At 41.4% G+C, this 144,179-nt stretch overlaps 2 protein-coding genes across 7 annotated transcripts in view; both read right to left on the bottom strand.

Annotated features, from left to right (window-relative positions):
• ier3ip1 (immediate early response 3 interacting protein 1) overlaps window positions 1-4,338 on the bottom strand; it is a 10,052-nt gene extending 5,714 nt beyond the window's left edge. The window contains exon 1 of the mRNA XM_008103392.3: window positions 4,147-4,338. Coding sequence (XP_008101599.1) covers window positions 4,147-4,303 — 157 coding nt within the window. The 5' untranslated portion in view covers window positions 4,304-4,338. The remainder of the gene's footprint in view (window positions 1-4,146) is intronic.
• Window positions 4,339-26,368: 22,030 nt separating this feature from the next.
• skor2 (SKI family transcriptional corepressor 2) lies at window positions 26,369-118,096 on the bottom strand. Of its 6 annotated transcripts, none has more exons than XM_062972574.1 (9): window positions 117,903-118,096; window positions 72,061-74,377; window positions 67,223-67,283; window positions 64,811-64,885; window positions 47,063-47,128; window positions 46,542-46,640; window positions 40,670-40,737; window positions 32,272-32,337; window positions 26,369-27,213 (listed from the first exon to the last, which is right to left on the bottom strand). In XM_062972574.1, the coding sequence occupies exons 2-8, from the start codon at window positions 74,347-74,349 to the stop codon at window positions 32,275-32,277; spliced, it is 2,721 nt and encodes a 906-aa protein (XP_062828644.1). In that variant the 5' UTR covers window positions 74,350-74,377; window positions 117,903-118,096; the 3' UTR covers window positions 26,369-27,213; window positions 32,272-32,274. The 6 variants fall into 6 exon arrangements, with proteins under 6 accessions (XP_062828644.1, XP_062828645.1, XP_062828643.1 ...); XM_062972575.1 differs by lacking the exon at window positions 117,903-118,096 and adding an exon at window positions 94,826-95,183 and having other exon boundaries at window positions 26,369-27,210; XM_062972573.1 differs by lacking the exon at window positions 117,903-118,096 and adding an exon at window positions 94,826-95,181.
• Window positions 118,097-144,179: the final 26,083 nt, after the last annotated feature.

The following is a 144,179-nucleotide window of genomic DNA, read 5'->3' as shown; positions in this document are numbered from 1 at the left end:
GCCACCCTGAGTCCCCCTTCGGGGATGAGAAGGGTGGGATAGAAATGCTGTAATAAATAAATAAATGAATAAATAAATAAAAGTTGACCATAGTTGTCTTGGAGAATCTAGACCAGGCCTTTTCAACCTGAAAACCTCAAGGTGTTTGGGCCTTTAACTCCCAGAAGCCCTGGCCAGCTTGTTCGATGGACAGGAATTGTGGGAGCTGAACTCCGAAGGGCTACAGGTTGAAAAGGCCTGGCCTAGATGTTATTAGTCTGGTATTCTCTCAGGTAAAAAAAAAAGAAAAGCTTTTTTTATTTGTGATTTTTCCACTTTGGTCCTGTGCCCTCAACTCCGCAAGTGAGGAAGGCTGGCAGGTCTTTAGCTTCTAACATGTTCTTATATGTATCTGCAAAGGGAGAAATGTTCCAGAGCAGCAGTCAAGCCATTAAGCAGAACTGAGGGAAATTTAGTTTCAAGAGGGTGGATGCGGATACCCTCCAGTCTTATGCAGGCAGTTCCTGAGTTACAAACATCACTTACAAAACAATTCATAGCTAGGAACGGGGATGAGACAACAGGAAGTGAGAGAAATCTACCCCTCAGAAGGAAGGGAAATTCACTCCTGAAAGAGTTAGTATGAGGAAAAGATGTCTCCACTGAAGCTTTATCCCCAATCCTTCTTTCCACAAGAAGCCAAATCTTCCAAAATCCAATTGTCGAAGGGACAGAAAGTGAGGTAAAACCTTCTGAATAGGGACACAGACAGCAAAAAACAAACATCACAGGTGTGTCAACTCTTCCCTATGGTATACAAAGCATGTGTGTGCATACACACACACACACACACACACACACGTACGTGTGTGTGTGTGGGGGGGGGGGGGGTGGAGTTACACTTTAAAAATGTACCTGTTCTGATCTACATAAAATTCAACTTCAGAAGACGCCTACAGAATCTATATTGTTTGTAACTTGCAGACTGCCTGTATGCTTGACTTCTTCCCTCACTTTTTACAGCAGTTTTCTGCACAACTCTTCCTGACTTTTATTTTGCTCTCAAACGGCATCTAACAGACCACAACTCCAGCATCCCCAGACAAGATGATGGGAGCTGGAGTCCAACATGCAGAGGGACACACAAATTGTTCACTTGTGGTTTTAATTCGGTAAGTCTCTTCATGTGCCGTCGTCATCATCATTGTTAATTATTAAGAGTAATCAGCATCTTATCTGAACCAGCAAGTCTCAAAAGCCAAGGTTTTTTTATGAGGCTCAGTCTTACAGACTTGTGTTATTACAACTACTAGTAGGAATAATACTCCTGAGTCCCACTGTCCCCAGGCCCAGTGGCCTAGGAAGATGGGAACTCAAGACCAATATGTAGAAGCCCACATGGTCTTAATGCGTGCCTTTGGTAAATCTGTGTCTCATCATGACTGGTGCTATCTTTACAATGCCAACCAAAAAGAAAAAAAATCTTGGTGTCTTGGTTTTTAGGCCTGTTCCTAGCTTTCTTTGGGGTACTGATTCAGAAAATTGCATTGGATAGATCACATCTTAGATATGGTTATCATGGTTTTCTATGGGCAAGCAAATGGTGAGTGGGAGATGGCACTGGTTATATACTGTATCTTAAAAACTAGAACTGAAACTGGTGCCATTTGTGGAATCAGTACGTCAAACAGACCCAGAAGCAGGTCCAACATCCGAGACACCACAAGATGTGTTGGCCAATGTTATTAAGAACCATCAGCCTCTAATAATAATAATAATAATAATAATAATAATAATAATAATAATAATAATAATAATAAAAAACTGCAAAAGGCCACCTTACTAGGATTTGCATGCATCATCCAAAAATACATCACACAATCCTAAACACTTGGAAAGTGTTCGACTTGTGATTCTGTGATACGAAATCCAGCATATATATCTCGTTTGCTGTGTCATACTATGTCTTTGTGTCAATAATAATAATAATAATAATTAGTTGTTGTCATTATTATGATCATATTTATTACTATCCTTTTTTCTCCCAGGACCCAAGTGCTTTACATTCTTAAAAACTACACAATTTAAAAACTTTAAAAATAATGATTAAAACAGAATAAATATAATTATGAAAATAACTTTTAAAAAGCCATTCATTCTTGTATGAGATCTGCTTCAGAAGCTTTTAAATGCTAGCGTTTTTACGTGGCTCAATGTTATTTGTATTAATAATAGTACTAATAATAATACTAATAATAAACTTTTTATTCAGGCAGGCTTTTAAAGAAGGGGCTGCTGTAATTTTATATGCTTTTAATGATAATACTGTTTTAATACTTGTATATTTGTATACTTTAAGTTATATTACAATGCTTTTAGTTGTGAGCTGCCTTGAGTCTCTATATGGAGAGAAAAAGCGGGATATAAATAAACATAATAATTTGTCGAATCAACTGTTCTAATATACCCAGAAATAGGTCTAACATTTGAGGCACAAAGAGTACATCTACGTGTACCCAAGCCTAGCTGCTAACATCCATCCTGTTAATCTGCCATCTCCCCTTCAACTATTTTAGTCTGACGTTAGAGACTTTTAATTAGATTTTAAGGATTTAATATGTCTGTAATTATGTGGAATGTGTGATGTCTTATCAATTTAAGTTTTATAATTTATTGAGTTGTTTTTGATTTGCTTATATATTACTGTTGACATTGAATGACATTATCAACGACTTAGACGAAGGGTTAGAAGGCACGATCATCAAGTTTGCAGACGACACAAAACTGGGAGGGATAGCTAACACTCCAGAAGACAGGAGCAGAATTCAAAACAATCTTGACAGACTAGAGAGATGGGCCGAAACTAACAAAATGAAGTTCAACAGGGACAAATGCAAGATACTTCACTTCGGCAGAAAAAATGGAAATCAAAGATACAGAATGGGGGACGCCTGGCTTGACAGCAGTGTGTGCAAAAAAGACCTTGGAGTCCTTGTGGACAACAAGTTAAACATGAGCCAACAATGTGATGCGGCTGCTAAAAAAGCCAATGGGATTCTGGCCTGCATCAATAGGGGAATAGTGTCTAGATCCAGGGAAGTTATGCTCCCCCTCTATTCTGCCTTGGTCAGACCACACCTGGAATACTGTGTCCAATTTTGGGCACCACAGTTGAAGGGAGATGTTGACAAGCTGGAAAGCGTCCAGAGGAGGGCGACTAAAATGATTAAGGGTCTGGAGAACAAGCCCTATGAGGAGCGGCTTAAAGAGCTGGGCATGTTTAGCCTGCAGAAGAGAAGGCTGAGAGGAGACATGATAGCCATGTACAAATACGTGAAGGGAAGTCAAAGGGAGGAGGGAGCAAGCTTGTTTTCTGCTGCCCTGCAGACTAGGACACGAAACAATGGCTTCAAACTACAGGAAAGGAGATTCCACCTGAACATCAGGAAGAACTTCCTCACTGTGAGAGCTGTTCGACAGTGGAACTCTCTCCCCGGGGCCGTGGTGGAGGCTCCTTCTTTGGAGGCTTTTAAGCAGAGGCTGGATGGCCATCTGTCGGGGGTGCTTTGAATGCGATTTCCTGCTTCTTAGCAGGGGGTTGGACTGGATGGCCCATGTGGTCTCTTCCAACTCTACTATTCTATGATTCTATGAATGTTTGCCATTGGGTATCTTGTAAGATGACCTGAGTCCCTTCGGGGAGAGAGGGTAGACTATAAATAAGCTTTCATTTCATTTCATGCATTATCAACATTAATTATTGAGAGTAATCAGTATCTTATAGAATAATAGTAATATCTAATTATTATTATCATCATATTTATTTGCATCCCACTTTTCTCCCAGGACTGGGACCCAAAGTGCTTTACATTCTTAAAAAACTACTCAATTAATAAAGCTTGAAAAATAATTATTATTAAAACAGAATAAATATGATTATGAAAATAATTTTTAAAAAGCCATTCATTCCTGTTTGACATCTGCTCCAGGAGGTTTCAAAAGCCAGCCTTTCTACATGGCTCAATCGTACAGGCCCATGTTACTAGTAATAACAGGACTCTCAACTCCCATCACTTCCAGCGGCCCAGGATGATGGGAGGCCTACAAGCTGCTCAATCCTGATGCCTTCAGGATGATGAGGGCTTGTTATTCAAACAGGAGACTCACTTCTCCGGAGGAAGCGCTCCTCGTGCAGCACGGCGATGGCGTTCACGAATAGGAGCGCGGCCTGCAGCAAGGCGTACAGCGTGAACGCCATCCTCGCCGCTTTTCTTCTTCCCTCAGAGGAAAAGAAGCCGCCACATTGGGTTCCCCGACTGCGCATGCGTGGTTTTCTCCCAGGACGTGGCAACGCCACCGAGTGTGCTTTGCGCGCTGACGTCACGACGCCCCGGCTCCCTAGCACAGTGTTAAGGATAGCGGCAAAAGGAGGCGTGGTCTCACGCTGAGTGACGTCACGCTCTCTAACTCTGGCAGTCTTAAAGCAACAGGAGGCAGTATCACAACTATTGGTAGCCTATTTTTTAAAGTTTCCTTTTTATTGCACTCCACATTATTTATCATTTTTGAAGCGGGTCATTTGTAACTCCCATGGAATACTGAGTTTTATAGTCTGGGAATGTAATAATAATAATGCAGTAGAGTCTCACTTATCCAACATAAACGGGCCGGCAGAATGTTGGATAAGTGAATATGTTGGATAATAAGGAGGGACTAAGGAAAAGCCTATTAAACATCAAATTAGGTTATGATTTTACAAATTAAGCACCAAAACATCATGTTATACAACAAATTTGACTGAAAAAGTAGTTCAATACGCAGTACTGCTATGTAGTAATTACTGTAATTATGAATTTAGCACCAAAATATTACGATGTTTTGAAAACATTGACTACAAAAATGCGTTGGATAATCCAGAACGTTGGATAAGTGAGTGTTGGATAAGTGAGACTCTACTGTAATAATAATAATGTTGCTTTTAACACTATAGGCACTGTTTAGTGTGGTATTATGCTGTATTTTTATTATGTTTTTTTATTATCGAATGTGGTTGGGTTTTAAATGCTTTTTATTAAGTTGTGTCTGTATGTATGTACTTCTTGCCATTGAATATTTGCCTTTTATGTTGTTAGCTCCACCAAGTCCGGTATTGGGAGATGGGGCGGGATATAAATAAAGCTTTATTATTATTGCCCCAACCTTATTCTCCATCTTCATCACAATGATAATAATAATAATAATAATAATAATAATAATAATAATAATAATAATAACAACCTGGCTCTGGCTCACGAATGGGACCCTGAAGAAGGAGACAGAAGGCCTGATCCTTGCAGCCCAGGAGCAAGACATCAGAACAAATGCAATTAAGGCCAAGATTGAAAAATCAGCTGATGACCCAAAATGCAGACTGTGCAAGGAAACCGACGAAACCATTGATCATATCCTCAGCTGCTGTAAGAAAATCGCACAGACAGACTACAAACAGAGGCACAACTATGTGGCCCAAATGATTCATTGGTACCACCTCCCAGCAGCAAAGAACTGGTGGGATCACAAACCTGCAAAAGTATTGGAAAATGAGCACGCAAAGATACTGTGGGACTTCCGAATCCAGACTGACAAAGTTCTGGAACACAACACACCAGACATCACAGTTGTGGAAAAGAACAAGGTTTGGATCATTGATGTTGCCATCCCAGGTGACAGTCGCATAGATGAAAAACAACAGGAAAAACTCAGGACCTCAAGATTGAACTTCAAAGACTCTGGCAGAAACCAGTGCAGGTGGTCCTGGTGGTGATGGGCACACTGGGTGCCGTGCCAAAAGATCTCAGCCGGCATTTGGAAACAATAGACATTGACAAAATCACCATCTGCCAACTGCAAAAGGCCACCCTACTGGGATCTGCACACATCATCAGAAAATACATCACACAGTCCTAGACACTTGGGAAGTGTTCGACTTGTGGTTTTGCGAAACGAAATCCAGCATATCTATCTTGTTTGCTGTGCCATACAACGTCGTTGTGTTGATAATAATAATAACTTTATTTTTATATCCCGCCCATCTCCCCGGAGGGACTTGGAGCGGCTTACATGGGGCCATGCCCGACACAATACAATAACAGCAATAAAACAATAAAACAAGATCGGCAATAAAAACAATGTCGCATCAATAAAAACATAACATCAGTAAACAGTTATAAAAGTCAGCGCTCGGCATAAAATGGTTCTGATACTGCTCCTTGTTGATGGGAAACTTCTCGAAATTTTGAAATTCCTGAAAATCAAATGAATTAAAAGAAATTACCATAAAATGATCATGCAACAGGATTTGGCGCAAGAAATGGAGCATCCACACTCATTTGGAGACCACCGATAGGAACGCCCATTCATCCATGTCAGTAAAATGATGTAACATGGGCGAACAAGGCTTGGAGATGAAGCTTAAGTGAAGACTCCATTTCCCCATGATAACTCTTTCATGATTGTGTTGTTGAAGGCTTTCATGGCCGGAATCACTGGATTGCTATCAGTTTTTTGAATTGTATGGCCATGCTCCAGCAGCATTCTCTCCTGACGTTTCACCTGCATCTGTAGCAAGCATCGTCAGAGGTTTCTTCAGAGGTCTGTTAGAAATGAGGCAAGTGGAGAGTACATATACGAGTAATGCTTCCACCTTCGTTACTTGGGTTTGGATGGGAATATTTTAATAAATCAAACTCAGAAATAATCCTTAGAATGTGCTCTTTAACTACCACTATTCACTTTTCCACATAATCACCAGACAATTGGATACATTTCTGCCAACGATGAACAAGTTTTCTGAAGCCGTCACGGAAGAAGTCGGCACTCTGTTTCTGCAACCAGCGTCTCACAGTCCCCATCGTGCACAGATCTTCTGATAACCAATCAAAGCAATAATGTGACCCACACATTCCTGTGAAATGCCGATTATGCTTGAAATTTCTCTGAGTGATACAACGATTGTCTTGAATCAATCTGTCAACCTTTTGCTTGTGAAACTCGATGGTTGCTGTCACAGGACGTCCAACTCTTTGTTTGTCATGCAAGTCAGATGTTCCCACCTCAACATCTTTAAACTTACTCACCCAACGACTCATAGGACTCACATCAACACAATCACCATAAACAGCTTGCATTCTCTGATGAATCTCCTTTGGAGTGACACCTGCTATCAAGAATTCAGTGACTGCACGTTGCTTAAATCACATTGACTGACTGTCTGAGCAGGGTTCCATACTTCACACTTTAACAACACAATCGTTCAATGCTAAGGCTTCCCACCAAATGGAACTGTAGAGGAGAATCTACTGAACAATCCAGTACCTGCCGCAGACCAGGACTGCCATCTGTTGAGGAGTTACGAAGGTGAAGGCATTACTTTTCATTCAACCCTCATATATCTGTGGAATGTCCAGGATGGGAGAAAGAACTCTTGTCTGGTTGAAGCAAGTGTGAATGTTGCAATTAGCAAATCTGTTTAGCATTGAGTAGCCTTGCAGCTGCAAAGTAATTCAGTGAAGGTATCTGCATAGAGGGAGCCTGGCTGTTATTCCTGGAAGCATCCTTTATTTGGAAGATGTTAACTGTCAATTGATTGTTTGTTGTCCGGAATTCCCCTGTTTCCAAGTGGTGTTCTTTATTTACAGTCTTGATTCTGGTGTTTTTTAATGCTGGTAACCAGATTTTGTTCATTTCCATGATTTCCTCCTTTCTGTTGAAATTGTCCACGTGCTTGTGGATTTCACCAGCTTCTTTGTGTAGCCTGACATGGTGGTTGTTAGAGTGGTCCAGCATTTCTGTGTTCTCAAATAATATCTTGTGTCCAGGTTGGTTCATCAAGTGTTCTGCTATGGCTGACTTCTCTGGTTGAATTTGTCTGCTGTGCTTTTCGTGTTCTTTGATTCGTGTTTGGGTGTTGCTGAGTTTGGTGGTCCCTATGTAGACTTGTCTACAGCTGCATGGCATACGGTAGACTCCTGCAGGGGTTAGACAACTTTCCTCCATAATAATTCTTTCAGAATTTAATGTCGCTTCTGAGGGGCAGATTTTTCCCACTTTCTGTTATTTCAGCCCTGTTCTTAACTATGAGTCGTTTGTAAGTCGAGTGTTTGTAACTCAGGGACTGCCTGCACAGATGAATAGACCTAGTAAGAGTCTGCAAGACCTGATCAGAGCTGTTGAGGACAGGGATGCTTGTAAGTCTTTCCTTCTTTGGGATGCCATAAGTTGAATTCAACTTGACTGCAGTTAGCAAAGGCAAATTTGTTTCTCTAATTGTGAGAAACTAGCATACTAATTGTGAGAAACTACATACAGTTTAGTGTACCCTTAAACTAGCAAGAAGAATTCTGCCTTAATTAGTGCTTGGGCATTTGTTACTTAATGCTGTTCTAGGTTGATTGATTCGTTTTTCTTTAAGAAAGTGCATTTCTTTTAAGTAGTTAGTATCACTGTACTATTTCGTTCGTAGATTGCATTGTTGTCTCTTTTCATTATTTCTATTTTGCTGCTGATGTAAATCGAGTTCGGAGTAATAATTAAAAAACTCATCAGGTCCTAATTGTTTGTTAGTTACCCGAAATGCAGGTGTCAAGACTAATAACAGAGCCCAGGCTAAAACAATTATGGTTTGCATTATATCATCTGTATGTGGCCTCTGGGCACTGCTATAATGCAGATAACAAAGCAAATAATAACCAGAGCTGAGGGATACCATACAACTAGCGATGCATGAAAACAGTACACATTTTCTCACGTATATCTTCCATCTTGATTGTTGGCAGGGTTCTGATTTGCATCACTGCCGTGATTTTATTTCGCAGTAATCATACAGTATATGAACGCCTTAATTCTGAATGGCTGACGGGGTTTATTATCCAATCAGAGACAATGTCTGGCAATATCGCTTCTCTTTGATGGCTGCTATGAAATCTTTCTGATTTGGTAGGAAAGCTTGTTAAGCAATGAAGATACGGAAGTGTGGACAGTGAAACATGGTTCCATACTATTTATTACCAGAGGTTTCCTATGGACCTTTGATAAGAATAATCTCCTTTTTCTAAGGGTATTTAATGTGCTTTTCTGGAGCGCTTTGTCCAAGAACATTTTCATTGGTGACAGTAAACATGCCCTTTTTCTTGTTTGCACACATGGAATACATATATATAATTAATCACTCAATTATGTTAAAACCATTTAAGGTGGAACAACATTTATATTACCTATTTATAGTGCTAATTTTTGTTCATTCCCGATGGCACACTGTTTGTTCAACAATGCAGTGGTATTCTTCCAGGTTCTATAGGCACAAGCAACGAGTTCTGACAGATCAGGGTTTTTTTTTTTTAATCATGAAGCATATTTGAGAAATAGACAAATGCAATTTTAAATCAATTAAGGAAAGAGGTTTGGGATAGTTTAACCCAGGGGTCCTCAAACTTTTAAAGCAACCCTTCAGACTGTGGAGGGGCCGAATTATCATTTGAAAAAAAACCCGAACAAATTCCTATGCACACTGCACGTCTTATTTGTAGTGCAAAACAGCAACAACAATGAAAGAACAATACAATATTTAAAAATGAAAACAATTGTAACCAACATAAACCTATCAGGGTTTCAATGGGAAGTGTGGGCCTGCTTCTGGCCAATGGGATAGTCAAGTTAATTAGGATTGTTGTTGTTGTGTGCCTTCAAGTCATTTCAGACTTTGGGCGAGCCTAAGTCTAAAATTATTTATTTATTACATTTATATCCTGCCCTTCTCACCTCGAAGGGGACTCAGAGCAGCTGTATGTACATACAATTTATTATATTATTAGCATAGCACAATATTAGCATTATATATTACTATATTGAACTATACCACTATACTGTAATATTATATGTAATATATATCATATAATTAATATTATTATATGGTATTATTAGTATTATATTGTATAACATTATAGTATTATTATCAATATTATATGTATATACAATATATTATATTATTTAAAATGATATACAAATATTATATTATAAAACTGAGGGTGGGGGCCAGGTAAATGACCTTGGAGGGCCCCATCCGGCCCCTGGGCCTTAGTTTGGGGACCCCTGGTTTAACCTATAGTAAAGAGCTTATGCTGAGATTTTAGTCAAGCCTTTAAGTTGATCCATGACAACCCTAAGGCAACTGTATCCCGGTGTTTTCTGAGGCAGAGGCCATATAGATTATCAAAACAGATATTCCACATTATCTGCTTTGAAGTGGATTATATGAGTCTACACTGCCATATAATCCAGTACAAAGCAGATAATCTGGATTTTATATTGCAGTGTAGAAGGAGCCTGAGAGTCTCTAACTTGCACCCAGTGGGTTTTCATGGCCAGGCGGGAATATGAACCTTGGATGACAACGTCATAGTCCAAACCACTATAGAATTAAAATATTTTAATAAAACCACAAATATTACAATATTATATAACAATATTGATATTTTTAATTTAATAAAATGTAAACTACAGTGTGACAAATGCTGGCATGGAAGATGTTAACATGAATGCCAACATTTACAAAGTCATAATCCTATCTCAAAACATTGTAAGTAATGAACTGGATGTCAACCTAAGCATTAGACAAGGTGTTTCCTTCTCTTAGAAATCCTTGAAAAGTTGGGAAATAGTCAAAAGATAGGAACATGGGGAAAGGGTATAGTCTATACCAGAGAGCCAGGTATAGAGATCAGGAGCAAGTAATCCAACCACAAAACGTATTATGTTTCATATCCACATTATACAAATAGCCTGAAAGTAATGTAATACACTATTTTGTGTATGAAATAAAGTTTGTGTACACAGAATCATCAGGAAACAAAGGTATTACTATCTCAGCCATCTGTGTAGAGTATTTCAGATTTTGGGATTCCAGATAAGGGATGTTCAACCTGTACTGCACTCACAGTCTTTCAAATGGGAAAATCTGTGGCAAGATGGCAATGTTCAAGGGTGGGAATTGGAGAGGGAAGGCTTTATTCCCCCGAAAGCTCCCTTCTTTGTCTTTCCTAGGCTCATCAGTGCAGGGAGACCCTGCTTTAAGAAATTCACTCTGAGCGCCATAAAGGATGACAGCACTAAGTTATATTTGCTCTCCTCGATACACATGTGTGAATCCCATTAGTGTAAATGGGATATAAATGTGTATGTATTGAGAGCAAGATAGACGCACAAGAATGGGTGGACAGGTATCTGATCCATCTGGAAGTACACATCATTGTTAATACGATGCCTGTTTTCAAGAGAGAAATAGTTTTGTCACTTTAATTCTTTTGTTGAGATAGCGGATACTATCCAAGTTTATTAATCAGCTATGGTTACACAAGACATTACAAAGACCTCTCACATGGGTTTTTTGTTGTGAAGCCAAAATTTTCAAAACAATCTGTTAGTGATGCCACCAAATTTCAGAATTAATAGTTATGAAATAAATTGGTAATTTGGAGTACTTGGAAATAGCTCGTCCATGATTCTGTAAATGATTTCAGTTTCCACAAAAGTGATGTTCATTTCTCCTCTGTAATATGCCCCCAATGCAGCTTCACTTGCCAGATGTCTCTGAATGAAATAAAGAGTTTAAACCCCATATATATATATATATATATATATATATATATATATATATATATATATATATGTATATGTGTGTGTGTGTGTGTGTGTGTGTGTGTGTGTGCTGTTCCCGGCCACGCGTTGCTGTGGCTTATGGGAATCCTTTGTTGGCCAGCTGGAATAGCAGTGAATAGCCTTGCAGTCTCAAAGCCTGGCCGTTTTCTGGAGTAGCTGGAGCTATTTGTTGTATGAACGTAGAGGCATGGATGAGGGGCTGTGCTGCCAAGTTTCGTGCTTCTGGGATGTGTAGTTTTGTTATTTTGTCCTAGGCCGAAATTTCATTACCCTTTTATATATATAGATATAGTTATGAAATAATAATTTTCACGGCCCACAATGATCAGTATTATTGTGGGTGAGATCCTACATTGAGGTTGAATAGTGTAAAGCTCCACATGCATAATTATGCATTTATTGTGATGCACAGTGCTTGTGTTGAATGGCAATGCTGCACAACTGAACCAAGACACAGAATGTGCAAAAAATACACATGTGTGTCCAGGCACAGTGGTCTGTGAGCCAATATGTTTTAGTCAACCGGCAACCCGTTAATCCGTTTTTGGCTTGCATATGACCCTTTTTTAGACCTCCCTTGGCAGTAACTCCATTATAGAGTTCTTAATCCCTCCTACCATAGCTATTTCGTGCCAGGAAAGGAGTGTGAGAATGCAATAATTCCATAGTTTTCCTCCCTAGCACAAGTAGCAAAGGCAGAACCAAACCCTTCCAAAACATATAGGAAATGACTTCTAGAACAGTGTTTCTCAGAGTGTCCAATGTGGGGAGCTAGCATTTTTTTTTTTTTGCTCATAATGTGCAGGGAATTGCACTACATTTGTGGCTGCAACTTCTTCTTTCTTTCCTTCCAATAATCTTTCTGTGGATTGGCAGCCAATGGCTTGTGGATGGACACAGAAAATGAATTGTATATACTTGCACACCAGGAGTATGGCTACATGGCCTTTGCAGTCATTTCCATTATTCTGTCTAATAAATTATTCCCCCTCGATGAGATTATCAAATTGAAGTAACTTGAGAAACACAGATCACTGGAGATTCTTTGCAGGAGGAACATTTAACCCACTATAGGTTGGTGTATTGTACACAGTTATACGACTTTTTTTGTGTCAGGAGCAACTTGAGAAACTGCAGGTCGCTTCTGGAGTGAGAGAATTGGCCGTCTGCAAGGACGTTGCCCAGGGGACGCCCAGATGTTTTTTTGATGTTTTACCATCCTTGTGGGAGGCTTCTCTCATGTCCCCGCATGGAGCTGGAGTTTAGTTATACGACTGAACAGTGTTAACACTAGTACCCCTCTAACTTTCATACTGTGTAATCCTGGGATGTGTAGGTGACAAGTTATTAAGAGTTCTCTGCTGAAGAGATGTGTTGAACTACAGCACTAGAAGACTGTAGCAGAAAAGTCTTAGGACAAATCCAAACTACAAATCCCAGGGTACATGAGATGGCAATATGAGAGCTCTAAAGTAGCATGAAACCTTCATCGTGTAGATATAATCACCCCTCCACATTCCTTCCTTAAGTGTTTATTTCTCCTGGAAGTTCTTAAATGTATTCTGGAGTGCTTTCTTTTTGGGAACCGCAGTTGTAAGAGTTTCTTAAGAAGGTGATGTCACAATCTATTAATTTGCCTGTTAGGCATCTCTCTCTGTGTGTGTTTGGGTCATAGTTCATATACATGTTGTTGAAGGTGATGATGCTCTGGTTAAAGATTAATAGGGAAACCCGTATGGGAAGCTTAAGTACGGAAGATTAAATATCTTTAAGCTAGCTGCTGAAATCAGGGGCCCCAGGGAGCAACAGATGGCATTCATAAGAGGAAATTTCAAGCAATCAAAGTACTCTTTATCCAGTGCATGTGAACCTTGGAAGCAACATCGTCTGAGCTCATTCTCACTTCTTTAGACAATTACTAAGGAATCTCCAATAATCTCCAATATTCCACAGGTTCAAACCAGAATGCATGTGATCAAAAATCAGAGTATGGCCTTTTAAATAGCAATTGCTATTGTCAGAGTTTGTGAAAGTCTTGGAATCATCACTTTTCTGGAGATGTGTTGAATGGTGTGATAGAAGATGCCAGTGAAAAAGGATGTATCGTATTGCTATTCGGCTTCCCTCCAGCAGTGTGAGCGGATGACTCTTCTTTCTCCGATACGTATATTACACATGCTGGGCCGATACATTGTGCGGTAAAAATTGTTCCCGCTTCATTGTGTTTCATTGTGATATTTGCTGCCACCGTTTCCACTTCAGGGATGTTTCTGGAGGAAGTACTTGATATATCCTGCCTAAACCATCAACAACAAAATATTAAGATAATGCAGAATAAATAGGCATGATGTCTTAACTCATGTTAAACTAATAATTTGACTGCTTTATCCAGTTATATCAGTTTCCAAATACCATAAGTGCCATAGTTCAAGCCTACTTGGACTAAGTAAGAGTGTTATTGTTAGGGATTCCTGTTCTTCAGAAGAGGAAGGGGAGCAGGAAAGTGTTCATGTGGGGCAGTTGGAATCTGAGGAGGAGATTTTGCAAATGCCCACTTTTCAGGAGAGGCAAAAAGAAACAGAGCACAGACGTTGTTCAGCTAGAATAGCTGTCAGAAATGCAGCTGAGTAATTAGGAACTGCCCTAGCAGCTGTGAGGGGACTCAGGGCTATAAAACAGAAGCAGGTGCAGCCAGCTCTTGCTGGTAACAAACTGACTCTTTGCTCCCCTTGTGCTTGCTTCAAGTCTGCATCTGGGAAACTGTTCCTAAGGATTTATTGCTGTTTCTTTGTCTGAAGTAAGACTGCTATTTGGTTTGGGAATTTGTCAGAGACTAAGAACTGTGCTTGCCCTAAGACTTCCTTGCTTCATTTTGCATTATTCCACTAAGTGTTCTGTATTTTATGTTTTGCTGAAGTAAAGTAGTTTTCATTTACTTACCACAGTGTTTTAAGGCTGTTCTTGAAAGACAAAACAGGACAGTTATCAGGCCATGGTAACCCCCACCTGCACTGAAAGATTTATAGTTTAGTAAGAGACTACAAATAAATATATGATTTTTCCTTTTTATTAAAAAAAATCTGAAGGTGCAGAGTTGCAGAGTTTCAAAGCTTTAGAGGATCGGGAATGGATCTAGCAGCAGCTGTAACCCTCAAACCTTATCTTGTCTAATCATTTAATAAATTGTATCAATTTAATGATTTCTGTGTAACTTGTATTTTTCTTACTATGTACTGTATCAATTTCTTACATGTAGTGTATAAATGGTTTCTTATCAGGGCCGGCCCCACTCATGCGGCAGCTGACGCCGCCGCCTCGGGCGCAGGCCCGGGGGGGCGCCGTCAGGCTGGGCGGGAGGCGGGGCACCGCCCTGACGGTGCCCCGCCTCCCGCCCAGTGCGCCCTGGCCCGTCTGGCCTGCTAGAAAAGGCCAGACGGGCGAGCGGGAGTAGCGTGGGAGGCGGGGCCAGCTCTGACGCCGCTCCCCCCCCCCCGCCCAGCGTGCCTTGGCCCTGCCTCCCACGCAGCGTGGGAGGCGGGGCCAAGGCACGCTGGGCGGGGGGGGGGGAGCGGCGTCAGAGCTGGCCCCGCCTCCCACGCTACTCCCGCTCGCCCGTCTGGCCTTTTGTAGCAGGCCAGACTCAGCGGAGGTTTCTCCAGGCCGCGATTGCGGCCTGGAGGAACCTCCGCTGAGTCTGGCCTGCTACACAAGGCCAGACGGGCGAGCGGGGGTAACGTGGGAGGCGGGGCCAGCTCTGACGCCGCCCCCCCCGCCCAGCGTGCCCTGGCCCCGCCTCCCACGTTGCGTGGGAGGCAGGGCCAAGGCACGCTGGGCGGGGGGGGGGGGAGCGGCGTCAGAGCTGGCCCCGCCTCCCACGTTACCCCCGCTCGCCCGTCTGGCCTTTTGTAGCAGGCCAGACTCAGCGGAGGTTCCTCCAGGCCGCAATCGCGGCCTGGAGAAACCTCCGCTGAGTCTGGCCTGCTACAAAAGGCCAGACGGGCGAGCGGGGGTAGCGTGGGAGGCGGGGCCAACTCTGGCCCCGCCCCCCCCCGCCCAGCGTGCCCTGGCCCCGCCTCCCACGCTGCGTGGGAGGCGGGGCCAGGGCACGGGGGGCGGGGCCAACTCTGGCCCCGCCCCCTCACTATTCGCCCTGGCCCCGCCTCCCACGCAGCGTGGGAGGCGGGGCCAGGGCACGCTGGGCGGGGCCAGGGCGCCGGTGGCGGGGGCGCTTTTCAGCACCCCCGCTTTACATCAAAAAATATCTCCGGCCGGCCCTGTTTCTTATATATATCAAATGTAATTTGAAGGCAGACACCTCCCTGTTTGCATAATCCCTTGGAAACAGGTTGTTTTAAATGGAAGCATGAATTCTGAGCTCCAGTCCCAGATTCTCCAGAAAGACCTTACCTCTGAAAATGCTGTATTCGCTTTCGAGTTCTTTGAAGGGCAACAACCATAATGGTAATCAGAAAGATACTTCCACAGAGAGAGAGCATGATAATCTCATAAGTTTTGCAAGAAGGACCTAAACAGAGAGAAAGAGGCCTGAGGAAGTATTGATAACACTGTCATCATATTTCTGAGGTCTATGGGTTGAGTCATCTCTTCCCATGAACTCCATCATATGAAGGTATAGAAGAAGGAAATAATGAGATCTCTGATTTGATATTTAGCACTTCCAACTGGAGGAGAATATTACTTTAATACCTCATGGTCCTAGGTTATTATAATTATTGATACTTGAAATATCAAGAGGGTTTGCCAGAAAAAAAGCAAACTACAAACTCTAGCATTCCATGAGATACAGCCATGAGAAATCACATGGAATCATAGGACTATAGCTGTAAAGTGAGAAATGGCCTCTGGTCTTTGCAGTAGGCACCATACAAACAACAAAATAAAACTATGGAAAATAGAAGAAAGCAAAGATAATTTTCCCTCTCTTAAAAAACAAAACAAAACCCTCACCTTAAATTATTGATCAAAACATGGGAAGCGCACTGCTGAATGTTAATATCAATAGATGTTGAGCATCCCTAATGAGGAACCCGAAATCCAAAATATTCAACAACCCAGCATTATCCCCATGGGTGGCTCCGTGACACAATTTCTTTCTGATGGTTCAGTGTACACACTCCTTTTTCATGTGCAAAATAATTTAAAATTATTATGTATTACCTTTGGGCTTTGTGTATGAGTTGTATATATAGAAACAGAAATGAGGTGTTTGAGGTGTATATATAACAACAGTAATGAATGTCACATATAGACATGGGTCCATCTCTCCATTATGTATACTAATGTTCCAAAATTAAAAAAATTCAAAACACTTCTGGTTCCAAGCTTTTTGGATAAAGGATGCTATGTTAGGATTTCGTTCTTTAAAAACATTTGTACCCTATATGTTTAAATTGTATCTTGTTTTAACTTTGCATTACAGGTTGCATTGGGTTCTAGATTGATATAAATTAACTCAATAGATAAAGTCCTTGCCATTTGGTGGGGAAATTTTCAAGTTTCAGGGGAGATAAATCTTGTAGGAAATCAGTACAATTTCAAAACTAGACCCATATAAATAGAGAGGTTTTAATAACAATGATGTCTCCCAAATACTTTTTGTAAATAGATCTGATCAAACATCAATAAACACTTATTAAACAAAAACACACACATTTTTGCAGAGCAAAGTACCTGAATTTTGGGAGGAAGCTGATCTCTGAACTTCATTCTCTGAAGGAGTTTGCAGGCTAGGAAACAAAAATGGAACATAATCCATTTCAACAATAAGAAGGACATTAACACGATCAATGACCAGAGACCTGAAAATGATAAAGTGACTGTACCCTCCAATTGCTGTGAATTGCTAGGGACAATCCTGATTAATTCTGTTCATCCCATTGTATTCAGCTGCTTTTAAATTGTCCCAGCTTCATTCTCTTCTTCCCACATTCTCCTTTCGTCCTCAACGTACTTCACTTGCTGCAAACAGAGTTAGTAGTTTGCACTCCATGAACTTAGGGTGAATCTACACTGTAGAATTAATGCACTTTGGCTCCACTTTGACTGCCATGGTTCAATGCTATGGAATCCTGGAATTTGTAGTTCAGTGATTCACCAGCATTATAAAGCTCCCATGATGCCATAGCATTGAGCCATGGTAGTCAAAGCAGTGTCAAACTGCATTAATTTTTCAGTGTAGATGCACCATCTGCAGAGGGAGGGAGGAGATGTGTGGACAGAGCATTGCTTTCCCAGTAGGCTCAGGCAAAAGCAAAGAGCTGCAATATTACTTAGTTTATGTCCTCTTCCTCATTGAAAACTTTTATTATCTTGACCACATTCTGAATGTACTTGGACACATTTTAATTTGTGAAGGGTATAAAAGACAGAACACTGTAAACTGTAACAGCATTTTTAAAATACTGTTGCAGTATTTTTTAAAAAAAAACTGTTGCAGAACTAGTATAGCAATTGGCAATGAGACTTTTGGAGAAAGGAATCCTTTCCCAGCGTGGGACCCAATCTATCAGGCTTAGCAATTGGAAAGTTCCTTTTTTTGCCTCCCAGAATTCCCCAGCTATTATGGCTCATGACCATGCTGGCTGGTAGGTACCTGGGGCTGCTGTCCAAAAAATAACTTTCTCAAGATCTAGCGAAGATTATTTTATTTTATTTTATTTTATTTTATTTTATTTTATTTTATTTTATTTTATTTTATTTTATTTTATTTTATTTTATTTTATTTTATTTTATTTTATTTTATTTTATTTTATTGTAATGCTCTTATTCCCATTCAGTCCAGGTTCTGGCCAAGGGGCATCCAATCATGTGAGCAAAGGCACCAGCTTGCTTTACAATACCATTATCTTTCTCTCTCTTTTTTTTCTGAAGGAAAAGCCCACGATATAAAATGAATGTGTTTACTTATCAGGAGAAAGAAATAATATACGTGACCGCAAAACTCCCGTTAAACATTATAGCAAATAATTTCAGAGCCTGGTTGAGTTCTGAGCTTCCATTAAAGCCATGGGATTTAAAGGCCTTCCTTCCTCATAAATTCATCCCAAGGCATTTTCCGTTTGTCACTTGCACATTAATATAGTGGCTTCCTCGTGGCATTTACGCACTGACCCCGGTTGCCCCTTATTCCAGATTATAAATGAGGTGTGGAATTACAGGACGCCGGTCCTGATAGCAAACACCTTTAATAAATATGTTAATCAACTGTCTACGGCATGTCCGCCGGCTGCGGACTGGAGAGTTGGTGCCGCCCGTTATGGATGGGGCACTTTAAATTCTATTCTCTTTCCAGTGACAACCTTAAGTTAAAATGGATTCATTGGAAGAGTGTGAACCCATTAGCAGTAACTTATACATACGAGGGAAGAAGAGAGGGGCGAAAACTGCACAATGGTGTATTGGTACGTTGTCTCTCGTACCCTAGTAAAATGGACAGAGCTTAGTAAAATACTGGGAGGTTTTGTACTACAACTCTCCCAAACTCTCAGCCAGTATGATCTGTGACTGTAGAATTAATGCAGTTTGGCACCACTTTAACCTTCATGTCTCCATACTATGAATCCATGCGATTCCTTTTGGCACCAGAGCTCTCTGATAGAGAAGGATAAATATCTCACAAAACTACAAATCCCAGAACACATGGTTTTGCCATTGTCTTAAGCTGTTTTATAGATCTGTAAATTATAATTTCAATGGGTAATTTTTCAAAGCTCTGGTGGCATTAAAAAGCATGTAGTGTGCAAATGGTTACAACTTGGATGTTCCTTCTTAAGAATTCCAAAATACTCCAAAATTGTCCATGTGGGTGGCTAAGACAGTGACCTATTCAGTGTACATGAACTTACTTTCATTCAAAAAATTATTAAAAGTATAGTATAAAAGTATTATATATATATACACAGTAGAGTCTTGCTTATCCAACATTCTGGATTATCCAACGCATTTTTGTAGTCAATGTTTTCAATACATCGTGATATTTTGGTGCTAAATTCGTAAATACAGTAATTACTACATAGCATTACTGCGCATTGAACTACTTTTTCTGTCAAATTTGTTGTGTAACATGATGTTTTGATGCTTAATTTGTAAAATCATAACCTAATTTGATGTTTAATAGGCTTTTCCTTAATCCCTCCTTATTATCCAACATATTCGCTTATCCAACGTTCTGCTGGCCCGTTTATGTTGGATAAGTGAGACTCTACTGTATATATACAGTAGAGTCTCACTTATCCAACGTTCTGGATTATCCAATGCATTTTTGTAGTCAATGTTTTCAATGCATTGTGATATTTTGGTGCTAAATTTGTAAATACAGTAATTACTACATAGCATTACTGTGTAATGAACTACTTTTTCTGTCAAATTTGTTGTATAACATGATGTTCTGGTGCTTAATTTGTAAAATCATAACCTAATTTGATGTTTAATAGGCTTTTCCTTAATCTCTCCTTATTATCCAACATATTCGCTTATCCAATGTTCTGCCAGCCCATTTATGTTGGATAAGTGAGAATACTGTATCTATATCTATATCTATATATATGAATTGTGCATGTAATTAATTTCTTCAGTTTCCTTCGTTTCGTTTGGTACTTTGGGAGAACTTAACTGGTATGAAAATCTGCTCATCACGAAAGCAAGTGGAAACTGATCCCAGCTCCTCGCCTGCTTTTCGTTAGCCGAGCAGCCTCCTTGCCTTAGAAGGTGCATGTGGCATGCCTGCCAGTGCCTACAGCTGAGCACCTCCTCTAACCATGGAGAGTGCATGTGTGGCACACAGGCCCAGAAAGCCGGCACACCTGCCAGTGCCTGCAGCCTAGTGCCTCCTCTGGAGTAGAAAGAAACAGTAGGTAAGCAGGTAAGAAGAAGCCTTCTTAAAGCACCCTCCACTCCATAATGGGCCGATAGAAAACTGAACTTTTGGCACTCCAAACCGAAAACAGATATCTGCCCTCCGGATTTTGGGAGGCTCTCAAAAAATGAATCAGGGCCCTCACCAAAAGCCGGGACACGAAACAGATCAAAGTTTACCCTGAAAGCACAATCTATCTATCTATTTATCTATATTAAAATTTCATGTTTCGATTTGGGTCACAGCTCCAATATATCTGAAAACAGGAGAAACCCAGTTTTGGAGAGCCAAGCTGAGCCTCCTTTATCTGGTATTCCAAGATCTGAAATGCTCCAAAATCCAAAATTGTCTACATGGGAGACTGAGGTAGTGATGACATCTTTGTTTTCTGATAGTTCGTTATACACAGATTGTATAAAATTATTTCTGTGCTATCTGTATAAAGTTGCCTGTATAAAACATACACAAACTTTGTGTTTAGAGTTTATTATTATTTATTTATTTATTTATTTATTTATTTATTTCTCACATTTATATCCCGTCCTTCTCACCCAAAGGGACTCAGGGCAGCTTACAACAGTGGCAACAATTAGATGCCCATACAAACCAATATAAAACAGCACATAAAACAGTTAGAACTATTAAAATACATTATGAATTAAAAATATACATTTCAAACATAAAATCAGATCCGTTCTTCCTCATGCTTTGTCTATAGTTCAGCCCCATTTCTAAGATACATATCATTATGTATTTATACACATCATTATGTTTTTATATGAAAACATAGAGATTCCAAGATCAAATAATAGTAATAATTCAACAACCAAACTACTGTAGAACTTCTCTTAGATTTTTAATTAACTTTTTTGATGTTGGTTGTATTTGAGGTTTCTTGCCACTAGATCTTATGTTTGCTGTAATGTCAGTGCTAATGTGATGGGGTTTTTTTTAACGGTTGTCATGTGATGCCTTTGAATTGTTGCTTTTAATTTCTAGGCAGTGTAAAAACCTTCTAGGGATGAACAGCTTTCTCCATCCATCCATCCTAGCCTACCTTACTAATGTGAATTATTACTCACCTTCCTTCAGAGCCCTGAAATGATTTCTTCAGCATTCAAAACTATGTTAAAATCATTTGCATTTATATATATGCAGATCTGTGTTAGAAAGACCAACCATTTTAATATAGTATTTTTCATCCGCTGTGACAGTAATGAATGCAAACCAAAATAACCCTCTGAAATATAATATAACGCTCCAATGAATAAACTTCTGCCAATTAAACAAAACTGGATGAACCAGCTACAGATTTGGTTCCTTAAAGTAGTTCAGGATTAATCCCATACAGCTAGTGTTGCATAGTGACTTTGGGATATAACCCTGGAGACCAGGGTTCAAATCCCTCTTGGCCATGAAATCTCACCTGGGACCTGATCACATGCGAGTCTCCCCCCATTTCTACATGATTCTAAAACAGTTCATATATGAAGCCACACAGATCCCATCATACGACGCAAGGGGACTCTTGCCTGTGTTGCTTCATCTTTGAACTGTCTCTGAAGTGTAGGAAACAGGGAACTGGAGTCAGAAAGTGTCTTATGAGCTCCCGATGTGCATGGAAATGGGAGAAAGAGGGGGGGGAAACATGGGATAGGATCTGTCAAATTTGCCCATGTTGAATCGCTTCAGCAACATGGAGTCATGGGAATTCCTAGGTCTCCTAACAAGCCTTGATTAATTTCTCCTCCAAAATCCTAACTCGGGGTTGGTATTTTTAACAATTAGTTAAAATATTAAAAATAGTGCAAGCTCCAGATATCACCACTTCGTTGTTTCTGATATTTCTCCTTCATATTACTCCAGGCGTTCAAAATTGTGCTACTGCAGGCTTTTAAACCTTATAAATTTGAACAATATATTGAAGTTGTGCCTACACATGTCCTGTTAGGGAAAGTAATGTTGAGCTCATGTGAAAAGGCTCCTACCCTCCTCTCCTTTCATAGGAGTTTAAAAACCTGGCTCTTCCAGAAGGCCTTTGACACCTAATTAGATGTTGGACTGATCCATCTGCCCATTTTATAATAGCCCCCTTTTCTGAGATGTTGCCAATGCTATTTTGCACTTTATTGTCCATTTCTACCGGCACATTCTGTTCTGGATTTTATGAATTAGTCTCCTGTTTTAATATTGTATGTTTTTTGTATGCTTTTTGCTGATTTTAACGCTTGTTTTATTGCTATTGATGTTTTACTGGTATAATTGTTTTATAGTCGTGCTATTGATATTGATTGTCTTATCGGGCTAGGCCCCATGTAAGCCGCCCCGAGTCCCTTCATGGAGATGGGGCGGGGTATAAAAATAAAGTTGTTATTGTTGTTGTTATTATTATTATTATTATTATTATTATTATTATTATTATTATTATTATTATTATTAAAAGAATGATGCCTTGTGTCTCCTTGAGAGTACAGGGATTGGGAAGGAAAGCAGCACATTGAAGTAGTATCTTAAGAAAGGTATTTGGGAAGGAAAGCAGGCCATAGAAATACAGTAGAGTCTCACTTATCCAACATAAACGGGCCGGCAGAATGTTGGATAAGTGAATATGTTGGATAATAAGGAGGGACTAAGGAAAAGCCTATTAAACATCAAATTAGGTTATGATTTTACAAATTAAGCACCAAAACATCATGTTATACAACAAATTTGACTGAAAAAGTAGTTCAATATGCAGTACTGCTATGTAGTAATTACTCTATTTATGAATTTAACACCAAAATATCACGATGTTTTGAAAACATTGACTACAAAAATGCGTTGGATAATCCAGAACGTTGGATAAGCGAGTGTTGGATAAGTGAGACTCTACTGTAGCTCTTTAAAAAAACATCCCCCCACTTTCCCCTGTTTTCTCCAGCTCTGTCTAATGAAGTCCTTGGCCATGAAAATGCATGGGATCCCCTTGGGCAAATCACACTCTCTCAGCCTCAAGGGAAGGCACTGGCAACCCCCTCTGAATAAATCTTGCCAAGAAAATCCTGTGATAAGTTTAACTCAGAAACCTCTTGTAAACACAACAATAACAAATGCATACTTGGGCTGCATCTACGCTGTAGAATTAATGCACTTTGATGCAATTTTCAACTGCCAAGGCTCAAAGTTTTGGAATCCTGCAATTTGCTGTTTGGTGAGACACCAGCACTCTGACAGTGAAGACCTTGTAAAACTACAATTCTCACAGTTGTATCATGGCAATTAAAGTGGTTTGAAACTGCATTAATTCTACATGTAGATGCACCCTAAGTCAGAATGCTGGTGCCTCAGCAAACTACACATATGGAACGTATGTGTACATATGGAAATTCTGTTTTGTTAGTAAACAAAACACATTTTGTTATAGAACAGGAGGAAGGACAGACTCACCTTGTAACTGTAGAGTATCCTTCCATTCGCTCTTCTGGATACAGCATGTCCATGGTGTTATGTTGATTTATCATATTATGAAGTTCTAGGACTGTCACTTTCTTTTGCTCCTGAACTGTATAAGGAAAGCCCCTTGATCTTTTCTGTTCTTCCTGTCTTTGAATTTGTCACTCAAATTTATTTTACCATGCTTTTCATTAGAAACAACAAAATTCCCCCTACAGGATTAATTCTGCATCTATGCATTACTTGCATGGGCATTCACAGCAAAGTCATTTCATGTCTCTGGCAGCTTTTTTTCTTTCTTTTCCCAACATTTGGTACTTCCCACTGTTATTGGTATTTTTATGTAGATGGATTGAAACGTGTCAGTACTATCATTCTGAAAAGATAAGCAGAAGCTGAGTGTGGAGGTTAATAAATAAACAAACCACGACTCTATGTACCTTGTCACCAAAAGGGAGAAAGTGGGCAATGCCTTGGCCTTTCTTCCCTCTGCTCGAAGGGAACTCCCAGATTCCCAGATTTTGTAGTTTACTCTGCCTTGGTTTTATGTTCAGTGTAAAGATAAGATAAAATGCCATACTCATAAAGTGTTTTATTCCAGTAATTTCATGGATGAAGACATAAAATTGGACCCAATGACTTCATTGCCCTGGATAGATATGAAATGACACACTGGGTTTCACCTAAAGAGTTTCAATATACCTTACCAAAGGTGCAAAGGTCTGCCATAACTCTTCCAGGATCCCATGTAGCTTGAAAATAACAGATATCTGGAAACATGGTAACTTTGAAAGGCCATAGTTAAACAGCCACTGAGTGTCCAGCTGTGGTCTTAAAGAGGTGCACTCACACTGCAGAATTAAAGCAGTTTGGTGGTACTTTAACTGCCATGGCTCAATGCTATGGAATTGTTGGATTTGTGCCATGACTACACAACTAGACACTACAAGCTACAGCAAAACTACTTCAAAAAACTGTATACTTTTTTTGGATGCTTTTGGCAACTTGTCTTGACCTTTTATGCATGCTCTGCTGTAGAAGATGAAATTCGGAAGAACCTTTCCAGAATGATTAAACAAATATGATAATCAAAATGCCCAGATTTTGATTAATGTGGAGTGAACTAAACCATGTTAAATACAGTAAGGTACTGGAGAGGAATGTGCTCTTTCACTTTAAGGGTTTTCTTGGCATGATTCGTTCAGAAAAGGTTTGCCATTGCCTTCCTCTGAGATCGAGAGGGTGTAACCTGGCCAAAGGCTTAGGTTTCTATGCCTAAGATGTGATTCACATTCTGGTCTCCAGAGCTATAGACCAGTGCTCAAACCACTACACCATTAGGCATAGTTTGCAATATAGTGTTGTCAGAAAAACATAAATTTGTGGTAAAAATGTTTTCCATTTCTCAGTTAGAACCACCAACAATCTGGACTGAGATAGCAACAGATCCTCATTTCTATATATGTTGGGATAATCAACTGTGGTGGCAGTGGCGCAGTGGGTTAAACTGCTAAGCTGCAGAACTTGCTAACCGAAAAGTCAGCAGTTCGAATCCAGGGAGTGGAGTGAGCTCCCACTGTCAACTCCAGTTTCTGCCAGTCTAGCAGTTCGAAAACTTGTAAATGTGAGTAGATCAATAGGTACTGCTCTGGCAGGAAGGTAATGGCACTCCATGCAGTCATGCTGGCCACATGACCTTGGAGGTGTCTACGGACAATGCCGGCTCTTCAGCTTAGAAATGGAGATGAGCACCAACTTCCAGAGTCTGACTTGACTGGATTTAATGTCAAGAGGAAACATTTACCTTTATAATCAACTGGAGCAGGACTAAGGGCGATTTTTTGATCCTCAAGTTCTCCATGGTATACAGGAATTACCAAAAATAAACATTAACAAAAATAGTGGAAGCAATTTGAAATCTATCATTGAGTTTAGAGGTAAATTGAGGTAATAATGGTGGCAGTATTCAAGGAGAAGACCCTATAGCTCCTCCAGGAGACTTCTAGGAGTTGCAATTAACTTCTTTTTTTGATCCAGAGAAAAAGCAGTTTGCTGAGTGTGAAGTATTTGAGGGTTACAAAACTAGCCTTGGGGCCATATGAAGCTCTAGGACTACATTCAACCAATCTATGTCTATGTCTATATTGATATCTATATAAGTTAAAGTATGAATGTATGTATGTTTGTTCCACAAAGACTTCTATATGACTTGATGGATCGCGACCACATTTGGTACACATACCATTCATAATACAGATACATACTCTAGTTCCAAATAAACGAATAGCCAACACAGTTTCCCCCTAAATGTGGCAAGTGACAGCATAAGGAGACAGGTTTGGCAAATGCACACAATGATTGAATTGTACGAAAGCACTAACTATTGCATCATATAGTTTTGTGTTTTTATTATAGACTTCTTTTTATCCACATGAATGTTAAAGAAACTACAACAGAGTTAAATACCTTTTTTAATCTCAGTGGTTATATTTTTTTAATTACACTCAATAATAAATTGTAAAATATTTCCAGAAGAGTACAATCTTCATTCATACAGCAGGCAAAATACCAGGAGAGAATGGACAGAGTCTGGGAAGGGATGAGGGACTGGGTTCTGGGTTGGGCTGGAATGAATGTATGGGATCCTTGAAGTTTCCAGTTCGCTTTCAGAAAGCCCTGGATATGGCTAATGCTCTTCCATTGGTACTTCTTGATGTAATAATGCTTGCCCATGATTGTTGTTGGTTTTTTTTTTCTGAATCACATTCCTCTCCAGAAAAGAATCACTTTTCAAAAAGCAAAATAGCATAACTCTAAAACGCTTTTCATGGCATAGGACTGGGAGGCGCCAGGGAGTTCTTTGCATGGGTTTATCCACACGACCAAGTCAAAAGCCTTTTCACAGTTTCTATCAAGTTCAGGAGTAGTCCTTCTAAAAACACCAAACCGAACTTTGGTACCACCGAAAAGATCCAAGACAAGCATTCTTGAATGTGTTCCATTTCCCCCTTCCTTTTCTGTTTATTTAAAAATTAATAAATGGCTGCTACATTCTAATTTACATGGGTCGTCCATGAAGCTTTGAGGTCACTTGTCCTTAGGTTGAGTGGAACCTGGTTTATTTCTTTGTTCCTTTTGCTTTTGTTTTATACCCAAAGCCCTTCCATTTTCAGTCTTTAGGTAAGTCTGAATTCAGAGTGATGGGTGGTATCTTACAAGAAGTTCTGGCACACCTGCTATAAGAAGAAAAGAAAAGAAAACATTACCAAACTCTGAGCCCACTGGTTGGAACAGGTTGTACATCCTATCACAGAAACTGCATTGAATTAAATTATATGAGAATGCACCCTAGCATTGAAGCCAGCCAACCCAAATGTAACTAAATTCATATTGGACTGCATCTCCCAGCAATTCCTCAACATTGGCTAATATGCCAGTCAGGGCTAGTGGGAAGTTTCAGCTCAGCAATATCTAGAAGGCTCGGTGGTTCCAAGCCTTGTCATAGTCCTTAGTGCAAATGTAACTGTACTTCATTTCTACCAAGGACAGTTTTCTTCTTCACTCCTGAGAGCAATGGACTAGACACCTTGTGTGATGTCTCCAGCATCCACCAACTGGGAGAGATGCATCAACCCTACCTTATGGTCAGTATGAGGACTTTTCTGCAGAGTTACTTGGCAATTAGTTACTTTTTGCAGCAATTGAGCTTCAGTGGAGTTAGTTTTCCTCTGTCAAGGTCACAGCTGTATTTACTACTTTTTAATGGAATAGAAACATCACATCTATTACTCATTATTAGGTCTCCATGTTACTCATTCTCTGCAACAGGAAGCAAAAATAACAAGGAGGGCTCAAATAGGAAATTTTCTGGTACTTTAAAGTTGTGGGGTTTTTTGGGGGGAGCGGTAATGTATTTTGCATTTTTATCAGAATCTTGAAGGTGCAATATCTGAACTGGCCATTTGGGGGAACCAGAAATCATTTCCTTGTATTTTTCAAATGACACTAGAGTAACAGTAATGGTAGCTTTTTAGTCAGTAGTAACTACACTACTTTTTGTTGGATAAAACAACTGAGTAAATGATATGGGTTATTCTGCAACTGCAGTGTATCAGGTCATTTTAAAATGTCTAAAACCAAGAGTGGTAGGGGCTCCAGCCTCTCCCCAGTGCACGTGGACTAATCCCACTCTTTCTCTCCAATCCCTGTACACTGCAGCATAGAGAAAGAAATCAAAAAGGGGCATCTGTCAAGGGGAGGAGAGTGCTTTGTGTGAGTTCACAGATGACCACTCGCAGAACCACAGTTGCAGGTAAGCCACCTGCTTTTCTTCTTGTGTCTCTATAACTCGCACAAATGGGCATTTATTTATTTATTTATTTACAGTATTTATATTCCGCCCTTCTCACCCCGAAGGGGACTCAGGGCGGATCACATTATGTACATATAGGGCAAACATTCAATGCCCATAAACACATCGAACCGAGTCAGAGACAACAGACAGACACACGCAGAGGCAATTTAACCTTCTCCTGAGGGGATGTTCAATTCTGGCCACAGGGGGGAGCAGCTGCTTCATCATCCACTCTGATGGCACTTCATCACTTCCTCATTCCAACGTTGTAAATTAGTTAAACTTGCCTCCCCACTTTTTATAAGTGGTACCTTATCTCCTACTTGATAGATGCAACTATCTTTCGGGTTGCTAGGTCAGCAACGAGCAGGGGCTATATTTTATTTTTAATTGACGGGTGCTCACCCCGCCACGGGCTGGCCTCGAACTCATGACGTCATGGTCAGAGTGATTTATTGCAGCAGCTGTTTACCAGCCTGTGCCACAGCCACAAAATTCATTTTGATGAATTTAACAAGTTGATTCATCAAAAGAGCAGCAGATATCACTTTAAAAAAAGACAAAAAAAGCAATACCAAAGGAACCATCCTGTCTAGCTCTCAGATCTACACAATTGTAGTGACAGCTGCCTGTAATTTTGCTGATGTTGCTGTTTTGCAAATGTCACAGACAGACACATTGTAGGGAAAAGCAATAGACTATGGGAATGCTCTGGCTAAGTGGTTCCTGAAAGGTTGTGGCGTTTTTTGCTAGATGTTAGCCACAGGCATGGGATCATAAAATTGTAGAGTGAGAAGAGACCACAAGGACCATCAGCATTAGCACGATGATCCTTGGCTGTCAATTTCACTGGGCTGGCCACATTGTCCAATTGTCAATCACAGTCTCCTAAAGCAGTTGCTTTCCTCTTGGCTGAAGAACAGAAAGCAGAATGTTGGTGGACAGCAAAAGAGATTTAAAGATGGGCTTTAAGGTAACCTAAAAAAAATGGGGAATAAATATCAAGAACTGAGAAGCCCTGGTCCTCAAGCATGCTAATTGGAGGTGAACTGTGACCAACAGTGCTGTGGAATTCAAAGAAGCTCAAATGGAGGGCGAAAAGGAGAAATGCGTCAAGAGGAAGAAGGGTTAAGCCAACCCTGACCGGGACTGCCTTCCATCTGGAAATCGATGTCCTCACTGTGAAAAACCATGCAGATCCTGAATAGGTCTCTCCAGTCACCTACAGACCCACCATGGAAAGTGGTCAATGAGCAGTTGAGGTTGATGAAATGCCTCAACTCCAATATAATATTGGTGCATGAGATAAGGGGAAGCAAGTGCATCCCTATCACAGTCAACCTTTGTGATATGGAAAAGATAGATGCTTAGACAATGGTGGCTGTGAAGTCTACAGGTATACCAAGGACCCACACATGTAACAAAATATGGAAAGAAATGCAATAGGGTGAATCTTACTGTCTCCAGGAGGAAAGTCTCAAGACTGAAGATTCTGGAGAGAGATTCCTAGATTTAGGCTTTTCAGAGATATGACTTGAGCTCATTGGGTGGTATTCATGAGAAGTATCTCAAGAAGGAGATGGACTGTTTTTCATTCTAGGTAGACAGAAATTGTCCAGATTCCTCTGTCATAGCAGGAAACTGTTCTGGCTCAGGATAGACCAAGTATGGGCCTTCCAGGTGTTTTGGACTTCAACTCCCACAATTCCTAACAGCTTATTGGCTGTCAGGAATTGTAGGAGTTGAAGTCTAAAACACTTGAAGGGCCAAAGTTTGCCCATGCCTAGGATAGACAGAAGTCCAGTGAAGAGTTGAGGACTGCCACTTCTGAATAAGAAACAACAAACTACCTTTATTAGAGTGGTGTCCAGAACTGTTTTGCACAGTGAGCCTGACCTCAATGTCCCAACACTAGACAATCGCCAGCATGTTGCTGATGAGGAAAAAGAGCAGAATTGATCAGACAAGCTTGGTGGGGTGTGGGCAGGACTCCCACTAGCAATGTCTGATTAGTCCTAAAAGTTTCTAAATGACTCTCCACGGATTCAGAATAACCCATACATGTCAGTCAGAGAGAAAAAGAAATAACATTTCATGCTCTGCTTAGGGTAAGCTGAACCTTGCAGCAGTCTCTATAAAGCCAAGACTCTCAGCTTTACTGATTTGTGGTTCACAGGAGAATACGGCCACATCGGACTCCAAAGCAGCTTTGTCTTTTTGGCCAGGGCTTACAAGGAATCGGAAACTGTTTCTAAAAACTACTGCTAAAAAATCCATGTCTTTCCCTGCTTGGTTGCTTTGGTTAATCATTTAAGTGAACACTAATCTCAGAATAGCAGCACAGTTTGCTTTACGGAAACTATCTCCACTGCCGGTCGAGAAGGCATGTGTCGAGGGAAGAAACACAGCATGAGAAATATGTCCCCAGTGCTGTTCAGTCTGTATGAATACCTAAGCACCAGGTTCTTTTTTCAACCTTCATATTTGGCCTATTTATTATGTAAATAATAAATAGCTCGGGCTGTGGTGCAGGCTGGAGAGCAGCTCCAATGAATCACTGCAATGAATCACTCTGACTATATGTGTAATGTGATCCGCCCTGAGTCCCCTTTGGGGTGAGAAGGACGGAATATAAATGCTGTAAATAAATAAATAAATAAATAAATAAATAAATAAATAAATAAATAAATAAATAAATAAATAAATGTATTTAACTAATTTCTGTCTTGCTTTTCTCACAGTGTGGGATATCAGGCAGCTTGTGGATGCTGAAGAGCTGGGGAGTTTCTGGGAGCCAAATGACTGCCCTAAAGACCATCCCAGGGCCCAATAAAAAAAGCCCCAAACCCCAAACAAAAAGGTAGAAGTGTATGAATTAAATTCTATTATTACTCCTGACTACATTAGATCAACTTACATGTTGACTCCCTATTCAACAATTGATCAGTTGGATGTATTTTAATTGGGAGTTACCAACAAGCTGCCAACCTGTATTTAGTTTTGACCATGTTTTAAGGACCTTCAGCCAATTTAAATTGTGAATTGGGCATTTTCAAGGTCCACCAGTGAGACTCGATGACATTTTTGGGAATGACATTCATTTCAATAGGATTCATGATTATCTGTGGACACACAAATGTGTAGACACACAAAGAAATCAAGGGACTTATCTCCCATGGATATAGGGGTTGTACAGCATTCTCACTTTGTACTGCCGCTAATTCCTCCATTCACCCTCCTCAAGGCTTGGAAAAGTCGCTTTTTGGATGACAATGCCCCAAATTCAATAAACCAGAGGGCCATGCCATACTAGGTAGCTGGAAGTGCAGACCAATTTGCTTATTCAAATTCCTCTTTCCGGCATATAAGACAGACAGAAGTAGCATATTAAATCTTGCCTTAAACAGGAAAGTATGTAGTAAACTTTTGACTGTGCTTTTAGGTGATAACTTTACATTACATTATTTAGATGTACAGTAGAGTCTCACTTATCCAAGCTAAATGGGCCAGCAGAAGCTTGGATAAGCGAATATCTTGGATAATAAGGAGGGATTAAGGAAAAGCCTATTAAACATCAAATTAGGTTATGATTTTACAAATTAAGCACCAAAACATCATGTTATACAACAAATTTGACAGAAAAAGTAGTTCAATACGCAGTAATGCTATGTTGTAATTACTGTATTTACGAATTTAGCACCAAAATATCACGATATATTGAAAACTTTGACTACAAAAATGGCTTGGATAATCCAGAAGCTTGGATAAGTGAAGCTTGGATAAGTGAGACTCTACTGTATGCATAATTCCTAGTGTCTTTGTTCAAAACTCAGCAAATGTTCACCAATATACCATCCCAAGTTGTATATTGAATTTAACACTCACTGCAACATCCAACAACAGTGACAGCTGAGATTCTAATGCTCTCACGCTTGCTCACCTTTTAGCTTTTGCTGAGATGTGCTCCGAGTTTTTCTTTCCTGATCAAGCTTGCTGCATAGGGAATCTGCAAAAGACACAGAAAGCCATCAGGTGAAAGTCTGATATCAACAATAGAATCATTAATAAAGAAAAGGAGGAAAATTTACTTAGTAACTCCTATGGAAGCCCTGTAAGGTAGGAAAGTCTTATTGTTCCCATGATATAGATACAAGAATGAGTGTGAGAGAGAGTCACTTTCTCACAGCTGTGTCAACTGGTAGTTTTGTTTCAGAAAAATACTGAATTTGAATTTTAGTCAGAATTGTAAATGAGTTATTTAGTACCCTCCTAAATAGACCAACACCTTGGATAGCTCCCTTAGTTAGTTGAGAGAGACTGAAACTTGGAGGAGATTGATTGCCCCATTTATATGGAAGCTATATGGTGCATTGGTCTAGCCATGAGACCTTTGTTGTTTCTGTCCAATTGCAACCCCAAGGTGATCCTATCACAGTGTTTTCCTGGCAAGATTTATTCAGGAGAGGTTTGCTATTGCCTTCCTCAGAGGTTGAGAGACTGTGGTTTGCCAAAGATCATCCAATGGGTATAGATGGCCAGGTAGAGAACCAAACCCTTGAGTCATAGCCCAACACTCAAACCACAACTCAATGCTGGCTGTTGTTATTGTTTATATTTACTTGGAAATAAATCCCACAGGAATATCTACGATAGTGCGTGCCAATACTGCAGATGGACCATGTGTATTCCCCCACTATGTGGTTCTCCCATCTCTAGCTATTGATGTGGAAACAACACCAATGGCTCCTTATCCATCTACAATCCCACTACATAGCATAGTGCAATGGGTCCCCTCCACTTCTGTGACGCCGTATATAATATGACATGGAGGTGTGATTCACCTGATTTTTAATCTTTCCTCTCACCAATCCCAGGGTTATCACTTTGCTTTATTTTATACATATCTTTTTATGCTGAAATTGCACACATTCACACACACACACATATATGAACTGCATTGGGAGTAGTGTAGAAAGTTGGGGTTACAAAGTTTGTAGACCAGGGACTGGCAACTGTAGTAAGGAAAAAAGGTTTGATATCAAAGTTGCTCAATGCTAAACTGACCCTTTGTATGATAACATCCTTAGTCTATAACTTCATTCTCCCCGTTAGTCTCTAAAGTATTACAAGATTCCTTTGCACACAAATCACTGGATTTGTCTATGTCTTGACTCACCATTTAACAATTTATTTAAGAAGTCAACTCTAACTGGGACTAACCAACAGGATTCCAGCCATGCAGTTGCACATTCACCAGTCCCTCCAATTTGCCACTAAATTCACTCCTTTTGCAGGAACAGCCACTGTTCTCAATTGCACAACAAGCAAGCTCTACAGCAGGGTCATAGTAGGTTGCACAGTGTTGATTTTCAGCAGAAAGATGCTATAGTGTCATCACCAAGTAACTCCGTGCATGTAGGTTTACTCTATGTAAATGCGATATAGGATATCAGCAAAAATCTCACTACATTTCCTTCAACAAGTAGTTCCCACATCTGTTGTCTGCAGGCCCACTTTGTTCGGGAAGATAATTTCCTGTGGCAAGGGGTGTGCAAAGGAGGAGAAAGACTGTCTTGCCAATTTCCCAATTACTGGGGAAGCCAGGAAAGTCATTCATTCAGGAAGTCGTAAAAAGCTGCGGACAAAAAGCCGAAAATGAAAGCTATCGATCCAGCATTATTTCAGTCTCCAGCTTTACACAGTCTCCTTGCTCAGGTCCTGGAAGGTGTAGTAATGACTCAGAGGCAGAAGAGGGCACTGGGAGACCAAGGTGTTAAGGAAAGCTCGTCTTTGCCCATCCACTTGCACCCCCAGAACACCACAAAGCAATGGGATTGTGTGACCTCTGTTGAGAGACATTTCTCCTACCCAATGTCCATCTGGAGATGCTTCCCTCAGGACTTATGGTGGTCAACTGAGCAGGAAATAAGTCTCCTGTGCTCTACTATGCTTTGTTGTCATCAACTGGGGATACTTTCACTGTATGAGAACTAAAGAAAGATAGGCCAAAAGTAAATAGTTATTTACTAGACCATTGTTGAAGGCTTTCATGGCCAGGATCACAGGGTTGTGGTGTGTTTTCTGGGCAGTATGGTCATGTTCCAGAAGTATTCTCTCCAGACATTTCACCTATATCTATGGCAGGCATCCCCATAGATGTGGGCGAAACGTCAGGAGAGAATACTTCTGGAACATGACCATACTGCCCCGAAAACACACAACAACCCTATTTATTAGACCTTTCTGAAGCCTTAGATTCTCTAAGACCTCACAGGGATGCTGAAAGGTTTGTGTAGGAAGACTGAGCTTCCATAGACATGACTAATTCAAAGTGCTAAGTACCAGGCACTGGGAGCCATTGTGACTAGTGGTTTGAGCATTGCACTATGGGCTCATCTACACTGCCATATAATCCAGATTATCAAATCAGATAACCCACATTATCTGCTTTGAACTAGATTATCTGAATCTACACTGCCATATAATCTGGATTACCTGAGTCTTCACTGCCATATAATCCAGATTATCAAATCAGATAACCCACATTATCTGCTTTGAACTGGATTATCTGAGTCTACACTGCCATATAATCTGGATTACCTGAGTCTTCACTGCCATATAATCCAGATTATCAAATTAGATAACCCACATTATCTGCTTTGAACTGGATTATCTGAATCTACACTGCCATATAATCTGGATTATCTGAATCAACACTGCCATATAATTTGGTTCAAAACAGATAATCTGGATTTTATATGGCAGTTTAGAAGGGTCTATGACTCTGGAGTTCAATTCCTTGCTCAGCCATTAAAACCCACTGGGTGATTTTGGGGAGTCTCTGACCCCTTCTAATGTGGCCTATATCCTAGGATTCAATCCCAGATTATTTACTGTAAACTGGATTATTTGAGTCACTATTGCAAGATAATCTGGGATAAGAAGATAATCTGGGATTATCTGGGATGCCCCTGGGATATAGGGGCAGTGTGCAAGGGGCCTCACACTCTCTGTTCCATAAAACCTGGATAGGTTCTTAGGATCGCCATGAATTGGAAGCAGCTTGAAGATACACAAGCAAGCATTGGTGCACATAGTAATTTAGTATGACAGCAAACAAAAGGGAATTGCAAGAATGTGTTGTCACAGGGAATGATTAGAGATGGAAATAATATCATGCCCTTTGGCCCTGCCACCTCAGCGATTCTGAGAGATACAGTCCCCAAGTGTATTTTCTAAACGCTACCTCCACTCCATTCCCTGATAACAGCCAATATTCTGGTTCATTCCTCAGTGTTTTGTGTTTCCTTCTTCCAAAAGATCCCACTCCCAATATTTTTTTGGAGTTTCTGCAAAACTCTGATTTTTCTTGAAGATGCTGAGACTTCCCTCTATGCATGTGAACAATAAGAGTTTAGCTATGTAAGGAACCATGCTTAGAGTATTACCATTATTAATAAAAATATGCTATTGGTACTTAGGATGCTTTGCAGGTGCATCTGTTTATGTCTCTGCAAATTGCTGTAGAATTATGTTGTCTATCATTCTTCTTAAAGTGCACTCTTAACTGACTGAGCTGGCCAAGGGCCAGCAAAAGCTCTTTTGAATCTAAACTCTTTGGATGAAGGATCTAGAAAATTATTCTGAAGGACACCTTGCCCTGCTCCAACTTTCTGTCTTTGTTCATAGACTGCAAGGTTTGGGGCATGGCTACACTTTCAAGGAGGAGACTGAAACTTGCACAAATATGCAACCTACTTTGTCCTAATGCTTATTTATTTACCCAATTTGTGCCAGTAAAACAGTTCTGACAGCAGATTGCTCTATTGGCAAATCTGAGAGACCAAATCAGTAGAAAACCCTTTGTCAAATCCTAATGCCCTATAGTTGGGAATGGAGGGACTGTTTTCAAACAGGAGAAGCTAAACACTAGCAGGCAGGTTACTACAATAAAGTCTCACTTATCCAACATAAACGGGCCAGCAGAACATTGGTTAAGCGAAAATGTTGGATAATATGGAGGGATTAAGAAAAAAGCCTATTAAACATAAAAATACATTATGATTTTACAAATTAAGCACCAAAACACCATGTTTTACAACAAATTGACATAAAAAACAGTTCAATACACAGTAATGTAGTAATTACTGTATTTACGAATTTAGCACCAAAACATTGCAACATTTACTACAAAAACATCAACTACTAAAAGGCAGACTGCCTTGGATAATGCAGAACATTGGATAAGTGAAGCTTGGATAAGTGAGACTCTTCTGTTCTAATTTTCCCTACTTGCATATGCTTGCAAATGGAGAGAAAATTATCTTCCTCATTGCTGAAACATTTTCAAATATTTTATGTGCCATCCATTGTCAGAAATGCCCATCAACACTCTTCGCTGAGCAAAATGACCAGTCTCTGCACCAGAGGATAAATGGGCAGAAATCAAACTTTAGGAATAGAAGTACAGTAGAGTCTCACTTATCCAACCTTCACTTATTCTGTATTATCCAACACTGTCTGCTTCCCACCCAGATCCACAGCTGTTTTTCTAGGCAGCAAGGACTGAACTTTTTACAGTTTAAACTTCCAACAGTGTTGTTACTGTAAATTTATTTTATGCTGTTCTATCTTTATTTGTAGTCAATTTTTTTTGTAACCCATGTTTTTGATGTCAAAGTTTTCAATACATTGTGATGTTTTGGTGTTAAATTTGTAAATACTGTACAACAATTATTACTACAGTAGAGTCTCACTTATCCAACATAAACGGGCCGGCAGAAGGTTGGATAAGCGAATATGATGGATAATAAGGAAAGATTAAAAAAAGCCTATTAAACATCAAAATAGGTTATGATTTTACAAATTAAGCACTAAAACATCATGTTATACAACAAATCTGACAGAAAAAGTAGTTCATTACACATCGATGCTATGTAGTAATTACTGTATTTACAAATTTAGCACCAAAATATCACAATGCATTGAAAACATTGACTACAAGAATGCGTTGGATAATCCGGAACGTTGGATAAGTGAGACTCTACTGTATATAACATTACTGTGTATTGAACTGCTTTTTCTGTCCGTTTGTTATAAAATATTATGTTTTGGTGCTTAGTTCGTAAAATCATAACGTAATTTGACGTTTACTACGCTTTTCCTTAATCTCTCCTTATTAGCCAACATTTTTGCTTATCCATTGTTCTGCTGGCCAGTTTATGTTGGATAAGTGAGACTCTACTGTACACAAAAACCAGATACAGAACACACCAATCATCCTAACCACTGCATCTTTGACCTCAGAACAGCAGTCCTTAAACACAAAAACTGCAAAGGAGAATTGGGGCATATCCACAAACTCCGTCCACAATGGGTTAAACAGAAACAATGGTCTTTTGGCACACTATGAACTGGTTAATACTCCAGCCTCATGAAAGCCCACTTGGCTGGTTTATCACATCTCTTATCTGTTTCCCGGCCAGTTTCACACTATATTTCAACAACTACCTCCACTATTCCTATGGTTATCTACTCATTTTGACATTATGCAACATCCTCTCTCCTGTCCATATTCCCTAATGAACATCTTTAAAATGGAACTTGTCACTTTATTACCTTAACCACAACTTTTACACTTCTATGGTTATTCACACATGCAACCTATTTTCAGAAGTCTGTTCCTGGCCCTTTACTCCATGCATCCAAGGAAGTAGACTTAACCTATGAAAGCTTATGCTACTGTGTTCTCTCTGTTAGCTGGTGCTACTAGTTTCTTTTGTATATCCTTAAAAACGAAGATGCACTTAGAAGGTCCTCCATGTGTTCAATACAGCTTACTCCCAAATAAATGCATAGGATAGTACCGTATATACTCAAGTATAAGCCGACCCGAATATAAGCGAAGGCACCTAATTTTACCATAAAAAACTGGGATAACTTATTGACCCGAGTATAAGCCGACGATGGGAAATAAAGCAGCTACTGGTAAATTTCAAAATAAAAATAGATACCAATAAAATTACATTAATCGAGACATCAGTAGGTTAAATAATGTATATATATGTGTATATAGATATACAGGTACATGGATCTATATGTATATAGGATTTGCAAAGACCTGCAAACATATGAGGGGGAAATTCATATATAAAATTAATGTACTGTATATATTCGAGTATAAGCCTAGTTTTTCAGCCCTTTTTTAGGACTGAAAAAAACCTCCTCGGCTTATACTTGGGTAAAGGTCCTGGTGGGCTTATATTCAGGTTGGCTTATACTCAAGTATATATGGTATATTTATTATTTTTCTCTTATTATTATTGGTATTGTTACATTTATTATTTTACTCTATTATTGTTGCTACTTTTACATTTATTTTACTCTATTTTTATTAATACATTTATTATTTTACACTATTTATTATTACATTTATTATTTCACTCTATTATTATTAAAAGGATACATAAGCACATTTACATTGAAGAAGATGAAAATAATGATTTAATCAGAGTTGAACAGTCATATCTTAAATTACAGTTTGATGTAAAGATTCAGAAACATTTAAACTACTGATGCCTCAATTAATGTAATTTTATTGGTATCTCGGCTTATACTGGAGTCAATGTTTTCCCAGTTTTTTTGTGATAAAATTAGGTGCCTCGGCTTATATTTGGGTCGGCTTATACTCGAGTATATACGGTACAGTAGAGTCTCACTTATCCAAGCTAAACAGGCCAGCAAAAGCTTGGATAAGCGAATATCTTGGATAATAAGGAGGGATTAAGGAAAATTTACAAATTAAGCACCAAAATGTCATGTTATACAACAAATTTGACAGAAAAAGTAGTTCAGTACGCAGTAATGCTATGTTGTAATTACTGTATTTACGAATTTAGCACCAAAATATCACGATATATTGAAAACATTGACTACAAAAATGGCTTGGATTATCCAGAGGCTTGGATAAGCGAGGCTTGGATAAGTGAGACTCTACTGTATATAGATAGATAGATACAGATATATACGTACATAGGGATTGCAAATGCATGCAGGGGGTTAATGCCTATAGAAGAGTTTAACAAATATTTCAGGGGGAAATGCTTTTATAAGATTAATGGCTATATATTTTTCTTCTTCCTGACTTGCAAGGGCTTCTTTCCCTTTTCAAAACATTTCCTTGATTAAGAGTGAGGGAGGCTTTGAAAAAGAAAACACACTGATAAGGGAGGGTAAGAGAAGAATATATCATATTCCATATATAACATATATGGAATATAACATGTTGCCAGTGTTATATTGCACTTTTGTCCATTTCAACTGTGAAATTACCTTTCCCATTTTGGCTCATTTTGGCACATTCAGCACTTTGCCTGGGTTCTATGAATTAGTCTCCTATGTTAATATTCTATGTTTTATGTCGATTTTAACAACAGTTTTTATTGATATTGATGTTTTTATTGGATAATTGTTTTATTGCTGTGTTTTGATATTTGATTGTTTTATCGGGCAATGCCCCATGTAAGCCGCCCCAAGTTCCTTCGGGGAGATAGGGAGGGGTATAAAAATAAAATTATTATTATTATTATTATTATTATTATTATTATTATTATTATTATTATTATTATCTTGTAAGCAATGGCCTCCAGGTTCTGTTGCCTGGCCTTGACCCTATTATAAGCCGAGGGAAGTTTTTTCAGCTAAAAAAAAGGGCTGAAAAACTCGGTTTATCTTCGCATACGGTATATAGGCACTCTTAGGGCCCTTCCAGACAGGCCCTATATCCCAGGACTTGATCCCAGGTTTCTGCTTTAAACTGGATTATATGAATCCACATTGCCAGATAATCTGGGATAAACAGAAAACCTGGGATCAGATCCTGGGATATAGGACCTGTCTGGAAGGACCCTCAGAGAGGTACAGCTACAATCTCTTTCTTTATACTTGTGTGCATGTGTACGCTAGATCACATCTGATTTGATAATACCCAAAGCAGCTTAAATACTCCCTTATTAGGGCACTTCCAGACAGTCATATAACCCAGAATATCAAGGCAGAAAATCCCACAATATCTGCTTTGAACTGGGTTATCTGAGTCCACAATGCCATATATTCCAGCTCAAAGCAAATATTGTGGGTTATTCTGCCTTGATATTCTGAGTTATATGGTTGTGTGGAAAGGCCCTTTGTGGTTTCCCTGAAACTTTTGCAAGATCATAGGGATGAGTGGAGTCAGTCTTCTCAGCCTATTCATACTGAGTTAGTGTTGTGCTACTATCAGTATGTTGAAAAGCAGGGAACTTTAATCTCAATATTTTTAACAAGGGAAGATATCTTACGATTTGTAATTGTTGAACCATTTCTTCTCTGTAGGCCAATTCACGCTTCATCTGATCTTGAAAATTATCTTGGGAAAGAGAAAAGAATAGAAAAATTGTATAAAATTATGCCCACTAAAGGACTTGAATTAAAACAATGACACAACCAAACCATGCAGGTAGTTAATTCTAAAAAATATCTGCTTGTTTCATCTCCGAGAAGGTTGCATTGGTGGAGGAACTGAATATTTGTTACAACACCAAAAGTTGCTGAATTAAACACGTACAGTCACAAGATCACAATAAGTCATGGTGTTGATGCCATCTTGAACAGATCAGGAGAAATAGAAAGCCCACACACAATGCAACCCTGCATATGTCTTTAAAAGTAACACTCAGGCCCCTTCTACATTGCCATATAAATCTAGATTATCCACTTTGAATTGGACCATATGGCAGTGTACACTCATATAATCCAGTTCAATGCAGACAATGTGAATTATCTGCTTTGATAGTCTGGATTATATGCAGTGTAGAAGGGCCTCAATCAGGTGGAAGATTTCTTCTCAAATCAGTACATAGAGCAGACTTCTCCAATCCCAATTTTGTTGATTTAGGATGATTTGAGCTACATTCCAAGATATCTAGAAGCTCAAAGCTGGGGAAGGCTTATCTATTACATAAAATAATGTCCAGGATGGGAGAAAGAAATCTTGTCTGTTTGAAGCAAGTGTGAATTGCAATTGGCCACCTTGATTAGCATTGAATAGCCTTGCTGCTTCAAAGCCTGGCTGCTTCCTGCCTAAGGGAATCCTTTGTTAGGAGGTCTTTCTCCCACATTGGACATTCTACAGATATATAAACCCCACTTGCCTAGTTTCCAACAGACTTCACAACCTTTGAGGGTGCCTGCCATAGATGTGGGTGAAACATCAGGAGAGAGTGCTTCTGGAACATGGCCATATAGCCCGGAAAACTCACAGCAACCCAGTGATTCTCGCCATGAAAGCTTTCAACAACACACATATATATATGGTCCCACATAAGACAGCTTGCACAATCTACACGTTACCTTAGAAATAAGTACAGTAGAGTCTCACTTATCCAACATAAACGGGCAGAACATTGGATAAGCAAATATGTTGGATAATAAGGAGGGATTAAGGAAAAGCCTATTTATTTATTTATTTATTTACAGTATTTATATTCCGCCCTTCTCACCCCGAAGGGGACTCAGAGCGGATTACAATGAACACATATATGGCAAACATTCAATGCCAACAGACAAACAACATACAGTATAGACAGACACAGAGGCATTTAACATTTTTTTCCAGTTTCACGATTCCGGCCACAGGGGGAGCTGTTGCTTCATCGTCCACTAGTGGCTGTACTTCCTCATTCCTTTCCTCGTGTTTTGCTGGCGGTTTTATGATGCTGTAAATTAGTTAAATTAGCCTCTCACATAAAGCGTACCTAAATTTCCCTACTTGACAGATGCAACTGTCTTTCGGGGCTGCATAGGTCAACAGCAAGCTGGGCTATTTAATGGTCAGGGGCTTAACCCGACCCAGGCTTCGAACTCATGACCTCTTGGTCAGTAGTGATTTATTGCAGCTGGTTACTAGCCAGCTGCGCTACAGCCCGGGTCGGGTTACATCAAATTACATTATGATTTTACAAATTAAGCACCCAAACATCATGTTTTACAACAAATTGACAGAAAAAGCAGTTCAATACACAGTAATGTTATGTAGCAATTACTGTGTTTACGAATTTAGCACCAAAACATCACAATGTATTGAAACCATTGACTACAAAAACATTGACTACTAAAAGGCAGACTGCGTTGGATGATCCAGAACATTGGATAAGTTAAGCTTGGATAAGTGAGACTCTACTGTACCACAAAATTCAGTGTGCCATGCTAAAAGATATGCAAAACTGCACCCTGCACTCAGTAACATTTACTTCTAAGCAAATGCACAATGCATTGAGCTATGTGCTTGGTCACCTATGAACCTAGGCCTGTTTACTTAGGGGTCCCCATTCATATCTGGGATTCAGTTCTGAGTACATGTTTCTAGAATCAGTTTCCAAAAGCAGTAAGCAATCCCCAAGATTGTTTATAGCCTGACATTAGTTTTTCTTAATCTAGAGCAAAATTGACCACTGCTTTGTGGTAGATGACGGGAAGACCACACAATTCTTCAAGCTGGCAAACGCTCCTGCCGCCACTTCCTTGGTCAGCAGTACTCCACCATCTGTTTCCATTTGAGTTGACTTTTGTGTGGTTTCATTGCATGCTGTATTTACAGTAACGGGGAGGCGAGTCTTAAATTTTACTGTGGTGCAGAAGGATACAGGTGGAAATGAATATGGCAAATTCCCAAGCCACCACACTGACATCACCTGGCAGGTAACTAATGTATGGTGATGCTTGCTAACCAACCTCTAACCAAGCAATTCAAATTTCCTTGTCTGGGATGATTTTCATTTATTTTTACTGATAAGACCCTCCCGGTGGTCTTTCTGATGGCAAGCTGAATTATGTTTACTCAGACAGGCTTTTAAAGAAGGATGTTGTACTGTGTTTTAATTATTTTAAGTATTAAAGTGATTTTTCCTGATTCATATGTGTGTGTGTGTGTGTGTGTATCTATATATATAAAAGGGTAATGAAATTTCGGCCTAAGAAAAACAACAAAACTACACATCCCAGAAACACTAAAGTTGGCAGCACAACCCCTCATCCATGCCTCTACGTTCATACAACAAAAAGAAGAGAAAAATAAAGTCCTAATTAGAGGGAGAGGAATAATTGTTTTTATCCAATTGCTCCCAGTTAGAAGGCTAAGCTCTGCCCACTTGGTTTCCTAGCAACCCACTCACCCCAGGGGACAGGCAGAGTTAGGCCTCACTTAGGCCACTTCCACACTGCCTATAAAATACAGATTATCTGATTTGAACTGGATTATATGGCAGTGTAGACTCAAGGCCCTTCCACACAGCTATATAACCCATTTATAATCTTATATCTATGGACAACACCAGCTCTTCGACTTAGAAATGGAGATGAGCACCAGACACAACTGCACTTAATGTCAGGGGAAAACCTTTACCCTTTACCTTAACTACCACGAATTCCTCAATACTTTATTTACCATACCACCATATTTCGCCACAGCAACGCGTGGCCGGGCACAGCTAGTATATATATTTTTTATTACAGCATTTGTATCCCACCCTTCTCACTCAAGAGGGGACTCAGGGTGGCTTACAATAAAAGCACATACGTATATAAAAATAATACAATACATTGTAATTCAATTAAAATTAATGACATTAGACATGCATAAAATACACTTATAAATATGCAGATTGGCGCTTGTATAAAATACACTTATAAATATGCAGATAATATTGTAATGTTTATATGTTGCAGATTTTAAATTGCATTTTTTTTAATGTTGTGAGCTGCTTTGCATCTCAATCAAGAGATACAAGCAGAACAAAAGCAGAATTAAAGAGAAGTTTCATCTCCATTGGGCAATGCAAAGTGCAATAAGATTTGATAAGATACCACAAAAATGTATATTGTTTTAAATATTTATTTATGTTTTATTGATTGTGTATAATGTTTTATATTTGTCCCTTTGATGTGGTTGATTTTGTATTGTATTTTAACATGTTGGAAGCTGCTTTGAGTCCCTTTGTGGGAGAAAAGTGGCATATACTAAATAAAGTTTTATTTATTTATTATTATTATTATTATTATTATTATTATTATTATTATTATTAAAGAAAATCATTTTTTCAACTTGAGAGAAATTTTCTCTAGAAATTTTGAGATCTTCCAGGATTACTCTCTGATTGTCTTCTGCTGGAAGCTGATCACAGTTGCATTGAGTTTACACTGCCATGTAATCCAGTTCAAAGTAGGTAATCTGGATTTTCAAATGATCAGCTACTGCCAGAAGGGACAGAGAATTTCATGTATGCTGATGATCGTGCCATCACCACTCAAGCAGGAAGCTTTGAAGTGGTTGAACAGAAGCTCTCTGAAGCTTTAGGTGCTCTTACTGCCTATTACAGGGAAAATCAACTGAATCCTCATCCATCTAAAAGGCAGACATGTGCTTTTCATCTTAAGAACAGATAAGCATCTCAAGCTCTGAGGATTACCTGTTAATGAATCTCACTGGAGCATTGCAGCACACTAAAATACCTGGGAGTTATTTTGGACCGTGTTCTGACTTATAAGAAGCACTGCTTGAATATCAAGCAAAAAGTGGGTGCTAGAAATAATATCATACAAAAAAGGACTAGTACAAACTGGGGATCACAACCAGACACTGTGAAAACATCTGCCCTTGTGCTTTGCTACTCTGCTGCTGAATATGCATGGCCAGTATGGAATACATCTCACCACATTAAAACAGTGGTTCTTAATGAGACATGCTGCATTATCACAGAAAGTCTACGCCCTACACCAATGATGGGCAATCTTTTGCGCTTGGTATGTCAAAATTCACCAAAAAAAAACCTAGCATGACTTGGGTGGTGTGTCACTTTGAGAAAAAAAAGCATAATTTCACAATATGTATAGTTTAAATAACAAAAATGTATAATTGTAATATATAACTGTATTTAATAAATCAAAAACTATTTACTACCATTATTTCCATGTACAACAATCTATGGTACCTCTTGCAGTTTCCATGCTGATTTCTCTCTATTCTAGTTTCAATGTAGTCATGAATAATGAATAATATAATAATAATATAATAGTAATCATATGATAATATACTACAATAATAATAGAAGAATAACAATAGAATGATATAATGATAATGTAATGTGCATAATTCCCATGGAGTAAACAACAAAACCACTGGACCAAATTACACCGAATTTGGCCACAAAAGACATAGTCATCCAATCAATCTGCATGCAGCAGCGTGTCAGCAAAAATGGCTAGGCGTGTCAGTGTTGGTTGGCCATCACTGCCCTACACCACTGGAGAAATTATACTGTCAGTATTGCACCACCTGACATCTATCAGGAACTAGTAGCCAGTAATGAAAGGTCCAAGGCAGTGACATTTCCGGCTCATCCTCTGTCTGCATACCATCATCATCATCATCATCATCATCATCATCATCATCATCATCATCATCATCATCTAATTACTTATTAATCTCCCTCCATCCAAGATGGCAACACCTTAAATCAAGAAATAGCTTTCCAAGATCTACAGAGATACTCGCAGGAACACCTCAGCAAGCAAGAGTCCAAAAGTGGCAGGTTAAAACCCAGAACCTCAATCAGTGTCTGAGAGCAGATGAGAATCCCCCCCCCCCCCCAGGCACACAAACTGAGTTCTGGCACCACAAGATGGAGATCCAATCTTAAGAAATGGGGCCACAACGTGGAGTTCACAACATACGAGTGTGGAGGAGAGCAAACCACAGACCACTTACTACAATGCAGTCTAAGCCCTGCAACATGCATAATGGAGGACCTTCTCATAGTGACACCAGAGGCATTCCAAGTGGCCAGCTTCTGGTCAAAGGAAATTTAGTATAATGCCACATTTTTTTTTTTACTTTGGTTGTGGCTTCCCTATACATTATAATTGTATGATCAGTTCACTTCTGACATGATAAATAAATCTGGATTTTTAATGGCAGTGTACGAGAAGGGGCCGTAGATCCAGCCTTAGACATCTCTAGAGAGGTCCTCCAGCGTGACCAGAGAAAGTTAATAATAAAGTGACATTGGAGAAGCTATAGATTTTGAATAAGTCAAAACCACAAATGTAGGGAGAGGGCTACACAGTATAGAACAAGACAAAAGCCAGAAGAAAAAAGAATAGTATTGTTCTCCTTACTAAATACTGGGAAAGAGGCCGTTCCTTTGAGGACCTGGAACTCCTGTTCTAGCCTTCTCCGCAGGTCAATCTGTTCAAACAAGACCTTCTGAAGCTCTTCTATATCAAGAGGAGAAAGAAAGAGCCTTTCTGATCATCACTGGAAACCAATCTCCAAAGCCCACTTATCCAGGGAGCTCATTATTTTTAAAAAAGGCAAAATATTTGTTGGCACGTTAAGGGTGGCAGTGGTATGATTTCCACAGGCCGAGGATAGATTTTGTGCAGAAATCCATGAATATAAATCAATGCAATACATTATTTCAAAGTATTATAGTCCAGTGTCACGTATTGATTGATACATATGCATTAATCTCAATTATAGCCACACAAAAGGTCCATATATTATTCATATGTTACTTGTCAAGCTTAAAATATGGTGGGGAATAAAAAAAACATATTACCCTCAATTGTCTTCATATATACTACTCAAACAAAGGGATCTATATCAATTTATCTATATATAATTTCCCCCCCTTTACCTTTCCCCATGTTTTCTACATCCTTTTTCAGAGAATGAGGTGGATTGGTTTCCTGTATGGGCTCACCTTAATGAAGAGAGAAATACAAAGTTATTGATTTATGCCTAGGCAGCTTCTTATCAGATATCATGTTTCGTTTTGCATTGAAAAGAAGGGCGTGCGGAGAAAGAGGGCGAAACATGATTTTAATGTGTGGAAGTTAAACCTTCCTGCCTTAATTCATTCAGGCTCCATCATGGTTCTGGTTTGTGAAAGAAGCATTACGTATCAATGAACTAAAATGTCCCTTTTCCCATTAACCAAATATATATATATATAACAGGAGGAAGTTCCATCTATATATATAAAAGAGTGATGGCATCACGGCGACCCAGAAAACAACAAAACTACAGGCCCCCCAACCTCGAAATTTGACAACACAACCCATCATCCATGCCTCTAGGTTGATACAACAAAAAGAAAAGAAAAATAAAGTCCTAATTAGAGGGAGAGGAATAATTGCTTTTATCCAATTGCTGCCAGTTAGAAGGCTAAGCTTCTCCAACTTGGTCTCCTAGCAACCCAATAAAAAAAATAAAAAACACTAAAAATAATTAAAAACACTAAAAAATTAATACAATGAAATACTATAATAACAGAAAATAACTAAAAATAATACAAGAAAATAATAAAATATAATAAATAAAAAGATAACTTACAATACAAATAATTTAAAAATACAAATAACGTCAAATAAAAATTCCACAACAATTTTTAACCAATACCACCACCACTTTGCCACAGCAACGCGTGGCCGGGCACAGCTAGTGTTACTATAGAACAGCTTCATCTGTTCTTATAAGACAGGGATCTTCCAATATAAAGAGCAGAATTGTTCACTGGAGATAGAATCCTAGAGTTGGAAGAGACCTCAAAGGCCATCTAGTCCAACCCCATCTGCTATGGAGCAATAGATACACAATATAAGCCATCCCGACAGAAGGTCATCTAGCCTCTGTTTATAAACCTCTGCCACATTCCAAGGCAATATATTCCACTATTATATAATCTCTTCCTAATATTTAGGTGAAATTGCTTTTCCTGCTCCATGTCCCTCTGGAGCAGGGGAAATCAAGATACAGTATGAAATACCGTATATACTCGAATATAAGCCGTCCCGAATATAAGCCGAGGCACCTAATTTTACCACAAAAAACTGGGAAAACATTGACTCCAGTATAAGCCGAGATACCAATAAAATTACATTAATTGAGGCCTCAGCAGTTTAAATGTTTTTGAATCTTTACATCAAACTGTAATTTAAGATATGACTGTTCAACTCTGATCAAATCATTATTTTCATCTTCTTCAATTTAGATGTGCTTATGTATCCTTTTAATAATAATAGAGTGAAATAATAAATGTAATAATAATAATAAATGCAGTAAAGTAATAAATGTAATAATAAATAGAGTAAAATAATAAATGCATAAATAATAATTAAAATAGATTAAAATAAATGTAAAAGTAACAACAATAATAGAGTAAAATAATAAATGTATTAATAATAAATGCAGTAAAATAATAAATGTAATAATAAAGTAAAATAATAAATGTATTAATAATTAACATAGATTAAAATAAATGTAAAAGTAACAACAATAATAGAGTAAAATAATAAATGTAATAATAATAATTAATAGAGTAAAATAATAAATGTAACAATACCAATAATAATAGAGAAAAATAATAAATATACCATATATACTTGAGTATAAGCTGACCTGAATATAAGCTCAGGACCCTCACCCGAGTATAAGCCGAGGAGGGATTTTTCAGTCCTAAAAAAGGACTGAAAAACTAGGCTTATACTCGAGTATATACAGTACTTTCAAATGAGTTGCTGTGAGTTTTCTGGGCTGTATAGCCATGTTCCTGCAACATTCTCTGCTGATGTTTCACCTACATCTTTAGCTGGCATCTTCAGAAGTTCTGTTGGCAGTGAAGCAAGTGGAGTGTGTGTGTGTGTGTGTGTGTGTGTATCTATCTATCTATCTATCTATCTATCTATCTATCTATCTATCTATCTATCTGTATCTATCTATCTATCTATCTATCTATCTATCTATCTATCTATCTATCTATCTATCTATCTGTGGAATAATGTCCAGGGTGGGAGAAAGAACCCTTGCCTGTTTAAAGCAAGTATGAATGTTGCAATTGGCAAGCTTGAATTAGCATTTAAGTAGCCATGAAGTTTGCAAAATCAATAAGTGAGGGTATCTGCATAGAAGTGGCCTTTGTTGCAGAAAACATCACTGATTAACTTTGTAGCTTCATGGCTACTTAAATGCTAATTCGAGCTTTACATTCGCAATATCCACTCACACTTTCTTTAAACAGGCAAGGGTTTTTTCTCCCACCTTGGATATTCCACAGGTGTATATACTCCACTTGCTTTATTCTAATAGAAACTCTGGAGAAGCCAGCCACAGATGCAGGTGAAACATCAGGAGAGAATGCAGTTGGAACATGGCCATACAGCCCAAAAACTCACAGCAACCCAGTGATTCTGGGCATGAAATCCTTTCAAATGTTTGTTGTGGTTTTCACATCATCTCTTAATTTTCTCTTCTTCAGGATAAACACACCAAGCTCCCTAAGCCACTCCTCATAGAGTTTGTCTTCCAGATCTTTTATTAGTTTGGTCACCCTCTTAAGAGTACTTTCCAGCTTGTTCCTACACTTGGTGCCCAGACCTGGACAAAGTGTTATTATAGGTGCGATCCCATCAAAGCAGGGTAGAGCAGGACTATGATCTCAGAACTATACTCCTATTGATTCAGGCCAGAATTGCATTAATAATAATAATAATAATAATAATAATAATAATAATAATAATAAGGTCGTGAAAATGAGCACGCAAAGATACTGTGGGACTTCCGAATCCAGACTGACAAAGTTCTGGAACACAACACACCAGACATCACAGTTGTGGAAAAGAAAAAGGTTTGGACCATTGATGTTGCCATCCCAGGTGACAGTCGCATTGACGAAAAACAACAGGAAAAACTCAGCCGCTATCAGGACCTCAAGATTGAACTGCAAAGACTCTGGCAGAAACCAGTGCAGGTGGTCCCGGTGGTGATGGGCACATTGGGTGCTGTGCCAAAAGATCTCAGCCGGCATTTGGAAACAATAGACATTGACAAAATCACGATCTGCCAACTGCAAAAGGCCACCCTGCTGGGATCTGCACGCATCATCCGAAAATACATCACACAGTCCTAGACACTTGGGAAGTGTTCAACTTGTGATTTTGTGATATGAAATCCAGCATGTCTATCTTGTTTGCTGTGTCATACAATAAAATAATAATAATAATAATAATAATAATAATAATAATAATAATAATAATAATAATAATTTATAACCTGCTATATCTCCCTAAGGGGGCTCATTGGCTTTTTTTAGCTGCCACATTGCACTGCTGACTTATGCTCAGTTTGTGGTCAACTAAAACTTCCTGATCTCATGCTCAAATCATTGCTTAGCCATGAAGCTCATTTAGAAATCTTTCTGCTTTTGAATTGTAACTCCCAGGGCCTGTCTACACCTGGGGAAAAATTCTTATTGACACCGCATTTTTGTGATGTGCACAGATTCCACATTTGCTTTGTCAATGCTACAGGCAACACGAGTTTGCACTATTAGTGGCCATGCAAAAATGTCATTTTCCTTTCCTCCCCTATTTCCCATCAGGCATGCAAGTTTATATATTTCCAAGTAAGACTAAGGCCCCATCTATACTGCCATATGATCAAGCTTCTGAATCCAGATTACCTGCTTTGAACTAGATTATATGACAGTAACTGACTCCTATAATCCAGTTCAAAACAGATAATCTGGATTCAAAAACTGGATTGTATGGCAGTGTAGATCCAGCCAAAGGTGTCATGTTCAGGTGCACCAAAACCAATATATAGTCAGCGCTTCAGTTCAATGCCATATGATCCCTATGAAAGTGAAAAATTGCAAATAAAGGAGTGGCTATTTTTTAATCTGAGAGAATATCTTTCTAAAACTTTCTAGCTGGAAGACTATAGAATTGTATTGGAGGTCCAAAAAATTCCTAAAGCAGCATCCTCTCTATACATTTCTAGGTCCTCCAGCACAACTAGAGGAAGTTAACCATAGTTATAATGGAGGACCTAGAGATTCCTAAAGATAATATTTTTGAATAATCAAATCCACAAATGCCAAAAATTGCAAATCTGGAGGATCAACTGCACAGAAGGCGAAAACCTTTTTATTCAAACAGACTTATTTAGTTCTGCTTTAATGTTTGCATATTGTATATTTTAAATTGTATGCTAATGCTTTTATATTAAGCTGCTTTGAGTCTCCTTTAGGAGAGATAAAGCAGGGTATAAATAAATATAATAAGAATAATAAGAATGGGGCCCCTGGTGGTGCAGCGAGTTAAACCGCTGACCTGCTGAACTTGCTGACTGAAAGTTTGAATCCGGGTGAGCTCCCGCTGTTAGGCCCAGCTTCTGCCAACCTAACAGTTCGAAAACATGCAAATGTGAGTAGATCAGTAAGTACCATTCCACTGGGAAAGTAATGACACCCCATGCAATCATGCCGGCCACATGACCTTGGAGGTGTCTATGGACAACGCTGGTTCTTTGGCTTAGAAATGGAGATGAGCACCAACCCCCAGAATTGCACACGACTGGACTTAATGTAAGAGAAAACCTTTATCTTTACCTAATAAGAATAATACTAATATATTGATCTGTATCTGCTTACACATTCTCTCTCTCTCTCTCTCTCTCTCTCTCTCTCTCTCAATCTCAATCTCAATCTCTCTCTCCCTCCCTCCCTCTCTCATATATGTGTGTGTGTGTGTGTTGTAGATCAGCCAGAGGCTGATGCTTTAATTGAGGATTTAGAGAGGATTGTGGGCTTTCCTGTGGCATAAAGCGATGGGCTCTCAAGTCTGGGAAATTCAGGTCTGGGAAATGATGTTTCTCTCCTTGAGAAAACTGGCTCGGAAAGTGCAGGGCCTCAATGCCAGTCCGAGGAGACAATAGTAGATAAGGATTCGAGTGAAGAGCTGAGTGATAAGGAGGGTTCCCAGGAGAAACCACAGAGATCAAAAAAAGTTTCCATTTACAAATGGAGTATGCCGGGCTGAGAGATTACATGGGAAAGTTGGGGAGGAAATTCATAGGAGATGTCATGCTTTCATGGGTGGCTATTAAACAACAAGTTGTTTACTTTAAGGGTAGTTAAGGCAAGGCTGTGTTAGAGTGAGAAGCTAAGCCTGAGTTCTCCTGTTCATGGTTCAAGTCAAGCCTTGATTTTTGATTTAATATTTCCTGGAAGTTTTCTACCCTGTTTCCCCTAAAATAAGACATCCTCTGAAAGTAAGACCTAGTAGAGGTTTTGCTAAATTGCTAAATATAAGGCCTCCCCCGAAAGTAAGACCTAGCAAAGTTTTTGTTTGGAAGCATGCCCATCGAACAGAATACTAGAGCATGCAGGTTCGGTAAATGTACGTACCATAGAGTGTTGTACATGGAAATAATGGTAGTAGCAAGAAATTCTTGATAGGATTCACAGTTTGTCTGGTTATGCTGGTTTATGATGACAACTACTGTACAGTATATAATGTTCATTTTTTTGTTCAACAATAAATGTGAATTCTTCTTCATGGAAAAATAAGACATCCCCTGAAAATAAGACCTAGAGCATCTTTGGGAGCAAAAATTAATATAAGACACTGTCTTATTTTCAGGGAAACACGGTATGTTTCTGTTCACATACTCCTGCCCAAGTCTTATGAGTTATATCTTCCGGATTGTGGATTTGTGCTATATCTGTGATTCTTGGTTGTTTCTGGACTTTGTCACCTTTATGAGACATTTAGATTATTGTTTAGATCTCACCTTTTGCTAACCCTTTTTGGATTATATATCTTCTTTCCTTATTCCTGATTTTTCATATGCTTCTTATCTGTTTTTACAATAAACTGGGTGCTTATATTCCTGGACTCTTGTGTGGTGCAGTGGTCATAAGTGTTTCTAGGCCTGGAGTGCAACAGTGTGTGTGTGTATAGCCTGTGAATTTAAATTTAAATTTCAACATTGACTTAACACACTTCCTTAGATCCATTCAATGTGGCTTTTGGGGATGGCCACACAACAACAACAACAACACCCGAAACCCATTCAGAGCCTGAGCCAGAATGCTAGGTAAAAGGCTATTCTTTTTATAGCAATTTAATGTCCAAAGAACTGTTTGAGATGTGAATCATCACATTTTTGGAAGTTGCAATTTAAAAAGTAACTTTCCCAAGCTCTGATCTCATCAGATGGCCTTGGGTTATTCACTAAGGCTAAGCTTAACTGATCTTATAGTAGAGATAAAATGGAAAGAGGATCTCTTTGGAGAGAGTAAAACACAAATCAGCAAAATGCCTCTCCAGCATTTATCATGGTGAGTTATTGCTATGAGACAAACTTCGGATTCATAGATATTTTAATCATATTTACCGTGGTGGGTTTATTTATTCCTGGCTTCCCGCTGATCAATGCCTGCTTGCATCCATCCTCAGTCTACACTGCAATCGTATTATTGCAAATGAAGCATATTCAATAGCAATACTTGAGCTCTCTCCTCTCAATATTCACAGTATTAATGCAATTGAGCTTGGATAACCAGATGTACCTATATGAGTGCCAGCACATCCATTATGCTCAGAAACACAGCTGCAAGAACTCATTCCAGGATGTTGTTTGAAGAGCTCAAGGTTGCTGTCCAGAGCAATTGTTTCGTCAGGAAATACACCCATAAATAACAGCACCAGTCATCCTTTGAAACTGATGCTCTGATGAAAGCAACCAAATTCGGCTTTTAATCAGTATGTATTATTTTGGGGTGAAGAAAGGGTCTGAAGCTGTTGGGAATTGTGAGAGTTGAAGTCCAAAACTTCTGGAGGGCCCAAGTTTGCCCATGCCTGATCTACACTGTAGAATTAATACACTTTAACACCTGCCATGACTCAATGCTATCGAATCCTGGGATTTACAGTTTTGAGATATTTGCCCTTCTTTGTCAGAGAGTCACAACAAACTACGACTCCCAAGAGTTCATGGTTGCTACAGTGGTGTGAAACCGCATGTGTAGATGAATCCACAGTCACACAGTGAACTGCAAATCTCCGTAACCCGGATTTCCCCAATCCTTGTCCAGTACTCTTGCTAACCACATTTTTTAATTTTATGTCAAATGAACCCATTTCAAAATCAGATTTATAACACATTTCATTCCCTCACCAGTTTAAGACCATCTGTCTTATGGTTTAATAAATCAGGGTTGTTGGTGATTTTGTTTCACTGTAATTTCGCACAGTAACTAAAATCAAATGCACCTTAATATGTCCGTGTAAACACATTTCAATGCATATTTAACACAATTTTGGTAAAACGTAAAACCATTCTTGTATTTGTAGAAATCTAAGTTTTTTGCTGATTCCTGATATTTGATTAGAAGCATCATTGAGACAAAAAGGGATTTTGAAAGTTGAAGAGGACACTGAACTTGTTTAACTCCAGAACTCTTTACTTTCTGGGGGTTTTAGGTTTTTCTACAACTTCCAGAACATCTCCAGATCTTACAGATATAAATAAGTGCCTGGATTCAAAAATGTGAATCCTATACAAAACTTTTAGACATTGGATTAGAAAGAATCAGTTACTGGTATGTATACCTTCATGACCTTCTTTGTGCAATTAGAATTGCTCTTGAGTAATGAATCAAACTCTTGTGGCATTAACCTTGCAATTTCCCAGTCCTCAGAGACTATGGAAAGGTGAGATTTGCACAAATCCAAGATAGAGAAGACTCTCAATTAACTGGAACTCAAGGAAATTTTTTAAAAAATAATTCTTTAAATTTATAAAGCTCTTTTTATAATACAGTAAAACTGTATTACATTAAGTTAAGGTTACCTCTATCTGTCCTAATTTGACTTTAATACCTATATATCAAGTCATTATAGAGTCTGTGGCATGGTATAGTATGACTTAGGCCTATTTTTAATAGTAACTGGGCTTTGGCACAGCAGGTTAACCATCAGATGCAAGTAAATCCTGTCAGTCAAGAGGTTGATAGTTCAAAGCCCAGGTCAGGGTGAGCTCCTGGCCTTTAGCTCAGCTTCCGCCTACCTAGCAGTTTGAAAGCAAAATCTCTCCTAAAGGAGACTCAAATCAGCTTAACATAAACACATTAGATACAATTTAAAATATGCAAATATGCAAACATTAAAACAGAACTAAATATAAACAGTATTAAAAAATCACAGTTAAAAGTCATTAAAACATATTCGAAGCTAAAAACCACAGCACTCCATTACTTGATCTTAAAAACTGTCATCTTTAAAAGCCTGTCTGAATAAAAAGATTCAGCCTGCCATGCAGTTCATCCCCCAGAGTTGCAGTTTTGGCATTTGTGGATTTGATTATTCACAAATATTATCTTTGGGAATCTCTAGGTCTTCCATTATAACTATGCTAAGTAGATTAATAGGTACTGCTTAAAAGTGGGGAGGTATTTTAAAGGCACCCAGAAATGCCAGAAAATGCCAGCGATTAGATCAAAAGAAGGATTTTTAAGAACAAAGCTCTTTGGCAAAAAGATGGAGCGATAGCACCCCCCCCCCCAACCGAGCACATACCTCCAAGATGCCGAAAGCGGGAAAGCCTATATATCTCTATCTATGTATAATTGTCTGTCTTATCTGTATATAAAATGGCATTTAATATTTGCCGCATATGTATGTTCTGTGTTCTGCCCTGAGTCCTCTTTGGGATGAGAAGGGCAGGATATATATGCTGTAAATAAATAAATAAAACAAATAACCTACATTTTTTGGCATTTGCCAACTCCCATGGGTGTCGGTTAACTGAGAGTCTACTGTATCTAATTTTGGGGTAAATTATCCAGTGGATAATATAAACTATGTTGGCTCTTTAGCAGGGTGGCTTGCTTAATTGATAGATACCTTAATTAATGTCGTGATTCAGGAAGAACGTTCATGCGGAAATTCCGACCTAAGTCCGTTAGTTGAGTTAAAAAATACATTTAATTAAGCTTCCCGTTTTCATTAGCAAATTTTCCAACTTAATTCATAACTTAATTGATTTTCATTAGTTGCTTCCTGCCACCATTTGAATGCATTTGCAAGAGGTGCTCATTGATTGGATTTCTAGTGGATTTCATTCAGGGCTGGCTCTCCCCTCCTTCATCGTTTCAGCACTAAAGGAGCCTCCAGAAGAAGGAACGTTCCTGGGTGTTTGTTAAGGCAGACAAACAAACTATAGACCCTGTTTCTTTGTTTTTGAAGGATCTGAGGACACATTTTCAAAGGATTTCAGTATAGTAAATACAGCTCATTTCAGGTGGGTCTACATCAGACATGGGCAAGCTTCGGCCCTCCAAGTGTTTTGGACTTCAACTCCCACTTAAGCAGCTGATGGGGGAAAGGAAGGGGCCCGAGGCTGTTAGGAATGGTGGGAGTTGAAGTCCAAAACTCCAGTTGATGTAATTGAGAGGAAGGGGCTTCATCAACTCAACTTATTTAGTGTGTTGTCAGACATTTTATTTATTTATTTATTTATTTATTTATTTACAGTATTTATATTCTGCCCTTCTCACCCCGAAGGGGACTCAGGGCGGATCACATTATATACATGTAGGGCAATTTGGGGCCGGGCTGTGGTGCAGCTGGCTAGTAACCAGCTGCTATAAATCACTACTGACCGAGAGGTCATGAGTTCGAAGCCCGGGTCGGGTTAAGCCTCTGACCATTAAAAAAAATAGCCACGGCTTGCTGTTGACCTATGCAGCCCCGAAAGACAGTTGCATCTGTCAAGTAGGGAAAATTTAGGTACGCTTTATGCGGGAGGCTAATTTAATTAATTTACAACACCATAAAAACTGCCGGCAAAACACGAGGAAAAAGAATGAGGAAGAACAGCCACCACTGGACGGTGAAGCAACAGCTCCCCCTGTGGCCGGAATCGTGAAGCTGGAAAGATGTTAAATGCCTCTGTGTCTGTCTAAACTGAATGTTGTTTGTCTGTTGGCATTGAATGTTTGCCATATATGTGTTCATTGTAAGTCCCCTGAGTCCCCTTCGGGGTGAGAAGGGCGGAATATAAATACTGTAAATAATAAATAAATAAATAAATAAATAAATAAATAGGGCAAACATTCAATGCCCATAAACACATCGAACCGAGACAGAGACAGACAGACAGACAGACGCAGAGGCAATTTAACCTTCTCCTGAGGGGATGTTCAATTCTGGCCACAGGGGGGAGCAGCTGCTTCATCATCCACTCTGACGGCACTTCCTCATTCCAACGTTGTAAATTAGTTAAACTTGCCTCCCCACTTTTATAAGTGGTACCTTATTTCCTACTTGATAGATGCAACTATCTTTCGGGTTGCTAGGTCAGCAACGAGCAGGGGCTATATTTTATTTTTAATTGATGGGTGCTCACCCCGATGGGCTGGCCTCGAACTCATGACCTCATGGTCAGAGTGATTTATTGCAGCAGCTGCTTACCAGCCTGTGCCATAGCCCGGCTCCTTTTTTAGTGAAAAACATGGCAAAATCTTCCAATACATCCCGAGAACTGTTTTTAAGGAATTTTACTCTCAGTGTGGAAATTATATGAAAGGGGAAAAAAGATTGAGATTATTCTTTCTGTGACTTGTGGCTCATTAGGCAGGTCTTCCAAATAGAATAAGCCCTACTGCAATTACAGTGGCAATATGAATTGTCAATCACTTCGCCAGCCTTTCTAGATCAGTGTGTGTTGGACTACATTTCCCATGATCCCCAGCCAACACATGATATATCTATGAACAGTATGTTCCTTTAAAGACATGATATGATTATTCATGGATTGTATTAAGAAACTATTTAGGAATCTCTAAATTCTCCAATGCCTTTCTAAGGTCAACTCCCAGTAAATTGAAGGTACATATGCAAAGGCCTCTGCACACAGATCTACATATGTGCACATATGTACATGTGTATCCTTGTCACAGCTACTTATTTTCAATTATTTTCCCCAAAGTATTACTCATTGACAATGAAAGTCATGAGTAGTCTGTGGGATATATGTTAGGGCCACTAGTCTAGTTGGGTTGGAAGCATCTGTCCAAGGTTGAACTTACACTATAGAATTAAAGCAATTTAGTACCACTTTCACTTCAATGGCTTAATGGTATGGAGTCATGGGAGCTGTAGTTTCTGCTCAAGAGTGCTGTTGCTTCAACAAACTACAGTCCCCACAATTGAATAGCATTGAGCCATGGCAGTTAAAGTAGTGTCAAAACACAATAAATCTCCAGGGTTGGTGCATCCCGAGTTCTCCTTTTCTCAGAGGTGCTTTGCTTCACCTGTTACTAATCTGCTTTTATCCTTGGAGATACCAGGGATCCAAAGGGGAGAATTTCACATGAGATACAGGTGCTCTTCTCTGGTTATTGGAAAAGGAAAGTTGATATGAACCATAATACCCAGGAGAGCATCCATCCATACACCTGCAGCTTTGCAAATCAGAACTGAAACCATGGGGACTTCAAAAAAGCACTTTGTTATACCCAACTGAGCTGTTTGAACATATTATGATTATACCTGTTGTTATTGTGTGCTGTCAAGTAATTTCAAATTCATGGTGACACTAAGGTGAACCTATCAAGGGTATTTCATTGTAAACTTGAGTCAGAGGTGGCTTCTCATTGCCTTCCTCTAAGGCTGAGAGAGATGTGATTTGCCCAAGGCCATCCAGAGAGTTACCATAACTAACTCTCATTTCTTGTCTTCCTAGTCAACCAATCCAACCGTTAGTTTGCACTGGTATGTTATGGGTACACTGTAGAATAAATGTATTTAACACCTCTTGAACTGCCATGGCTCAAAGATATGCAATGATGGAAGCTGTAGCTTTACTAGATCTTGAGTCTTCTTTGCCAAAGACTGCTAGTTCCTCACCAACCTACAACTCCCATTATTCCATAGCATTCAGCCATTGCTGTTCAAGTGATATCAAACTTTATTAGTTCCACAATCTAGATGCACCCTAGGTCCCCAACTCTGATACTGAGAGATGCTGATTTTCTAGGTATTTCAGTCCACAACCCTCAGTTCCATCAGTTCTAACTGATATGGCCATTAGAAAACAAATAAACAAAATTAATAGATAATCGGAAATCACGTATCGTAGAGACCCAGCATAGTGAAGTGGTTTGGCACTGGACTACAACTGGAAATGAGGATATGCATCTCCACACAGCCATGGAAACCCGCTGAGTGGCCTTTGGCAAGTCACACTCTCTCAGCCTCAGAGGAAAGCAAAGGCAAACCTTCTCTGAGCAACTCTTGCCTAGAAAACCCTTTATAGATTTGCATTAGAGTCACTGTAAGTCAGAAAAGACTTTTCTATAAGTCAGAAAAGACAATAACAGCAGAAACAACAACATGTATTACAGTAGGGGCTCGCTTATCCAACATAAATGGGCCGGCCGAACATTGGATAAGTGAAAATGTTGGATAATAAGGAGGGATTAAGGAAAAGCCTATTAAACATCGAATTATGTTATGACTTTACAAATTAAGCACCAAAACATCCTGTTTTACGACAAGTCTGCCACTAGTTTGGGAGCATGGCTGCACTTGTGTTGTTTTTGGGCTTGTTGGCCCACTGTGTGTTGCTTCCTAGAGAAATAATTGTGGATCCGGCTGGGAGCAGACTGTGTTGGATAATACAGAACGTTGGATGATCGAAGGTTGGATAAGTGAGACTCTACTGTACGTCAAGTGATACAGTCTAATAATGCAGTAAAAATAACACAGAGCCCTGCTGCATCTAAACACCAATAAATCTATCACAGCACAAGCTTCCCTGGACTGGAGTCCATTCAATTCATTGCTTGCAATGCATGCAACAAATTCCAGCCCATGACAATCTTATGCCAAAATGCATTTGCTAAGTCTTTCAGGTGCCATAGAGCTGTTTGATGTGTGTGCATACGGAGTGTTTACGTATCCATGAATTTCACTTTTAGGAAGACATATAAGTGCATAAGATAGGAAGCTATGTACTGAGGTAAAATGGCCTTTTCCATTTTACTAATTTTCCATTTTGCTAATTAAAGTGATTAACTACAACATTCACACTGGCCTCCAACTGACAGAGTTCTTCTCTCACCCTGGACTTTCCAAAGATATATATAAACCTTCCTTGCTCAGTTTCTCCATACCTCACCACCTCTGAGGATGCCTGCCATAGATGTGGGCGAAACGTCAGGAGAGAATACTTCTGGAACATGGCCATACAGCCCCGAAAACACACAACAACCCTGTGATCCTGGCCATGAAAGCCTTCGACAACACATCATATAAACCCCACTTGCCTAGTTTCCAACAGACCTCACAACCTCTGAGGATGCCTGCCATAGATGTGGGCGAAACGTCAGGAGAGAATACTTCTGGAACATGGCCACACAGCCCGGAAAACATACAACAACCCTGGCCATGAAAGCCTTCGACAACACATCATACATGGTAGAATCTGCTACAACTCAAGGGGCCCAGAAAGATCCAAAACCCTTTCCATAATTTACTCCGGAATGTTTTCTTGTTGATCCCTGTCTCCCTAATGAGCTATTTCATCATCAAGCCACATTATCCCTCCCATATCCATTTTTATCATCTATTCACTTTACTTAAGAGCCTATTGCTTTGTCTTCCCCTTCCACCTTTTTTTCTAAATGGGAATTTTATTCATGCGGGATTTTATTTTCTTTTTGGAAGGAAGTTGTCACTTGGTATCAACAGGCTGGATCAATTGGTATGTATTTTTTTTAATTTTGGTAGGCTCCAAATGGTGTTTGTTTGCTGGTGCTATTACAGGGAGGTTTTCTTTAGGATTGCAGTAGCCTTTTCCTTTGCTTGCTTCCTTCCATCCCTCTTTTCTCTCTCTCTCTCTCTCTCTGTCCCCCTCCCTCCTTCTTTCCCTCTCTCAGCCTTGCTCTCTCTGTCTCATTTGACAGGCAAATTTGCAGACATAGCCTCGGGATAACAACCTCGTTTGACAGTCAATTAACCGTGAATAGTCAAAGCCAAGACAGTTTGCATTACATAAATGGAAAATTAGATTCCCTTTTTTTCTCTCTCTCTCTCCCAAGAAACAAAACCCGCTTCCCTTCTCAGCCCGGCAATAGACAGACAACTTCAGTATCAAAACTTCTAATCACGTTCCCCTCCCCTCCCTCCCCCCAAACCCCTTGGAGACATTTAGCAATCAGTAAAAGGTGGTTCCATTTAATTTGTATAATGTAATTTTTGTCAATGTATTATACATTTTGTGTAGAGATCATTATCACGGAGATAATATAAATGTTGCCATAGATCTCATAAAACACCTTTAATGTCTCTCTGACAGATATTAAAAGCAATAAGCTGTGATCCTTTTTAATGGAAGGTTTCAAAGAGAACATTTCAATTATTGCCATTTTATGTTTTTCTTTTCTTTCCACCCTCCCCACCTTCCCAGCCTGCGCCATTGTGTAACCTGATATGTTCCCCGAAATTTCCTGCTGAAATAGGCCCAGCAATTAATAATCTTTTTGTTATTAATGTTGCAATGCTCCTCCCTGTTTGCATTTTTCCTTTAGTTATAATATCGCTGCTTTCTTAATTTATTTTCTATCCCCTTCTACTAAAATACCCAGTTGTTTAATTAGAGGGTTTTCAAGGCTGCAATCCTTTGCAATTTGAGAGAAAGATTGGATCAACCCGATATAATATTATTATTATTATTATTATTATTATTATTATTATTATTACACAGTCCTAGACACTTGGGAAGTGTTCGACTTGTGATTTTGTGATACGAAATCCAGCATATCTATCTTGTTTGCTGTGTCATACAACAACAACAATAATAATAATAATAATAATAATAATAATAATAATAATAATAATGCATCATCCGAAAATACATCACACAGTCCTAAACCCTTGAGAAGTGTTCGACTTGTGATTCTGTGATACGAAATCCAACATGTCTATCTTGTTTGCTGTGTCATACAATAATAATAATAATAATAATAATAATAATACAGTAGAGTCTCACTTATCCAACATAAACGGGCCGGCAGAATGTTGGATAAGCGAATATGTTGGATAATAAGGAGGCATTAAGGAAAAGCCTATTAAACATCAAATTAGGTTATGATTTTACAAATGAAGCAACAAAACATCATGTTAGACAACACATTTGGCAGAAAAAGTAGTTCAATACGCAGTAATGCTATGTAGTAATTATTGTATTTATGAATTTAGCACCAAAATATCACGATATATTGAAAACATTGACTACAAAATTGCGTTGGATAATCCAGAACGTTGGATAAGCGAGTGTTGGATAAGTGAGACTCTACTGTAATAATAAATACTCCGAGCCCCCAGTGGCACAGTGGATTAAAGCCTTATGACTTGGGTTGCTGTCCTGAAGGGTGCCAGGTTCGAATCCAACTGGAGAGAGTGTGGATGAGCTCCCTCTATCAGCTCCAGCTCCATGCGGGGACATGAGAGAAGCCTCCCACAAGGATGGTAAAAACATCAAAACATCCACGGGTCCCCTGGGCAACGTCCTTGCAGATGGCCAATTCTCTCACACCAGAAGCAACTTGCAGTTTCTCAAATCGCTCCTGACACAAAAAAATGATAATAAATACTTCATTTGTATCCTTCCCTATGGGGACTTATGGGGACTCAGGCCAGCTTCCAACATTGTAATAGGCAAACATTCAATGCCTTTATGAACAATGCAGAGCTAGATATGGCAAACGAACTAGTCAAATATGGACTAGTCAAAACTACGGCTAGGTGGATCAGTAATTAGCTAAGTGAACGAACCCAAAGGGTGCTTCTCACCAAGGCTTCATCTTCATCCTGGAAAGAAGTGAAGAGTGGAGTGCCATAAGAGGGTTCCATCCTAGTCCCACTTCTGTTCAACATCTTTATTAATGACTTAGATTGGGAAGGATAGTTTTTTTCATGTCCGAAGTGACTTGAGAAATTGCAAGTTGCTTCTGGTGTGAGAGAATTGGCCATCTGCAAGGATGTTGCCCGGGGATGCCTAGCTGTCTTGATGTTTTTACCATCTTTATGGGAGGCTTCCCTCATGTCCCCACATGGAGCTGGAGCTGATAGAGGAAGCTCATCCACGCTCTCTCTGGATTTGAACTAGCAATCTTCAGATCAGCAACCCAACCTTCAGATCAGCAATTCTGCCAGCACAAGGATTTAATCCATTGTGCCATCGGCGGCTCCAGGAAGGATAGCTCAGAATTCCAGAAGACAGGAGTAGAATCCAAAATGATCTTAACAGATTAGAGAGATGGCCCGAAACTAACAAAATGAACTTCAGCAGGGACAAATGCAAGATACTCCACTTAGGCAGGAAAAATGAAATGCAAAGATACAGAATGGGGGACACCTGGCTCAACAGCAGTACGTGTGAAAAAGATCTTAGAGTCCTCGTGGGGAACAAGTTAAACATCAGCCAACAATGAGATGCGCCGGCTAAAAAAGCCTATAGGATTTTGACCTGCATCAATAGGAGTCTAGTATCTAGATCCAGAGAAGTCATGCTCCCCTCTATTCTGCCTTGGTAAGACCACACCTGGAATCACACTGTGTCTAATTCGGGACACAGCAATTCAAGGGAGATGTTGACAAGCTGGAATGTGTCCAGGGGAGGGTGACTCAAAGGATCAAGGGTCTGGAGAACAAGCCCTATGAGGAGTGGCTTTAGGAGCTGGGCGTATTTAGCCTGCAGAAGAGAAGGCTGAGAGGAGACATGATGAGGGCCATGGATCAATATGTGAGGGGAAGTCATAGGGAGGAGGGAGCAAGATTGTTTTCTGCTGCCCTGGAGACTAGGACGCTGAGTAATGGCTTCAAACTACAGGAAAGGAGATTCCACCTGAACATTAGGAAGAACTTCCTCACTGTGAGAGCTGTTCAGCAGTGGAACTCTCTGCCCTGGACTGTGGTGGAAGCTCCTTCTTTGGAGGCTTTTAAGCAGAGACTTGATGGCCATCTGTTGGAGGTGCTTTGAATGTGATTTTCCTGCTTTTTGGCAGGATGGGGTTGGACTGGATGGCCCACAAGGTCTCTCCCGATTCTATGATTCTATATAGATCTATAATTATATATACTAATTTTACATAAGCACATCCCACTGAAGCGTTTGCAAATCCTCTTTCTATATGTGCATTTCCCTCTTGCAATATTTGCAAGCCCCATGTGTCTATGTTTATACTGTATCTATCTAGACATCTCTCTCTCTCTTTCTGTATTTCCTCCTGCAAGATTTGCAAGGCCTATATATCGACAGTCATATCTATCTAGACACGTCTATATATATTTGTGTGTGCATTCCCTCCTTGTAATATTTGCAAGCCCTATATATCTATATTCATATATATCTATCCAGACATGTCTCTCTATATAGATAATTATATCTATCTAGGATTTGCAAAGACTTGCAAACATGTGAGGGGAAAATCCATATATAAAATTATATAATTATACAGTAGGGCTTCTTTCTGTGTAAACATACATTGGATTGGGTTACGGAAATATCTATTTATCCCCATTTGGGAGCCTACCAGCTATATTTCTCCAGAAGTCTCCTGCCGGGTGTTCAGTTTCCGTGATGAAAAAACTGTGCTCCTTGTTTTTATCTGGAAACAAAAGGACAACATATTATATTATATATATGAAATTCTCTAAAATATCAAATATCACACACACATGCATCAATTAAAGTATGGAGACAGTATTAAGCATGCAAAGATTCCAATATATAGACAGGGAAAATATGCATTGCTTGAGTGTGAGCTCTGAATCCCAATTATTGATACAACAAACTAGAGGGGATTTTGAATCAATGGGAACTTGGCCAAGTCAACATTTAGTTAAGTTCAATTGATTCAAGCGTTGGCTTTAACAAATGATGTTAGTCTGCAGAGAGATAGCTGTGTTAAATATCTTTTAGCAAAACAAGAGAATAAAGGAATCCAGTAGCAGCTTTGAGACTAATCGGCAAGAAGAAATTTCTAACAAGCTTTGCAAATGAACGGTCTACTTCATCGATTAGTTAAACAATAAAGAGACTTGTGGAACCTTAAAGGCTAAGACATTTATTATGACATTTGCGGACCTCAGCCTTCTTCAACCGATACAAATATGCTGCAGCTTTGAAATCCATGTCACAATAAATATGGTGTTTTGTTGTGAAAGATGAACTAGTCGTCCCTCTGGAAAATATACAGCTAAATATCAGTGTCTCATGTATTGTGTTGATATATAAATTTATCATTGATTCATCAGTATAGAAACACTGTCTATAACAGGCATGTGCAAACTTGGGCCCTCCAGGTGTTTTGGACTTTAACTCCCACAATTCCTAACAGCCGATAGGCTGTTAGGAATTGTGGGAGTTGAAGTCCAAAACACCTGGAGGGCCCAAGTTTGTACATGCCTGGTCTATAATATACATATTGATGTGTCAACCCTTTGTACTCACTTATTCTGCATCTATGGGTTTCAACCATTCACAGCTTGGATGTTTTCTTTTTGAAAAAAATCCAAATATTTTCCCTTTTTGTATAAGAGATGCCATTTTACTACACTGTTGAATGTAATAAGGAGTTTAGCTTCTTGGGTATCTTGGAACTAAACCTCTATGAATACCAAAAACTCACAGTCTAATTAGACTGTATTCTAAACCGAACGGTTGCTAGGAGTTTCATGACAGATCATGTTTGAGCTAGACATCTAGTAATTTTTATGCAAGGCTTCCAAGAAAATTTCAAATTATTAAGGTTCCTCCAGGGTAAAAAAGAAAGAGAAAGACTGAGCCAGTTCTTGCATTGTGTTGGTACAGTGTAAATCTATAATCAGGTAGGTAAGTGATGGATAATAATATGGTGAATGCTAACATAGTGCTTTGTTGTTTGTGCAATTCCAGTAGATCACTGAAAATGTTGATGAGGAGTTGCGCACCATCCAAGTATATTTGACTACAGCTGCAATAGCTATACATGTAGAAATGTGTTTATGCAACGGCAGACTGGATACAGCCAGCCCTCCATTTGCACAGATTTTCCCATTGCAGAGTCAGCCATCCACTGCCAGAAGATATCTTTAAAAATCCAAAAAGCAAGCCTTGGTTTTGCCATTATATAAAACCATTTTATTGCACAATTATATATAATGGGACCTTGGAATATGGGTGGGTGGGTAGCTGGGCCAAAAACCCAGTGGATATCAAGGACCCATTGGGTTGACATTACAGAGGCCCAAAACCTTACACAAGCTGCTTGTGTAAGGGAACTTGCGTGCATATAAAACACCAACTTGATGCCAGCTTCATTCATATATGTGTGCATGCGTGTGTGTGTGTGTGTGTGTGCGTGCTACAGGTATAGGCATCTTTCTATCAGACTGGATTATTGAAAGCAGATACAACATAATAAAGAAATGAGTATGTACTGTTAATGGATATGCCTGTTAAATCCAGTGCAGTAAAATTATATCTATATCTATATCTCATATTTTGGTGTTGTAACAGAGCATTGGACTATGATACAGTTCAATTCCTTGCTTGGATAACTTTGGATGAGTCACACATTCTCAGCTCCACAATATTCTATGAGAGAGTTGCTTTCAAGTGGTCATAAATGAGAAATTATTTGGAAGGCATTACAACAAGATGGAAGTGGCATGCAAACACTTTGGAGCTGGAAAAACAGCTTTGAGTGTTACATGAAACTTGTGTGTTACTCACACAGCAGACTAATCTACTATAGTCTAATAGTAGCCTGATCTAATCTAGAATAATATGTTGTGTATGTAGGTATATATGTGTGTGTGTGGCTGTATGCTAGATTTAACATCCAAGGACATAACCCAGACTCCACCCAGGGATAGCCTTAGTCAATTTCAACAATGTTCTTAGTTGTACGTGAGTGAGAATAAAGAGAGGAGAGAGAGAGAGAGATTTCTTTGTGTCTTGCCTGAGAAATTATTTTCCTTCAGGGATACGACAACTTGGCTGCCTTCCTTGCTCTTCTGAATCTGCCAGAATGAAAACAAATGAACAGAGACAAATTAAAACAACGAAAACCCACTTCAGTCGATGAGCAATTAACAGGATAGAGAGGGCAGGCAGGAAATAAAGAAACAGAACAGAAGCAGGACTAGAATAGGAATAAAAACTATGCTTAATTAGTTGAGGTCTTCCTGTGGGTTTCTGGATCAAAAGATGCTTGGTTTTAAAACACCAATCTCTAAAATAGATGCTCCACGAGCCATGTTTCCTAAGCTGGATGCCCCCTTAATTTCATTGAGACAGACTTCTAGGTAAACACTTCTGAATGGAGGAAGTGCCAGACTGATGTCAGTGGGAGCATGTTCCCCAAATTGAGAGCTGAGGATTATATGTTTATATTTGTCTAAATTCTGACCCTTGTTTACTTTTGGGGAAAGTCCGGTTTGTGTGGGAGCAGACCAATCATTCACTATTGAAGATGATGCTCACTGGTTTAGACTTGTTTTTCCTCAAGAGATAGGGAACCTTTGATATCTGGATGTGGTTGGTCTGTAACTCTCACCAGCCCCTCTATCCACATGGCAAATGGTCAGGGATGATTGGAGGTATCATTCAATGGCTTCTATAGGGCCGCAGATTTTGGAGAACTCATGACCAACCAATCAAGTGCTATTTGCTATCTCTAGGTATACCTCCAAGTACAGTATACACCTTACCACTATGTGGTAGGGCTTGAGCATACAAAATAATGTGGATGTCTTGTTTTAGTCTATTTTCTTCCTTTTGGAAGCATTCGTCCAGAACTGTCTCAGACTGTATCATCTTGCTGCCTTCCAAAATGTCCATTATCCTCAGTCAGTTATGGTCATGCTAATGGGAAGGTTGGGAGCCTTTATCTTTGGAGACAAAAGTCTCAAACCTACTGCAGATCCTCATAGAAGTAAATGGATTTAATCAATGGGATTTATTTATTCGTCAGTTGATTCAATAGATCTGTTCTAGTTTGGACTAACCAAGAGAGGTCAAGCCAAGTGATGGGACTCAGACTCAGTCCTGTATAGAGCAGACCCATAAAAATCAAGCTTCCAAACTAATATTATTGGGCTGGACCTGTGGTTTCTAAACATTAGTCCTCCAGATGTTTTGGTCTTTAGTTTCCAGAATTCCCAACTCTTGGCCAAGCTGCTTGGGGCTTCTGGAAGCTCAAGTCCAAAACACCTGGAAGACCAAAGCTTGGAAACCACTGGGCTGGACTGTAGACATAAGCCATGTTTATGTATGTTTCCTGTGGTTCTTCTTGTGGGAACTTAATAAATGAACCTTGTTCACAACATGCCGTACATTTTCAGTTTGGCTGGTAAATGGAATCAAACAAATCCCAGGGATGAGATCCTTTTTACCCTGCTCTTGATTGAGAAGATCCAAAAGAGTTCAAATATTTAGTAGCAAGAAACCAGGGATGATGGCAACCATCGAGAAAATAGTTGAGGACCACAGATAGACATCTGCATAAACAAATGGGGATCTATTGAATCAATGGGGCTTTCCACCAGACCCATTCTTCTAGCCTACCAGCTGTTAGAAATTGTGGAAGTTGAAGTCCAAAACACCTGGAGGGCTGAAATTTGTTCAAGCCTGCTCTAGATAGTGTGACCCTCAGAAATAAGATTTGTGAGTTCAAAAGAGCCTTTTCCAATTTATCTCTGGTCAGAAGAAACTGGAGAAAAGTCAATATTTCCAGTGTTGTTGGACTGCAGGTCCCATCAGCCTTAACCTGGGTTGCCAGCATCAAGGAATACTGGAAAATGCAGTCCCACAATATCTGGAGTACCACAGTTTGTTTACTCTTTTTTTCATAGGACAATAATCTTTACCACGGATGTGAAATGCACACAATGCACACAATCCATGAACACACAACAAGGCTTGTTTGGGAGTAAGCAAACATACATGGGATCTGATTTCAAGCCCACTTGGTGCCCATTGGATGAAGCTGAAGCTGACATTTCAGTTCCATCAAGCTAAAGTCAACAGGATGTCTATAAAAAGAGATCCTGGGTAGCTCAGATCAAATTGTGCATTCCTGAGACCCAGATAAAGTTGCCTTCCTTTTAAACCAGAATGTTCCATAGTGCCTTTACAACTAATATCCATTTATTGACAGTCTTCCACATTTACAGGAGTTAGGGATGCAGGGCTTTCATGAAAGTGGGGGAAAATGCAAAGGAAAACCACTTTATTTTACTTACGAGAACATCCCACTCTAGATCTCCCAAATCTATGAAATTCATGGGGTCACCATAAGTAGACAGATGACCTGCAGGCACATATACTATATGGCATTTCCATAGAGGATATATTTCTGGACTTCACATGGATTTGCGAAACCACAGACTAGATTGAGTTCTACTGAAAGCAATACCATAGTAGAGTCATACTGAAGGACCTAAAAATGCCTAAAGAAGCCATACTTAGTTGGGTGTGTATAAATGAAACAACTGATACTGGTCCTGCAGATACAGGGGTTTAGATCTCTAGATGTATAGTAATAGCAATAAGAAAAGAGGCAGGAGAAATCATCACAAGACATTATTGGAAAATCGAGGGGCCTCTCTCTCCCTCATTTTTTGAGCTATCCTAATGAAATTTGCTACAGTGGTAGAAAACAAAAACCACTGTTAGCTCACCAAATCTAAGAATATTTGACTTATCCTCAGATTTTTGGCAAATTTTCAAAAATTTTATAATTTTTTTAAATAATAACAAACATCTGTTCCTGATTGAAAGTGTTATTTCCTGTTTCATTGGGTTGTATTTACTTTGAAAGTCATTGTTTTACTTCAGAAACTTTGTTTTTGTGGCTGAAACTTTGTTAAATTGGTGGACAGTGTCCCAGGAAACCATAATGTGCTATCATAGCATCATGTCCCTTGCGCAAAGACAAAGTTTTGGCAGTGTAATAACATTTTGCCATGTTTCTATGACAGAACCAATTAGGAAATGACATTTATCACCCAGGAATAGAAATCATAGTACACCATCAAATCACTCCTGACAGATGGCGATCAGCCTCTGAATAAGGAAATCTGTTCCTGGTTTGAAACTGTTTCATTGGGTTTTCTGGGGCTGAGAGAGTGTAACTTGCCCAAGATCACCCAGTGGGTTTCCATGGTTGAGTGAGGAATGAAGCCACAACCGTAGTCTAACTCTCAAACCACTACACTACACCATGCTGTCCCAAAAAGGGGCCACTGTTTCTTCCTATGAGGCTAACTACCCACATTACACATTTACACCAGGTTGATACCTTTGCAATTTCCATGGAATTTGGGATCTGAAGTTTTGGGGGAGACTTAGAATTGCCTGCCAGGGTGTTCTATTGCTCTAGCTAAGCAAAAGAGCCCAGAGGAAGGGAATGGAGGGCATTTTTCCAGTGGTGCAGCGGGTTAAACCACTGAGCTGCAGAACTTGCTGACCGAAAGGTGGGTGGTCCAAATCTGGGGAGCAGAGTGAGGTCCCGCTGTTAGCCTCAGCTTCTGCCAACCCAGCAGCTGGAAAATATGCAAATGTGAGTAGATCAATAGGTACCACTCTGGCGGGAAAGTAATGGCGCTCCATGCAGTCATGCCGGCCACATGACCTTGGAGGTGTCTACGGACAATGCCGGCTCTTCTGCTTAGAAATGGAGATGAGCACCAACCCCCAGATTCGGACATGACTAAATGCCAAGGGAAAATCTTTACCTATGATCCTGCAGCACACAACCTTGTTGGTGGCAGCCACAAACAAAGTTTCTGGAGAGTAACAACTAATTTCAAAGTAAGTAGCACACCATTGCCCAGGAAGTAACACCATGGGAAATTATAACTCCCAGGAGGACTCCAACGCATGGAACCATGGCATTTCAAGTGGGGTGCAAGAGCATTCATTCCATAGTGTAAATGCATCCAGAGAAGGGTATGGATCTTGGAAAACTATGACTCCCAGGACGGCACAGCATGGAGACATAATAATAATAATAATAATAATAATAATAATAATAATAATAATAATAATAATAATAATGGATCCCCAGTGCATTTATTCTCCAGTGCAGATGCATCCAGAGAAGGGCATAACTCCCAGGACCACATAGTATGGAGCTATGGTATTTAAAGTGGGGTCCAAGAGCATTCATTCCATAGTGTAAATGCACCAAGAGAAGGGTATGGACCTTGGGAAATTATAACTACCAGGACTACACAGCATGGAGATATGGCATAATAATAATAATAGTCATCATCATCATCCTTCTCTCCCAGCTTTCCCATGCAACACAAGGCACAAACATATTACAGAAGGAAGAGAAGGGAAGGGAACGGAAGGGAAGGACCTGAAAAGGCTATTTTTTTTAAAAAAAAAGAAATTGTTCTGGCAAAGTAAAACCTCAGTGAGCAAAAGAAAAGCTTTTCTTTTCAAAAGTACAAGGGTACTTTTGGCTCCTCCCACAATTTCCCCTCCCACAAATTGGGGAAATGTTTCATTTTAAACCTGGGAGCAACAAATGCCATCACATTAGAGAACTGGCCAAACATTCAGATCATTAACAAAAATCCACTTCCCCACCACCGCCTCAAATATTTGAAAAAAAATGCTGCCACCCCACGCTTGAAATTTGCAAAGAATGCTCTATCCTACACTTGAAGCCAAACTAATGTGATGAGAACAGTGGCTTCCCAGATTTTAAGTGTAGCACTCAGTGGAATTTAGTATATGTGATGAAGTTGCTAGAAAGGGGGGAAAGGGGGTGTTGTTTATGTTTACATCTTTGTAGGGGGCCATGGACCGCTGCGTCGCCTCCTGGGCAGCTTGGAGGATGTCTCTGGGGCTGTTGGTCCTTTTGGGGGAGGCAGCGGGAGGAAGAGCAGGGGGCTGCGAGGGGGAAAGCTGCTGCTTCTCAGGATCGGGGCCCCCATTGTCCTCCCCTGGGTCCGTCAGGCCTCGGCTGGGAAGGTAATGCTCCACCACCACGTCGGGCTCCGCTTCCTCCCGCATCTCCTCTTCTTCCTCCTCCTCCTCCTCTTCTTCTTCGGGTGCCTTGTGTCCCTCGACATCCACTTCGGTCTCCTCTTCCCCTTCCTCTTCCTCTGGCTGCCCTTCCTCAGGGCTGCTCTCTTCCTCCTCTTCGCTGTTGAAGCTGCAACTGGTGCCTTCAGGGGACAGGAGGAGGCGATGGGCACCCGACGGCTCCCTTTCAGAGCTCAAGAGCAGCAAAGGTGGCGAGGAAGAGGAGGACTGTGGGTGGGTATGATGCGCGTGGTGGTGATGGTGGAGTTTGGCCAAGCTCTCTGAGTCCTCTTTACCCCCGACGGGGCGGAAGGCGCTGGAATGGTGGTATGAAGAAGAGGAGGAGGAAGAGGCACTGCCCTTGACTCTCAGAGGTGCTTCTTCCAGCAAAGCAGGTGGAGGAGCTGTGGGACCCCCTTCTGCAGGAGGAGAGGGTGCCGCCTCCTCGCCCTCGAAGCCCCGGGCCTCCCTCTCTCCGCTTGATGCCCCGGGGGTCCCAGTTTCCCCGCTGGGGTCTCCTAAGTCAAGGAAGGCTTGCCGAAGCAACCCAGGGCCCTCAACGGTGCAGTTGGGGGGCTGAGGAGGAGGCGGAGGCGGGGGCTGGAGGTACGTCGGAAGACCAGGGAGCCCTCCAGGGGCCCTGGGTGGCCAGAACATGCAGAAGGGAGGGTAGAAAGCGGCAGCAGCTGCAGCAGCAGCAGCAGTGGCAGCGTCCTTCCTTGCGCCGGGCCAGAAAAGGCTTGAGAGCCCTGCTGCCGTCGGGGCAGCAGAGACAGAAGCTGCCGCAGAGTTGGCTTTGGTCCCGCTTTGTCCCATCCCCTCTGCCTCTTCCTTCTTGTGGCACAGCCCGAAGGCGGCAGCGGGGAAGCCGTAAGGGTGCGGGAAGAGCCCTCCGCATGACGGGAACTTCTGCAGCACACCCCCAAAGGATGAGGGCCCCTTGCTGGGCACCGGGATCACCGGGTAGCTGCGGGGGGCTTTGCTGTTACCGCCCCCTTGGACCAAAGCAGCCACCGCCTCCTGCAGCTCGGCCTCGGTGCCATCGAGGAAGCGTCCGCGCTTGGAAGGCAGGTGGTGTGGGTGGTGGAGCTCTGGTGGAGGTGGAGGCGGTGGCGGCAAGAGGTGCGGGCTGAGCAGACCCCCTCCTGCACCCACCACACCCGGAGAGGCCTTGACGGCACCCCCTAGAGGTGGGCAATGTGAGGTGGCCCCCGCTGCACCCCCGACGGACAAGGAGTGATGGTGATGGGAACTAGAGGAAGCCTGTGGGAGGGCCCTCTTCCGGCTCCCACCATTGAACATGGCCTTAACGTCCTCCCAGGCGAAGACCAGCTCATCCGGGGGGCTCTTGTCACTGAGCTTGAGGTGCCTCCGCCAAGAGTTGAAGTTGGCGGCATCGGGTTGCGTGTACTTGGCCTCCGGCACCCGGTGCGAGTGGAAGATGAACTTATTGGGTGAGAAGTACAGGCTGCAGTAGCCACACTTGATGCACTTGGCCCGTGAGCTGTTGTACCGGGCTGGGATGAAGCTGCCCCGGCAGCCCCAGGCGCACTCATGCCCCACATCGAAGGCAAAGTTGTCTGGCAGCTTCGGTGGACGGTTCTCGCCCAGGAAGGACTTGCAGAGTCGCTCGGCTTCTCGCTTGGTGATCATCCCGCAGCGCCTGGACGAGATGGGCATGGCACCTGCCCGGCGAAGGATCTCCAGCTGGACCGGGGTGCACTGCACACAAGTGATGCCCAGGGCCACCCGACGGTTGTGGATCTCATTGTAGCTGAAAGTCTTGAGCAGCGTGTTGGAGATCTGGGCCAAGCAGAGGCGCTCCTGCCCGTCGATCACTAGCGACACAATGGGGATGCCGTAGAGGACCACCTGGCCCACCTGGTTGGGCTTCATGGTGGGCAACGGGGGTCCTGAAGGGGTGCTGGCTCTGCGGGGAGGAGGAGGAGGGGGGCCCTGGCTCAGAGGGGGGCCCGGGAAAGCGCCAGAGGGATTCGGCAGGAGCAAGTCCGGAGGGACGACGGGCAAAGGGCTGCTGCTGGCCATGGTCCACCGGGAGCCCCTTTGCCACCGCCTGAAGAAGAGAGACAGAGAGAGAAAAAGGAGTTCATGAGGACTGGCACCCCTTGTTTGCAACTCACTACAAATACGAAACAATCTGAAACAAGTAAATATGAGCGCAGGCCGTCCCCAAGTTACAAACATCCAACTTACAAACAACCAGTTAAGAATGAGGGTGAGACAACAGTAAGTGAGAGAAATCTACCCCTCGTAAGGGAAATTCACTCCTGAAAGTGTTATTATTGGGGGAAAGGTCTCCACTGAAGCTTTATCACCAATCCTTGTTTCCACAACAAGCCACATTTTCCAAAATCTAATTCTCTCAGGGGCAGAAAGTGAGGTGAAATCTTCTGAACAGGGGCACAGACAGCAAGACGAACACTACAGGGGTGCTGACCCTTCCCTATGCTATCTAAGGCTTATACTTGGTTGGAATTACACTTTAAAATATTATTGTTCCAGCTGATATACCAATTCAAATTAAGAACAAACCTACAGAACCTATCTTGTTTGTAACTTGGGGACTGCATAAAAATTAGAATAAAACAATTCAATCATTTGTGTCCTTTAATACTTTTGATGTTTAATAGTTTAAATACATTAGCTTCTCCCAAATCTCAGTCACCCCATCCTCGGCAGCCTGCCTCTCGTAATTCCATCAATGCCCAAAGGTAGGTTTTCATGGGGCCACCCTGGCTGGTTAAGCGGCCTTATCAACACCTTTCCCAATTGTAATAACACTGTGGAACCCTGGGATTCTGAGGGCATCAACACTGTAGTATTAACACAGTCTGACCACACTTTAACTGCCTTGGCTGAATGTGATGGAATCCCAGGAGTTATAATTTTACATGGTCTTCATCCTTCTCTGCCAAACCATACTTCTCTCACCCTGGACTCTCACCCTGGACTTTCCACAGATATATATAAACCTTCCTTGCTTAGTTTCTCCATACCTCACAACCTCTGAGGATGCCTGCCATAGATGTGGGTGAAACGTCAGGAGAGAATACTTCTAGAACATGGCCATACAGCCCGGAAAACATACAACAACCCATACTGGTTCCGCACCAAACTACAGGTCTTATGATTCCATTGCATGGAGTCATGGCAGTTAAAGTGGAGTCAAACTGCATTAATTCTACAGTGCAGGTGCATCTCAGGAGTTTGGTGAGGTGCTAGAGCAGCAATTACTCCATTCTGGTTTTCTCGCTATTTTTGGACTTAAGCTCCCATCGTCCAAAGCAGTTGACCCTTATAGGAGTTGGAGTCCAAAACCCCTAGAGCTTGTGAATTTGAGTTTCCCTTAACCGGAATTCTGAAACAGAGTGAGATCTCTGTATCCACAGATGCAGCTATCCACTGCTTGAACACACAAACATATCTGGGTGATATATATATATATATATATATATATATATATATATATATATATTCTTTATTTATTTATTTACAGTATTTATATTCCGCCCTTCTCACCCCGAAGGGGACTCAGGGTGGATCACATTACACATATAAGGCAAACATTCAATGCCTTAACGTAGAACAAAGACAAGACAAACACAGGGCTCCAAGCTGGCCTCGAACTCATGACCTCCTGGTCAGAGTGATTCATTGCAGCTAACTGCAGCTGGTTGCTCAGCAGCCTGCGCCACAGCCCGGTATGTGGTGGTGTATGTTTGTGGAAGATTTCCTATTGGTGTGTGTGTATATATATAGCCCCCTTGAATGTGCCCTTTTAAATAAGAAACACATTTTACTATGCCATTGTACATAATAGGGCTATTTTGGTATCCGCATTGGGTCCTGGATACTGAGGACCCATTATATTTCAAAACCCCAAATGGTCCACATGGGTGGCTAAGATAGTGACACCTTTAGTTTCTGGAGGATCAACATACCCAAACTTTGTTCCATGTGCAAAATATGAAAAAATATTGTGTCTACCCTTAGTTACCCTAAGTTACCCTTAGGCTATGGGCAGAAGGTGCATTTGAATGAAACATAAATGGTTTTTGTGTTTACAAATGGGTCTTACCCCCAAGACATCTCATTATGTACATAACAGGTACAAATATAGGTATTTCAAAATAATAATAAATATCTGAAATCCAAAGCACTTCAAGTGCCAAGCATTTTGGACATTCAGCCTATTCAGTGGGCTCTCTTGTATCCATTGGGGTTTGGTTCCAAGATACCAGCATCCTCGGATGTTCAAGTCCCATGATATACAACGGAGTAGTAAAATGGCATCTATTATATACAATAGTGAGCAACTCAATCAAGTTGAAGAGGGAGCCTGAAGATTTGTGAAATGGCATGAGGCTACAGAAAGACATGCTTATTGCTTAATTCTCAGTATGAAGCAAAATCAGGGTTTGCTTTTTCAGATTTTATGACTATTTTTGAGTTGTGGTTAGTGGAATCTATGGATGCAGAACCTATGGATACAGAGGGCTGGCTGTAATATAGTTATGTACCATGGAAAGGCCCACACTCAAAGGCTGAATCACTTGCATCAAATTTAAATGCACCGGTGATTGGAAACTCCATAGGCATTTTTTTAAAAAGATACTGAAATAAGTGCAATTTAATAACACCAAAGCCTCTTAAGGAGGCTTAAACAGGCCATCTTTAAAAGATTTGATTTCCTTACCGGAGGTGGCTTATTATGGACAGAACAAACCAGTAATGAAAAAAGCCTGTAAGCCACTTGCCTGCATCCTCATGAAATAAAATTCCTATGTTGCTCTAAAATTAGACATGCAACCATCATTTCAATGAAAGCTGTATAACAAGGATGGGGAGCAAAACACTCAGGACTCCACACTGGCCAGGGCATCCACCAAGGGTGCATAAACACTGTAGAATTAAAGCAGTTTGACACTACTTTAATTCCCATGACTCAAGGCTATGGAATCCTGGGAGTTGCAGTTTGGAAAATCACCAGCAATTTTGGGCAGAGAAGGCTAAAGACCTTGTCAGACTGCAACTCTTAGGATTCCATAGCATTGGGCAGTTAAAGCAGTGTCAAACTGCATTAATTCTACAGTATAGAGCAGGCATGGGCAAACCTGCAAATGTGGAGAACCAAATGTGGTATTCAAAGCTCAACATATGAGACATAAACTCCCCACATCTCCTGATAGTACGAGGGTTGAATGAAAAGTAATGCCTCCACCTTCGTAACTACTCAACAGACGGCAGTACCGGTCTGCGGCAGGTTCCGGCTTGTTCAGTAGACTCTCCTCTACAGCTCCATTTGGAGGGAAGCCTTAGCATTGAATGGTTGTGTTGTTAAAGTGCGAAGTATAGAACCCTGTGCAGATGGTTGGTCAATGCGACAAGCAACGTGCACTCACTGAATTCTTGACAGCAGAAGGTGTCACCCCAAAGGACATTCATCAGAGAATGCAAGCTGTTTATGGTGATTGTGTTGATGTGAGTACTGTGCATCGTTGGGCAAGTTAGTTTAAAGATGTTGAGGTGGGAACATCTGATTTGCGTGACAAACAAAGAGTTGGACGTCCTGTGACAGCAACCACCAAGTTTCACAAGGAAAAGGTTGTCAGATTGAGTGATACGACGATCCAACCACCGAGTTTCACAAGCAAAAGGTTGACAGATTGATTCAGGACGATCGTCGTATCACTCACAGAGAAATTTCAAGCATCATTGGCATTTCACAAGAACGTGTGGGTCACATTATTGTTTTGCTTGGCTCTTTGCACGATGGGTCCTGTGAGACGCTGGTTGCGGAAACAGAGTGTCGACTTCTTCCGTGACGGCTTCAGAAAACTTGTTCATCGTTGGCAGAAATGTATCCAATTGTCTGGTGATTATGTGGAAAAGTGAATAGTGGTAGTTAAAGAGCACATTCTAAGGATTATTTCTGCGTTTGATCTATTAAAATATTCCCATCCAAACCCAAGTAACGAAGGTGGAGGCATTACTTTTCATTCAACCCTTGTAGAAGCACAGAAACAACTATCAGCAAATGATTTCCCTTCTCTTTCCCCCAGAATGGTGGCTGAGGCAGCTGCTTCATTCTGCCCAATGGTTGAGCTGACCCATTCTCTGTATATCTTTAATTGTAGAAGATCTGCGCACTTCTTTTTCCATTGTTTTTCTGGAGAAAGTTTCATGCTATTTTGCCATGTTTTCAAATGTTTGGCCCTTCACCTCCCATCAGCTTAGGCAATAATATTGAGCTGAAAGCAACACAATGTGATATATTTTGCCAAGCAAACTGCTCTTATAGATTCATCTTGCAAAGATAATGCAAAATATATAATGAAGATGATGGAAAAAGAGGCCTCTGCTTGCTAAAGTATATTTTCAAAGCCTAAAGATGGAACAAAGACATTGGAGGAAAAAAAAGTGAATTTGAATGTTTTCTCCTCCAAAACATTCCTAAATTCCATTTTTGCATGTATGTTGGGAATTAAAAATGACATCAAAAGGTACCAGATAAATAAAATAGAATAGTTATAGCACAACTGTATATGTTGGCAAAAGAAATAGGATTTGGACCTTGATATTACTCTTAAGCATTTTAATGTTATGTTTATTTCATTTAGCTGTCTTACATGTATTGTAATGAGGGATGATTGGCAAATGAAGTTGGAGGAAGGAAAAACACCTGACTGAATGGAAGACGCCTCATTCAACCATTTGGATGTGCATTCATTGCACAGCTTTGTCATTCTGCACAAAGGTTGCACCGTGCAATCTATGCAAAATTCCACATTTTGGTCTATATATAAGTTCCTTTCTCCAAAGGTCCAAATCTCAATAAAAATTATATACAATTGCCCCTCTGTATCCACAGATTCTGTAGCCACACATTAGACTATGGGGCAATTTCTTTTTAAATCCAAAAAGCAAACATTTGAGTTGTTTTCCAGTTAACAGAAGTGATACCATTTTACTACACCATGGTATATAATGGGACTTGAGCTTCCATGGTTTTGTGTATCCATGTCTTGAACACAAATCCTCACAGATATTACAACACATTGTATTTATCCTATTCTTCTCAATTGCAAGCAATTTTTTCCATGCCAGAATCTAGGTAAGAGATAATGATAGAAGTACCTAAATACCTTAAAGGTACCAGATTCCATCTGATCTTGGAAGCTAAGCAGGAGCAACTTTCCTTAGTACTTGAATGGGGGACCACCAAGGCATATCAAGTACTGTTGGCTATATTTCAGCAGAAGTAACCAGCAAAACTACCTCTCCCTTGCCTAAGAAAACCCTATGAAATTCATGGATAACTAACTCGACAATTTGAAGGCACATAGGTAAAGGTAAAGATTTCTCCTGACATTAAGTCTAGTTGTGTCCGACTCTGGAGGTTGGTGCTCATCTCCATTTCTAAGCTGAAGAGCTGGCATTGTCCGTAGACACCTCCAAGGTCATGTGGCTGGCATGACTGCATGGAGCGCCGTTATCTTCCCACCGGAGCGGTACCTATTGATCTACTCACATTTGCATGCTTTCGAATTGCTAGGTTGGCAGAAGCTGGGGCTAACAGCGGGCACTCACTTCACTCCCCGGATTCGAACCTGCGACCTTTGGGTCAGCAAGTTCAGCAGCTCAGCACTTTAACATGCTGTGCCACTGGGGGCACATACACATTACAAATAACAATATACTCTGCAAGGCTTTTGTAAACTGAATTGATAGGGTTGTGCCATCAAGACTTGCTGATATTTATGCTCCACACACTTCTGGGCAACTTACATCTCCAAATTCTTAAAAGACAACAGTGATGACAATTGCCTGAAAGTGTTTAAGGATGCAGTCCTAGCCAAAGAAATAAATTTTACCGACCATTGTCTAACCCACATTTGAATAAACACATATTTGGCTTGAGCTGAAGAAAATGCTAAAAATAGCACTGGGGTGATTTAAGATGGAAGTTTCTTTTTATCTCTCCTTTTGAGACAGCTGAAGTAATGCTCGGCAGAAGGGTTCAGCTTAACAAAGAAGATGGGAATAACAATGAGCTTTTGTGCTATGCCTAGGTATATTTGCAATGGCTATTGTTCTTGTATTAGAAGAACCTTTATTTTTTCTTGAGATAAAAAGATAACAAGTATTCTGTTTCATGAGTCACCAACTACTGACATGGGAGTTGTGTTGAGACCCAGAGAAGCAACCTTGAGGGTGATTCTCACGTAACCTGGACCCAAATTATGTAGGGTTTTAATAACCAACACTTTGTATTTTGCTCAGAAACCAGTATAATCTTTTAAATATTGGTGTTATGTGTTCATCCCTGGCTATGTCTGTAACCAATCTGGCTGCCATATTTTGAACTAAATGGAGTTTCTGAGCTTGGTACAGAAATAGCTCAATGTACAGTGCATTGAGAAGTCCACCATTGATACTACATACTAGCAAGTGCACTTATGTTCTTTAGATCTTCCAATTCTAGGACAGGGAACAGCTGGCATATCTGCTGAAACTGATAATAAACATTCCTGACTGCCCATCTATCTGAGTTGACATTTGGGGAGACGGATCCAAGAGCACTCCAAACTGGAACATAGTCTTGGATTGATTTCAAAATGTTTTCTTTAGGAAATCCGCTCTGACTTCTGGCAAGAGCGATCAGTCCCTTCCCTGAAAATTCATAATGTGAGGGGGAAAATAAGAAATAGAAGGAGAAAGAGACAGAAAAAAAATGTACAAATAGAGGATGGATGACAATTGGTTTGTGATCAACAATACTCACAAAGTTCCCTTCATGTGTAGTACAGCTGGGCTATGTTTTACGTACCCTCTACCTGTGTGTTTGTTTTTTGTAGCCTAGCCTAAATGTTTTGATTGAACATTAGAATAAACTTTTTGACAATGAGAGTGGAACCAATTGCCTGGAGACATGATTGGGCCTTCTTTTCTGGCTGTCTTCAAAAAGAGAATAGACAGTAACCTGCTGAGGATGATCTATCATTGAGCAAGAAGTTGCAATTATGAGCATGAAGCCTCATCTGCCTTTGTTATCCTGACTGTCTTGATAGCAATACACAAAAATAATAACGAAGGGGTCTGTTGGCTAAATATGTGCCAACAGTGTGATGTGTAACCCAAAAAGGCCAAATGCAATTCTAGGATGAATCAAAATGAATGTATTGTTTGAATTGAGAGAACTAATAGCACTACTCTATTCCATTTCGGGTCTGGCCTCACTTGGAATATTATAATCAATTCAAAGCCCAAAGGATCCACTAGGACTCAACGTACTCACAGCAATGATAAAGGTAGATCATGTTTATTCCAAGCCCTAGTATTTTGATAGAACTTCAGAATTATTCAGACAAAGACAAAGTAAGCATGAGCAATATCTAATGCAATTTGGGCAATTCTTATCCAAGGTCTATGTAACATGTACAGAATGTAGCCATTGATTGTTTGTTGCTTACAAGGATGTTCTCTGGGTAGCCATAATGTCAGGTCAGTAGCCCTGGGCACTTAATATTGCAGCAAAACATAAATGACAGAGCACAACAAAACAACACAGGCCATGGGGAGATGGTATCAATTTTTCAGAATGGAGTTTATTAGGCTCACTAAAAGAGATCAGCATACAAATGAATCTTTAATTCTTGTAAAGCTATCTAACCATTTGAAAAAAAGCTGTGTAGAAGATGGAACAAACTTGTTTCTGTTGCTCCAGAAACTAGGACACGAAACAATGAATTCCAGGGACAACAAGAAGGGAAAAGATTCCTGCTAACATTAGGAGCTTTACAAAAGCTGTTCAATCATGGAATAGAACAGCTTGGACCATGAGGACTTCTCTCTTTTTTTTGGACGGTCGCCTCTCAGAAGTATTTTGTGCGCTTCTTCATGGCAGGGAGCTGGACTTGATAGCCTTCATGGTTCCTACCAAGCCTATGGTTCTATTTAAGCAACTCCCAATGAGGGCTATCTAAAAGGTGATGGTCCTCCTGTTTTAGGAGTTCTCCTACTGCTTCCAACTCACACATGTCTAGGTCTGGTAAGCAAAATAGTAAGGTGAAGGAAGTGACCCAAAAAACCAACACTTGGAGAAGTTACATTTTTGAGACTACCGTTTTCACCATCTCCTAGACAACATGACCAGTGGTAATACTGCTTGGTGGATTATGGGAGCTACAGTCCAAAACAAGGGTACACCAACACTATAGAATCAATTCTGTTTTTACACATGTTAACTACCATGGCTCAATTCCATGGAAACATGGGAGTCTTTAGCTTTCTCTGACAAAGAAGGCTGGTACCTCACCAAACTACAATTCCCAGCATTACATAATAGCATTGAGCCAAAGCAGTTAAAGTGGTGTAAAACTGCATTAATTCTATAGTGCGGGTACATCCCCTATGAGTTGATTTAGACATGAAAGTAGATCCTGTGGGACATACTGATTAAGTATCACGATAGTGTCTTCAAATCAGGGGGAACGAACCTTTCTGACCCAATCAATGTTGATAAACTCCTCCTCCTGTGATGCCTCAACATTGGTTAAATATCACCACCCTGGGATTTGTAGTTTGGTGAGGCACTAGCACTCTTTGGCAGAGAAGGCTAAAGACCGTGTACAACTACAACTCCCATGATTCCATAGCATTGAGCCATGGCAGTTAAAGTGGTTTTAAACTGCGCTAATTATACAGTGTAGATGCACCCAGCATAATCTTTCTTACATGGCAGCGGGCTTGCTGGGGATCTTACAAAAGTCCAGTGGTGGATTTCCAGGCTGCATCCTTTAAAATAAATCATGAAGTCATACATTTGGAAGGGATCTCAAGGGCCATCTAGTCCAATCCTGTACAGGAATCTAAATAACCCCTAACAGGAAGACATCCAATCTCTATTTAAAGGCCTCCAAAGAAGAGGAGTCCATTCCAATGTTACATCAATGAATAGCTCTTTCCATCAGTGATCTCTTCCCTGTGTTAGCTGGAATCTTATTTTTTTCCTTGTAACCAGAATCCATTGCTCCATGCCCTCCTCTTTGGAGGAGCACAAAAATAAGCTTGCTCCATCTTCTACATGACATCACTTCAAATATTTAAATATGGCTATCCTTGTTTGTCCTACATTAGCACACCCAGGAGAAACATTTAATTTAAGCAGTGCCCTGTGACTGGCGTATTTCTGACATTCTGGGTAGATTTTTTTTTTTTTTTTAAAGAGAAAATACGTGACTGCCTTTCCCATCTTCTGATCAAGCACAATTCAAAATCCATCTCATTTTGCATAACAGACATTAAGCTGAAAATACTATCCCCAACATGAATGTATAAACTCTGAAATTCAGACAAAGCTAACAACAGATGTTTGATACCTACAGAAGTTTCCAAAGATGTCTTATAATCCCTGCAGAAAACAGAACGGTCTTTAGAACTAGGAGATGTGTTTGTATGTAGCAACACAGACCAGGATGGCACCTATTTCTATGTTTGTGCATTTTAATAATATTTCTGTTGTCTTTGTGGTGGCAGTATTTTAAAACAATATAAAGTAGACTCCTGGTTAACCAAAACCCACGAGGATTGGTAGATGAATGGTACATTGAGCTAAGGATATATCTTAAATGTTTTTAATTTATGTGTTTTAATGCTTCTATAAGTGTAATATGTAGGGTTTTTTTTAATTATTGGGAAGGGGAATGTCTCTATTCTGACAGAAAATAGTCTAGACGGTAAAAATAAATTCATCGTCGTCATTATGACAGTGTGTGCCTTTGGTCCAACTTTTATTAGCAATCTCAACCAGAATAGAAACTCATTCAATCAGCTGTAAAATTGTGAGTCAACACTTATGTAACATGTCTATTCTAGTTAGGACTAACAATTCAGGTTTCATCTGGCAAAACAGGAAAAAAGTCCTCTATCACTGGAAGAGTGTTAGAGTGATAGATTGGGAGCCCATGGTAGTGCAGTGGGTAAAACCACTGAGCTGCTGAACTTGCTAACTGAATGAGATTGGCAGTTTGAATCCAGGGATCTGGGTGAGCTCCTGCTATTAGCCCCAGCTTCTGCTAACCCAGCAGTTCTAAAACATGCAAATGTGAGTAGATCAAGGGGAAACCTTTACCTTTTTATCACTAGAAGAATAAAACTACGGGAGCCTAGAGACCCTATTTTCCTCAGCATCGAAAGAAGCATAGAGCAGGAAGAGACCCCAAAAGACCATCCAGTCCAACCCCATTCTGCCATGCAAGAAAACACAACCAAGAAATCAGAAGATTATTAAAACTTGGAAAGTCAACCATGAAGGAACTGGATAAAATCCTCAAATATAAAGACCTATCTCAGAACACGAAAGGATATAGTATTTACAATTTTTTTTTGCATGGTTGTGAAGTCTGGACAGTACAGAAAGGTGACAGGAAGAAAATAAATTCATTTGAAATGTGCTAGAGAAGAACTCACCAGATGCCCTAGATGGCTCAAAAGACAAATGAATGCTTCTTAAAACAAAGCAAACCTAAACTCTCCCTAGAAGCCAACTGAGTCTGTCATATTTTGGACCCATCACAAGGCAATGTGAATCACTGGGTATTATAATGATTGGCAATAGCAAAAGAAGCTAGCTTTTACTACAAGTGGATTGACTCAGTCAAGGAAGTCACAAACCTAGATTTGCAAGACTTGAGCTGAACAACGGTGCTCTTGGGGGACTTTCATCCAGAAATTAAAACTGATGGCAAATAACAACAGCAGGAACAGTAAATCTCTATTTTGCTTATTTTTCAGAATAAAGAGTGAGGATGGGAGCATAAGAGACCTTAAAGTTCAGAAGGATGTGGCCTCGGCATCTATTTTCCATGGACCTGTGGTGACTGGAATATACTACCAATAACAGGATTTTTCTTGCCAAAAGGCACATACATGAAGCAAGACTGACGTCTAGAAGAGCTGGTACGTTGTATCTTTCATGCCAATTTTGCTATGGGATTTAATTCAGGCTTGAAAGAAGCTATCAGAGGTTTTGAACCAATTGAATTCAACATTTTGGACACCTCCCTTGAAGATCAGTGCAAGACCTGCAATGGCGTCACCATCCCAAACTAAGTGCAGGTAAAGCATCCTAGGGCCATTTTATATTTCCGGCTTATGTATTACGAGGGTTGAATGAAAAGTAATGCCTCCACCTTCGCAACTCCTCAACAGATGACAGTACTGGTATGCGGCAGGTACTGGCTTGTTCAGTAGACTCTCCTCTACAGTTCCATTTGGCGGGAAGCCTTAGCATTGAATGGTTGTCTTGTTATAGTGCGAAGTATGGAACCCTACACAGACGGTTGGTCAATGCAACTCAAACAACGTGCAGTCATTGAATTCTTGACAGCAGAAGGTGTCACCCCAAAGGAGAAAGGCGTCACCTTCATTCTCATAACACGAGATGAGTTCCTGGCAAATTTCAAGTCTGTGCACTTTCATTTCGGGCGTCAGCATCCTGGGTACCCATCATACACAGATCTTCCGATAGCCAAGCCAAGCAATAATATGACCCACACGTTCTTGTGAAATGCCGATTATGCTTGAAATTTGTCTCCGAGTGATACAACGATCATCCTGAATCAATCTGTCAACCTTTTGCTTGTGAAACTCGGTGGTTGCTGTCACAGGATGCCCAGCTCTTTGTTTCTCATGCAAGTCAGATGTTCCTACCTCAACATATTTAAACTTACTCGCCCAATGACGCACAGTACTCAGATCAACACAATCACCATAAACAGCTTACATTCTCTGATTAATCTCCTTTGGGGTGACACTTTCTGCTGTCAAGAATTCAATGACTGCACGTTGCTTAAGTCACACTGACCGGCTGTCTGTGCAGGGTTCCATACTTTGCACTTTAACAACACAACCGTTCAATGCTAAGGCTCCCCACCAAATGGAACTGTAGAGGAGAGTCTACTGAACAAGCCAGGACCTTCTGCATACCAGTACTGCCATCTGTTGCGGAATTACGAAGGTGGAGGCATTACTTTTCATTCAACCCCATAGTTGGACTTTACCAAGATGCATAGAATGGACTGTGAGTGCAGATTCGTGTTTGCATAATAAAGACATATTTGCTTGATGTCTTCAATGTCAGAGGATGGCCTGCATGTGTGAATGGAGAATTGCAGATTTAACTTTATGGTTAAAAACATCCATGTACATAACCTCAAATGCAAACTCCAACATTGTTTACACTGATGTGAGTCACAAGATACATCTAGAATTAATGCGGTTTAACACTACATTTACAATGCTTCTGAATCCTGGGAGTTGCAGTTTTGCAAGATCTTTGGCCTTCTCTTCCAGAGAGTGCTGGTGCCTCACTAAACTACAATGCCCAGGATTCCATAGCATCAAGCCATGGCAGTTAAAGTGGTGTTAAACTGTGTTAATTCTAGCCATGTAGACCCATCTATATTATCTGTACATTCTGGTACTTATTTATCCAGCTGATGAATGATGGCTAGCCTTCTCTGACAAAGCCCTGCATTTTGGGCCATGTAAAATGACATGAATGTTCTGTAACTCTCATATCCGAGTGATAAATATACTCAAGTAAACCATACACAACAGTAAGGAGAAATCAATGTATGTGCATCCTTGAAGGGCAGTAGAGGCAAAACCAAGATCCACAATTCAATAAAATAATATCTGCATTAAGATGCATGCTCCCAATGTAGTGCAATGTAGTTTTCATCATTCTTGCTAGTCAATATATATACTTCTATCTTTTCTTTTTAACTGGCAGCGTAAAATGACATTTCTCAAGGATTTTGGAAAGACTGCTTTGCCAAAAAAACAAACAAAAAACCCACACACATTCTGATGATAAACAAAAATTTTCCTCCACTAGAACAGCACCTAGATTAGAAACCTATGTAAACTGGATTTCACATATATACGTGCACACGCCTACATCCTTATGCTTTTTAAAATAACCTTTTGTCTTTTTTTAAATTTTAACCACCCAAGTTGACAATGACTCCTGTACAGTATAGTGATAATTACATGCTGACTTATATATTGAATTACAGTAGAGTCTCACTTATCCAACATAAACAGGCCGGCAGAATGTTGGATAAACGAATATGTTGGATAATAAGGAGAGATCAAGAAAAAACCTATTAAACATCAAATTAGGTTATGATTTTACAAATTCAGCACCAAAACATCATGTTATACAACAAATTTGACAGAAAAAGTAGTTCAATACGCAGTAATGTTGTGTTGTAATTACTGTATTTACGAATTTAGCACCAAAACATCACGATATATTGAAAACATTGACTACAAAAATGTGTTGGATAATCCAGAACCTTGGCTAAGCGAGTCTTGGATAAGTGAGACTCTACTGTATACGTGCACACTTCTACATTCTTATGCTTTTTAAAATAACCTTTTGTCTTTTTTTGTATTTTAACCACCCAAGTTGACAATAACTCCCATATAGTGATAATTACATTCTGACTAATATATTTATTTACATCCAAAGATCCAATGATACACCATTGGAAATGGAAATTGAAAATTTATCTTCTAGGTGCTGAGATGTGAAATGAGAATGGAAAAGAAAATTCTGAATTGTGGGGAATTTAGGAAGGGATTTGTAGTCAACAGCCTAATGATAATTGATTGGTCAATATATGATGGATGGGTAGTAGAGAAATATAGAGATGATAGTTATTCCTAACATGAGGTCCCTTCCACTAACACAAGGCATGTTGGCCACTTCATGACATTTTCAGAAGAAAGGGGATTTCCACTAGAGATTTGACAGATTGCATTGAAAATGGTCCTATGTGGGCACCTAACAATAAAAGTCAAGATGGGAAACTGGAATAAGAGAAAGAGGGAAATGAGTGGGAGAAAGGCCCAATAATCTTAGTGCCATCCACAAACAGTTAAGCCTAACTTACTGTATATACTCGAGTATAAGCCTAGTTTTTCAGCCCTTTTTTAGGACTGAAAAAAACCTCCTTGGCTTATACTCGGGTGAGGGTCCTGGTGGGCTTATATTCAGGTCGGCTTATACTCAAGTATATATGGTATATTTATTATTTTTCTTTAGTATTATTGGTATTGTTACATTTATTATTTTACTCTATTAATTATTATTATTACATTTATTATTTTACTCTATTATTGTTGTTACTTTTACATTTATTTTACTCTATTTTTATTATTATTAATACATTTATTATTTTACTGCATTTATTATTATTATTATTATTACATTTATTATTTCACTCTATTATTATTAAAAAGATACATAAGCACATTTATATTGAAGAAGATGAAAATAACGATTTAATCAGAGTTGAACAGTCATTTCTTAAATTACAGTTTGATGTAAATATTCAAAAACATTTAAACTACTGATGCCCCAATTAATGTAATTTTATTGGTATCTCAGCTTATACTGGAGTCAATGCTTTCCCAGTTTTTTGTGGTAAAATTAGGTGCCTCGGCTTATATTTGGGTTGGCTTATACTCGAGCATATAGGGAAAGGTTACTATTAAGAGGTCACTTCAAATTAAATCCTATCCGGTTTGGCCAGTGTGTCCGATCCACCAGAAGTTATTCTCCTTATCCCAAAGCCAAGCTTCACTGTCCAGATTCCAGTTGGGATGAAGGTATTGGAGAGGAAGTTAGTGCTAGTTTAATTTACAAAGGCCTCTTCACCCAATTGTTGGCCTCATCTAGAACAGACCCATCACAACAATGGGATTTATCCAATATTGGATTTACTCTCCTGCTATAGAATCACTGATCTCTTCTAGCAATTGATTTTAGGCCATAGTCACTGTCTGGATAAGATGGCTTCTAACCCAGATTTTGCTTTTGAAAAATTCTTGTCCTGCAACTCATTCCTGCGTTTTTGTCCTACCGTGTTTCCCTGAAAATAAGACAGTGTCTTATATTACTTTTTGCTCCCAAAGATGTGCTAGGTCTTATTTTCAGGGGATGTCTTATTTTTCCATGAAGAAGAATTCACATTTATTGTTGAACAAAAAAATGAACATTTATTATATACTGTACAGTAGTTTTCATCGCAAACCAACATAATCAAACCAGACAAACTGTGACTCCTGTCAAGAATTTCTTGTTATTACCATTATTTCCATGTACAACTGGTATGTACATTTACCAATCCTGCATACTCTGGTGTTTTGTTTGGTGGGCGCCGAGCATGCTTCCAAACAAAAACTTTGCTAGGTCTTACTTTCAGGGGAGGCCTTATATTTAGCAATTTAGCAAAACCTCTGCTAGGTCTTATTTTTTGGGGATGTCTTATTTTCGGGGAAACAGGGTAAGGACTGTGGTCCCAAAACAGGTGCCTCCCTCCTTAAACCAAGGAGATGCCTTCAGGTTTTCTTAACATTAGCAGGTGCAGACTGAGGTCATGGGCAGACCAACTCATGCAAAGTATTGAGTGTCCTGAGTGGAGTATAAGAGATGAAGGGAAGGGAATGACAGTGATAGTGAAGAGTGGAGTCTGCTGCTTTCCCAGGCAAGGCCTCCAGATGCTGATCCCACTCTGGGTTCTGGGGCCAACTTTCAAGCCCCTTTGATTTAGCGCAGCCTTGTACCAGAGTTTTCTTGCCAAGGTTTGTTCAGAGGGGCTTCAATTCTCTCTGAGGCTGAGAGAGAGTGACTTGTCCCTCATCTCCTGAGTTAAGTCCAGTACTCAAACTACGATTCCAGGCTGGTAGAGGTGTGGAATCCGAAGCGCCTTTGCAGCTGGCCCTCAAATCCGCGAACCAGGAGAGTGTGGCTTCTTGATTTCTCGGAAGGAAACCCACCCGAAATCCACGCGAACAGATCAACCACTTTGTGGAAAATAATGTTCCAAAGAGGCAGAACTTCAGGTTGGAGGCCAGAGGCTGTTCTAGCCCAAAGTGAGGGACCCAGCCTCCCTTTTCCCAGAGGGCGAGAAACAGGAAGGAAGGAAGGAAGGAAGGAAGGAAGGAAGGAAGGAAGGAAGGAAGGAAGGAAGGAAGGAAGGAAGGAAGGAAGGAAGGAAGGAAGAAAGATAAAGGGGGAGAAAGGAAGGAAGGAAAATAAAGGGGGAGAAACAAGGAAGGAAGGAAGGAAGGAAGGAAGGAAGGAAGGAAGGAAGGAAGGAAGGAAGGAAGGAAGGAAGGAAGGAAGGAAGGAAGGAAGGGAGATAAAGGGGGAGAAAGGAAGGAAGGAAGGAAGGAAGGAAGGAAGGAAGGAAGGAAGGAAGGAAGGAAGGAAAATAAAGGGGGAGAAACAAGGAAGGAAAGAAGGAAGGAAGGAAGGAAGGAAGGAAGGAAGGAAGGAAGGAAGGAAGGAAGGGAGGGAGGGAGGGAGGGAGGGAGGGAGGGAGGGAGGGAGGAAGATAAAGGGGGAGAAAGGAAGGAAGGAAGGAAAATAAAGGGGGAGAAACAAGGAAGGAAAGAAGGAAGGAAGGAAGGAAGGAAGGAAGGAAGGAAGGAAGGAAGGAAGGAAGGAAGATAAAGGGGGAGAAAGGAAGGAAGGAAGGAAGGAAGGAAGGAAGGAAGGAAGGAAGGAAGGAAGGAAGGAAGGAAGGAAGGAAAATAAAGGGGGAGAAACAAGGAAGGAAAGAAGGAAGGAAGGAAGGAAGGAAGGAAGGAAGGAAGGAAGGAAGGAAGGAAGGAAGGAAGATAAAGGGGGAGAAAGGAAGGAAGGAAGGAAGGAAGGAAGGAAAATAAAGGGGGAGAAACAAGGAAGGAAAGAAGGAAGGAAGGAAGGAAGATAAAGGGGGAGAAAGGAAGGAAGGAAGGAAGGAAGGAAGGAAGGAAGGAAGGAAGGAAGGAAGGAAGGAAGGAAGGAAGGAAGGAAGGAAGGAAGGAAAATAAAGGGGGAGAAACAAGGAAGGAAAGAAGGAAGGAAGGAAAATAAAGGGGGAGAAACAAGGAAGGAAAGAAGGAAGGAAGGAAGGAAGGAAGGAAGGAAGGAAGGAAGGAAGGAAAATAAAATACAGGAAAGGAAGAAGAAAACACGGAAGAAAAGGAAATGTAAGAAAAGAAGGAAAGAAGAAGAAAAGAGGAAGGAAAGCAGAAAAAGAAGAATGAAAGGAATAAAAGAAAGGAATAAAGGGAGGAAGGAAAGAAAAAAACGAATGAAGGAAAATAAAAATTAAGAGGGAAAAGAAAGATGGAAAAGAAAGGGAAGAAAGGAAGAAAGAAGGAAAGAAATAAAGGAAGGACAAAAGTAGGAAGGAAAGAAAGAAATAAAAAGTGAGGAAGGAAGGAAGGAAAATAAAGGGGGGAACAAAGAAGGAAGGAAGAAAAGAAGGAAAATAAAAGATGAGAAAGGAAGAAGAAAACAAGGAAGAAAGGGAAAGAAAAGTAAAAGAAGGAAGGAAGGAAGGAAGGAAGGAAGGAAGGAAGGAAGGAAGGAAGGAAGGAAGGAAGGAAGGAAGGAAGGATGGAGAAAAGTGGAAGGACGAAAGAAAAAGAAGAAAGGAAGGAATAAAAGAAAAGAAGAAGAAAGGAAAGAATAAAAGAAAAGAAGAAAGGAAGGGAGGGAGGAAAGAAAGAAAAAAGAAATGAATGAAGGAAAGTAAAAAAATTAAAAAGGAAAAGAAAGAAAGAGGGAAAAGGAAAGGCAGAAAGGAAGAAAATAGGGAAGAAGAAAAGAAAAGAAAAAAGCGAAGAAGGAAGGAAGGAAGGAATAGAAATGGAGACGCTGAAGGGGCGGCCATACAACTGGGTGAAATCATGATAGAAGAATTGGATGGAAATGCGTCCTACGGTTGGAAGCTCTTTTTACCGCTCGAAACCACCCGAAAAACAACGCAGGAAAATCCAAGGAGCAAACGCGGATCAGAGAGAGAGAGGGCCCTTCCACACAGCCATATAACCCAGAATATCCAGTCAGATAATCCTTAATATCTGCTTTGAACTGGATTATCTGAGTCCACACTGCCATATAATCCAGTTCAATGCGGATTTGATACAGCTGTGTGGAAGTGGCCAGAGAGAGAGAGGCCCTTTCGGCAGGCCGACAATCGCCTGATCCTCAACTTCGGAAAACCACCGGAATTCATTAAAAAAAAAAACTACAATTTTAGCTCTATGGAAATCTTAGTTTACTCAAGGGATCGGGGCCTTTGAAATAGAAAAATCTCTTTTCCAGTTCTTTTTTTCTTGTCCTATTTAAACACTTTTGGGGGGTTGTTTTACGAGGAGTGGACCCAATACTTAGAAAACCAGACTTCCCCCTTTGCAATCGGATGTCTTCGGCAAACCCAAAACCACGTCCAATGTGTCGAGTGAATGCGGTTTGACGCCTCTTTAACTTCCATAGCTCAGTCCTAGGGAATCCTGAAATTTATACTCCTAGTTTGATGAAGGCACAGAAGATTGAGAACCATGTGAAACTACAACTCCCAGGATCTCGACGCATTGAGTCAGTGCGGTTAATAAAGCAGCGTCAAACTGCATTTATTCAACAATGGAAATGCCCCTGAATATCATTACAGTGTAAACGCCTTGCATGCAAGAAACCTCGTCCTTCAAACAATTGCAAGTCCAAGATCTATAATAAAACATTCAAAAACGTAATAATGACTCAATTATAATATTCCTGACAGTGGCTAGCAGGAAGCGGAAAAACAAAGCCCTGTTTTTGGAAAAAATGCATAGGAATGCGGTGAAGGAATCCCCCAGCTTAGTCTAGCTACTCATTGAGGACTGGAAACTTGATGACACAAGAAATGTAAATGTGTGCAGTCCAAGTGATGAAACCTAACATTTTCTTGAGTTAGTTTTGCACTCTTTATGCTTTCGGGTAAACTGCTCCTGACTAAGGCTGCATCTACAGTGTGAAATGAATCCATGCCTCGGCTCAAGACTATGGAATTAGGGGAATTGTTAGTTTTCCTCCCCATTGAGCAGTTAAAAGTGGTCTCAAACCGCTTTCATTCATTCGTGTCCAGTCGAAGCAGAGTCGATGGAACAGCTTTGGAAAGAAACAGGGCGAGGATGGGGCTGCCCAGAACTTAGTTCGTGATGTTTTGCATTCTTTTCTGCTGCTTGTAAAAATCTACACTAATCAAAGGGAGATTGGACTGCAACCCCCATCAGTCCTGACCCCTTATCTTCGAGTTGAGGCCGATACCTGGCAACCCACGACTCCCCTCATTAAGGAAAAGCTTGGCCTCAAAACCCATTTCGAAAAGGAAGACTGGGGAGAAACAACCACTGGGTGCGTATTATGCCACTTTGCAAGATAATATTGCGTTGTTTTAAAGTCGCTTTCTCTTGTTGACATGCTTCTTCCTAGGCCTGTTTCCTCCCCCGAGCCATGCAATGCATTGATAAGAGTATACATTTGTGGAGGACTCAGAGACGAGCAAATAACTGCCTTCTCCAACCGAGGGCTCACCTGTCTACACTGGAGAATGAATGCAGTGTGACACCATTTCCACTACCAAGGCTCAATGCTGTCGGATCCCGGGAGATGTAGTTTCACAACGGCCAAAGAGAACTAAATACAAATCAAAACGTTGCTGTGAGTTTTCCAAGCTGTATGGCCATGTTCCAGAAGCATTCTCTTCTGACGTTTCTCCCACATCCATGGCAGGCATCCTCAGTGGTTGTGAGGTTTGTTGAAAACTAGGCAAGTGGGGTTTATATATCTGTGAAAGGTCCAGGGTGGGAGAAAAAACTCTTGTCTGTTGGAAGTGTGAATGTTGCAATTGATCACTTTACAATCAGGGCCAGATAACACCTCCCAACAAAGGATTCCCCCAGACAGGAATCAGCCAGGCTTTGACGCTGCAAGGCTTTTCAATGCTCATCAAGTTGATTAATTGCAACATTCACACTTGCCTCCAACAGACAAGAGTTCTATCTCCCACCCTGGACCTTCCACAGATATATAAAACTCACTTGCCTAGTTTCCAATTATATCTCACAACCTCTGAGGATGCCTGCCATAGATGCAGGCAAAACGTTAGGAGAGAATGCTTCTTGAACATGGTCATACAGCCCGGAAAACTCACAGCAACTCAGTGACAACACAACAAATCACAGCATTTCATAGCATTCCATAGTAAAACTGCCTTAACTGTAGAATGTAGATGCACATTTCCCTCTATCGTATCTATTCTTCTTTCCCATCTCTGGGTGCGTCTACGCTGTAGAATAAACGCGGTTCGGCACCACTCGAACTGCCAAGGTTGCCTGCTATGGAATAGTGGTATTGAGAGCTTCAGGATACTTCAGCCTGCTCTGCCAAAGAGTAAAACTACAACTCCAATATTGCTGTAGCCTCAACCAGCTGTAGGGTCTCCAAAGAAGCCGTGCATGACTTCGGTTTGGCGCCAAAGCGGCACCTCTTCTTCTTCTCCTCCGCTTCTCCATACACGCATCTCCTCTCGCAACCCACGCACCCCGACCCAGACACGCGTGGGTACTGCAAGAAGACACGCGAAGAAGACACGCGCCCAAGGCTTACCTGGCGCATCCACCGGGAAAGGAAGGCGCATCGGGATGGACGGCGCTGCCTTTTTTGGGAGGGTGTCTTCACATCCCGGGAAAAAGAGGTCAGGCTGGCTTTTAGGGGTGGGGTCTCCTCCTCGAGCCAAAGAAGAGCGGACAGGCTTTTGGGGGGCTATCCCAAGACCCTGGCCCCGTCAGCCCATGGCCACACACAGGAATGTTCCTCCTGCGCTCCAGGCAAGATTGCTTTGCTTTGCTTTGCTTTGCTTTGCGCGCTGCTCTGCTTGCCTTCCTTTCTCCTTCTCTCTCTCTCTTTCTCTCTCCCTCTCTGAACTCAGAGGCGGACCGAAAGGACGACACCCATTAGTCCCGGTGACGTCACCGGCTCCCGAGCTCTTTCTGTGCCTCTGGAGGAAGCAAGGGAGGGAAAGGAAGAAAAAGGAAGGAAGGAAGGGAAGAAGCCTGGAATGAAAACAGTTTGGCACAGCTTAAAACTTCCCTGGCTCTATGCTAAGGGATCCTGGGCGTTGTAGTTTGGTGAGGCACTGCCAGAGAAGGTTCAAGACTACAACTCCCAGGATGTCATTATAAGATTGGACCTAAAGCGGTGTCAAGATGGATTACTTTGACAGTGTAGTAAACCCTCCCTGAGAAGGGATGGATTTTGACCAATAGTGCGCTTTGAACTGTTAGGGAATCCTAAGGGTTGTACTTTGGTGAGTTGCATCATCACTCTTGGGCGGAGAACTTGTGAAACTACAACTCCCAGGATCCCAAAGCAAGGAGCTGGGTTAATTTGACACTATAGTAGATCCTCCCTGAGAATTGGCCCAAGGAAGAATGTCCACAGTGTAGAAATAGTGCAGTTTGACACCGCTTTAAAAGGTGATAAGTCAATGCAGCTACATTTTGCCCAGAGAAAGAGGCAAAATGTGCATCCTCACAAGTAGAAAGAAAAGCAGAAGACTGTGGCTAATGGCCACAGGGCCAGCCCAGGACAATACAACTTTTAAAAAGAAGTTTCCTCATAGAATTCCATTACTACAACATCAAAGGGAGGCTCAATGCTAGCAGGTCCTGGGAGTTGTAGTTTGGTGAGTCACTGGCAGAGAAGGCTCAAGACGACAGCTCCCAGGATGTCGTTATAACATTGAGCCTAAAGTGGCGTCAAGCTGGGTTAATTTGACAATGTAGTAAGTAGACCCTCCCTGAGAAATGGCCCAAGGAAGAAGGTCGACAGTGTAGAAATAGTGGAGTTTGGCACTGCTTTAAACTATTAGGAAATCCAAAGAATCCTTTGTTGAGTTCCACCATCCCTTTTGGGCGAAGAACTTGTGAAACTACAACTCCCAGGATCCCAAAGCAAGGAGCCATGCCAGCTAAAGTGGGCTCGAACTGCATCAATTGCACCGTGTAGATGCGTCCGAAATCGCACTCTTTAAGGGAAGTGGAAGAAGATTTGGATCTCATGTCAACGAGGGCTCATTCGGAACCCTTGGCAGAAAATCCTCCTTTTTTGTACCAGAAAGGGTGTGCCTACACTGCAAAAATAAAGCGGGTTGACACCATTTCAACCGTCATGGCTCAATCAATGCCCCAGAAATCCTGGGAACTGTAGTTCTACAAGGCTTTGGGTCTTCTCTTCCAAAGGATGCCTCATTATACTACAGCTCTCATGATTCCGTACCATTGAGCCATGGCAGTTCAAGTGGTATCAAACCGCATTAATTCCTCCGTCTGGTGTCATTCTAACCCGGGTTCTAACTGGAGCTGGGATATTCTCAGCGGACAGGTGTCAATATAGAAGTCAATATGCATTCGCAGTAATCAGGCAGAAGCCGCGCTCAAACAGAAGACCTACAAGATCAATGTAATAATACCTACCCGTCTCTGCGTGTATTTGCATGCTTATCTATCTCTATAAGAATGTTGTTGCTTATAGTTGGTTGCTTTGTTTGTATTGCCTGTGTTGGTTGATTGGTTTGTACTACAAAGGCTAGAGATAAAAGTACTCATAGATCATCTAGCTTTGCTGATTATTGCGAATATGTTCATGCATAAGGTAAAGGCAAAGTAAGTCATATATATGTGTGTGTGTGTGTGCATATACACACACACACACACATAGGTATGTATATGTCATATATAATATATAATGTCATATATAATGCATATATATATATATATATATATATATATATATATATACTGCACGCACACAGATATAGTTTAGCTCCACTGCTTCTGCCTGATTAACGCTAAAATATATACATTTACTTATAAATGCTCACAGGTACACTAATATTATCTATATATTATCTACATAGATGCATAGATACAGATCTCATTTAACTCCACAGTTTGAGAGGCGTTTCTGCCTGATTATACACACATGCACACATACATGATTAGCGGCAATATATACATACATACACACATACATACACACACATATAGTTAATATACACATATATCTAGAGACACACATTTACATGTATATGAATATATCTAGACACGCACACATATGTATGCACATGATGAAAGATATATATTTACTTATAAATATTTACATACATAGAGAAAGTTTTGCTGAGGCACCAACACTCTTTGGCAGGGACAAACTACAACTCCCACGATTGCATAGCATGGAGCCATGGAAGTAAAAGTGGTGTCTAGCTGCACATAATACCACTCAAATTTAGGCAGTAATATAGTGGCATCATCTAGCACTGAAATACATGCTAGAAATCCTGGAACCGCAGCCGGCTATTGGTCCAGATCCTCTGGGAAAAGGCGAATTGAACGGAAGGGGATTAACTTCCGAGTAAATGCATTACATTCTTAGTAAATAAACGTGTCCCTTTTCATGTCAACACAACTCAACTAAAGGCGGCTTCTTCCAGTTTTCAAAGTAGTGGGCATTTAATAATAACTGTCCAATTTTCTACACTTCATTACAAACACAGCATGATTACAAACACATGCATGATTTCTAACCCAACCTAACAACAACAACAACAACAACAGTTTATCTCGACTAAATCAAGGCCAGAGGCGGGGTAGAACATAGTTGAAATATGTTGTCGAAGGCTTTCATAGCCGGAATCACTGGTTGCTGTGAGTTTTCCGGGCTGTATGGCCATGTTCCAGAAGCATTCTCTCCTGACGTTGCGCCTGCATCTATGGCAGGCATTCTCAAGGGCTGTGAGGTAGGTTGGAAACTAGGCAATTGGGGTTTATATGTCTGTGGAATGTCCAGGGCGGAGAAAAGATCTCTTGTCTGTTTGAGGCAGGTGTGAATGTTGCAATTGGCCACCTTGATTAGCATTGAAAGGCTTTGCAACTTCACGGTCTGGCTGCTTACTGCCTGGGGGAATCCTTTGTTGGGAGTTGTTAGGAAAGAACGCTTCTGGAACACGGCCATACAGCCCGGAAAACTCACAGCAACCCATAGTTGAAATGCTTAGATAAAACAGAATACCATTAAAACATTAGTATCAGTAGAAAGCCAATTTAAATTGATAGTTTAAAATAAACTGGGTAGGTATTAAATCTGAAACGAGATTGTGTTGTCTCCTTCAAATCCTTCTTTTTTAAAAAATTTAAAATTTTTTAAAATTTTTATTCAAATTTTAATATTTTTTTGTTTTTTCCTTCAAATCTTTCTTAATTCCTCTTTTTTTAAAAAAAAGCGCTACTAACCTCCCTCAAACTTTCCGTTCGCCTTTTCTCTTTCTGGATTGATTGATTCCTCCATAATTAAAGGCTGGACTAGATAACCTTTAGGGATCCCTTCCATTGCCATCATAATACAGATTGAACTGCATCATATGGTCAGTATAGACTCATATGATCCAGTTCAATGCAGTTAAACTGCATTAGGGGAACCTCTATATTGACCATATAATACAGTTCAATCTGCACTATAATAGCAGTGTAGATGGGGCCTGGGATTCTATGCCAGAACAAAAATATCTTTTCCTTTGCCTGGTTTTCATCACTTTTTAGCCAAGCAGCCATGCATTTTACACATCACCTCCTTGCTCCTCCTAATTGATTCAAATGGCTTTATTATTTAATCCAGGTACTTCTTCGCAATGGCTCATTGCTATGGAATTTGGGGAGTTATAGTTTGGGGAGGCACCAGCACTCTCTGAGGAGGACTGCTAAAGAAAGACCTTGTGCCCTTTTACACAGGCATATCACTCAGAATATCAAGGTAAATAATCCACACTGGGTTATCTGAGTCCACACTGTCATATAACCCAGTTCAAAGCAGATAATGTGGGATTTTATACAGCTGTATAGAAAGGGTCCTTGTCAATCTACAGCTCTCAGGATTCCAAAGTATAGAGCCATGACTGTAAAAGTGGTGGTAAAGTGCAATATGATGGTGACAAAGTACATTCAATTCATCTGTTGATTTATGGCCTCTCCATGAACTTAATAAGGTTTTTAAAGGCAAGGATGGCTCTACCTGTTTCTTCCTCTGAAATAGGCAAAAACAATCCACTGGGAGGCCTCCCATCCAAGTTCTAACCAGGACTGACCTTGCTTAGCTTTCAAGATCAGATGGCATCTGATGTCTTCAGGAAGTATCTATTGGCAGACAAGCTCTCCACCTATGAACTAATTCACAGACTCATAGGGTTGGAAGAGACCCCAAGGGCCATCCAGTCCAACCCAATTTGGCCATGCAAAAAAACACAATCAAAGTTTTCCTGACAGATAGTCATCCAGCCTCCGTTTACAAATCTCCAGAGATAAAGACTTCACCACACTCCAAGGCAGGAGGAAGTTCTCTCTCCCCCCCCCCCCCCACTCATGTTTTCAATTGAATATCTTTTTCCTGTAGCTTGAATCTATTGCAAAGTATCCGTTTCATGTTATTTAGCCCTTTGTCTACATCCATAAATTACATAAACACATTTCTGCTTTTATTAAGGGTTTTTTTCAATACAAAATATGGTGTTTTTATTTTATTTTTTACATCTTGGTCAATTTATATGCAAGGAAAGGTTTTTCCATCCCATAGATAGAGACCACCCCTTATAATAAGGCAATCTCAATTGAGTCACTAGAGCAAAACATTTTGATTCTACTTTCTTTGCATCCTACAGCATCCTAAACAACACTGCTAAGTATCCCATGAAACTACTAATCCCAGGACTCTATAAAATGAAACCATGGCATTAATAATGATATCAAAGTACTATAGTAATTGTATGGCATGAAAGACAACTTAAGGAAGTTATGTGGTCTTAGATAAACTCATAAATTTGTAGTGTTTGAATCCCCACTCAGCCAAGTCACACTCTCTCAGCCTCAGAGGAATGCATTGCACACACTCATGCAGAATGATTAGCTTTGAATTAGGCTTATCAGGCATCCCTTGTGATAAGAGCTGTCCCCATCTAAGGACTGGAAAGCTTTTCCTTTACTATTCTGAACAAGATGTTAAAAATCTGGGACACAGATTAAAGACAGAAATGTGTGCGTCACATGCCATAAATGGTGATGAAATGTTAATTTTACAGAAAAAAATGACATGGATGGGTTAAATAAAATCAACACTTTCATTTGATATTTTGGTAGGACCCAAACCCTGTCAACAGCAGCTTCCTCTTTGTGAACTCTGCATGCTGTGAATTGTGCTGTCCCTTGTTGCTATTTTGGAAAACTTGGTTTCAATATCTGTGTTATGTTTAAAACTTTCAATTTCCACTCACAGTTTATGTGACCCTGCATCTCCCAATCTTAGGCTTTTACAGCAATGTATGCTTTTGGACTACAATGCCCATAACTATCAGCCAGGAAGGCAGGGGAGCTTCCATGTTGAGAGGAGATTTAAAATTAAGGGTGTAGCTACACTGTAGAATTAATGCAGTTCGGCACCACTTTAACTGCCATAGAGCAATGCTATGGAATCATAATAATTCCATGAGGTCTTTAGCCTTCTCTGCCAAATAATGCTGGTGTTTGACCAAACTACAAGTCTCATAATTCTATAGTATTCAGCCATAACAGCTAAACTGCATTAATTTTGCAGCATAGAGTCCTCTCCTGAGTCCTCTCCAGTCTAGTCCAACACTCTTCCATTAAATGACATAAGCTCTTAGTCAATCTTACAAACTTTAAGTTATAATTTGTAGATACTATTCCAATAAGGGTCCTCTCTGTTGGGGAATCCAAGTACTCTTTGTTGTAACTGTAATCTAGACTGTCTGGAGTAAAACTATCATCATCATCATCATCATCATCATCATCATCATCATCATCATCTCCTCTCTCCCAATGGATTGAGGTAAGATGCAGGAATGGATCTATCTTCATTGGTTTCTTAATTCTGCCTCCCCCTTCTTACTTCACATTCATTCCTTTGCAAAAACACCCACCTCTGTAACTAGCCAGGGAACTGAGGCTGGATCTACACTGCCCTATAGAATCCAGATTATCTGCTTCGAACTGGATTATATGGCAGTGTAGACTCATATAATCCAGTTCAAAGCAGATAGTGTGGATTATCTGCTTTGATAATCTGGATTATATAGCAGTGTAGAAGACAGCATGATTTCCAGCCCTGATCTAGAATGTCAACATTGCCATGTGCATGCACAATTATGATAGAGAATGCCATGTATCTCAGGCCCTATCTACACTGCCATATAATCCAGATTATCTACTTTGAACTGAATTAAATGAGTTTACACTGCCATATAATGCAGTTCAAAGCAGATCATCTGGATTTTATATGGCAGTGGCAGTGCCTTAAAAGCCGGTGGCTCAGCGGTCTTATTTTATATAATCCTCAATGTTATTTGGACTTCTTGTTGGTTGAGATTTACTCTTGATTTCTGGGTTTCCTCCAGGGGAATTATGCTGACAGTGGCAGGCTTGGCAAGAGATAGTCTTAAGGATTTGGCCCAAATGAATTTCCCACCACCCTTCACTAGAGCCATACATTGATTCCATAGCCACTTTCAAACACTGCTCATTGCTGTTTTGGGGCCACTGATTTTGGCCCACAGTTAGATTTTTCCCTTTGGTCAATATATAGCCATGTTGCTGTTATGTGCCTTTCAAGTTGTTTCCAATGTATGCTATCCTTAGGCAAGCCTGGAGGACTTTTTGGGCTGAGAGTGGGCTTCCATAACTGAGGGGGAATTCAAACCCCTTTTCTCCAGAGTTTAATCCAATGTTCACACCACCCTAAGTGGCTGGCTTCCAGTAGGTCATACTCTTTACTAAGAATCCTTTACATTTTGTTTCTGCCTTTTTGCCTGCCATGGGAGGTTCTCTATGATGGTAACCCATTTCTACATGAACCAAGGGCCATTCAATACAGTCTCTTTCTGCCATGCAGGAAGACACAACCAAAGCACTCCCTACAGATGGCCATGAAACCTCTGTTTAAAAATCCACAGAGAAAGAAACAGCTTCTGAGGCAGCATCAGTGCATTTTTCAATTCTTACCCTCAGCAAGTTCAGCTCCCAGGATCCCATAGCAGTGAGCCATGGCAACTAAAGTGAGGTCAAACTGCATTAGTTCTACAGAGTTGTAACTGTACCAGACTTATTTTGCTACTTTAAAAAATGAAGAACCACTTGGAAAATTGTCCCAAACACAAATGTTTTCAAACAAACAGTCCAAGAGAATTCGTGGTCCTTTTACCTTGAAGAGAGTGACCCTGGCCAGAGTCTGGACATTATTATTATTGTGTTGTCAAGGCTTTTATGGCTGGAACCGCTGGGTTGCTGTGAGTTTTCCAGGTTGTAGGACCATGTTCCAGAAGCATTTTCTCCTGATATTTCACCTGCATCTATGGCAGGCATCCTCAGAGGTTGTGAGGTTTGTTGGAAACTAGGCGAGTGGTGTTTATATATCTATGGAATAATGTCCAGGATGGGAGAAAGAACTCTTGTCTGATGGAGGCAGGTGTGAACGTTGCAATTAGCATCAAAAAGCCTTTCAGCTTCAAGGTCTGGTGGCTTCCTGCCTGGGGGATTCCTTTATTGGGAGATGTTAACTGGCCCTGATTGTTTCTTGTCTGGAATTCCCCTGTTTTGAGTGTTGTTCTTTATTTACTGTCCTGATTTTAGAGTTTTTTAAATATCGGTAGCTAGATTTTGTTCATTTTCAGAGTTTCTTTCTTTCTGTTGAAATTGTCCACATGCTTGTGAATTTCAGTGTCTTCTCTGTGTAGTCTGACATGGTGGCTGTTAGTGGTGTCCAGCATTTCTGTGTTCTCAAATAATATTCTGTGTCCAGGTTGGTTCATCAAGTGCTCTGCTATGGCTGGCTTCACTGGTTGAGTTAGTCTGCGGGGCCTTTCCTGTTCCTTGATGGGTGGTCCCTATGTAGACTTCTTGTCCACAGCTTTATGGTATACAGTAGACTCCTGCAGAGGTGAGAGGATCCCTCTTATCCTTTGCTGAACGTAGGATTTGTTGGATTTTCTTAGTGGGTCTGTAGATAGTTTGTAGGTTGTGTTTCTTCATCAGCTTCCCTATGTGGTCAGTGATTCTCATGATGTATGGTAAGAACACTTTTTCTTTGAGTGGATCTTTGTCTTTCATCTTTTGGCTTGCTCTTGGTCTTGCAGCTCTTCTGATGTCAGTGGTGGAGTCTCCATTGGCCTGTAGAGCCCAGTTTAAGTGGTTCAGTTCCCCTTGGAGGAGGCGGGGTTCGCAGATTCTTTTTGCAAGGTTTCCCAGGGCTTTAATTGTACAGTAGAGTCTCGCTTATCCAACGATAAGCGAATATGTTGGATAATAAGGAAAGATTAAGGAAAAGCCTATTAAACATCAAATTAGGTTATGATTTTACAAATTAAGCACCAAAACATCATGTTATACAACAAATTTGACAGAAAAAGTAGTTCAATACACAGTAATGCTATGTAGTAATTACTGTATTTATGAATTTAGCACCAAAATATCACAATGTATTGAAAACATTGACTACAAAAATGCGTTGGATAATCCAGAACGTTGGATAAGCGAGTGTTGGATAAGTGAGACTCTACTGTACTTTGTTTTTTTACTTGAGTGATGGTTGGAGTTTTTATGTAGGTATCTATTATTATGGCAAAGTGTGTTAAAGCGTTGAGCGGCTGAACTTGCAGACCGAAAGGTCCCAGGTTCGAATCCGGGGAGCGGAGTGAGCGCCCGCTGTTAGCTCCAGCTTCTGCCAACCTAGCAGTTCGAAAACATGCCAATGTGAGTAGATCAATAGGTACCGCTCCGGCGGCGCTCCATGCAGTCATGCCGGCCACATGACCTTGGAGGTGTCTACGGACAACGCTGGCTCTTCGGCTTAGAAATGGAGATGAGCACCAACCCCCAGAGTCAGACATGACTGGACTTAGCGTCAAGGGAAACCTTTACCTTTACCTTTATGTATTATTATTATTTCCTTTATAATAATCTCTCCCCATCTTTTCCCCTCCTCCGTTAGAAACTGGGAGAAGCCTTTCTGGATTTAATTCGATGCATGGATGGAAACCTAATTCCCGCTGCCGTCATTTGAATGTGAAAGAAGCAGGGACTCTTCTGAGTCAAATTGAGAGAGAGACAAGGGAGTCCCATCTGGAGAAGCCGACCGTTCAATTAGCCAGCCTCACTTCAGGGTCTTTTCTTCTTCTTTCTCTCTCTCTCTTTTTCTCCCTCCCCCTTCTCTCTTTCAGCCCCCTAAATCACCTTCCAGGGAAGAAGAAGAGGCAACAAACGGCGGAGAAGGAGCAGCGAGAGAAGAATGAACGGAGGCGCAAGGATGCATAATAATAATAATAATAATAATAATAATAATAATAATAATAATAATAATAATAATAATAATAATAATAATAATAATAATAAGGATTTAAATGCGATCGGGTCCTCTCCTACAAATAAATAACTCCATAGCGAATTATATTTTTCACGTCCCCGAAAGAGGTGCAGAAATCCAAAGTCGGGAAATTAGCTTTTGGGCTTTTGATATTGTTTTTTTTTTTTTTTTTTTTTGGAGAGGGATTCCTCCTCTTTCGACCCCTTCCTCCGACTCGTGACCCAAAGCCTCCGTTACCTGAGGGCTCTCCTTTCTGCAAGGCTGCTCAGCCCAGAATAGCCGTGGAGGGGATAATGGGGCTGCCTACAAACAGCTGGGGCCCTTCCCCATTTCCCTCCCAAGTTTTTCTGCTTTTCTCTCTCCTGGGTCTCCAAGGGGAGCCGGTCTTCTTCCTCGACCAAGCCACAACCTTCTTTCCTTTCCTCGCTGTGGATGTTCCTGTTTTCCCCCTTTTTGGGAGTGGGGAGAAGGAAGTCTGGGAGGGGGGCAAAAATGGATCAAGGTGGTGCAAACCTCTGAAATCTACAGTTCGCCAGAAGTCGCTTGGAAGAAGAAGCATGCAATATGCGCATCACTTTGCATTTGCAATAGGGAGGTGGGGGAGAAACCCAACTTCCATGTTGGGGGGCTTTTAATTCATTTCAGGGGGAGACTAGAGCATTTCAAGTCTCTGGAAGCGCATTGGGGGCCAAGAAGCTGGCTGCTTCAGGGAGTTCCTCATTTAATCCTGTGAACTTTGAAAAATAGAAAGCAGCTTCTTTCTAAAATATATCTTTCCTAAAAGCAAACCCACTCATGGGTTGTTGTGAGTCTTCCGGGCTGTATGGCCATGTTCCAGGAGCATTCTCTTCTGACGTTTCGCCCACATCTATGACAGGCATCCTCAGAGGTTGTGAGGTCTGTTGGAAACTAGGCAAGTGGGGTTTATATATCTGTGGAAGGTCCAGGGTGGGAGAAAGAATTCTGATCTCTTTGAGGCAGGTGTGAATGTTGCAATTGGGTAGATAGATCCATACCTCACACCTCTTAGGATGCCTGCCATAGATGGGGGCGAAACGTCAGGAGAGAATGCTTCTGGAACATGGCCACACAGCCCGGAAGACTCACAATAACCTAGGGATTCCGACCATGAAAGCCTTCGACAACACAAACTCACTCATTTTTGAGTAGCAAGTAGTATTTGAGGTGACTACACAGGAGGAGGACTAGAGGTTAAAAGCAGCAACAACAGTAATAATAAGGTTACTATAAATTATTATTATTATTATTATTATTATTATTATTATTATTATTATTATTTCATGTTCAGTAAAGGACAACAGGGGTTCCTTCACCTCTGCAGGAGTCTACCGTATGCCATGCAGCTGTGGACAAGTCTGCAGAGGGACCACCAAACACAGCAGCATTGCCCAAATACGAATCAGGGAATGTGAAATGCACTGCACACTAATTCAACAAAGAGAAGTCAGCCCTAGCAGAGCACCTGATGAACCAACCTGGTCACAGCATGTTATTTGGGGACACAGATTCTCACAACCACCATGTCAGACTACACAGAGAAGCCATTGAAATCCACAAGCATGTGGACAATTTCAACAGAAAGGAGGAAACCATGAAAATGAACAAAATCTGGCTACCAATATTTTTAAAAACCCTCTAAAATCAGAACAGTAAATATAAGAACAACACTCTGAAAACAGAGAGATCCCAGATAGGAAACAATCAGGGACAACTAACAACTCCAAACAAAGGATTCTCCCAGACAGGAATCAGCCAGGCTTTGAAGCTGCAAGGCTATTCAATGTTAATCAAGGTGATTAATTGCAACATTTACAGTTGCCTCCAACAGACATGAATTATTTCTCCCACCCTGGACCTTCCACAATTATATAAACCTCCCTTGCCTATTCTCCAATATACAGTATCTTACGACGCCTGAAGATACCTGCCATAGTTGCAGGCGAAACGTCAGGAGAGAATGCTCCTGGAACATAGCCATACAGTCTGGAAATCTCACAGCAACCAAGTGATTCCGGCCATGAAAGCCTTCACGAGCACAATAATAATTTTAGGTTGGTAATATTCTATGCTGATATTAATATGTTGTAGGTGTTTAAGTGCACTGTATTTAATGTTATGAGTGGCGTCTGGGTTAAGAGAAAAGCATATAATAATAATATAGAATAGAAACTAGAATATAGATCAGGCATGGGCAAAATCCAAGGCAGATCCTACAAGAGGGCTTTATCCCATCTTTGAGATGGAATATCCTGCCCCCCCCCCCCCCATTTAGCTCCTTTATTGCAAGACTGACCTACGATCTTAGAGTTGGAAGAGACCCCAAGGGCCACTCAACCCCTTTCAGCCATGCAGGAAAAGCACAATCAAAGCGTCCCCAACAGACGACCATCCAGCTTCTGTTTACAAAATACCAAAGATAGGAGATTGCACCCAACTCCCAGGCAGAGCATTCCATTGCCAAGCATCTCTTCTTCCCGCCAGGAAGTTCTTCCTAAAATTGAAGTGGATTTTTTTTCCTTCTTGAAACATTGCTCCACGTCTAAGGCCCCTTCTACATACACTGCAATACAATCTAGTTCAAAGCAGATAACCCGGATTTTATATGGCAGTGTAGAAGGGGCCTTATATGGTTCCACTCAGAAGCAGCTCCCACTGATTTCTATAGTGTTTCTTCCTGGGAAAGTGGGACTTGGCTTCCTGTGGATAAACCTAAACCCACTTCCCTCCTTTTTTTGCCTTGATTCCAATTCTGGCTCCAAGGCACACAGCAGCTCTTCCTATAAAACTTAAACTAAAAGAGAAGTTGGTTAAAATCCTGCGATTCCATAGCATTTGAGTTGTGACCATTAAACTGCATTAATTATGGGGGGGGGGGGGGTCACACTCTCTCAGCCTCAGAGAAAAGAGGCAAAGGCAAACAACCGAAACGAAACAAAACCTTTGAACAAATCTAGACTTCCTCACAGGCGCGCGTTAAATCGGAAATGCCTGGAACAAGGTGCACAACAACAAAATAATCCAGTTTCCCCATCTAGAAGTAGACCCAGTTCTACTTCTAGATGGTGTCAATACATAGGTTTTGTCGAAGGCTTTCGTGGCTGTGAGTTTTCCGGGTTGTATGGCCGTGTTCCAGAAACATTCTCCCCTGACGTTTCGCCTGCATTTGAGGCTGGCATTTTCAGAGGTCTGTTTGACGTGAGGCAAGTAGAGCATATATATGGGCATATAGGAGGAATGTAGTCCAGGGTGGAAGAAAGAACTTTTGTCTGTCTGAAGCAAATGTGAACGTTGCAATTAATCACCTTGATTAGCATTGAATAGCCATGAAACTGCAAAGTCAATCAGTGGGGGTATCTCCATAGAGGTAGCCTGGCCTCTGTTGTCTGGAGGCACCCTCTGTTTGGGAGGTGTTCGCTGGCACTTGATTGAGTTGTTGAAGGCTCACATCCAACACAGCTCTGAAGATGCCAGCCATAGATGCAAGCGAAACGTCAGGAGAGAATGCTTCTGGAACATGCCCGGGAAAACTCACAGCAACCCAATACATAGGTTATTTATTTCGATGTAATGGGTCCATTGTAGATGCAGGGGAACCATAGTGGAGAATAAATGTATTTTATCCCCACTTGTACTGCTATGTACAGTAGAGTCTCACTTATCCAAGACTCGCTTATCCAACGTTCTGGATTATCCAACGCATTTTTGTAGTCAATGTTTTCAATATATCGTGATATTTTGGTGCTAAATTCGTAAATACAGTAATTACTACATAACATTACTGCGTATTGAACTACTTTTTCTGTCATACAACAAATTTGATGTTTTGGTGCTTAATTTGTAAAATCATAACCTAATTTGATGTTTAATAGGCTTTTTCTTAATGCCTCCTTATTATGCAACATATTCGCTTATCCAACGTTCTACCGGCCCGTTTATGTTGGATAATTGAGACTCTACAGTAGTTTGGCGAAGCACCACCTCTCTTGGGCAGATTTAATAATACTATAGCTTCCATGACTCCATAGCCTTGAATCATGGCAATTCAAGTGGTATCAAAACTCTTTCATGTTGGGATCCTATACCAATAGTTAGAGCAGGCCTGGGCAAACTTGGGCCCTCCAGGTGTTTGGACTTCAACTCTCACCATTCCTAAGAGCCTCAGAAACAAACAACCCGTCGTTGGAGAGAAAAGGAGACCTTCATGGGTTTCTTTTCTCTCCAAAACACAATCCCTTTGACTTCAAATTCTCCCGAAATCTCCTCAAAAGCGAAGCGAGGGGAGGGCGCAGGAAGAGAGCTTAAACAACAGAAGGGGGAGGAATCCCTCTCGTTGGCGAATTGCGAGGCCTCATTAACATCCCGCTTTAAGTGAATGTTAACAGTAAATAAAGTATTCTCTTGATTGTCGTCGTTGGAACAAAGCAACCATAAAGCAGTAGGTGGTCACCAGGCGAGATGCAGGGAGAGAAGGAGGGGGACGGGAGGAGGGTTGAGACTGGAGTTTAGGTGAGCTTCCCATTGGATCCACTGGATTTCCAAACCCACCGACTTGCCTTTCAGGTCGGAAGACGAATGCAGGGAGGACTGAAACGCTTGAGTTTCCGCCTCCATTGGCCAAGAACCTAAATAGTTCTATTTAACTGGAAAGAAGCCCATTTAATTCCATTGAGACTCCACTGAAACCTTTCCATGGATTTGAGAAAGAGGCAAGGAAGGAACAATACTGCAATGCCTTCTCTACACTGCCATATAACCCACATTATCAAAACAGATAATCCACATTACCTACTTTGAACTGGATTATATGAGTCTACACTGCCGTATAATCCGGTTCAAAGCGGATAATCTGGATTTTATATGACTGTAGATTTTATATGGCTCCTATAGTCCAGGATTTGATCTCATATTATCTGGTGGAGACTCATATAATCCGGTTTAAAACAGATAATCCGGGATCAGATCCTGGGATACACAGCAATGTATATCCGACCTAAGACTGAAAAGAAGATCCATGATAATCTGGCAGTGAAGACTCATATAATCCGGTTTAAAACAAACAATCTGGGATCAGATCTTGGGATACACAACAATGTAGATCCGACCTAAGACTGAAAAGAAGATCCATGATAATCTGGCAGTGGATACTCATATAATCCGGTTTAAAACAAACAATCTGGGACCAGATCCTGGGATACACAGCAATGTAGATCCGACCTAAGACTGAAAAGAAGATCCCTGATTATCTGGCAGTGGAGACTCATATAATCCGGTATAAAACAGATAATTTGGGATCAGATCTTGGGAAACACAGCAATGTAGATCCAACCTAAGACTGAAAAGAAGATCCCTGATTATCTGGCAGTGGAGACTCATATAATCCGGTTTAAAACAGATAATCGGGGATCAGATCTTGGGATACAGGGCAGTGTACATCCAACCTAAAATTGAGAATCCACATTATCTGCTTTGAACTGGATTATATGAATCTACACTGCCATATAATCCGGTTCAAAGCGGATAATCTGGATTTTGTATTTCAGCATAGATTTTACATGGCCCCTATAGTCCAGGATATGATCCCAGATTATCAGGCAGTAGAGACTCATATAATCCTGTTTAAACAGATTATCTGGAATCAGATCCTGGGATACACAGCTGTGAAGATCCAACCTAAGACTGAAAAGAAAAATGAAACGGTGCTTTCTGTAAACTATAACTCCCAGGAGTCCATCACAACGAGAAATGGCAATGAACGTGCATTTAATTTGACAGTGTAGATGCAGGGAAGCCTGCTTCGTTGATTCCAAAGAAAGAAAGAAAAAGCTCCGAAGCAGGAAGACACTGCAAACGTTTCATCCATAATGAATGAATCTCCTGCCATAAAACGCGACATTAAAGTGTTTCTGGTGGCGATGCGAGCTCCGGTTTGAAAGCGAAGGTCTCAGAAATCCTAAGGGAAAGGAAGGTTTTAAAAAAAGTGAAGTATTCTTCCCTTCCTAAGCAGGTGAAGCCCAGGAAACGCGGAGGCATCTCATCAGGGAAAAGAGTCCCAGGAGGACCAGGATAGTCTTCCCCAGGTCACAAGAGGGAGGGAAGTGCAACAAATCCTGCCAAGAATATTCCTGATAAATTCGCCTAAGTCGGGAAAAGACACACAACAACACCAGCAAGGGCTCCACCACACAATTAAGCCTTAGTGTAGATCGAGCCTGGGACAGAGTTATTGTTTCAGTGCTAATGGATCAAGAGGGAGATAAATCCTCCTGGTTCAATGGCTCTTCTCTATCTGGGACCTGTCTGGATATCTAGTGTTCTAAGATCTACAGAGATACTTGAAGAAAGACCTCAGCAAGCAAGAGCCCAAAAGTGGCAGGCTAAAACCCAACATCTCAATCAGTGGCTGAGACTGGATGAGAGACTCCCGCCTGAGCACACAGGAGTGAACGACCTGGAAGGTGCTGAACAGGCTGCACTCTGGCACTACAAGATACAGAGCCAATCTTAAGAAATGGGGCTATAAAGTGGAGTCCACTACATGTGAGTGTGGAAAAGAGCAAACCATAGATCACCTATTAAAATGCAGTCTGAGCCCTGCCACATGCACAAGGGAGGACCTTCTTACAGCAACACCAGAGGCACTCCAACTGGCCAGCTACTGGTCGAAGGACATTAAATATCATGCCAAGTTTTTAACTTTGTGTTTTTAAATAAATTGTACCCTCGGTTCACTTCTTATACGATGAATAAATATCTAGATTTGCACTGCCAAATAATGCATTATATAGCCAGTGTAGACCCGTATGATATAGTTCAAACTACATTATTTGGACGCGCAATTCCAACTCAAAATAGGAATGAAATTCGCAGTTCAGATAATGGAAGTGTTTCCAGTGATGCTCCCCAATAAAAGTCTTTTAGATGTTGATATTTGGCATCTGGAAGGCCAGTGGAGCCTTTTTCCAGATGCAGAAATACCACTGATCTGTTTCAAAGGTGCCACAATACTCCTGCTCCCCATTTTTTTTTTTTTTTGGCACCGAAGCCAATTCGCTCTCCTCTCTGTTGGAGAGTTTGAGAATAAATATGTTACTGGGTGGTTGTATGTCTTTCGGGCTATGTGGCCATGTTCCAGAAGTATTCTCTCCTGACGTTTCGCCCACATCTATGGCAGGCATCCTCAGAGGCTGTGTGGCTTGGATACTTCTGGAACATGGCCACACAGCCCGAAAGACATACAACAACCCTGTGATCCCGGCCATGAAAGCCTTCGACAACAAATATGTTACTATTGTGTACCTTCAAGAAATTTCTCTAAGGGTGTGCTTTCCTCTGAGAGTGTGACTTGGGGGGTCATATCTATACTGACCACTTAATAGGGATTAAATGCATTAAATAATGCGCAGTGCAGAGGTCTGTCTTTCCAAAGTCTGGGCGCAAACAGTTTCTCTCGATTCCTGGATGGTCTCTTCTCTCCCTTTTCTTCCCCTGTTGTTTTTGTCTAACTTCGATCCCAGGTGTCTTCCCGCGTCTTGCCGATTTATTTGGCTTTCAGGCAGAAAAAGGAAAGATTTAGGCCTCCAATTTCCCTTGGATTTGATTGATCTGGCTCTCCAAAGGCGTTTGCAGCCGAAGCTTCGAAGACTGAAAGGTTGTATCCGGAAAGACTTCCCTGGAAACGGAGGAGGAAGCGCGCAAAGAAGATGAGCCTCACCAGCGACTGTGGCTGAATGGCTTTGATGGAGCCAGGGTTTCATTGCCGGGTTTTAAGGGGCGGCTAATTAACCTCCGCTAATGAGGCGGCGCCGGAGCTCGAGGCCCTGAAAAGGCGCAACTCTCAAAGACAGCGCGATCCTGCGCATTGAAAAGGCAAAAGGCGCATGGTTTAGGATTGGAGCTGCGCCTCGGGTTGATCAACTCATGCCACTAAAAGGAACTGAAAATTATAATCATTTGGTAGTAAATATCTTTTAAAAACATCTCCAACGCCTTGCTTAGCCTTTAATGAGAAATGGAAAGATGTTGAAGATCTTTAAGAACTTTAGGACAGTGTTTGTCCTTTTTTAAACTGGACGTTTTGTTATTTTCAAAGCCGAATGTTTAATCCTTTTTCTTCCAGTCTCGTTCCCCTCCTTCTCCGTTAGTACTTGTTGCGTATTATAAGAAAAAGCCATTGGAAACGATTCATTTGGAACCCGAAGCCTCAAATCCCAGTCGGTTTGGACGCCAGGTTGCGACACAGCTGCACTGACCATTTAAGGTGGGTTGAAACCGGCAGAAGAGGGAGTGTTTCTTTCCCCCGAAATCTGCGATCTGTAGAAGAATCAGGCGGATGTGCGGAATGGGCTCTTCCCGAACAGCCTCCGAATTGGCCCCCTTCAACCCACATCAAGCGGTCAGTGTAGACTCGCCCTGGCACAGTGTGAAGTGCAGGCGCCGGAAAAGGAAAACAGAGATCAGAACCATTCAACATCTATTCTGGTTTATAATTCCCAGTTTCTCCGTTGATGGTTAAATCTGTACAGGGTGAGATAGTGAAAGTGTTTCTTCATACAGGGCGAAGGTTTTGCCACAAGTCCTTGGCAAAAATCAGAATTAAACTTCAATATAAGGCCTGCTCCCTCACTGTGCCTTCAAGGGACCCCGGTTTGTGGCCAGACTGGACGCAAAGGCCTTCCTCTGCAACTTGCCCAAGGCCACCCGGTGGCTTTCCAGGGCTGAACCGGTTTCAAACCCAGAGTCCGAAGGTTTTATCTACACTGACCATTGAATGAGGCTTGAAGGCAGTTTGGCAGGGCGGTGGTAAGAAAGTCGAGGGATACTCAGCAATGTTGGGACTCTGGCCCTGCCGAATTGTGTCCTCTCCTTGTTTCCTGTTTACATTTTCCCACCCACGGGAGACAAGGAGAGTCTTTCCGTTTCCAGGTCGTGACATGCAAATCCGGCTCACCTTAGCCTAGACTCCACTTAAGCAACATTTTCAAATCCGGATCCTTAAAGTTCCTTTGAGTTTTGTGCCAAAGAAACAGAAGCGAAGGCAGTTTGTTTTAGTGGGGTCATTTTCCAAACGAGTGAAAGACCAGTCCTCTCCATATATGGGGATATATACACACACACATATGGATATCTATCTCTATATCTGTATCTGTATCTATATCTATCTGGAGTTACTTAAAGTAACTCACTTGCCCAGTCAGTTGTTCTTCCAGTAGCAGGAAAGACAGGATTTTTCAATAGCCTTGTATTGTCGTTGTAGTTATTTATATCACCTTATAATGGGACTTAAGTAGGGTTATTTGTATATCTCAGGGGCCCTGATTTTGTGGATTATTTTGAGTAGCCCATTGAATCAATGGGGTTACTCAAAATAATCCATTGAATCAGTGGGTTGACTTCACTTTTGGCTCCCCATTGAGCCAATAGATCTACTCTCCTGCAAATAACTCATAGCATGCAGACCAAGATTTAAAAAATAATATCTGTTATGTAGAGGTGGGTGCCATTATATCCCATGGTGCGAAATTATCTAGAGGATAAAATGTGTGAGGGGTAAACTTTGGGATAACTGAAGCTTTAAAACCACCATGGCTATTTTTATTTCCTGAAGGGAAATGTGCAAAGTCGAAGCTAGGAAAAAACAGGAGATATTGACAACATTCTCCTCTGAAAGAATCACACAGCATTTCAGGCCTCGATCTGGATCGGGCCCTTCATGAAGAATTCCTCCTCCTGGCCCCAGATTTGCACTAAAGAGCAGATAAACTCGAATCAAAGGGAAAGAATAGTCTCCTTCCATGATTCTGCGAGTGTTTGGGAGCGACTTTCCCAGCCTTTTGCTGGTGCTGAAGGGACAGCTCCCCAAATGCGCCTCTTCTCTGGATATCTTTGTCTTTTGGAGTGATATTGGTTGGAGCCGACCTTCATAGGGTTGCCTTAGGCAAAGAATTCCCAGAGTTGGTTTTGCCAGCTTTTCCTTCTAAAATACAGCCCACAGCAACTAAGATGGTGCTGGTGGCCTCCCATCCAAATGCTGTCCAGGGCCGACCCTGCTTATCTTCCATGTTCAGGCGAGATTGGGTGCCTTGGGGTCCTTTATCCGCCCTTTGATCCAGAGTAAATTCTATTAAAGTGTTCGGGTGTCCAGCTGCAAAGGTTTGGGACTAAATAGGGAAGCATCTATTATTACTGAGAATACCCGCAGTTGCGAAATCAACATATCTAGAGTCAAAGGATTACTCTTAGTGTGGGTATTCCTCAAAATTAATACAGAATGCTTATAACATTAGTGAATTCCGCATGATATTATTATTATTATTATTATTATTATTATTATTATTATTATTATTATTATTATTATTAGCTACACTGTGGAATGAATGCAGATTGTCCCCACTTGAATTGCCATGGATGGCTCCATGCTATGAAATCCTGAGAGTTGTTGTCAAACTACAACAAGGTCCTGTTCCTTCTATACCTCGTTTGACCGCAAATTTCAAGATTCCACATCAGGGCAGTTCAAGTGGGGTTACACCGCATTAATTCTCCAGTGTGGATGCAGCCTAGGTCTGGAGGAGAACCGAAAGCGCATCTGGAAGGAAGGAAGAAGGCATGTGGTGCCTTGAGGGGATTTGTGGCTGCTTTCTGACCATTTCTTCTGAATGAAGAGAGAAAGGAAGGAAAAGGAGCTTGTATTTTCTTTTTAAAGGTTTTTTTTTAAAAGGAGTCCTTTCGAAAACAGTACATAGCAAAAGGGGGAAGTAATGAAAAATGAAAAATAAAGTATATAACAACAATAATAACAGCAATCATAATAATATTTCCCAGATTTGTGCTGCGGGTCCCAACTGTTTTGGAGTACTACAATCAAAAGGATGCCTCTGGGCATGAGCAGGTTCTGCTTCCCCAGGAGGCTGAGATTCGGGTTGCTGTGAGTTTTCCGGGCTGTATGGCCATGTTCCAGAAGCATTCTCTCCTGATGTTTCGCCCACATCTATGGCAGGCATCCTCAGAGGTTGTGAGGTCTGTTGGAAACTAGGCAAGTGGGGTTTATATATCAGGTTGGGAGAAATAAGTCTTGTCTGTTTGAGGCAAGTGTGAATGTTGCAAATGGCCAGCTTGATTAGCATTGACCTTGCAGATTCAAAGCCTGGCTGCTTCCAGCCTGGGGGAATCCTTTGTTGGGAGGTATTAGCTGGCCTTGATTGTTTCTTGTCTGGATTTCCCCTGTTTTATTGTCTGAGATCCGATGGCAGAGCCTGCAAAGGCTATACTTTGAAATCTCGCCATTTCTATCTTTTGGAAAGATTTCAAATCTTCAGCCTTCAAATCTCCCTTTCTTTCCGGTGGAAAAACGAACTCCGGTTTGATTCAAAGACTCACAGCTTCTGGATCATGATCTGTGTGTGGAAGGAAAGAGCCAAAGGAAGAGATAAAAAGCCATCCAACAAACGAGAGATAGGTTTGTTGCCAAAGGCTTTCGTGGCCGGAATCACTGGGTTGTTGTGAGTTTTCCGGGCCATGTTCCAGAAGCATTCTCTCCTGATGTTTCGCCCACATCTATGACAGGCATCCTCAGAGGTTGTGAGGTCTGTTGGAAACTAGGCAAGTGGAGTTTATATATCTGTGGAAGGTCCAGGGTGGGAGAAAGAATTCTGATCTCTTTGAGGCAGGTGTGAATGTTGCATTGGATAGATAGGTTTCTTTCTTTCTCTCTTTTCTCACACATTTGCAAACCTATCTAGTTGTTCTCAGATAACTCCACATAACTCCCAAATAATTTGGATCCCCCTCCTTTCCCAAACTGAATTGATCCTCTCACAGCATCACAACACTATAAACTATTTTCTTTTTTGGTTGAGTTTAAGCTCGTTTCTTTTACGAAGGCACCTTATGGGTTATGAACATCCGCACCGAATAAACAAACGCCACCAAATCGGGTCCTTTTTTCCTCCCCTTTTGGTTTTTAATTGTCAAGTGACAGCCGGGTCCTGTAATCAAAGATTAATTGTCTTAATCAAATAGATCCGCCCTCCGCCAAGGAAGACGCCTCTCCAGCCACAAATTAGAGGACAATTACAACCGCGAGGAGTTGGCGGGAGAAGGGATGGAGGGGAGGGCGGAAAAAGAAAGGAAGAAAGGAAAGAAAAGAAGGAAGGAAAAAGAGGCGAGGGAAATAAAACAATAGGAGATGGCGAGTGGAAAAGACGGGAGTATTTTTAAAAACTCTAAAATCAGGATAGTAAATACAAAAAGATCACTCAGAAAACAGAGGAATTCCAGACAGGAAACAATCAGGGCCAGCTAACACTTCCCAAAAAAGGATTCCCCAGCCAGGATTTGAAGCTGAAAGGCTAATCAATGCTAATCAAGGTTGCCAATTGAAACATTCACACCTGCCTCAAGCAGACAAGAGTTCTTTCTCCCACCCTGAATATTCTACAGATATATAAACCCCACTTGCCTAGTGTTCCAACATATCTCACAACCTTTGGGGATGCTTGCCACAGATGCAGGTGAAACGTCAGGAAAGAATGCTTCTGAAACATGGCCAGATAGCGAGGAAAACTCACAGCAACCCAAGGAAGGGAGAGATTGAAAGAAACCTACCACGAAAGATTATAAGCAGTCGGGGAATCACATAATAATAATAATAATAATAATAATAATAATAATAATAATAATAATAATGGATTTGCAGCCAGCACAATTCATTCCCTCTAATCTGGGATCGCATTTTGAGTCTCGTTCCAACTCTGCGCCTCCTATTTCCACTCCCGTTCAGGTTCTGGGGTGATCTGGGCTGGATTAATCCTTAAATCTTCAGAGAAGTCAAAACACCCAGGGCATCCTAACCAAACCATCTCAAAAGTGACCCATTCAGTCCAATTCAATCGTAATCGTGGCTGTCTTTTAACGCGACCAAGACCCCTCTTCATCCTAGTTGCATCCTACCCAATCCCTCCTAACTTTTGACCCCCTCTATCTCCCACTTGTACCGGATCTATTTCGATTGAGTGACGCTGTGCCGGGTCCCAGAATGAAAGGCTTTGCGAAGCGAACAAGGAGAAGGAAACTTTCCACAGGTCACCGAAGTGGAAGCAGGCAAAAACAAACACGGTTTTCCCCCTACTTGCGTTTGGTTTCATTGCGAAAAATAAATAATACTTATGGTTAGAGGATCCTAGAGGGGGGAACCGGGATCTGTAGAGTGTTGAGGACTTCTGAGGGTCTTCTTCTTCAGTCTTACCTGCCTTAGCCTTGGAGCCGCCTCTCGCCGGGGGGCGAAGTGCTGCCTTGGCGGGCCATCCGGGCGCCTGCCTTGCCTTCTTTCCTTCCTGCCTTCCTTCCTTCGGGGGTCCCTTCGCCTTCTGTGGGAAGGAAGGAGGCACAGACTGGGGCAGACTGGGGCCCGGTGCCTCCTCCGCCTGCCCGCTTGCCTCTCTCTTTCTCGGGGCCGGAGGGAGGGCGGGAGGGAGGGAGGGAGGAGGGAAGGCTTTCTCGGGCAGGACGCCTCCGCCTCCCGCCCCTCCTCCTCCTCCTCCTCCTCCTCGTCCTCCAACCCGCCTCGCCTCCGCCTCCACAGCCCCCTCTTTGACTGGGGAAGGCGCTGGAATGGGAACCGGAATACAATACCAAGGCTGCCCTGCCTCGCCAGTCTCTAGGAAATCCAAAGGAGACCCCTTTCCAGTGAGTGACGGGGGCTCAGACTTGGAGGACAAGCCCATATTAACAGAAGCACACAGCCAGTCAGAGGATGTGTCTCTGGAAATTTATTGAGGGCTAAATTACGACTATACAGAAGAGTTACAAATGAAGAAAAGGTGGGCAAGTTTAGGCTCCTTCTACACTGCCATATAATCCAGTTCAAAGCAGATGTGGGTTATTTATTTCGTGTCAAAAGCATTTCACGACAAATACATTTCACAATGATGGGGGGGAAAAAAGAAAATCACAAGCAACTAAATAGTTTTGGACCAAAAGCGGGCAACAGCAACCGCATTGTCCGTAGCTTTAAACAACTCCTCCTCCGTACATGAGGCAGGGCATTGTGGGCAAGCACACATATGAGGAGTTGTTTGTTCTGTTCCACAGTCACACAAGGTGGAGGATTCCTCCAGGTAGTGCCACCTTGCCAAGTTGTCTTTAGATCTGCCCACTCCGCTTCTCAGTCTGTTTAGGGACTTCCAAGTTGCCCATTCTTGGTTTGCCCTGGGAGGAAGACCCTCATGGGGGGCCATCCAGTTAGAATTGCCAGGTTTAGCTTCCCAGAGGGACACCCTTGCTGCTGCTGGAGGGACATCAAGAGGAGTGGTGGTTCTCATGAAGCCCTTCCTTGATTTGAGTCTGGTGGGAGGAGGCTGATAGTCATGCAGTGGGTGGCTTTCACAGTGTTCAACCTTTTTTCAGATGTGGGTAATGTAGAAGGGGTCTGAGACTTGCCCGCTTTTCCTTCAGCCTCCAGGTCTCTCTTTCTGAGTCGGGTCTCAGGCTTTTTCCATCCCCGCAGGGCCCGAGATGTTTCCATTCCTCAGCGTTGCCTGTGAATTCCTGGTGTGGAGGTGTTCTGCTGTCTTGAACACACCATAGAGGAGTTCATGGCAGTCCCCTAACCTAGTCATCACTGCATCCTAAGAAAGTCGGCTGTCTTGAATACACCAGATACGAGTCCATGACAGAGTTGCTTTGAGTTTTCCGAGCTGTATGGCCATGTTCCAGAAGCATTATCTCCTGCTGTTTCGCTCACATCTATGGCAGGCAGGCCCGTAGCCAGGATTCTGTTTCGGAAGGGGCTGGGATTTTGGTTGGGGGGGGGGGGGGCTGAGTCTGAGAGGGAGATGATCTACCCTAGCAAACCGTTTGTATCGTTATCCCAATACCCCCATGCATATGGGATATATTGAGCATGGTGATCAGATCATGATATGAATAAACATAACAGTTTAAATAATAAATGCGGACCAGCCTGAGAATTTCGGGGGGGGGGGCAAGCCCCTCAAGCCTCCCCCCCCCCCCCCCCACACACATGCCTGATGGCAGGCATCCTCAGAAACTGTGAAGTCTGTTGGAAACTAGGCAAGTGGGGTTTATATATCTGTGGAAAGTCCAGGGTGGGAGAAAGAACTCTTGTCTGTGTTGTCGAAGGCTTTCGTGGCCGGGATCACAGGGTTGTTGTATGTTTTCCGGGCTGTATGGCCATGTTCCAGAAGTATTCTCTCCTGACGTTTTGCCCACATCTATGGCAGGCATCCTCAGAGCGAAACGTCAGGAGAGAATGCTTTGGAATATTGCCATACAGTCTAGAAAACTCACAGCAACCCAGTGATTCGGACCATGAAAACCTTCAACAACACATAGTCTATGGCAGTCTCCTAACCAAGCAGTCACTGCATCCTAACAAAGCAAGCTTATGTGACCATCCTAACTGTGGTTGTCTCTCTGCCGAGCCATCATATTAGTGTCAGCAAAGAGATGCGTCGAAAAGGAGGAACTGTCTGAGATCTCACACATTTAAGGAGCAAAAGCACCAGCTCAAGTTACACAAAGCTGTAATTCAGAGGGCTACATAGCTTCCTTCCTCTAGCTGCCATAAAAACTCGTTCTGTGAGGATGAAGGAAAAGGAAAATTACAAACTGGAAGCTTGAGGAGAGGTGGGACCCTAAGAGTATCAAAGATGCGGAGGGAAAGAAATGGGGCGAGTCAAGGGATGGGACTATGGAGTGATCCTATGGAGTGATCTATCCTTTGCATTGCTGAATCCCAATAGCTGGGACAACTTCAGGACCAAGACCATCCTACCTCTATCTGCCTCCTAACCAAGCCATCCTAAGGTGGCCAAGTCCTACCTAACTGCGAACGCATCCTAAGCAACCCATCTTGACATGGCCAAGCTCATCATAATTGTAGTTGCATCCTAACCAAGGAATCCTAATGACATCAAACCCATCCTAAGTGTCGGTACACCCGAACCAAGCCATACTAAGGGGACCGAGCCTATGATAGGCCTGGATGTATTCTCACCAAGGCATTGAAAGCCATTCTAACCATAGCAGCATCCTAAGGAAAGCACCTCCACGGGGCCAAGTGTTCTGCTCACCATGGCTGTATCCTCACCAGATCATCTTAATCCCAACAAGACCATCATCACCATGGCTGTATCCTTACCAGGTCATCTTAATCCCACCAAGACCATCCTCACCATGGCTGCATCCTCACCAGGTCATCTTAATCCCACCAAGACCATCCTCACCATGGCTGCGTCTTCACCAGGTCATCTTAATCCCACCAAGACCATCATCGCCATGGCTGTATCCTCACCAGGTCATCTTAATCCCACCAAAACCATCCTCACCATGGCTGTATTCTCACCAGGTCATCTTAATCCCACTAAGACCATCCTCACCATGGTTGTATCCTACCCAGGTCATCTTAATCCACCAAGACCATGGCTGTATCCTCACCAGGTCATCTTAATCCCACCAAGACCAACCTCACCATGGTTGTATCCTCACCAGGTCATCTTAATCACACCAAGACCATCCTCACCATGGCTGTATCCTCACCAGGTCATCTTAATCCCACCAAGACCGTCCTCACCATGGCTGTATCCTCACCCAGTTATCTTAATCCCACCAAGACCATCCTCACCATATCTGTATCCTCACCAGGCCATCTTAATCCCACTAAAACCATCCTCACCATGGCTGTATCCTACCCAGGTCATCTTAATCCACCAAGACCATGGCTGTATCCTCACCAGGTCATCTTAATCCCACCAAGACCATCCTCACCATGGCTGCGTCTTCACCAGGTCATCTTAATCCCACCAAGACCATCCTCACCATGGCTGCATCTTCACCAGGTCATCTTAATCCCACCAAGACCATTATCACCATGGCTGTATCCTCACCAGGTCATCTTAATCCCACCAAGACCATCCTCACCATGGCTGTATCCTCACCAGGTCATCGTAATCCCACCAAGACCATCCTCACCATGGTTGTATCACCAGGCCATCTTAATCCCACCAAAACCATCCTCACCATGGCTGTATTCTCACCAGGTCATCTTAATCCCACTAAGACCATCCTCACCATGGCTGTATCCTACCCAGGTCATCTTAATCCACCAAGACCATGGCTGTATCCTCACCAGGTCATCTTAATCCCACCAGGACTATCCTCACCATGGCTGTATCCTCCCCAGGTCATCTTAATCCCACCAGGACTATCCTCACCATGGCTGTATCCTCCCCAGGTCATCTTAATCCCACCAAGACCATCTTCACCATGGCTGTATCCTCCCCAGGTCATCTTAATCCCACCAAGACCATCCTCACCATGGCTGTATCCTCACTGTATCATCTTAATCGCACCAAGACCATCCTCACCATGGCTGTATCCTCACTGTATCATCTTAATCGCACCAAGACCATCCTCACCATGGCTGTATCCTCACCAGGTCATCTTAATCCCACCAAGACTATCCTCTCCATGGCTCCATCCTAACCAAGCCATCCCAACCTGAGTCTGGTTCCTCACTAAACTACAGTTCTGATCATTCAGTGTAGATCAGGCATGGGCCAACTTGGGCCCTCCAGGTGTTTTGGACTTCAACTCCCACCATTACTAACAGCCTACCGGCTGTTAGGAATGGCGGCAGTTGAAGTCCAAAACACCTGGAGGGCCCAAGTTGGCCCATGCCTCATCTATTCACACAATTATGCCTCTCTGTCTGTCCCCCAAATAATTGATAATCCCCCACCCGCTCCCCAAACCCATAGAAAGCTAAGCGGTGGCTTCAAGATGTAAACAGAACAGGGAAGGAGGGGGAAGAAAGGAAAACGGAGGCAAAGAGGGGAAGCAGCAAACACACCAAGCCTAATGAGTTCAATTACAATGTGGTAAACACATTGCCTCTACGCTTTAATTAAGCCTGCTGTCCAATTTTAACTCATTAGTAATTCATTAAGAGAACAGCCCTTCTCTGGCTGCGGAGGGAGGAGGCGCAGATTGGGGAAGTTACATTAACCGGGGACCCGGGAGGATTGAGGGACCGCTGTGGGCGAAAGGAGGAAGATGAAGATGAAGATGAAACTGAAGAAGAGGAGGATGAGGATGTGGTGGAGGGGCTGAGCCTCAGCTCAAAAAGGTCGAACCCGGTGGATTGTCCTTCCTTCAAAAGCTTCCATTCTTCCTAAGCGATGAAAGTTACCTTGTGTTGTTGTTGTTGTGGTTGTCGTCGTCGTCATATGCATATCTATGAATCAGCCAATGTATCTATCATATTAGCCTTTCTTGTAAGCCGCCCCGAGCCCTAGGGGAGTGGCGGCATATAAGTTTAACTAATAAATAAATAAATAAATAAATAAATAAATAAATAATATGTATGTCTCATAGGCAGTCCCCAAGTTGCGTTAAAGAGTTTTCTCAAGTTGAATTTGTATGTAAGTCGGAACAGGGACATTTTAAAAATGTAAAACCCTATCTGTATCTGTGCCTCTATCTGTACTTAAACCTACACCTATAGGTAAAGGTAAAGGTTTTCCCCTGACGTTAAGTCCAGTCGTATCCAACTCTAGGGGCTGGTGCTCATCTCTATTTCTAAGCCAAAGAGCCGGCATTATCCATAGACACCTCCAAGGTCATGTGGCCGGCATGACTGCATGGAGTGCCATAACCTTCCCGCCAGAGTGGTACTATTGATCCACTCAACTGCTAGGTTAGCAGAAGCTGGGGCTAACAGCGGGAGCTCACACGCTCCCCGGATTCGAACCTCCGAATCTCTCTCTCTCTATCTCCATCTCTCTCTGTATCATCTCTCTCTATCTTTGTCATCTCTCTCGATCATCTCTCTCTATTATCTCTCTCTCTCCATCTCTCTACATCTCTCTATCATCTCTCTCTATCATCTCTCTCTATCATCTCTCTCTATCATCTCTCTCTCTCTCCATTTCTCTCTCTCTCTCTACATCTCTCTCTCTATCATCTCTCTCTCTCTCCATCTCTCTCTATCACCTCTCTCTCTCTCCATCTCTCTCTCTATCACTTCTCTCTCTCTCTCTCCATCTCTCTATCATCTCTCTATTATCTCTCTCTCTATCTCTCTTTCCATCTCTATCTCCATCTCTATCATCTCTCTCTCTCTCCATCTCTCTCTATTATCTCTCTCTCTATCTCTCTCTCCATCTCTCTCCATCTCCATCTCTCTATCTCTCTCTATCTCTCTCATCTCTCTCTCCATCTCTCTCTCTATCATCTCTCCATCTCTCTATCATCTCTCTCTCTATCTCCATCTCTATCTCTATCATCTCTCTCTCTCTCTCTCTCTATCCTCTCTCTCTCTATCCTCTCTCTCTCTCTCTCTCTCTCTCTCTCTCTCTCTATCTATCTATCTTTGAATAGCATAGGGAAGGGTTAATACCCCTGTGGTTTTTCCTTTCGTTGGGGAATCTAAGCTGTTAGGCTCAATATAACCCTCAGTTGGGGTGATTCCACCATAAATACAGCAAAGTATTTCATAACCAGCAGAAACTTCGGTGTGCTGAGCTAGGATAAGCTTCCATTCCATAGGATGTCTTAGGATTGCAGAGTCAGAACTTCAGCTTCAACAATATTTATTGAAGTAAAAGAAATACATTCTTGATAGAAAAGGGCCTTGGAGCTTTCTAGCTTACTAAATCTCATCTTCTAAGAAAGGTAAAAGGTAAAAAGTCAAAAAAGGTCCATGCAGAGAGAGGCAAAATGTAGCTGCATGGATTTTTTTTGACTTTTTACCTAGAGAGAGGCAAACTGCGTCCTTGTGTTGTCGAAGGCTTTCATGGCCGGGATCACAGGGTTGTTGTATGTTTTCCGGGCTGTATGGCCATGTTCCAGAAGTATTCTCTCCTGACGTTTCGCCCACATCTATGGCAGGCATCAGAGGTTGTGAGGCATGCGTCCTTATTGGAAGGAAGAAAAGGCAGAAGATAAAGTCTAATGGCCATATGGCTAGTGGCTAAGAGCAATACAACTTAAAAAGGAAGTTGCCTCACAGAATTCCATTGCTACATCATCAAAGAGGCGAGGAGATAGTGGCTAGCAGGAGGTGGCAAGACAAAGTCATTTTTGGGAAAACATGCATAGGAATGTGGGGAAAGGAATCCCTCAGCTTAGCCCTGGCTCCAGACTAGCTACTCATTGAGGACTGGAAACGGAGAAAGATCTATCTATCTATCTATCTATCTATCTATCTATCTATCTATCTATCTATCTATCTATCTATCTATCATCAGCCTATCTATGTATGTATATATGTATGTAATATGGTTGGCTGGTTTGTACCACAAAGGCTTCTCCATGGCTTGATGGACCGAACTTGGCACACATGCCCTTCTTTATCCATCTTAAAAGAATTGGGAGGTTTGAATATCTATCTATCTATCTATCTATCTATCTATCTATCTATCTATCTATCTATCTATCTATCTATTTATCTATCTATCTATCTGCACTCCTTTCTGGCCCATGGATGATGAAAAGAGAGGGGAAAAAATAGATTGGCAGCTGCTAGTTGACATGTTTATGAAGGAAAAGAAAGGAGGAAAGAAAGGAAGGAAGGGAGGGTGGGAGAGAGGGAGGAAAGGAAGGACAGAAAGAGAAAGAGAAAGGAAAGAAATAAAAAGAATAAAGGAAGGGAAGAAGGAAGGGAGGGAACGTTGCCTCAGAGTGAGAGTTTGAAGGGCAGCGTCTTTGCAGATGGTCAGTTCTCTCACATCAGAAGCAACTTGCAGTTTCTCAAATTGCTCCTGTAAAAAAAACCCCCACTTTAATTGCCCTGGCTCAATACAAGAGAGACTTTGGAGTTGTAGTTTAGCGAGGCACCAGAACTCTTTGAGAGAGAGGACTAAAGAGCCTGGAATCATGGGAGTTGTAGTTTACAAGGTCTTTAGCCTTCGCTGCCAAAACAGTGCTGTGCCGCACCAAACTACAACTCCCACGAGTCCATAGCATTAAGCCATCGCAGTTACAGTGGTGTCAAATTGTATTAATTCTATAGTTGTAGATGCACCTCAAGTCTCTCAAACCACCGAAGCTTCATGAACTAAAGAAGCCTTCCTCTGCCTTCTGTCAATGAAGGGCTCAAAAGAGGAGAAAACTGTCAATTGGTGTCTTTCTGAGCATTGTTCAAGCCTTGGAGAGGAGAGTGCGGGAGGATCCTGGATCAGATCCGATTTAATTTACACCGAAGGAGGCAGTTTTGAGTTTTACAGGTTGGTGGATGGAGAGTATTGGGAAATTCAGATTCCAGTCTGCTCTAAGTAGAGGCAACAACAGTTGAAAATGAACAAAATCTGGCCACCAGTATTTAAAAAACCGTCTAAAATCAGTACAGTAAAGAACAACACTCTGTAAACAGGGGAAATCCAGACAGCAAACAATCAGGACCAGCTAGCACTTTCCAACAAAGGATTCCATCAAGCAGGAAGCAGCCAGGTTTTGAAGCTGGGAGGCTTTTTAATGCTAATCAAGGTAATTAATTGCAATATTCACACTTGCTTCCAACATACAAGAGTTCTGTCTCCTACCCTGGACCTTCCACAGATATATAAACATCACTTGCCTAGTTTCCGACACATCTCACAACCTCTAAGGATGCCTGCCATAGACGTGGGTGAAACGTCAGGAGAGAATGCTTCTGGAACATGGCCATAAAGCCCGGAATACTCACAGCAACCCAATGATTCCGGCCATGAAAGCTATACTTTGTTGGATTGCAATCTCCCAAATCTCTAGGTTAATCTCGGATTTAGAGCGCCCCCTGACGGGCTTCATGTGCCAGTCTTTTCCTGATAATCTATGATAAATCAGATTTTTAGTTGATTATTTTACTCCATGATGAACTGTGCTTCCCAAATCCATCACACGAATATAACGTTATCATTCTGCTTTATCAGGCTCAGCTCCACCCTATAGACCCCTGGATTTTATGGTCTGTTGAGACATCAGGGATTTCTATTTAATAATGTGAAATATCTGTCCTTAAACTGCATTTCCCAGGATCCCAGAAGGTGGAAGTGTAATAGTTACTGTGGAATCTTAATGTTGCTGACTTTCAGGGCAGTGGGGCAGCAAATATTCATCATTTTAGTTTGAACTTTAAATATAGTGATCAAGGTGCTGAATCTATTTGGTTTAAGTTGGATTGTTCCTTGGGATGGATTGGATTTGGCTTCTGTGAAACCACAAATTTATTTATTATTTACAGTATTTATATTCCGCCCTTCTCACCCCGAAGGGGACTCAGGATGGATCACATTGACACATAAGGCAAACATTCAATTCCGTATAACATAGAACAGAGACAGAGACAGACGCAGAGGCAATTTAAACCTTCTCCAGCTTCCAGTTTCCTGAGGGTATGCTTGATTTCTGCCACACGGGGAGCAGCTGCTTCATCATCCACTGCCACGGCACTTCCTCATTCCAACAGCGGCTGGGTGATTTATGGTGTCGTAAATTAGCCTCCCCACATATAAGTGGTACCTAAATTTCCTACTTGATAGATGCAGCTATCTTTCGGGTTTCTTTGGTCAACAACAAGCAGGGGCTATATTTTATTTTAATTGTCGGGTGCTTACCCTGACACGGGCTGGCCTCGAACTCATGACCTCTTGGTCAGAGTGATTTATTGCAGCTGGCTGCCAACCAGCCTGAGCCACAGCCCAGCCCTGTATTCACCATCCTGCTGACCTGGTCTGGTTCTACACTGTAGAATTAATGCAGTTTGACACCACTTTAACTGCCATGGCTCAATGCTCTGGAGTCCTGCACAACGTAATTTGGTGAAGCACCAGCACTCATTGGCAGAAAAAAAAAACCTGAAGAGCTTGTAAAACTATAATTCTCAAGATGCCACAGGATGGAGCTATGGTAGTTAATGTGGTGTCAAATCTGCATTACTTCTACAGTGGAGACTTTGGAAGGCTCCAAATAATATAAAGATTTCCTTCTTTACAATTCCGTTTCCAATTCCTTCTCCTCCTTGTATCTTCTCCTTCAGTCAAGCTTTAGTTCTCCATCAGCAAGATAGTGATGAATGAATCCATCTTTTCATTAGTTAGTTAAATTGTCCATGCATATGTAAATATCAAAAGCAATCACTACACTTTTTCTAGGTTTGTAATTTGAAACCATTTTGTTTTGAGTCAGTTTGAGTTCAGGAAAGCAACTTGACACAAGTCTAGCTGCTATTCTGCTTAAAGTAAGATGATTCCAAACAGTTGTGGTTGTTGTTGTTGTTGAGTGTCTTCAAGTCATTTCTGATTTGTGGATGACTCTATCACCAGGTTTTCTGGGGCTGAGTGAGTGTGACTCCTCCAAGATCACTCAGGCCCTATCTACACTGCAATATAAAATCCAGATTACCATATATACTCGAGTATAAGCTGACTCGAATATAAGTTGAGGCACCTAATTTTACCACAAAAACTGGGAAAACTTATTGACTCGAGTATAAGACGAGGGTGGGAAATGCAGCAGTTATGGGTCAAATTCAAAAATAAAAATAGATATTAATAAAATTGCATTATTTGAGGCATCAGTAGGTTAAATGTTTTTGAATATTTATATAAAAATGTAATTTAAGATAATAATAAGACTTTAATAAGATAAGACTGTCCAACTCTGAATACCTATATACTCAAGTATAAGCCGACCTGAATAGAAGCCGGCCAGGATCCTCACTCGAGTATATAAGCCGAGGGGAGCTTTTCCAGCCCTAAAAAGGGCTGAAAAACTAGGCTTATCCTCGAGTATATACAGTATCTGCTTTGATGAGCCCCTGGTGGCACAGTGGGTGAAACCCTTGTGCTGGCAAGACTGTTGACTTGAAGGTTGGGTTGCTGACCTGAAGGTTGCCAGTTTGAATCCAACCCGGGGAGAGGGCGAATAAGCTCCCTCTGTCAGCTCCAGCTCCATGCGGGGACATGAGAGAAGGATGGTAAAAACATCAAAAACATCCAGGCATCCCCTAGGCAAAAGTCCTTGCAGACAGCCAATTCTCTCACACCAGAAGCGACTTGCAGTTTCTCAAGTCACTCCTGACAGGAAGAAAAAAAAACTGCTTTGATAATCTGGATTATATGGCAGTGCAGATCCAGCCTCAGTGGGTTTCCATGGTTAAGCAGAGAATCAATCCCTGGTCTCCATAGTCATAGTCCAAGGTTCAAACCACAACTCCATGGTGAATGACGATCTCTAGTTGTAGCTTTTATGTCTTTACACAGTATGACATGACTTTAAGTATCATCACTTAATGTTATAGAATCCTGCAATATGTAGTTTGGTGGAGCACTAGCAGTCTTTGGCAGACAGGGCTTAAAAATACTGTATATAATCGAGTATAAGCCGACCCGAATATAAGCCGAGGCACCTAATTTTACCACAAAAAAACCTGGGAAAACATTGTCTCCAGTATAAGCCGAGGGTGGTAAATTTCAGAAAGAAAAATAGATACCAATAAAATTACATTAATTAAGGCATCAGTAGGTCAAATGTTTTTAAATATTTACATAAACCTCAAATTTAAGATAAGACTGTCCAACCCTGATCAAATCATTATTCTCATCTTCTTCAATGTAAATGTGCTTATGTATCCTTTTAATAATAATACATGTAATAATAATAACAATAAATACAGGAAAATAATACATGTAATAATAAATAGAGTAAAATAATAAATGCAATAATAATAATAATAATAATAATAATAATAATATCAGAGTAAAATAATAAATGTATTTTTAATAATAATAATAATAATAATAATAATAGAGTAAAATAAATGTAATAGTAACAACAATTATAGAGAAAAATAATAAATGTAATAATACCAATAATAATGGAGAAAAATAATAAATGTACCATATATTCTTGAGTATAAGCTGACCTAAATATAAGCCAACCAGTATAAGCCGAGGGGGGCTTTTTCAGTCTTAAAAAAAGGGCTGAAAAACTAGGTTTATACTTGAGTATATACAGTACAGCTTCCACGATGACAAAGCACTGAGTCATGTCAGTTAAAGTGGTGTCAAACTTACTTCTATGGAGTCGATGCGTCCTGAAATCTGCATGCTAGCTGTCGGTATCTGGCCGTTTTCAGAGCTCCACTAAGTTTTTAATAATGCTCAGAATTCAATGTAGCTTTATTGACATAACACACTTTTGCCAAACAGTTAAACTGATGAAGACGGCATGGATTTTGAGGGGATCAATATTCATTTTTAAAACCCCTCTGAAATGTACTTTTCCATTGCTTAATCCCATCCATTCCTATCAATCAATCCATAATTGTGTTTAAAATTGGTATTTTCACATTTGAACCTACGTTTTCCTTAAATGGCAAAATGGAAGGAAGGGAAAGCAGTGCTTTTTGAATCTAAGCAATGAATCTAGATAATGAATTCAGCATATGTATGGAGTAAAATGAATAAGCGGAATGAGCGCTCGCTGTTAGCCCCAGCTTCTGCCAATCTAGCAGTTTGAAAGCATGCCAATGTGAGTAGATCAATAGGTACCGCTCCGGCGGGAAGGTAACGGCACTCCATGCAGTCATGCCAGCCACATGACCTTGGAGGTGTCTATGGACAATGCCGGCTCTTTGGCTTAGAAATGGAGATGAGCACCAACCCTCAGAGTCAGACATGACTAGACTTAATGTCAGGGGAAACCTTTACCTTTACTTTTATGGAGTAAAAGGCAGGGACAGCTCCATCCTGTCTTGGCCCAGAAGCAGATAAAAGGACGTCAATCCATTCCAGTGACCATTGCCCTGGCCTTGGAAGGAGGGGAGAAGAAGCAACATCTGCTGGGCTTTAGTTGATAACTTCCTCCACTGCCATTTATTTTTCCATGTACCTAAGCATTTACTTAACTAAATTGGAAGTATGGGGCCAGGATACTCTGGGGGTGCTAGGTAAAGAAATGATGGTACTAGTACTAGTACTATGATTACTTGAATGTAGATGATGGTGATGGCAATGAAGAGAAGGTCAGGTACTCTCAGCTTGTAATATAGCATAGCCCATCCACATTTTAGCTTTTATATTATTCCTATTTCAATAGGCTTTAACTAGTTGGGGTAGAAGAATATGAAATAGATGTGTGTGTGTGAGAGAGAGAAAGTGTGTGTATACACACAACAGTATTCCTTTTTCATGGCATGGGACAGAAGGAAGCTTACAACAAGACAAAAATGAGATAAAACTAAAAAAAATGGTAATGGAAAAATGTTAGTTTGACAAGGTCTTAAGCCTTTTGTGTCAAAGAGAGTTGGCACTTCAGTATACTACAACTCTCATTACAGTCATTAGCAGTTAAAGGTGGGTCAAACTTCATTAATTCTACAGTGTAGAGGCAAAATTCTACTCTGCCTGGGCTGAGTGAAAGTTACTTTGATTCTTTAAACTCAGTTTTAAGTAAAGGTAAAGGTTTTCCCCTGATATTAAATCTAGTTATCCGACTCTGTGGGTTGGTGCTCATCTCCATTTCTAAGCCAAAGAGCCGGCGTTGTCCATAGACACCTCCAAGGTCATGTGGCCAGCATGACTGCATGGAGCATTGTTACCTTCCCGCCAGAGTGGTACCTATTGATCTACTCACATTTGCATGTTTTCGAACTGCTAGGTTGTCAGAAGCTGGAGCTAACAGGAGGAGCTCATTCCGCTCCCTGGATTCAAACTGCTGACCTTTCAGTCAGCAGGTTCAGCAGCTCAGCAGTTTAATCTGCTGTGCAGTTCATAAAAACTTAAACTGAAGATGAAGGAGAAAAGGAAGGGGAGGAGAAAACAACCAGGCCATTTAAAAAGCATTTGATAAAAGTGGGATGAGAGATAATTAATTAACTGGGATTGTCCTCATCAAACAGGGATAATTTGGTGGGTGTGCCCCACATGGACTCTCATTCCCCTTTATGACTTCCATGGTTTCGGCAGGCAGTTTTATTGCAAGTTGACCAGTTTAAAGGGAGGAGAGACCCCACTCCCCACTCCCAGTGAGCGGCCACTACTGATACCAATTTTGCTTCTCTAATTAACCAGTTGGGCCTCTGCCAGCTCATTATCTCTCTCTTGCAAGGGTCTTTTTTCCCATTGGCTTTGGGCAGACAGTCTTACTTTAAGAACCCTATTGATCAGGGGCCATTCAAACATGGCTGAAGTGCGCCTCTTGGGGGAAGTCTCTTGTGTTTTAAGTGCACATGGTTACTCTCATGACCGCCCGCCTTGTAAACAGGTTTTAATGGGGCTATTAGTGTAAAAGGACAGGAAACTTTCAAAAACAGGCTTTTAACTATTCATGAGGATGTTTAATCTGGTGCTTAATCACCACGGTTTGTTTGCACACAGCTGAAAGGGAGGGCTAGCCAACAGCCATGGGCTTCTCTATTAGCCAGTGACAGTTTTGGCTTCCCTATTAGCTAGTGGCAACGGTATTCATAAATACTCTTTGCGACAAATGGAGTTGGGTTTGCTTTGGAATCCCTTTAAGGCACAAACACATTGGCTGGGATTTGGTTGTTGCCGTCAACATGTTTTTGATACTTGTGCAACTGTGCTGCTAGTTGACTACTGGTTTAACATTGCAAAGCCTCCTATCCAAGGACAAACCTGGCTAAAGTTTGAGTGGGTGCTTCCCAATGGCTCCTCTTCATCCTAGAGAAAAGTTACTATGGTTCTGTCCTGAGCCAGGAATAGTCAATATCTTCATCAATGATGTGGATGATGAAACAAAAGCCATGCTGATCAAATTTGCAGATGACACCAAATAGCAAATACCTCAGAGGACAGAATCAGAATCCAAAATGACCTTAACAGATTAGAGAGCGGGGCCAAAACTTACAAAATGAATTTCAACAGAGAGAAATATAACATATCACACTTAGGCAAATAAAATGAACAGTTGGAATATGTCTAGAATGAGCAAAATGGTCAAAGGTCTGGAATTCAAGTCCTATGAAGAGATGCTTCGAGAGCCGGGTATATTTAGCTTGGAGAAACTAAGATTAGGAGGAGACAGGATAGCCTTGAAAGGATGTCACATTGAGGAAGAGGCAAGCTTGTTTTCTGCTGCTATACATAGCAAAAGGTTCAAACTGCAGGAAAAGACATTTTATCTAAACATTAGGAAGAACTTCCTGATGGTAAAAGCTGTTCAACAGTAGAGTATGTTGGCTTTGAGTGCGGTTGAGTTACCTTCTCTGGAGGTTTTGAAACAGATGCTGAATGGCCATCTATTAGTAGTGCTTGAATTGTGTTTTCCAGCATGGCACAGGATTTGACTGGGTGGCCTTTGTGGTTTCTTCCAATCCTATGCTTCAATGAGTCTAAATTCAACCTTATAATATGACCTGTGGATAAGTCAAGCATCATTCCACAGAAAGGGAAAAACACCATTGCCATTTCATGGGGCTCTTATTGAGATATTGGACCCACCATATAAAAAAATATATGGATTCTAAGGCGTGGCTCCATTGAAAAATATAGCCAGCCACATGGTCATTTCTAATTGCCCCAAAAAGTAACCTTTTATGAAATTCCTTGGAAATTTCCCATTTCCCTTGCTTCACCCTCACCCAGAGAAAACCACCATAATCCAATTTCCTTTACCTATATGGCATGATATGATCTAGGTTAACCCTGGGAACACTGAATCATCTATAGCACCTATCTGGACCAACTCTGTGAATTCTCAATTGTATGTAACTATGCCTTAAACATCTTTTGTACATCAGCCGGCACCTCCTTTGTCTAGGTTGCATTGGACCATCAGGACCATCAACCACCAATCAAAATGAATTCTGGCCAGATGCACCCGGTTTTTGGGAAGGACGCACAACAGACGTAAGACTTCAAATCGACAAATGACAGTTTATTAAATTTACCGCCTTGCCTCTGATTGACTCAGAGGCAAGAGCAGACCCATGTAGAAGCGGACTTGTGCCTCCTCCAACAAGGCTGCTGATCCTAGCCAGCACCCTACAGGACCAATAGGAAACCAGCATGGCAATTTCCAATTGCTCCGTACTGCTTCTTCTTTCTATAAGAAAACACATGTGTTTGTAGTTGGGGTATGTCAGTACTTTGGAGTGCTGCTTCTGCTGACATCCTCTCTGCCCAGTGAGAATAAAGACCTCTGCTTTTGCCTTCAAACCTGTCTGTGTGTGATTTGTCCTTCTGAATTAGCTAGGCATGCTGGGCTTCCGAACCCATGGTTTTGCAGTGGCTGAAATTGCACAATAAAGCCACTCACCATTGACCACCACCATTTCCCCTGCCTGGGTAGTATTAAATAAACCAGAAGTGATACCATGGCAGAAAGAGTACAGTGCATTATTGTTTCTTTTAGATTCTACCAGGACAGACTAAGCTCTTGCCTTTCACCATTCTACTCAGGGAAGGGATGGTTCCTTTTAAAAAAAACATGTAAGGTACTATGCTGACATTGACTTGTGAATAAATCAACCTGGTTTATTTCAGCCAGTTCTTTTGACTAAAGTTTATAGACCTATACATAAGTATATAGCAGGCATGGACAAAGCTCAACCCTCCAGATGTTTTGGATTTCAACTCCCAGAAATCCCAGCCAGCTTACCAGCTGTTAGGAATTTTTGGAGTTGAAGTGCAAAACACCTGGAGGGCTGACATTTTCCCATGCCTGGTATATAAAGTAGGCCAAATTATTACAAATGGTGTGGAATTGTTGCAATTAGCATTGGTAGAGGGATTACTCTATTTTCCTATCACTGATGGGAAGAGGTATTTGTGACTTTTCCTGTATCATCACAGAAAATAGCTAGTTTGGTTTTGAAGACTTGGGTGCCTAGGATAACTGTTCGCTGTGCAATAACCCATTTGGGGCTGGCACCAGAAACACTGAAAACATTTACAGGAGTGGATTTGGAGGAAAAGGGGGGAAGGGAAGACTTCCTACAGCTCTCCTGCCCACCTCCCCCAAAACTAATGTCCATTTTTGTAAACTCCCCACCTCAATCTCGAAGAGGTTATTCCTCCTGCAAGGAGTTGTGCTCTAATGTACTCCATGCGCAGTGGCGCAGGCATTAAGCGGCAGTCTTAGCCTTGCGCATTAAGCGCTATATCCCATCTTTAAAGTCAGATTAATGGAGATTAGTGGCACTACTTAAGAGTTTTAAACATCACACTGACCCAAATTGTGTGCCCAAGGCTGAGGGGAGACTTTATATAAATATATATATTTGTATAAAAGGAACATGATAGACGCAGGGTCCTCTAAATGTCAGCAAAGTGATTTTGTTTATTGGGTCCGCATAAGAAAGCCTGCATTACTATCCATCTAATCCTTTGGTTGGGCACTTGTGTTTCTCGTGTGTGTTCCATCCTGCTGGACCTGGACTGATTATCCCTCTCTATCAGTATCCATTTAATAATCAAAGACCATTTCCAAGTCTCTCTCACTTTGACCTAAAAAGCCCTAAAAAGCTTCAGCCCTGCATACTTTGCAGCAGGAGTTGGAAGGCCATTTTGAGCTCCTCTGGACACTTTGACATGATATGGCAGTGCCGAAGGGGCCTTAATTCACTGGAATTAAGGAAACAACAAGTACATTCTCAGGTTCATAATTAGTTGCACAATGTTGGCATGTAGCATGGGTTTGGTGTAGTACAGTTACTACAAAACTATGTGAATGTAGATTTACACTACCTAAGCAAAATGTAGGATCTCAGCTCTTGTTTCCAACTGTCTCTTAAGCCAATGCCTTGATCAAACCAAATGGAAAGTCCCCCAAACCCATACAACCTTCTGGGAAAAACTACATGTTTATGCACTATTTTGTCGTGTGCCTTCAGGTCTATTCTTATCCTAAGGCAAACCTAGCAGGTGGTTTTCTTGGCAAGATTTCTTCAGAAGAGGTTTGGCACTGCCTTCCTTTGATGCTAAGACAGTATGATTCGTCCAAAGTCACCCAGCGTGTTTCATGATCCAAGCTGGGATTTGAACCCCTATGACTCTCCAGAGTCATAGTCCAACACTTGAACCATGCTCCACACTATTTTGTTTCCTTTCAATTCAATATGGATTTTGGAATTCATTTTGTGACTTTGCACTGTATTCCAGTTGGTGTAGTACACATTAGAACAGTACAAATATATCAGTCTGCAGCCTACCTTTCTGTTACACCCCAAGGTTGCGAGGGCACCTTGAAAACCACACTGGAGCCAGGATCATAAGCAAAGCGGTTTATTGAAGGATATATATATTTGCAAGCAAATAGCATTTAAAGTCAATAGAGTGAATAGTTCAAAATATAATGCCTTTGACTGTTCAGAAGCAAATCCAATAAAGTCTTTCAATATTGTAATCCACAAACGGAACTTGTTAGTTCCACCAAGAAGCCAGAGTTAGACTGTAAACGCCGTCCAAACAGGATCAGCCAGAAGTCGTAAGGAACAGGAACAAGACTCTGGAGATCCACAAACTGTACTCCACATGGAAAGCAACCACCAAGGAATCATAGAACCAAGGTTAGCAAGGCAAGGTATACTCGAGAGTCACAAAGCACGAACTCGGCTTGGAAGTCATGAAACAAGGCACGGGAATAAGGCAACGAGCAAGGTACTGGAACATAGATTCTTTTTCCATGGATGGCAAAGTTGACCCTGCAACAAGAACAGGAAGCGAGGCACCTTTAAGGAGATCTCAAGGCTACAAGGCAGTGAGAGTTAGGACACGCAAAACTTCACATGGGAAAGTTACTCATTAGTGTTCCTGAGAACCAAGCGCCAACTTCGTCTGTGCCCTCCCTTCGACTCGTTCGCGAAAGACTCTCTCCGATCAAAAGCAACATCCTCCTCTGCAACAGCATCTGACAAAATCAACCTTGACTGAACATTGGAATGTTCTCCAATTAACGGATTCTCTGTAAGCACAACTTCGGGCACCTGCAAAGCCATTGGGCTTTGGTCCAAGTCCTGGATGGGCCCGAAATCTGAATCAGACTCTGATTCAAAATCCATCTCCTGGGGAAGGGCAGATCGTGACGGCTGAGCTACAACACTTTCCTTGATTTGAGGAGACCATTTTCTATCATGGTTTTGTGATCAGCAAAAGGTGTCCTCTTGATAATCAAGGGGGCAGGATAGTAATTTGAGTCTACTGCAGATATGCTATTGCAAAGGTAAACGTCCATTGCCAAATGCAAAATTTCCACACCATTGGAATGCTAAATACAAGTTTAAGGCTAAGACTTTCCATATTGGGAATTCTAAAGATAGTTCCACATCTTGCAACCTCTCAGCTCCACCAGTTCCAATGGGCAGCAGCTGATGCTACTTTCTGCCCTTCTTCAAGAGCAGAATCTTGGACTTGGGGCAGGTGATTCCCCTGGTGTGTAAGTATAATAGAACATGAACTTCACATGATGTTGAGACATCTTTGTGGTCTCAGAAACAATTCACACTTTGCTTTCCTCTTTCGTGTTATTGAATGCATCAGGGCCTTTTCAGTGGCTTCCCGCCCACGGTCTAGAATTCCTTTCCCAACAGACATGGGCTGGCTGTTGGGAATGGTGAGAGATGAAGTCCAAAACACCTGGAGGACCTAAGTTTGCCCATGCCTGAGTTAGACTGATATCCTCAGTACACTAAAGAGGCAAAGGCCTTTCTGTCTTGACAGGCCTCCCAGGACTAATTGTCCAGGTGGGATTCGCTTTGTACAATATGATGCCCATATTCATTGGATCAGTAAAATGGTTTCATTCAGCTATGTCTGACAAAATATGGCTTCTCTGGGTCATCTAGCAAGATTATATGGTAGTGGTTCTCAACCTGAGGGTCCCCAGATGTTTTGGCCTTCAACTCTCAAAAATCCCAACAGCTGGTAAGTGGGCTGGGATTTCTGGGAGTTGTAGGCCAAAACACCTGGGGACCCACAGGTTGAGAACCACTTCTCTGTGGCATTCTTGGAAAAAGGACCTTCATTTCAATAGCGTTTGCTATTATCTGTTATTCTTCCTATTCACACAAAGTTGGGAACAATACTTCCCATGGATACCCAGGTTATGTAATGTGTCTCCTCCAGATCCTGACCTAGCCTGACCCTGCTTAGTTACCAGGGTCCAAATGAACCACAACCTGCAAGAGACAGAGTTGCATGTACATGCACATGTACTTAACAAATTGCCTGTTCACTCAATTACATTTTATTTAATCATCTGTAATAATACAAATTATGCCTGATGGTAGTAAATGTTCATGTCAGTTCCTAATTACCAGCTGATTAATTGCTCTGACTGATTTGTTTTACTTATTTCAGAATACACAGGGTGGGTGATAAGTGATGAGGGACAACATTCTTTTTCTGAATCTCATGTTAAATGTGCATTCAATGGTAAGAAACCTTTAGGCGATCCTTTGTGTGTGAGTATAATTATCTTCCAGAAGTAGAGTCTTGATGATGGGTCCAGGAGTGACTTATTTTGGATCTTCATAGTCTGTCATGATGACATCAATTTCCAGATGGAAGGCAGTCCTGACAAAGATTTGCTTGATGCACCCACACATTTGATTGGCATGTTTCTCCATTTCATCCTCAGTTTATGCCTCTTTAAATTCCATAGCACCGTTGACTTCCAATTCCAACAGACAAGGGCCAGGGCTTCCCAGTTCTTGGTGTTTATTTTTAAAGATTATCTTTAATTTCATCTTTCAATCTCTTTTGCTGTCCAGCGACATTCCATTTTTCATTCTTGAGGTGAGAGTAAAGTAACTGCTTTGGGAAACTGGGCCGGGCTGTGGTGCAGGCTGGTTAGCAGCCAGCTGCAATAAATCACTCTGACCAAGAGGTCATGAGTTCGAGGCCAGCCTGTGTTGGGGTGAGCACCCGACAATTAAAATAAACAGCCCCTGCTCATTGTTGACCTAAGCAACCCGAAAGATAGTTGCATCTATCAAGTAGGAAATGTAGGTACCACTTATATGTCGGGAGGCTAATTTACGACACCATAAAAATCATCCAGCCGCCATTGGAATGAGGAAGTTGCCGTCACAGTGGACGATGAAGCAGTTGCTCCCCCTGTGGCTGAAATCAAGCATACCCTCAGGAAGCTGGAAGCTGGAAGTTTAAATTGCCTCTGCGTCTGTCTCTGTCTCTGTTCTATGTTACATGGCATTGAATGTTTGCCTTATATGTGTACAATGTGATCTGCCCTGAGTCCCCTTCGGGGTGAGAAGGGCGAAATATAAATACTGTAAATAAATAAAACTGTGATCAGGCATTTGGACACAGGGCCGGCCGGAGATAAATTTATATGTAAAGCGAGGGGGGAAATTGCGCCCCCCCCCACCGGCGCCGCGGGAGGCGTGGCCATGTGCCGCGGGAGGCACATGGCCACGCCTACCGCGGCGCCGGCGGGCCCCGCCTCCTGCTCCCTGGCCCCGCCTCTCACGTAGCGTGGGAGGCAGGGTCACGGCGAGCAGCGCGGGAGGCGGGGCCAGGGCTGGCCCCGCCTCCCGCGCAGCTCACCCCGACCCTGCCTCTCACCCAGTGTGAGAGGCGGGGCCGGGGCGCACAGGCCGGGAGGCAGGGCTCCGCCCAGACGGGGCCTTGCCTCCCGCCCCGCGCGGCCTGGGCTTTTCCAGGCAGGCCGACTGCACTGGAGGTCCCTGCAGGCCGCGATCGCGGCCTGCAGGGACCTTCGGTGCAGTCGGCCCGCCTGGTAAAGGCCAGACGGGCGAGGCTGAGCTGCGTGGGAGGCAGGGCCAACCCTGGCCCCGCCTCCCACGCAGCTCACCCCGACCCCGCCTCTCACGCAACGTGAGAGGCGGGGCCGGGGCGCACAGGCCGGGAGGCAGGGCTCCGCCCAGACGGGGCCTTGCCTCCCGCCCTGCGCGGCCTGGGCTTTTCCAGGCAGGCCGACTGCACCGGAGGTCCCTGCAGGCCGCGATCGCGGCCTGCAGGGACCTTCGGTGCAGTCGGCCCGCCTGGTAAAGGCCAGACGGGCGAGGCTGAGCTGCGTGGGAGGCAGGGCCAACCCTGGCCCCGCCTCCCACGCAGCTCACCCCGACCCCGCCTCTCACGCAACGTGAGAGGCGGGGCCGGGGCGCACAGGCCGGCCATCCAGGGCCATCCCAGCCGGCCATGAGCTCGCTCGTCACCGAACAGGCCTTCCTGTTCGCCGGCGAGTGAGCTCATGGTCCCCGCTGGGAGGGGGGAAGCCTGACGGCGCCCCCCGGGCCCTGCGCCCGAGGCGGCCGCTGACGCGGCCGCCTAGTAACAACCGGCCCTGTTTGGACAGCAAGGCCACCAGTCCAGTGAAGTTGATGGCAGAGGATCATTGCTTCAGTGCTGGTGGTCTTTGCTTCTTCCAGAAAGCTGACATTCATTTGTTGGTCTTCCCAAGAGATCTGCAGGATTTTTTGAAGGCAACACTGATGGAATCATATAGCACCATCACCCAGAAACAACTTAAAGGCAAAAAATAATAATATCAACAAAGGATGTTCTTTCTGGGGCTGCAGCATAGCATAGTGAGTTAACTGCCAGCTACAGAAAGATCTTGCCATCTGGAAGGTTAGCAGTTCAAGCTCCCACCATCAACCTAGCTTCTGCTTACCTAGCAGTTCAAAAACAGCAATTGTGAGAAGATAAATAGGTTCTGCTTTTAGTGGGGAGGAAAAAGTCATCCCTGAAAAACATGCCAGCAGTCTGATCAGGAAGGCATCTATGAATGACAAAGCTCCTTGGTGTGGAAGAATGGAGCAACGGCACCTCCCCATGGCTGAGTTGAGCACAGCATCCAGATGCCGGAGATGGAAAAAGAGGGAAGCCTGCCTATGTGTACTGTTCTGTCTTTGTCAATTGTTTAACAGCACTGAATGTTTGCCATATATGTAGCTGTAATCCGCTTTGAGTCTTCTTGGTGAGATAGAGTGGAATATAAATAATGTATATTATTATTACCTCTTGCACTCTACCTATTCTAGGAAGTATAATGGCAAAAACATCTGTGTAGAAATTAGAACAAACACATTACTATAGTGTTACTTATATTTCCTTATAAATATCACAAATCGGTATAAGTATTACAAAAATACTTATACCAACAGAACTATATTACCTGTCTAAAATGGTTTTGCATGATTGCAGGGATATAGTCATGCAAAGTGTGCATTTTTCTGCAGGAATTGGGTTATAAGCCCACCTTTTTAGCATGTGTTTTTACCTCTTAACCTGATCCCTACTGCACTTTGGCTAAACATCATTTAGCCAATCGCCCTTTTAACCCAGTTACTTCCTGGTTTTAAAGCATGTGTAGAAGGACCCTCATATAATCCAGTTCAGAGAAGAACTGGGATTAGATCTTGAGATGCAGGGCAGTGTAGATCCAGCCTGGATCTAACCTGCCATATAATCCAATTTCTGAATCCAGATTATCTGCTTTGAATTGGATTATATAAGTCTGCATTGCTATATAACTTGAAGCACTCTATCCTTCTACACTCCCAAATGGCACTATAATACATATCTTTGTACTTTCGCCTAGACTGCCCTCCCATTTTATTTTAGTTCTCCTAAATGGTGGCCCTTTTATGTCATCATTCCATGTTTTAAAATTGTTTTATTGTTATTTACTGTATCATTTAGTTTTAATGTGTTTTATCTGGTTGAAGATGCTGTTTTATATGTATTTTACTTTGTGCATTATTTGTCCTTGGGCTTGGCCCTGTGTTAGCTGTCCCAAGTCCCTGTGGGGAGATGGAGGCGGGATAGAAAAATATAATAATAATAATAATAATAATAATAATAATAATAATAATCCAGTTCAAAGCAAATAATCTGGATTCAGAAACTGGATTATATGGCAGTGTAGGTGGGACCACAAATCTGAATTTTCAAAGCCTGATCAGGTCTTGAAGACAAGACCAGGAGGTCTCTCATTCATGCCATAACTCAAAGTCTGCTTCATGTCAGGCCCCATCTACATTGCCATATAAAATCCAGATTATCTGCTTTGAACTGGATTATATGGCAGTGTAGACTCATATCATCCAGTTCAAAGCGGATAATGTGGATTATCTGCTTTGATAATCTGGATGATATGACAGTGTAGAAGGGGCCTCTGATGTCAGTTAACATAACAGCAGTAACATCCACAGGGAAGGGCAAGATCCTGCCTCTTTGCCTGTGCTGAGTTCACTGAATAAAAACTGCTTTTATACTTTGTATTCAGCTGCAGCAATAAGGACAAAGGGGAGAAGTGAGAAGAAGAGAGAGAAACTGAGACATTTCAAAAACAGCTGAAAAATAGGATAGAAGGTTAACCAGGACTGTCCTTTTCAAATTGGCACAGGTGGAGGCTATGCTCTTCAATTCATTGTAAATACAAGGTTTATCTCCTTGGAAAATAGATTGAAGTTCAATCCAAAACCTGGAGTAGATTTCCTGCCCCAACGACTGGGAAGCCATTGACCACTACTGCCCCCTGGTGGAGGAGAGAAGTACAAGGGTTGCCAATAATGATGTAAACTTTGCATCATGCCCCCTCCTTATGTAATTGTACTTAATTCATTAATTAACACTGTAAAGTGCCTGGAGGAAGAATGTGTTGATGAAGTATACACAAATGTTAAGATAATTTGTGTTGTTTGTAAATGCAAACAAATGCCCAGAAGGAGGGGGAAAAAAATCAAATCAGTTTAGGAGAGAAAAGGTGCTTGAGCATAGCCTGTGCATGCCTGCTTAATGAGCTGATTATCATTTCATTCCTACTTTCTTTTCAAAGTATCTCCCAGGAATTTGTTTTGTTTCAAAAGGACCTGCTGGTCAGAAAGTCATAAATTAGCAGCACTTTTCGGATGCTCTAGAAAGGGAGGTCTTTTCTCCATCAGTGCCAAAAATAATCAATTTCTTTGGATGTATTGACAGAGTTGGAACTACAGCCAAGTTATATAGGGGAATCCACTGTGCCAACAAGTCTTGCTTCTTGGCATCAGTTTCAATTATTTCTACTGATGTAGATTCAGGGCGGAGGGCAAAGTGAAGCCATTAATGAATGTTTTGTTCACTGCCCAAGTTTATAGCATTGCAGTAACTTAAAACTTCCATTGAGCATTCATAAATGGAGTTTAGACATTCAAAGACAAGGGGTAAGCAAAGTTACCAGGAGAACATGAATAGATACAGCAAGTGAAGGAAGAGTTCAAAGCATGAAATATTTTCAGTATCTCTCTTTCTGCAATGCTAGAAATTTGGAGACTGACGGAAACGTCATGGAGAGGATGCACACAAAATTCTTACTGGGATGCAATGCCTTTATTTTGTCCCCTTGAACCCAACTGATTTGATTGTAAACCAGGTTAGTTGCAGTCTTTTTTTGCATTTGCAAAGGACACAAGCAATCCTAACTTTGACACACAAATCAGCCATATATATTTTCTCCCACTTACTGAAATTCTTTGGAGATGGGCTACAGAATCATAGAATAATAGACTTGGAAGATACTACATGGGCCATCTAGTCCTACCCCCTTCCATGCAGGAAAGCACAATCAAAACACCCCTGACAGATGGCCATCCAGCCTCTGTTTAAAAGTTTCCAAGGAAAGAGCTTCCACCACACTCCGAGGCAGAGAGTTCCACTGCTGAACAGCTTGTATGGTCATGAAGTTCTTCCTAATGTTCAAGTGGAATCTACTTTCCTGTAATTTTGAACCCATTGCTCCTAGTCCTAGTTTCAAGGGCAGCAGAATATACATGGCTATCATGTCTTCTCTCAACACAAGAGAATGAAGATATTTGGGGCAGTGGTGGGTTCTGTGGGTAAGATGGAGGCACATTTGCTCATTTCCATGGATTATATTAGACATTTTGGTGATTCAAATGTTAGCCCTGTTCCTGGGTATATTTGATCTGCTGATTCCACAAATGGCACCAGTTTCCCCCTATTAGCTCTCGTTTTTGAGATACAGAACATATGCCATCTACCACTCTTCATCTGCTTGCCCATAGAAAATCATGATAAGCATATCTAAGAAACTAGAGCTGATGCAGTCCATCCAATGTACTTTTCTGCACCCCAAACAACACCTGGGAACAGGCCTACAAACCAAGGCACCAAATAATAATGATTTGTTGAGCTGTGTAAAATCTATGTGATTTTCAGGCCCAAGAAATATATGAAAAGAAGAGAGGGATTAGGGAAATTTATCAAAGAGGGGTCTATGAGCCATATTTGGCCCAATGTAAGCAGAGAGAAGGCAAAATGCTTTTGGTATCTTCCAACGATGATTCTATGAATGAAACCATCCAAAGACAGCTCTATAGGGTAGATAATGGCATCTTTCCCCCTTTTGTAATGAATGTATGGCCAATGGTATGGGCAGTGGTTCTCAACTTGTGGGTCCCCAGATGTTTTGGCCTTCAACTCCCAGAAATCCTAACAGCTGGTAAACTGGCTGGGATTTCTGGGAGTTGTAGGCCACAACATCTGGAAACCCACAGGTTGAGAACCACTGC

Source organism: Anolis carolinensis, chromosome 2 (assembly GCF_035594765.1).
Source record: "Anolis carolinensis isolate JA03-04 chromosome 2, rAnoCar3.1.pri, whole genome shotgun sequence".
Lineage (NCBI taxonomy): Eukaryota > Metazoa > Chordata > Lepidosauria > Squamata > Dactyloidae > Anolis > Anolis carolinensis.
Note: the sequence above shows the minus strand (reverse complement) of the source record. Positions and strands in the feature narration are given on the sequence as shown.

Excerpts from the sequence above, each read along its gene's own strand:
- skor2 (XM_062972574.1), bottom strand. The coding sequence starts at position 74,349 with ATGGCCAGCAGCAGCCCTTTGCCCGTCGTCCCTCCGGACTTGCTCCTG. Across the intron at positions 47,129-64,810 it reads CTTCTGGAGAAATATAGCTG|GTGAGCCCATACAGGAAACC; the intron begins GTAGGCTCCCAA and ends CTCTTCATTAAG. Across the intron at positions 46,641-47,062 it reads TGTAGAAAACATGGGGAAAG|AAGAGCTTCAGAAGGTCTTG; the intron begins GTAAAGGGGGGG and ends CTCTTGATATAG.